Source organism: Pseudorca crassidens, chromosome 1, assembly GCF_039906515.1.
Source record: "Pseudorca crassidens isolate mPseCra1 chromosome 1, mPseCra1.hap1, whole genome shotgun sequence".
Taxonomy (NCBI): domain Eukaryota; kingdom Metazoa; phylum Chordata; class Mammalia; order Artiodactyla; family Delphinidae; genus Pseudorca; species Pseudorca crassidens.
In genome coordinates, this window is record NC_090296.1 from 121202978 (window position 1) to 121310507 (window position 107530).

At 51.8% G+C, this 107530-nt stretch overlaps 2 protein-coding genes and 1 long non-coding RNA gene across 4 annotated transcripts; 2 read left to right on the forward strand and 1 right to left on the reverse strand.

The window, feature by feature from the left end:
* Window positions 1-6544: 6544 nt before the first annotated feature.
* LOC137232030 (uncharacterized) lies at window positions 6545-84708 on the reverse strand. Its single transcript, XR_010946848.1, has 6 exons — window positions 84388-84708; window positions 72217-72438; window positions 67217-67411; window positions 20687-20804; window positions 18588-20241; window positions 6545-13642 (listed from the first exon to the last, which is right to left on the reverse strand). It is a non-coding gene; the product is annotated as an uncharacterized lncRNA (long non-coding RNA).
* On the forward strand, window positions 39432-52434 carry TBC1D21 (TBC1 domain family member 21). Of its 2 annotated transcripts, XM_067753088.1 has the most exons (11): window positions 39432-39491; window positions 46237-46344; window positions 46483-46586; window positions 47489-47583; window positions 48094-48204; window positions 48317-48417; window positions 49312-49408; window positions 49760-49860; window positions 51138-51254; window positions 51941-52024; window positions 52402-52434. In XM_067753088.1, exons 1-11 carry the CDS (start codon window positions 39432-39434, stop codon window positions 52432-52434), a joined length of 1011 nt encoding a protein of 336 aa, XP_067609189.1. The 2 variants fall into 2 exon arrangements, with proteins under 2 accessions (XP_067609189.1, XP_067609200.1); XM_067753099.1 differs by lacking the exon at window positions 46237-46344.
* On the forward strand, window positions 82775-106282 carry LOXL1 (lysyl oxidase like 1). The gene is made up of 7 exons (XM_067753076.1): window positions 82775-84275; window positions 97769-97877; window positions 100654-100791; window positions 101283-101439; window positions 102030-102125; window positions 103738-103853; window positions 105944-106282. The coding sequence occupies exons 1-7, from the start codon at window positions 83123-83125 to the stop codon at window positions 105948-105950; spliced, it is 1776 nt and encodes a 591-aa protein (XP_067609177.1). The 5' UTR covers window positions 82775-83122; the 3' UTR covers window positions 105951-106282.
* Window positions 106283-107530: the final 1248 nt, after the last annotated feature.

Genomic DNA, 107530 nt, shown 5'->3' on the forward strand with positions numbered 1-107530 from the left:
CCCTCAGAGTTTTTGATTCAGGAGATCTGGCGTGGAGTCCAAGAATTTGTGTTTCTAACAAGCTACCAGGTGATGGCAATGCTGCTGGTCCAAGGACCACACTGTGGGAACTGCTGACCTAGATTTTGACTCAGAAATTAACCTTGTATGTGTTTCTCCTGAAGGATCCAAGGCCGGCACACTCCCGCTTCCGAGAGAGAGGCTGGGTTCTCAGTCACCCTCCCTTCCGAGTCCTGGGGAAGGTCTCAGGTATCATTATTACAGTGAAGTCAATGACAAAAACATAATATTCTCTGCGAGGAAAATAATCACAGTGACCCACAGAGTAGCATACTGTAACAATATCAATAGTGGCAATAAAAATAGTAAGACATGATTATAATATAATGTCATCGGCCCTAATGGGCTAAATCCAGACTGATCTGAGCAATATAAAAGAATTACTGACATACGCAAATGTTCACAAAGTCTAGCTTAGATGTATTATTTGGGGCCATTTGGATGATGGCGATGGTGATGATGACTATAATAACAAGCCACATTTGTACACAGCTTTAGCATTTCTAAAGCACTTTCACTAGTTTTATTTTAGCGGCAACCCTGGGAAGTAGACTGGCAGGCAAGCTTCTCTGGTTTTATAGATGAGGCTCACATTCACGCGTCCTTTAAGCCTCCATTTGGCAAACATGGGTTGAACACCTGTTTTGTGCAGGTCAAAGTACTGAGCAGGGGCTGGGGTAGGGTTGCAGATAAAATACAGGATGCCCAATTAAATGTGAATTTCAGGTAAGCCACGAGTCACTTTGCAGTGTAGCTATGCCCCCAATGTCGTATGGGACGTATTTCTATGAAAAAAATTATTCATCGTTCATCTGAAATTCAAATTTCACTGGGCGTCCTGTATTTTTATTTGCTAAGTCTGGCAACCCTACTGGGGAAGGAAGGAGGGGATAAAAAGAATAAGAAATGTTTCCTACCCTTAGAAGAAGCTCACAGTCAGGTAGGAGATGAAAGACCCCAGTCAGATGATCCCAATCTATATAATCAGCTGGGTGGGAACAGCATTTTCCTAGATTGAATGTGCACAGGAATCACCTGGGGATGTTGTTAAACTGCTTGTTCTGACTCAGGAGGTCTGGGGTGGGGCCTGAGATTCTGTATTTCCAACAAGCTCCCAGGGAATGGGGTCGGCACCCCCGTGGTCCCTGACCGCACTCTGAGTAGCAAGGGTGTAGAGGGAAGCTTAGAGGCTGTGGGAGCCTAGAGGAGGCACTTGGTCCATCTTTGGGGGTGAAGGAAAAGCTTCTTGGATGAGGTGGTACCTGGTGGGACTTGTCTGGTAAGAGTCAGGGGAGGAAGGTGGACAAGATGTAGGGGAAGGGGCACCATTTTTGAAGTCCCTGTGGCAGAAGATAGAACTACCTGTTTGGGAAGGGCTGGGGTTGTATGTGGATGGAGAATAGGGTTTGGGCAAGCAGTGCCGGGCTCTGAGAATCCAGAGAGGAATCAGACAAGGTCCTTGCCAACCCAGACCCCCATCCCATCTTATGGGAGAGGCAGAGACATAAGATGGGACAGACAAGTACAACCCACTGGCACTGGTGCTGAGTTGGAGGTAAGCACTGGAGCGGGTGGGAGCCCAGGGAGGGGTCAACTGAGTCCACCTGGGGCTTGTTGGGTGAATGAATTCAAAGTGACCTTAGCTGCAGGGCAAAAAGCCAGGCCCATAAGGAGGCGCAGCGGACACAGTAGCCCAGAGCCTGAACCTCAGGCCTTTATTCATTTCACATCATTTTCCGTACCCTGGTCAGAATATCAGTGGCAGAGAAACTGGCTATGTCAGTGGACTTGGATTCATGGATGGGGTTCTGGAATCTGTAATTATGTGGTTCTGGGGAGCTTTAAAGTTAACAGGCTGGGGCAGCAGCACTCACGAGGCCTGTTCCAGCGTTCTCCAGATTTATCATAGCACCTAAGGCAGATGGCTAGTGTTCCTCTAAGTCCATTCTCTCCCCTTTCCTTTGGTAGATAGCCCGTGTTTTAGCTTGGTTAATAGATAACCTTTGTTTTAGCTTTGTTCGCGGCCTCTCAGAGCAAAGTCTACACTTCCCAGCCTCCCTAGATGTGGCCCGACCAATGGGGTGCGGTGGATGTAACCTGCGAATCAGAATCAGTCTGGGTGCAGAACACGAAATGGAAAGTACTCTAGGCTTTCCAAATAAAATGAGATTTAATAAAGGGGTAAGGGCTTTCAAAGTCATCGGCAGGCCTGGAAGCGTGGAGGTTGTGGGATGCTGCTAGGAGTTCTGATCACGCTATGGCGGGTACAAACCAGAGGTTAGGATGCCCCAGAAACCGCTCCAATGTCACAGCCGCCCACAGACACAAGGTGACCAGACAGTGCCCTGAAGATCCAGCCACTGTTGACACTCCCATGGGCCAGGGGCTACAGGCCTGCCGTGTCCACTGCCGAAGGAAGAGCGGCCTCAGCTCTCCTTCTGCCTTCCAATTTGCACGTGGGTGAAGCTCACAGGCTGGAACTAGTCACAGCCAGAATCCTAGTCTCAAAGGGCTCTGAGAAATTCGGTTAACAAGGTTTCCAGGCTCTGTGATGAAGTGAAAGCATAGTGGTGGGCGTTGGGGGAGGTGCTGAACGCTGGCAATACTCACCCTCACCCCTGCTGGCAACTGGGATAAGAACATGATATAAAGGCAACTTCCTAGGATGGCAGAGAATCACAAGAGAGGTCACAGAAATGCCAGAGGAGCTGGGGCCTTGGCATGGATGAGACATAAACTTCTATCTTGTTTAAGTCACTGTTTCAGCAGCCGAGCCTGTGTCCTGACAGAGCACCATGAAGTATAAAATGAGGCCTCAAGAGGTATCACTTCCAGAATGTGTGGTGTTGACGTTACTGGAGTATCAGTTCAAACCTGGCCATTACGAGTGTGGCGATAGCCATGGGCAGACAAAGCAGTATTCAGGGCTGTGGCAGCCAGCGCCAAACGTGGGCCATTGAGGCCATGCGGAGGGAAGTTCTGGGGCGCTCGGAGGGGATAGGGACAGGGGGGAAGACTTCTTGGAGGAGGTAGAGCTCGAGATGGAGAGCTAGAAAAAGGCTTTCCAATGGAGGCCACTTCTCCCTCCCTTTCCCAGGGCCGCACCAAGCGGCGAGCCATCCTGAGAGCGTGAGGGGCAGGAGGAGAGAGGCGTGGTGCCTACGGTTAACTGGGGAGGCTGACTTTTAACCCGCAGCTGGATGGAGACCAGATGGTGGCCTGGGAGGTGTGCAGGGCAAGGGGCTAGGTGTGGCTCCAAAGGGATGGACCTGTGTCTCTGAGATATTAGCTTCAAGACTCTGAAGACAGGATGGCAATGGATGGGCACTCCAGCGATGGGGTCCAGGTCATGAACTGGTGCCTGGGACTGGCTCCCCCCTCCCCACCCTGCGGCTCCTCCTCAGGAAGGCACACAGCATTCACCCTTCACACGGGGGTGCCTCTAGTAGGCCTGCAGCCTGGGAACAAGGAGAGTCACGTGAACCTGCGTGCCAAGCCCTGGGGTGGTACCACACCCAATCAGCCATCCTCTCTTCACCCAGCTTTGGGAAGAGTATGTGTTTAGATGCCGGATAAGCCCCAGCTGGCCAGGGTCAGGGCCCATTTAGAGACCAGGCCAGGACTGTCCAGCGTAGAGGCATAGTCCAGGGCCAGGGTCAGAAATTAGACTGGGACAGGGACCAATCTGTGACTAGGGTTGGACTCAGCCTGGGACCAGGGTCATAGCTTAGCCTGCGACAAGGAAGGACCACAGCTCAGTCTAGGACCTGTCTGGGACTGGAGTCTGGACTTAGATTTTGATGGGGAAAGAGTGTTGAACTAACTGACCCCCCTGGGTATGAGCTCAATTTCATTAATTTCCCAGATAATAAACCATAATTAAAGGCTATCAGAGTATAAGTGTAATTTCTTCATTTACATCATTCTTAACCTTTAAAACCATTTTACTTTTGGACCCTCTCTTTACTCTTCCCCCAAACTTGTGGTTTAGCGCCTTTGTCCCCTCTGGTAGAAGAGGGCATACAGGCCAGGGGGTAAGGTGAGCTGCCTCGCCTCTCACAACAGGGTCAGAAAGAGATGGAGTCAGGCAAGAGGCCAGTTGAGCAGGTGCCCAGCCCAGGGCAGTCTGGTGCCCTCACAGCTTCCTGCAGTGCTTTGGAGACAAGCCCCAGGTCACCCTGAAACCCACCGGCAGGCGGCAGGCGGGCAGCTGGCTGGAGGAATTGGCAGCAGGGCCGTCCTGGATCAGAGACTTGGGCCACAGCCAAGGCTGTTTAGTTGGGGTGGAGGGTAAGGGTGGTGATTTATTCATCCTGCCCTGCAGCGAGCCCCAGGGCAGGTGCCAGCAATTTGCCAGTCCTGAGTGACAGAGCCAGGAACCACCGAGCGGCCAGGAAGGGCAGGGACCCACCCCCCCACCCAGGTCCTCATGGCCACGCTCAGCCGCTGAAGGAAATAGGAAATGACAGTAAGTGACAAAATCGAAAACGTAATTAAGACAGATGGAAAAAACCGGCGGGGAAGATAAAAGCCGTTCCTCAGGCTCTGAGATTTAAAGCGAGGTCACAGATGACCCCATCTTGGCCGCACAGCCGGCAAAGAGGAGACGACGAGGGGTCCTTGAGGATAGGGGTCAAGCTCTGTGGAGGACAGTGAGCGAACTGGGCTTCGGCTGCGCTGAGAGTTTTGGTTTGGATACAAGGATGAACTTCCTGGAGAAGAGGGTGGCTAAACATTGGCATAAGTGTGACATCACCTTCTTTCCCCAAGGACATATACTTCCCTCCTGGACAGACTTGGACACAGGGGCCTGGACAACCTGACCTCTCCAAGATCTGTGGGAATAAGAATGGCTTTATTGTCGAATGAGGAGTCTGCACAGATGGCATTTGGGAAGAGGACAACTGCAAGGCGGCTCAGCAGGTAGCAGTTCCCGGAGGCCTTCCTGCAGGCCAGAGTTGGGAGAGTGGGACTCAGACGGGCCCCGTGGAGGTGGATGTCACAGTGCTTGGACGTAACATCCCCGAGTGACCCCTTTTTCCCTTTTGGCATTGCCCCTCGGTTAGACCAGGAATAGAGCGGGTGTGGGTTCCACTCCCCAAACCCAGAGGAAGCAACAGGCCGCCTGGCCCTGGGCTTTCCAGAGGCTCTGATGGACAGAAGCCCAGGGGCCCTGGGTGGGGAGAGCCTGTTTAGGCCTTCATGGAGGGTGGGGTGTCTGGGATCCAGGGGGAGATTCATGTTAGAGTCAAGGGCTCAGCACCAACATCTGGAACAGGCTTGCTTTGCCAAGCACTGCTGAGAAAGCCAGCTTAGCCTTTGTTTTGTGGGACTGAACTGGCCAGCTTTATTGGCCCCCATTCTCCCTGTATCCTTGTCAGTGCTCTGTGACGGGCAACAGGCTGGCAGAGAAGGTGGCTTCTTTATGCTTGGTGACCTCCCAGGCTGGTGGGAGAGAAGAGACTTGTCCTCCAATTCAAGGCAGTCATTCAGTTCCCATTTATTGAACATCTACTCTGTGTGAGGCCTGGGTTGGACGGGGGCCCACTGTGGAGCTTAAGAGGTTTATAGTTTTGTTAGGAATTGAAACCTATGAAGCAATCAGCTATAAGTGACTTAAGTCGTAACCCAAAGTGACAGGGGGTTCACATGGTGAGTGCACAGAGACTGGGAGGAGGAAGAATTCCATGCAGGCCAGAGTCATCAATACAGGCTTCTTAGATGAGGCAGAGCATGAACCTGACCTTTGCAGGACAAGGAAGAATGACTTGAAAGGTTAGAGGATGGGAATGCATCCTGGGTGTCTCAGTGTATAGGTAAACGTGTAGAGATGGGAAAGAATATTCAGAAAGAGTTTTTCTGAACTTCAGCACAGAACAATGTCTGGGGTGGGGAGTGTAGAACTCTTGGGAGATCCCATCCAGTCCAAGGGGCTCAAATGTTTCTCTGTGAGAAGAGCCTGTGCCCAGGGATGCATTATTTTCCCCATGTGGATAGATCCATCGCCAGGTCAGTTCCAGATCCTAACGGCCAACTACTCAGGCCTCTTACTCTTGGGTCTATGGAACAGGTTCCCTAAGTCCTGACACCCTCCTGTAGCCACAGAAAATGAAACCAGAGAGATTGAAATAAATGTCCCCCCTCTGCTATGCCGATGGTGAGGGATCAAAATCACTCCACCCCCCGACCATGGCCACAGAGTGGTGAGATGCACGTGGTGGGAGAGGGGGCCAGTGCCCCAGGCCCACTCCTTCCACTATGAAATGGACCATGAGCTCCTCTGGCCCCAAGGCCAACCCAGCAGTCCTCCACTGCCAAAGATGTAGTGGAGACAGGTTGATCTTGCCATCCCTGGACCATCTTTCATTACAGGACACGTCCTTGTTATAGATACTGAGCATGAAACAGGGCCGGCATCATCCAAGAGACTGGAGAGATGCAGGAGGCGCACTCCATCATTTCAAGCACACCATCCATCCATCCATCAGAGGCCCAGCATTTATGCCTGCGGCTAGAACACTGAAATATCAGATTAGGATTTATCGGGGGATGTTAAGTCATAATTTATGCCACTCTCTCTCCCTTTTAGGGACGGTCTTCCTGAAACATCTCTGTCTCCCTGACTAGCCATTCCTAATGACCCAAGAACGTGTGTCTGCCTACTTACAACTCTGTCTGAGGGGTGTTTTCTCCATTATCCCCCCAACTCCATGGATCGGCCCCTCACGTTGGGGCAGCCCCTGTCTCTGATCTGGGAGAACAGATCCCCAGAGTACAAACTGTATGATGAAGAGGAGATAAGGCCCCTTTCCTGATTTGCCTGCTGGGTCCCCTGGGGATATTGGCATCTCAGGGGAACCCCATCCCTTCACCCCTGTTGGCTCCAGGGGAACAATGGCAACTCTAGGTCCAAGCTGTGTAGCCTTGGAGAAGTCACTCTCCACACTCTCACCTTCTTCGGATGATTGGATGAACTTTAATGCTTCTCCCCACGCGAAAACTGGGTAAGCACATGGCCTGGAGGCCTCAGCTCATTTAAGGCAAAGTCTGGCAAAAGGTAGGCATTCCAGGGTTCTGGAGAGATGTTAGGTCAAGGATCCAGGCTGGGGCTGTGAAGATAATGCTTAGTCACCCCTCATCTTGGGAGGATCCCAAAGGGAGCTGTTCTTTTTCAGGAGGGTGGTGCTGGGGCTTCAGTGCTGGTTTCCCCCCATCTCGTTCCTCTCTTTTTCTCTCTCTGTCTCTGTCTCTCTTTGCATTCTCCTCTGATTTATGCCTGCCTTGAACCTGCCATCCTGCTTCCCACAAACTACTTATTTCAAACCACATTTTGCCAGACCACAAATAGTCCCGGTGTTGATCCAGATGCCCACCAAGGTCAGAATCCAAAGCCTCAATCCCCCAATTCTGAATGGTCTTATTGACATTTAATGACCTCAGAGGAGCCTGTCTTAGCAAGAGACCCCCTTGGACAGACAAAAATGATAGAGAAACGTTCTTGAACGTGGACATTGAACACTGAATGTTCTGAGAAGCTAGGAAACATTTTCACCCTTATCTCCTCACTCCACTTTGCCACCAGGGTGTAGCTAGTTCTGTCCAAAGCCGTGAGCTCCAGGGCCATTTCAGAGGAAGTTGACCTGGGATGGAGTTGTATGAGGTAAGCATTCACACAGAGGAAACACACGTCTTAATAAAACAGGTAACATGGTTGTGACACAGCAGTGTCTTTTGATCAGATATACAGATTAAAAAAATTTTTTTGAATATGAAATATCATCACGTGGTTTGGAAAGGAGAAAGCATTAAAGGCATGTAGTGAAAGATTTCCTTTCATTCCTAAGATCCAACCAGCTCCTATCCGCACCCCCCCAAACTGCTACTAATTTCTTATGAAGTCTTCCGGAGTTTCTTTATGCCTATCACAAGCAAAACCAAATATGCCTTCACATTTCTCCCCCATTTTTCACAAAAGTTAGTATCCTATCCATGCTATTCTGCTCCTTTCTTTTTTCACCTAATGAAATACCTTGATCTTTTTATTTCTTAATAAGCCCCTTCATTCATTTTCACAGCTACATAGTATTCCATTGCTGACTTCATATAATTCAAAATCTTCCTACAGCCAAACACATTTTGAAGTGGTTTGAAGGAGAACATACCTTCATCAGAGGATGTTTGAGATAAAAGATCAACGTGACTCACAGCAGCGAGTCCAAGTCTTCAGTTTACATAAGAATTGACTTGGGATGCAGAAGACACGTCCCTCCTGCCCCCATGCCTCGCCAGGATGCTGAGATCTGACCAGTAAGCTGTGCTTTAGCAAGTTGATTCTGCTCCAGGCATCTACAGCCCTCTCTCTGAGAAACTCTGGCGAATGGGAAAGAAAGTGAGAACTACATCCTATGCTGGAAATATTGTGCTTGCCACAATTAATCATTAAATTCAGTTCCAAGGGTGCTGGCAGCTCAGACCAAAGCGGAACCAAAAGGATACAGTGTTCTCCCTGCCAGGACAGAAGGCCAGTTTTTCAGGAGACATAAACACATCCCTGACACTAAATTCTAAGCAGAATTTATCATGGGAGCCATCACTTAGGGTACATTGAGCTGCCCAACGGGCGTCAGCTTCTCCGACAGCCACAGAAAATGTAGGCACATTCTTTAGAGCTCCTCTGCAGAAGTCATGGCCCGGTGCCAAGCTCAGGACAGCTCAGCTCAGGACAGTGTTTCTATAGGAAGCTCAGCCAGCACTGGCCAGAAGGTGAAAAAACACAGGCCATCTGACAGTGAATATCCAGACACCTGTGACAAGGTCAGAACATCTGAATGGAGGAGCTCGATGTGACTGAGGAGAGAGAACCGGGAGACACATTCACTGGGCTTCTGAACCCAAGCGGGGGAGGGTCTCTGTCCTCTGTCCCTAGGCTGTGCCCAGTATAAAGATAGAGGCCTATCACCTTACCCTAAGAAGCTCCTGGAACAATGTGGTGGGAGAGAGAGGTGGATGGACAGCTATGTCCCCATTTTACCCCCTAAAGCTTTGAGCATTTCTTGAATCTTCAGCAACTGGTGTCACTTTCTCATTAAGCATACAACTCAGGGATTGGGACCTGGTGAGCCCTCAATATAAATATTGGCGCTGACGATATTGGTGGAGGAGGAGGGGCAGTAACTAGTGTGTTCCCCATCCTGCTGTCCTTAGGATATCTTGAAAACCTCCAGTGTTTTATGGATTCCAAGGGGGAAAATCAAAGTAAGTGTGTCCAATATGGCCCCTCAAGCCCAACTTTTGTCTACTCAAACTTAGGCAGGCCAAAACATTGCAAAGCCATTCTCTCCTCTCTCCTCTAGGCTCACCCTCATTCCAGATTGGACAATGACCTCATGATTGTCATCAGGATGTCCAGGTAATTGAAGCTATGGTTGAGTTGGAATAGATGAGGATATACCTCTGGGGTGTATTTAGCTTATCAGATGAGGCCTGTGATCTGGACAGATCTCATGGTTCCTATGAGATGGAAGAGAACTAAGGATTTATAGTGGGGATTGCTAGTTCTATACCAAAATCCATCTTCCATAATGATAGAGTCGTAGTTAGCCACGCGGCTCTCAGCTTGGGACTACATTTCCCAAGCTCCGTACAACTAAGTGCAGTTGTGGACCAAATTCTCACCAATAGCAAATGTGCTATGTACCTTTTCCGGGCCTGGGCCACGAAACCTTGGAGCTGTGCTCCATCATCCTCCCTGCCCATGAGCCCAAACTTAGACATGCCTGTGACCCAACTGGAACCGAGCAGATAAGTACAGTGCCCTAGAACCATGGTTCTTAATGTTTTAGAGTACCTCAGAATCATCTAGAGGGATTATTAGATCATAGATTGCTGGGCCATACCACAAGAATTTCTGATTCAATAACTCTGGGGGTAGAAACTAAGAATTTGCACTTCTAAAAAGCTCCAGAGGTGTTGCTGAGCCCCACTGGTAGAGGCTGGGTGTACTACCATGTCTTTACTTGGTGTGCTAGGCAGAATAATCCCCTCAACCCCCACGAAGAGGTGCACATCTTAATCCCTGGAACCTGTGAATCTGTTATATTATATGGCAAAGGGGAATTGAAGTTGCAGATGTAATCAAGTTTGTTAATCAGCTGACCTTAAAATAGGGAGATTATCCTAGATTTTCCAGGTTGGCCCAAAGTAATCACAATGGTCTTTAAAAGTAGAAGCAGGAGGCAAGCGAGTCAATATCAGAGTGCTGCATTAGAAAGACACAACCAGCATTTCTGGCTTTGAAGATGGAGGAAGGGGCCAAGAGGCAAGGAATGCAGACAGCTTCTAGAAGCTGGAGAAGGCAAGGAAGCAGAGTCTCCCCTAGAGCCTCCAGAAGGGAATACAGCCCTGTCGACACGTTGATTTTAGCCATTGAACCTGAGCCAGATTTCTGGTCTCCAGAACTGTAAGAAAATTAATTTGTGTTGTTTCAGGCCACCGAATCTGTGGTCATTTATCATGGCAGCCATAGGAAACTAATGTGCTTGGGAACTGTGCTCTGTGTGAGGCTGATCCGGCCTCCAGAGCCGGCAGTTCCTTGGTGGGAGGGCTCTGCCTCCTCTGCTTCCCCCATAGAAGCACCTGGCTCAGGGCTGGGTCCTCAGGGAAGAGGAGGACACACAATAAAGCCACGTGGATAAGGCTGTGTGTCCTTTCCTGCTTCCCAAAACCAAAGAGAAAGACCGTGTTTGTGTCACTGTTTGGGACACCCTCTAACCACTAACTCCTATAACTAAGCCCTGTCTATCCAGAGATTGCACTTCATTTTGGGCCCAGCCTAAGGCTTCCTTCCACCACACATTTTAGAAGAAAATATTGACCTCTACTAGAGGCAAGGTTGGAGTGTGACTGGTGCAAACTAGCCCTGCTCCCACAGTCCAGCTTATCACGTCTCATCAAGGCCATTGGGGACTTCTGGGGAGTCTTTGAGTCAGGATGCTGCTGCCGTTAGAACATGCTCCATGCTGGGGGTGGGGGGGGGTAGGAGGGGTGGGGGAAGGAGGGGAAAGAATGAGGATGGGATCCAGACTCCCTCTGGAGGCCTATCTTTAATAGTAGCTGTGGGGGCAGCTTGTGGACCTGGGAAGGGCATTTGGTCTCTGGGGATGGAAGCACCAAGCTTGAGCAGGGGCTCTGGGTATCTGGAGGACTCTGCTGAGTAAGGAGTTGTGCGATGGCAAGAGCAAATATCTGCAGGTGGGGAGGATTTATACAGAATCCTCACTGACTCTCCAGCCTCTGTCCCCAAAAGGAGCCCATCACCTCGCTGACACTCCTCTCAAGAAGCTGCCCTGCCCACACAGTGGGCCGCAAGCCCTCAAGCGCTCTCTTCCAGGAAGGCCTCGGGGATCTCCCAGCCCTCTTTGGTCTCCATGCTCTGACCCCTTCAGCCTGTACCCTCCTTGCCGCATCTCCTTGCTCCCTGGGTCACACTCTTGTCTATCCACCCGAACATGAGCTTCCTGAAGACAAAGCCCTGTTTCTTCCAGAGAGCAGGCACTCATGTCCAAGCTGGAAGAACTGGAGGTAAAGGATGGTGTTTGCTGGCAGTTGTAAAAAAAGGTAAAACCACTGCAGTTGGTGCTTGCCGGCAGACTGAAAGGTTGGTGGGGACACGAACCCTGAGCCAAGTGCAGGAGCAAAAACTAGGAGCCCTGGGATTTAGAGTCAGCCCTGTAGGGGTCGCCCTGTGTGACCTTAGGCAAGTCCCTTTACCATCACCTCCACAGGCTTCGATTCCTCACCCTTAAAATGGGACTATAAATCCATACATGTTGAACCATGGGGGATGTTTTATGAGAAGCGCCTTGTAAGTGTCAGGAATTCTTTTCAAGCCCTGAAGTTAGGAAGAGGCAGAAGGAATGGAGGCTGCACAACTGAGCCAGAATGAGGGGAATTATGTCAAACCAGGGACATATTGATTAAACCCAGTAATCCTATACCAAAGTGGACTCCTGGGGCCAAAAGGGAAGTGGGATATTGTAGCCAAGGGGAGAGGGAGCATTAGGGATGTGCTGTCTATCCATCTGGTCAAATAGCCTTGGAAGCAAGAACAGCATGGAATGGCCTCTCAGAGTTCTGTTTGGGACCAGCAGGCCAGGCCTGGATCAGGCAGGGAAGAACCTAGCCTGTCAATCATTTACACTTTAGTGTGAATTCTGTAGCTGCTTTACCCCTCTCCAAGGGGTTTACCTATCAGCCTGAACCCTCCAGGCAAATGCAAGATTCTGTCCCAGGCATCACAGTGAAAAGAGTTGGCCATGGAGCCTTCAACTATGCAGCCACTGCTCCCTCAGCTTGGCTCAGGCACCCCTGGATTCCCGAAATTCAGGAATGGTCTTTCTTGCCCATCCCACCAGCTTGAGCAGTGAATGGCCATGCCCAGGAAGTAGTAAGTCCCCCATCCTTAGTAGTGTCAAGCTTTGGACCAGTTCCTTGGACAGGAGTCAACCTTCTGAAGTGTGCGTTAATGATATGCAAGGTCCCTCTCAAGCTTGGATTCCAAGATTCAGTGTGAGGGACAGGCACACAGATGCTCTAAGGCCCTACTGTCTTTTCCCCCAGAGGTGGGTGTTTCACAGTCCTCCCTGGATCCCCTGACCCATTTGTACAGGGTTACTTTGTGGGAGAACTCTGGGGTTGCAGGTCCAACCCTTGGAGCTCACTCTCTAGGCACCCTGGAAAAGACCCCAGAGTGGCCACCACCCAGGTTACTGGTTTGCACAGCCTTTCCCGGGGCCTGAGAATGAGTTCCGGGGCATAGGGAACACCAGACCGGGCTTGCCTCCTTCCCATGCCCAAACTCCCCAAACTGCAAGGGGTACATTTTCCTTCCTTTGGGAACAGAAGGGACTGGCAACTTCTCTACCATTCTGGCAATGGTCGGATGGGAATTCATGCCAGAAAGGGCTGGGGTGGAATGAAGAGGAAAATAGGAAGGAACTAACATTTAGAGAGTTCCTACCCTGTGCTCAAAACTGAGGGAGCACTTTACAAGCATTTGTTCATTCTTTCAATCATTAAGTCATTCACCAATTACTTCAGCAAACACATAGTAAACATCCACCACACCTCAGGCCTGGCCCTGCCTTCAAGGAATACACAGAAAAACAAATGCTATGAAGGTTATTTCATTACCTCTCACAAAGTCCCTGTGATGAAGGTATTATTCTTCCCATTTTACAGATAAGGAAACCGAAGAGCAGAGAGGTTAAGCAATTGGCCCAAGTTTACATGATTTGTAGGTGGCAAAGCTGGGAAACAGACAGAACTTGGTTTTCAATTCTGTTACTTCTGCCCCTTCCAACAGTGTGTCTGTCCTCATGTGTAAAATGGGGGTGCAGTTCCCTATTTGCAGGGTTGTTATGAAGCTTAGATTAGATACAATACATGTTAAACACTGTCATGATGTGGATATGCAGTAAGTGGTTCAAGATGCAGTGGTTCTTGTGGCTCCAGGTTCAATGTTCTCTCAGTTCCTCATATGTTTGTTGGAGACAGGCTGCCACAAAGCTGGACTTAACAGGAGCTGTGGAAGAAAGGAGGCAATGAAGGGCTCGGGAAAGCCTAGGTCCTGTGGGAAGCAGATATTTATCCGTCTGTCACCAAGGTATAATTGAGCACCAGTTGTGTATCCTCAGGGTCTGAGAAGGAGGTGAAAGACCCAGAAGATCCAACCCCCAAACCCCACCCTCAGGGAACTCTCAGGATGGTTGGGAAGGTAAAACAGACACATGAAACCACAGAGGACAGAGCCCTGGCTATGAGTTCACAGCGTAAGTGCTATAAGTGCGCATGGGTAATCGGGAAGCTTCCTGGAGAAGGAAAAACTTGAGCTTGGCCCCCAAAGGATCTAGATGGTGAAGAAGAGGCAGCTGATGAGGGGATCGTAAGCAGCCCCAGCCATTGGGCACAATGTGCTTTTTTAATTTTTAAATTTTGAAATAACTATAGACTTCAAGAAGTTGCAAAAAATAGTATAAAAAGGTCCTAAGTACCCCTCGCTCAGCTCCCTCAGTGGTATGGGGGAACGTAGGGATAACTATAGTGAGTTCAAAACCAGGAAATTGACGTCAGCACAATACAATTAACTAGATTACAGATCTTACTCAGCCTTTACCTGTTTTTGCATGGATTCATTTTTTTTTGTATGTGTATAGGTATAGTTCTATAAGTTTATCACATGTATAAATCTGTACTACCACCACTACAATCAAGATACAAAAGGTTCCATTATCAAAAAGTAGCTCCCTTGAGGACACGTCTTTAAATGGCCGACATTATGCTCTACTCATAGGCACCAAGGATGTGGTAGCCCCTGTGCTCTCTTCATCAGATTGGACAGGTCTACTTATCCTGTCCTGCTCTGCCCAATGAAGGGAAGTTAAGGCCTGGGTAACCAGGGGCAGATCTCCTGGTGTTGGCTTCAGCCCCCATACACAAACCCTCTATGAAGAGGCTCATCTTGCTTCTTTCTTGCAGGAGAAACTGAAACTCTGCAGACTTCGTCCTCCCCAGGTGAGGCTTGGACAATTGCACCGTGATTCAGCACCACGGACAGAGCCAGGGTGCCTGGGAAGGCAAAGAGGGTTTATAAAGATAAAAGAAAGGATTGGGGCTTCCATGGTGGCGCAGTGGTTGAGAGTCCGCCTGCTGATGCAGGGGACACGGGTTCGTGCCCTGGTCCGGGAGGATCCCACATACCGCGGAGCGGCTGGGCCCGTGAGCCATGCCCGCTGGGCCTGCGCATCCAGAACCTGTGCTCTACAGCGGTAGGGGCCACAAGAGTAAGAGGCCCGCGTACCACAAAAAAAAAAAAAAGAAAGGACTGGATTCTTTTCTGGGTCACCTCTTAATCTGGAGATGCACCAGCCCTGGTGAGTATGGACTCCCTTCCCCCAAGCTCGCAGAGCAGGGAAGTGAGAGGACATTTCAGGAGTGCGGATCCCTGCATGCCTGGCCTGACTCCTCTCCCTTATTCAAGGTTCATCTAAGTCTCTTCTGGTCTGAGAATCTCTCCTTGACTTTCCCACCTTGCTGGCTCCCTTCTCTGAATTAATTTACCCCAAAATCTGGCAGAACCATCCAAGACAGGCTGGGAGCACACCGTGTGCTGCTCTCTGCCTGCTCCCACATATGAAGCTGTGGGAGCCAGCCAGAATGCGAATGCCTTAAGACAGGACCAACTTGTCCTTTACTTGTCTCTTCCGTTCTCTCCTTCTTATCTTCCTACTCATTTCAGCTCCACACAGGACTAGGCACTCAGGTTCTTTCTGGATGACATGTTAGCCAGGGAATGATTCTGTCCTCAGCTTTAATTTTCCTTCCAGAATCCCATCCTGGGCACCTTTTCTGTGTGGCATTGTTGGCACAGGTATCAGAGGGGACATATGCAAACTTCAAGTTGCCTTGCAGAACTCCTCAGCCCAGCTTCCCTCTCTTTCTCCCATAGGCTGTAAGACCCTTGCTCCTAGGAAATCCTCATCCATGATCTTTATTATGCTGGATGTCTTCCCCAGCCACCTCTCCCACTTATATCATTGAGAACACTTGTCATGGAGGCTGTGCTGCATCACCCAACTGGCCCTTACAGGACTCACTCTCACAGCTGAAGGGAGGTGGTTGTTTGATAGCTCTCATATGTCCATTCTCTATGGGAATTGTCTCAACTGAAGAAAGTGTCCTTGTCCAAGGTCACCTCCCCTTTCCAGGGCAGTCGATACCCAATGACTAGTCAGTGACAAGGTATAAAGGCCCAGCTCCCTCACCCCAACTCGAGACAACTCTGAAGGATCATTCCAGCATCAGGGCTCCTGCAGAATCAGCTGAGGCTTTCACTGAGACTGCCTTGCAGCCCAACCTCTCCCTCTGCCCAGTCCTGCTCCCTTTCCTCCCCAACAAGCATTGGCCCTGAGGCCGCTCCCCAAAAAATTTTGCATATCAGTCATCTCAGAGTCTGCTTCCAGGTGAACCCAACCTAAAGTCTTGGCCCCATGGAATTAGGCTTCCTGCTGACACCCCTGCCCACCATCTGGCTACACAGAACCAGGCCCACCAAGGCAGAGTAGAGCTGCCTTGTATATCAATTTTTCTCCAGTCTCCTAAAGACTGCCCACTCCACTTTCTATGACAGTCCCCAGACTTGCTTCTAGCAGCAGGCCTTCCCTGATGTTCTCTGGGTCAGCTGGTATAGTAAAATAGGCTTTGAACACAAGAAGATCAGGGTTTGGGCTCCAGCTCCCACACTAACTGGCTACGTGAACTTGGGCAAATTCCCTAATCTCTTCAAGTCACTATTCCCATGTCTGAAGCAGAAATGATAATAAGAACATCACAGGCCTGTCAGGAGGATTAAATGATACAACATAAGGAAGCCTGTTTAGCACAGTGCCTGGCATATAAAAATGTGCTCAACAAATATGAATTCCCTTCCCTTCTTCTTTTGGGTCTGGGGCACTTTCCACATAATTGCCAATTAACACTTTTCAGTTAACCCAGTACTGAACATCACAAGCACAGATGTGGCGTAAGTCTCTAGGAAAAGTTTGGAATTTTCCATGTGATAGAGCAGGGAAGTGGGTGATGGTCAATCAACTCAACTCTCCCTGTATGCTAGTCTTGATTTTCATGCTGTTGGAAAATTCTTGGCATCCAGTGAAAATTCTTCATGGCACAAGGAATAGCAGGCATTTTCATTTTGTCCTAAGAGGAAATGGAATCCAGCCAGACCTCCTTTTATACCTGGCTGGAGCAGAGGCTATGTTCCCTTAAGACACAGGACCAACCCTTCTTCCTAAGCAACAGGGGAATGGGTTGGAGAGGGGGTGGTACCTGAAATTATGGCTGCTGGGGCCACACAACAGGGTGCTGGCTTCTGGAAGAGAGCACCTGAGCAGACAAATCAGCCTGTTAAGATTGTTTTGTGAAAGTACAACTTGTCCCTAAAATAACACACCAAGTATCCAACTTTCCAACCACTGTCTCTTCCCCAGATGCAATAAGCATCCACTCCCCTCCACCATCTCCCTGCTCCTTCAGCCCCATCCCTCTCCCCACTCCTCATGCGAGCAGAAGATGCTCTGACCTCACCAGGGCTGAGCCACCTTCTCAGAGCAGCTCCATGAGCCAGCTGAGTGTGAATGACGGGAGCTGGAAAGGGCTTGGGGAGCCTGGGGCAGGAAGCCACACACCCCGTGTACATCCCAGCTCCAGCTGGGCCCTTTTCTGTCAACCTTGGCCCAGTACATGCCGTCCTCAGTGACACTTGTGCTGGGCTCAGAGAATGCTGAATTCAGCCCCAATTAAGGGGCCATCTCGGGGCAGGCTGCCAGAACCAGCATCTGCTATTTTGGGACCTGCTGAAGACACGATCTTCTCTCTCTCTCCTTCTCCATCTCTGCTCTATTTCTCCTCTCTCTCCTTTCTCCATTTCCATTATTTCTCTAGGTTTTTCTACTTGACTCTGCATGTCTTTTCATCTCTTGGCTTCTTTGTCTGTCTGTCTCCCCCTCTCTGTGACTGTATCTCACTCTATATCTCTCTTATCAAACCGATTTGACAAACACTCCCACCGTTACTGTACCAGCCCCTGTGCTCTGGGGAAAAAGCGATGCACATGCTCCTGCCCTGGAGGAGCCCTGGGTGTGCTCAGCCTTCCTCTGGTTCTCCCCACCCCTCTCTGCATCTTAACCAGCTCTGCTCTCCCTGCCCAGGAACTCCAGGGCTTGCTTCTGAAGGCCAAGAAGCGGATTCACATTCCAGCCACCTCCGGGTGCATGAGCAGTTTCTGTGCTCCAGGCTTCCAATTCCAACAGCAAAAGTGCTGTCATTTCCCAGGTTGGTCTGTGGCAGCAAATGCTCCAGGATGCCCAAGAGGCCCAAAGCCATGCTGCCTCACTATCCTGGGCCCAGGGAGACCTGGCCTAAGGCCTGCAGTGTAGGACTGTTTGATCTCTCTGGGTCAGACCAGTAGGACATGCCCCTTGTCCATCAAGAGATTGAGCGTTCATAGACCATAGCCTCTTCCTTCCAGGGGAGAAGGCCCCCTGAAGGGCCCCTGGCCAGCACCACACTGGGTTTAAGAGGATGTCTTATCTCCATCCCTGCTGCCTTTCAAAATGCTAGGCCCAGCTCACTTCCCTCCTTCCTGATCACCCAGCCCACAGCACCATCTCCTGCCCCAGTTCCCACAGCCCTAGAAGCCTGACCTATGCTCTCAGCACTGAGCTCTTCTACCCTGGTACCTGTTGGCTGGAATAATCCTGACCTGTGTTCTTTGTCACAGGGTGTGGGGCAGGGATATTTAACAGGACCCACCTGTGACCTCTCCAAGGTCCTTCCCTTCTGGGGCTTCCCCATGTACTAGGAATAGGGGGTATGTGGTAACTTCTTATGTACACTACTGAATCAATGTTTTTTTTTTAATTACCACCTACTATGTGCCAGGCACTATTAGACTTTTTCAGATGTATTACCTTATTTGATTCACAGATCAGGCTCTGAAGCTTATTAGCCCCATTCTAGAGCTGAAGGAACTGAAGCCCAAAGAGGTTTCCCAAAGTCAAATGATAGGAACCCAGGTCTCCTGATTCTGTAGCCAGGGCTTGTTCCAAAACCCAGCTCCTGCCTATAAATAAAAGAAAGAAAGAAAAGGCTTCAACAGAGCATGGTTCTTCCCCCAAGGAGTGCTTAATTTGAGATCCAGGGGCCTCACCGCCCTTAGCAGCTGGTTGAGAGCTAGGCCCAACTCTTCAGGGAAAGCAGGCTGGGCCACCGGCACACTGAGCCAGACTCAGGCTCTGGTAGAGCGGAGAAGCCCTTTCTCTGGGCCAGCGGGCACAAGTAGTGACAAGCTCTCAAAGGGAGCCCAGGGGTGAGAGGACACCGTGGGGTGGAGGGGGAGAAGGGAGGCTTCTTGAGCTGCTGTCAGCCAAAGGTCAGAGGAGGAGGCACCAAAGGCTCCCAGCGGCCGGGGTTACTCAGACCTCCACTCTTGGTGGGAAACAGGAGGTTGGTCGGTCAGGGCTGTCTTTGAAGTTTCCCAAGGAAGGGACATGCGACCTGGAGCTTCCCTGGTGATCAGTCGGTCCCCCTCAGGCCTGTGACATGAGTGGGGTGTCTGAAGCAGGCTTTGGAGCTGGGGAGAGAGCGCAGGTCTGGGAAGGTGCTTTGATACCTCCTTTCTTCTGCGGCTTTTTCAAGATCGCTCTGCTCTTTGTCAGCTGTGCAGTCATGTCAGGATGTGCCAGTTGAAGAAGAAGCAGGCGGGGGAGTACGGGCTGTGCCAAGCTGCTCCAGAGGGAGGCCAGGGCCCTCCGGCAGGTGCTGCACAGAAACCTGTCTGCAGCCCAGGCCCAGCCCAGGAGTCTAGAACTCTGACCTCTGCGGGACCCTGGCTCCTGAGCTGCCCTAGCCTATGTCCCGTGACTTCTAACCAGTCTCTCAGAGCCAGCCCTACTAACCCTTAGACTTCAGGGGACCCCCCATGTCCACAGCTCTGGCCCCTGAATCCTGGGCCCAAGATGTCTCTGCCTTGGGGGCCACATCTTACAGGTCACCAAGTCCTATAGATTCTAAACCACTCCCTCTTCTTTGGTCCCACTACCTCTGCTCGGATCAGACCTTCCTCATCTCCCCCTCAGGCAGTTGTCACACATGTTCTGGCCTCCAGTCTGTCCCATCCACTCCAGAGCCAGCTTTCCAGCTCAGCTTCATGGCCTCCCTCATCCTGCACTGACATCCACGGTGCGGTGACATGGCCCCTGTCAACCTCTCCAGGCTTATCCCCACTCTCCCCAACACCGCCCCACCTGGCTTCAGCTTCACGCAGCCATGGCCGTTCCTCAAATATGCCCACCTGCTCTCACCACTAGGCCTCTGCTCACGCTATCCCCGCTGCATAGGATAGATTCTCCCAGCCCTGCCTAAAAGCACTGGTCCATCCTCTTCCTGTACTCAGTCTAGACTCCATTTAAGCTTTACCTTCTTCAGAAAGCCTTTCCTGGCTGCGAGCCTGGGCCCAGCGCTGCCCCTCATCTCTCTTTGCGCCCCGTGGTCTTTGTGTCCTGGTCCTTGTCATGCTGGGTTGTCACTGCTGGCAGGAGTGTCTCCTTCAGAGAACTGGGCCTCCTGGAGGGCACGGGATGTGTGTGATTCACCTCTGTGCTTCACAGCCCAGCGTGGTGGGATGATAAAGAAACAGGCAGCTGCTCACCAGTTCCCACCATCTGCTTGAGGTAATCACACACACACACACACACACACACACACACACACACACACACACACACCCCTACCTGAGCCCTCACTGGACCAAGAAGTTGAGCTAAGTCATCAAGGAGGGTTCCCCTGAGAAGGCAGAATTTGAACTAGGTCCTGGAGGCTTGCTCTGCACCTGTCCAGGGATGTGGGTGTGGACACTTGTGCCAAGCAAGGCGGGTGAAAAATGACTATGGTGGGTCACATTCGTCTCCCCAATGCTTCACCCTCCCTGCGTCCATGCCCTTTACTGTGTGATTCTACATGGCTCTTCCCTGCCCTATCCTGCCCCTTTGGGCCCAGCCATGTGACTTACCTTGGCTAATGGGATGCCAGCAGGCTTGAAATGGGCTTTCACATCAGAACCTGCCTTCTCCTGCTCTGCCATCAGCAATGAGAACATGTCCACGCTAGCCTGCTGGAGGATGAGAGACCTGTGCAACAGAGCCAAGTCATCTTAGTCACCCCAGCCAAGGCTAGCCTAGGGCAGCCAATGGCCAGCCAACCTCCAGAGATGTGAGTGAGCCCAAATGAGACCTGAAGAGCCACCCAGCAGAGCCCAGCCACCCAGCTGACCCACAGAAGAGTAAATTAAATGCTTATTATTTCAAGCCACTGAATTCAGGGAGTTTGTTACACAGCATTATTGAGACAATACACCGACTAAGGCTAAAGAGATCAGCCTCTGGGGAGATGGGCTTATCCACAATGGTGCCCACAGTGGGCTGGTAATTAGGGAGTCTGAACAGAGTTCCCCTTTCCTTCAGCATTTCTCACCACACCCTCCTTTCCAGCCATCCTGGGCTTCGTGAGGCCTCACACATGTTCTGTATCTCTGTACAACCTGTTCCCTCCTCCTGGAATGCCTGTCTCTGTCTTGTCCTCTTTGAATCCTGCTTTTACTTCAAGGTCAGGTCATGCCCTAGAAACCTTTATGGACACACAGCCTCATAGCCACCCTAAACCTTTTGGGAACGACGTAAGGTATAAGTAAGTAATATTCCCTCCTTTCTCCCTCTGCCCCTCCCCATGTCCCACTGTGGTCTGCCTTAGCTTTACTGTGGCACATTCTCCTTCACAGTTATTAATCCACGGGGCTGTGCTACCTCCTGTTCAATTCAATAACTGAGCAGCTAGCTGTGCTAGCTCCCTCCCACAGAGGGAGCAGACCTCATGTACTCCTAGATCTCACAGAGCCTCAGCACAGCTTCTGATAGCCAGAAGCATCTGGAAAGTGGGCAATGAATAGCAATGAATACACTTTCCAGCTATTGATTTTAGAACAATGTGACATGATACATTGTAAAAAAAATTGAAATCCAAAGACCTATTTTCAAATGGGCCTAAATAGACATTTCTCTAAAGAAATAGGAGCTAAACAGACATTTCTCCAGAGAAGACATACAGATGCCAACAGGCACATGAAAAAATGCTCATCACTGCTAATTATTAGAGAAATGCAAATCAAAACTACAATGAGGTACCACCTCACCTGAGTCAGAATGGCCATCATTAAAAAGTCTGCAAATAATAAATGCTGAAGAGGGTGTGGAGGAAAAGGAACCCTCCCTACACTGTTGGTGGGAATGTAAACTGGTGCAGCCACTATGGAAAACAGTATTAGAGTTCCTCAAAAAACTAAAAACAGAGTTGCCAGATGATCCAGCCATCCCACTCCTGGGCATATACCCAGACAAAACTATAATTGGAAAAAATACATGCACCCCTATGTTCATAGCAGCACTATTTACGATAGCCAAGACATGGAAACAACCTAAATGTCCATCGATGGATGAATGGATAAAGAAGATGAGGTATATATATACAATGGACTATTACTCAGCCATTAAAAAGAATGAAATAATGCCATTTGCAGCAACATGGATGGACCTAGAGATTATCATACTAAGCGAAGTGAGTCAGAAAGAGAAAGACAAATACCATATGATATTACTTATATGTGGAATCTAAAATATGATGCAAATGAACATAACTACAAAACAAAAACAGACCCAGAGAACAGACTTGTGGTTGCCAAGGGGGAGGGAGGTGGAGGAGGGAAGGGTTGGGAGTTTGGGATTAGCAGAGGCATACTATTATATACAAGACGGGTAAACGAGGTCCTACTGTACAGCACAGGGAACTATATTCAATATCCTGTGATAAACCATTATGGAAAAGAGTATATATATGTATATATAACTGAGTCACTTGGCTGTATAGCAGAAATTAAACACAACATTGTAAGTCAACTATACTCCAATAAAACTAAAAAAGGAAAAACAAACACACAAAACCCAAAGACCTATTTTCAGTCCTTACCTTGCTCTGCGACACTTGGCCGAGCCCTGACCCCTCTGAGCCTCAGATTTCCCAGATGTATAATGAGGGGTTGTGCTGACCCTTCTCCACACTCCCTGCCAGTGCTGAGCATCTGTGACATTTGCCCATGTGTCTAGTCCTCTGGCTGCCAGCTCTGGCATGGCTCTTCCCACCATTCCTCACTCGCCCTGAGTTCAGCCTCAGAGCCTCCCGCCCGCTGGCAGCCCCGGCCAAGGCTTTGGATGGTGGCTACTGCGTTGGCGTGGCTTCTTGTGACTGCCAGCATCCTCCACTTCCTGAGCCTGCCAGTGGGCTTGGTATTGGGAGTCATCTCTCCTGCAAGCTCTGCTGGGCAAGGCTGGGTCCCTGCCTGTCTGACAGGGGAGCATCTTCAGGAAACACACACACACACACACACACACGTGTGAGCTCCTCTCCTGGCAGCTGCTGCTGGGCCAGTAGGAAGGAATGTTGACAGGCTGTATTTTCCCCACTAGAGTCAGGTGAAAAGAGGAGAAAGGAAGAAAATGGACCAGGGCAAAATTATCCAGAGAGGGGAAGACCTTTCCACGCCAGCTTACTGAAAACAAGGATAATATTTTAGAGAGCAAAGCTTCCTGAGATACAGTAGACGAAGGGAGGTAAAGGTCTCTGAGCTAGATTGTAGCCTCTAGCCAATATCATTGTTTTCTCCAGCCTCACCTCCAGGCTCATTTTTGGAGCTGGGGAAGCTCCAGAGATGCTCAGATCAGATGCTCCCTGGGATACCAGGAAGGAGCACGGGACAGGAGTTCACAGGGTCTCTGTGTCTGGGGCTGCGGCAGCAGGATGGAGGAACCCCAGGCCTACACTCACATCCACCCTGCCCCCACGGCTTTCAGATACCATCCATCATGTCCATCACAGGTGATGGGGGCTGATCCAAGGCAGAGTCTCTAGCTTTGCTTCTGTGCTCCGCCTCCTTCCTTGTCTGCCCCCTCTCCAGCACAGCAGGCTTGAAGGAAGCACGGAAAGGCTGCAGGTAGGTGCTCACTCACTGCTGTTCCCACACCACCTGCCACCTCCCCTCCATGAAAGTCAGAGACAGAGATTAAGAGGCTGGAAGTTGAAACCTGAGGTTCTAGCTGGGATCATTGCCTTGGTACCTCTGCACGCTTGGGACGTCCGACTCTTCTTTTGCATACCTGGATATCTCTTTTACAGGTATGAGGTAATCAAGCCCACTCTGCCAATGCCTGCAGGGATGAAAAAGACCTTCTGAATCCATGAGGCCCTCCATACGTGGGAGATGTTTTCATTACTGAGACCAGAGAGTGGTCCCCAGGGAGCTTCGGGCCTCATTGTGCGGGATCATGACCCTTTGTGTAGCCTACACTTGGAGGAGCATAGCCAGGACCTGGCCCCTGCCCCTCATCCGATGCCCCACTTCATATCCCCCGACCAGCCAGCAGCCTCAGAACCCCTCTGGGCCCATCCCAGGGTAGGGCTGTCAGGGAGGTAGAGAAGGAGGTGTTCTGGGCCTTCCCTTTTCAGGCTCTCATCTAGAGTGTTGATGAGGTGACAGAGCCTCCCGAAGAACAGTGAGAGGCCAGGGCAGACACAGTGTGAGCGGGGGCAGAGGGCGGGGCTCAGACTCTCCAGGAAGGGAGAGGGTGCTGTGGGCTGGAAGAGCCAGGAGGGCTTCCTGGAGGAAGGGAAGGGCTTGAGTTGACTTTGAAGGACATGGCTGCTGCTGCTGCAGTGAGCCTGGGCATGGCTGATTGAGGTGTTAAGGCCCAAAGGCAGGCATGCAAAACTCCAGGGGAGGCCGCCCATGCCAGTGCTAAGGAACAGACCCCCCAGGCATCAGAGTTCAGCAGCAGGGGAGCCACCAGTGGCTGAGGGGGGATTCAGGCAGAGGCAGGATGGCACTGATGCCCAGGAGTTCCCCTTCTGCTTTTTCTCTGAAGGAGTGAGCACCAGGCTGATGAATGGGTGACCCAGAACACAGGCCTGCAAGTGGTTGCCCTCAGGCCTGGCCAGAATGGAAGCCAATTATCAGCTCTCAGAAGCACAAGAGTCCAACTTCCTGTCAGAGTGAGAAGGGCCCAGAGAATCCTGCTCTGCCCACAGATCTCCTAGGTCTGTCAGGCCAAACCACCCCCCAGAACTAAGCCCTCCACATCCATAGGCCATCTGAGCTGTGTGGGTCCAGTTGGGGCAGAATGGGGATTGTCACACCCAATCTAGAGATGAGAAAACTGAGTCCCGGGGAGAACAGGTTTGACCTAAGGGTCATGGCCCAGGACTAGAACCTAGGCCCCCTGCTCCTCAGTTGAGTCGGGGTAGACAAGATAACCGGATAACCTGGGTCAGCGTAGACAACTGGATTACCAGGAGCAAAAGAATCCACTTTGGAATAAAATTTACACAGTGGGGGCTTCCCTGGTGGCACAGTGGTTGAGAGTCCGCCTGCCGATGCAGGGGACACGGGTTCATGCCCCGGTCCAGGAAGATCCCACATGCCGTGGAGTGGCTGGGCCTGTGAGCCATGGCCGCTGGGCCTGCACGTCCGGAGCCTGTGCTCCACAACGGGAGAGGCCACAACAGTGAGAGGCCCACGTACCACAAAAAAAAACAAAAAACAAAACAAAACAAAACAAAAAACACTTACACAGTGGAGATGCAAGATAAGCAATGTGTATGGGCACAAGCCTGCCACATGCTAGGAGCTGAGCTGGATACTACACAGGGCCTCGTTTAAGACTCAGATCTATCCAATGGGTTCATTATCCTCAGCTCCTTACCATGGGTGGGCGAAGGAACAGAGGTTTGGAGAGTCTGGGCATCTTTTCCAAACCACCCAGGAGGAAGGGCAGAGCTGGGTTCTGAACGCAGTTCTCTCTGCAAAGCTCTGCATCTTTCAACCACCGCCTGGCAACACCAAACAACTGTCAGAAGCTTTGGGCCAGGGAGGGAACAGCCATGCAGACAGGACAGGAGTCAGGGTCCTACCACCAGTAGCTGATTCAGTTTGGTTTTCTCATGCTTCTCCCAGTGCCAGGGCCTGGCACCTCTGGGAACTGGTTCAGAGCATAACACCACCAGCAACAGTAATAACTTTACTGCTACTTCTATCTGCTTCTACTCCAACTGCTGCAGTTTCTGTGCTAAGCACTTTACATATACATACACACACATGCACTTTACATATACCATCTGATTGAATCTTTAAACAAACCTTTGAGGTAGGTTCTTTTTATTCCCATTTTGTGGTTAAGAAAACTAAGTCTCCAAGGAGTAAAGTAACTTGGCAGTCTACCTCTAAAAGCTTGTACAGTCTACACCACCCAAGGATTTCAGGTAGAAAGAAAGACATCTTTCCAACAGTGGGAGTTGCCTGAGAGTGACATGGTGGTCTCTGGAGGAGGTGAGTCCCATCAATGAAGCTTTTTTGGTGTGTGTGGGGGTGGGGGGAGGTTGTGCCCACAAAAATACTATTTATAGTTGCCTTTTTAAAATTAATATTCACTACTGGGCATATACCCTGAGAAAACCATAATTCAAAAAGAGTCGTGTACCACAATGTTCACTGCAGCTCTATTTACAATCGCCAGGACATGGAAGCAATGTATGTGTCCATCGACAGATGAATGGATAAAGAAGATGTGGCACATATATACAATGGAATATTACTCAGCCATAAAAGAAACGAAATTGAGTCATTTGTAGTGAGGTGGATGGACCCAGAGTCTGTCATACAGATTGAAGTAAGTCAGAAAGAGAAAGACAAATACCGTATGCTAACACATATATATGGAATCTAAGAAAAAAAAAAAAAAAGGTTCTGAAGAACCTAGGGTTAGGACAGGAATAAAGATGCAGACGTAGAGAATGGACTTGAGGACACAGAGAGGGGGAAGGGTAAGCTGAGACGAAGTGAGAGAGTGGCATGCACATATATACACTACCAAATGTAAAATAGATAGCTAGTGGGAAGGAGCTGCATAGCACAGGGAGATCAGCTCGGTGCTTTGCGTCCACCTAGAGGGGTGGGATAGGGAGGGTGGGAGGGAGATGCAAGAGGGAGGGGATATGGGGATATATGTATATCTATAGCTGATTCACTTTGTTATACAGCAGAAACTAACACACCATTGTAAAGCAATTATACTCCAATAAAGATGTTAAAAAAATAATATTCAATTTACTAAGGGCACACATTTGAAAACAAAGCTTTTCTTCAGGATTAAGTTCCACTTACTGATCTTATTGTTCTATTTATAGGTGTAATATAATAAGAACAGGACCTTCACTTTTTCTTCGATTAAAGTTTGATTAACTCAAGTTGAAAAAACTAAACTCTCTTAAACAATCAGTGCCATTTACAATGTAATTAAATTTGCTTAAACAATTTCAACTACATATGAACGTTTAATATATTTGATTTTCCTAAGTAACTTAAATGTCTAATTGAACAAGCAAAACCTTTGTATCCGGTACTGGTAAAACTGTTGTGAGTCTGATAAATTAAATTTATAAATACAGTGACTTTCACATTCTCTTAAATATTGCAATACTGTTTGCAAAATTAGTCAAATTCTCCCATACCTTTCAACTTAAAATTACACGTCTACAGGCTTCTGGTTACAGCTAAGATGGAGTAAGCACACTTCACTTTCCCCCTCCCGTTGATTATAAATAAAAACCCTGGAACAGATACATAAAACACTGTCTAAGGACTTTGAAAAATATATAATAGCAGGTGGAATTGGGAGGGAAATAAACACTCAAAGAATGACCAATATGGAAGTGAGTTTCCTAGGTATTTTTTCCTCCACTATTTCCCAGCTTAGACTCTAGAAAGCATGAACCCCAGACTGCACAGTGGGAACAAACAGAAAGAGCTCTAGAGAAACCCTCTTTTTCTTGCCAGAGCACTGGGAACAGGGACCCTGTAGGATAGCAAGTTGGGGAAGGGGGATGCAGAATCTCAACATTTTCTCTTTTACTGTACAGGGTGTGCTGCAAGGAAGGGCTTCTAGGAGCCAGAGAATGTGAGGGCAATCATGGAGAGCTGGAGAATAAACCCCCTTAGATCTGTGTATAAAGTCCTGGACTCACCCTTGAGCTGTGAATTCATAGAACTGACCCAAAGCAGAAGGCAGGTCGGGACTTGTGGTCTGAAACAAATAGGATTGATTACATAATATTACATAATATTCAAAATGCCCCAAATTACTCCACATACAAGGAACTAGGAAAATCTCAACTACACTCAAAGGAAAAGACAATTAGCAGATGCTGGCCTCAGGATGATCCAGATGGGCTTCCCTGGTGGTGCAGTGGTTAAGAATCTGCCTGCCAATGCAGGGGACACGGGTTCGAGCCCTGGTCCAAGAAGACCCCACATGCCACGGAGCAACTAAGCCCGTGCACCACAACTACTGAGCCTGTACTCTAGAGCCCGCAAGCCACAACTACTGAGCTCACGTGCCACAACTACTGAAGCCCGTGTGCCTAGAGCCCGTGCTCCGCAACAAGAGAAGCCACCGCAATGAGAAGCCCGCGTACCACAACAAAGAGTAGCCCTCGCTCGCTGCAACTAGAGGAAGCCTGTGGGCAGCAATGAAGACCCAACACAGCTAAAAATAAATAAATTAAAAATAAAAATAAATAAAAAGATGATTCAGATGATGGTATTATCACATGAAGACTATTATATCACATAACATAAATCATATAAAGCAGCTGTTATAACTATAGTCCATGAAGTAAGAAAGAATGATTTTGAAATAATTGGGAAGATAGAAATTCTTAGGGAAGAAATGAAACCTATAAAAAAGAACCAAATGGAAACGTTATAACTGAAAATTCAATAACTGAAATAAAAAATTCAGTCTATAAGCTCAATAGCAAAATGGAGATGAAGAGGAAAGAGTCAGCGAACTTGAAAATAGATTAATAGAAATTATCTAATCTGAAAAACAGAAAAAATCTGGGGAAAAAATGAATCAGTTTTGGGGACTTATGGGATAACAGCAAAAGCTCTAACATTCATGTCTTTGGAGTCCCAGAAAGATTGAAGAAAAGGCTTGGTGCAGAAAATATTGAAGAAATCATGGCTGAACATTTTCCAAATTTGGTGAAAAGACATAAATTTATAGATTTAAGCAGCTCAGCAAACCCTAAAAGAAGGACAAATTCAAAGAAAACCTGATTCAAATACATCTTAATCAAACTGCTAAAAAACAAGGATAAAGAAAATATTTTTGAAAACAGCCAGAGGAAAGCAATACATTACATATATGGGAACAATAATTAAAATGACTTCAGATTTCTTATCAGAAGACGTGGAGGCCAGAAGACAGTGGAACACCATCTCGAAACTGCTGAAACAAAAGAACTGTCAACCCAGAATTCTATATCCAGTGAAAATATCTTTTTAAAGGCAAAATAAAGACATTTTTAGTGGAAGGAAAACTAAGAGAATTCATTGCTAGCACACCAGCTCTAAAAGAAACATTAAAGGAAGTTCTTTAAGAGAAAGAGAAATGATATCAGAAGGAACCTTGGAATTTTAGGACTAAAAGAAAAGAAACAAAAATGAGAATAGCTGGGTGACTATAATAGCCTATTTCCACCCCCCTTAAATCCTTTAAAGTGTGTATGACTGTTGAAAGCAAAAATTATAACAGTGCCTGATGTGGTTTTCAGTGTATAATTATGCACTAGTTATAACAACTGCAGCATAAAGGGAGGAGGGAGAAAGGACCTATATGGCTGCAAGGCTTATATATTTCACTTGCGGTGGTAGAATATTAACTCTAAGTACACCATGAGAAGTTAGGTATATATATTACAATACCTAGAACGACCACTTAAAAAAAACTATACAAAAAGATATTTCAAAAAGCCAACAGAGAAATAACAATGGAATATTAAAACATATTGAAATAATCCAAGAGAAGGCAGAAATGGAGAAACAGAGGAATGAAAAACAGAGGGGACAAATCAAAACCGAACAACAAAATGGTAGAACTAAATCCAACAATATCAATAAATCTATTAAATGTAAATGGTTTAAACATACAATTAAAAGACAGAGATTATCAGGTTAGATTTAAAAAACTAAGACTCAACTATATACTGTCTATAAGAAATTCACTTTAAATATTGAGAGGTTAAAAGTAAAAGGATGAAAAAATATACCATAAAACATTAATTTTTTTAAAAGCTGGAAAGGCTATATAAATATCAGGCAAAGTAGACTCCTAAAGAAATAAACTTACCAGGGATAAAGAGGAATATTCCATAATGATAAAAAGATCAATTCACCTAGAAGATGTAATAATCCTAAATGTGTGTGCACCAAACAACAGAATTTCAAAACACAGGAAGCAGAAAACTGAGAGAACTAAAAGGAGAAATAGACAAGTCCAGTTATACTTGGGGACTTTAACGCTCATTTTTCAGGAACTGATAGAAAAGTAGAGAGAAAATCAGCAAGGATATAGGAGACTCCACCACCAAAGGCAGAATGCACATCTTTTTCAAGTTGCTCTTCGTTCATTTAATATAGACCATATTCTAGGCCATAAAACAAATCTTAACACATTTTAAAAAATTGAAATCATATAACACATGTTTTCTGACCATAACGGAATTAAGCTGGATATGAATAACAGAAAGATATCTGGAAAATCCCCCAAATCCTAGAAATTAAACAACACACTTCTAAATAATCCATGCGTCAAAATCTAGGAGGTTGAGGAGCTAGCATGCTAGCCCAGGAAGTTTGGTCCAGGAGATTACACTCTTAACCACAGGCCACGTGGCCTCTCAAAGTTCTTCAGGGCCTTCAATGCCAGGCTAAGGAATTTGGAATTTGCACTGTATTTAATGGATAAGATAAGCATTTAAGGATTTTCACACATAAGGCACATATTTGCAGATAGATGGAGTTAGGTGTGGGTTGGAGATGGGGGCAGGGGGAGCAGGAAAAGTCTGCATTCTGTCCCACCAGAGAGGCAAAGTAAAGTTAAAGAATTTGGATTTTCCTAGATGTCTGAAATGAGACATTTTAGAAGTAGGGCCCATCCTTCCTTCCCTTTTCACAGAGGTTATTTTCACAGTCTTCCTGGGGTCTACACGTGCTAGGTGAACCAGTAGCTCCAGAGGCAGAAGCATGCCTCTGCCATCAGATAGGGGACTTTCTGTGGACAAACCCCCATAAGAATGGAGGTTTCCCAAGGGTTAACTTGCCTGTGGCTCTGGACAAGTTACTTAACCTCTCTATGCCTCAATTTCTCCTCTGTACAATGAGGACAATACAACTGTACAATAATATGAGTTCCCACAGACTGGGCCATGACCTTGGGCTGAGCTGCTTGGAGAAAAGGTTGAAGGGGGGATTTGGACCCCTGGCTCCTGGTAGCTGCTGTGGGACCCTGGCTGGAAGGGGGTCTCTCTAGTTTGCAGGAAGACTTGGAGGAAGCCCTCAGCATGACAAGGAGTGGTACTCCCGCCTCCACAGGCCTGGAGTGGGGAGGGGAGGGCACATAAATCATCCTCTGCAGAGACTTTGATCAACAGCCATGACAGGGATGGCTTCTATTCTCTTTGAAGCAGCAGAAAGATCAATCCTCCTTCTTATCTCAGCCTCGCTGCGCAGTGGCACCACGTGCTTCTGCAGCCGCTGCTACTCTCAGACAAGACCAGAGTAGAAGGCGATGCCTGACCCAGGCCTGCCGCCTCCCCTCAACTCCGTCTCCACCCCCAAGATGAGAGGGATGAGCAGAACGTGGCACTTTCTGGCCTTCGCCTGTCCCAACCTCAGAGCGGAGGAGAAGGAAAAAGAACACCTACACCCCAGAAAGTAAGAGCTTCCTCGATGCCTCATTAAACTTTCACAAGAGTCCCTCCTCACCTGTGCATCCCCTTCTTTTCTTCAAAGGCTGGCTTTAAAACATCCCATTCTACTGAGATCTAAAGGTACGAGGACAGGAGGCAGGAGACTGGATTTTACTTACAGGTCTGCGTTTGATTTGCTGCGTGACCTTGTGCAAGTTACTGCCCCACTCTGGAGCTTAATTTCTCTATCTATGAAGTAGAGTTGCTGCAAATGTTTTTCAGGGCTCAGTTTACAACTCTGTGATCAAGACTAGCCTGTGCCCAGGTCAGGGTGCAGTGCGGGTGCAGATTGTAGAATTGTCTTTCTCAGACCCTGTCGCAGAATTGCCCCCATGACCCTGACTGCCTCCAAGTCCTTGGTCAAATGCTTTTCTGTATAATCCCATCACTGGAAAGAGCTGCTCTGCCGGCAAAGCAGCATCCTGAGTCTGTGGGCTCTGCCCATAAAGGGGAGGAACAATTCCCATAACAGCACTGTCCCCAGCTGCTCAAGGATTACAGAAGGCAGAGAAGCTTGCAGGTGTTGCCCCTGAAAGGCTGGGGGAAGAAGAGAGTGGGGCACAGGACTGGGGAGGAGTAGGCGGTGGGAGGAGGAATGTGCTGGGACCTTCCACCTCCGGGTGTTGCGTGCTTATAATCAAACTGGATTGGTGAGTTAGGTTAGGGCTGGGAAGCCTCTTCCTCCCTGAGTGCTGGCTTAGCCCACGCAGGTACAGCCCCTCCCCAGCTGGGCAAGTGAAAGACTTGTAGACACAGAGGAATTAAGATCCTCCACTCATGTTCTGCCCCCAGAACAGGGCCCAAAGACAGAGAACAGAGGCTGCAGGAGTCTTTATCCTCCAAGCAGAACACTGCTTAGACATCCCTTTGAGAATCCCAGTAATTAGCTTCCTGTATCTGGTCTCCAGAACAACCATGGACCTACCCATTAGGTCAGGGTCAGCGCTCTCAGAGTCTCCCGGGGTCTGGAGGATAGAATTGTTCCAGAAAAGGGAAAGAATAGGTGGGAAAGGAATATCTCCGGCCTGCCTGCTTTGTGAGGTGCTGGTGTGTGCTGGGACGTCCTCTCTGCCTCTGTAGGACTAGATCTGCCGCATCCTCCTTTACCTCCCCAGGTCCCAGCTCAGCATGTCCCCTTCCGTCACTCCAGGCACCTGGGGTCCTCCTGCTGTGCCCTGTTCCTCATGAACTCTGCCCTCCAGGAAGTCCCCAGCGTAAGCCCTTTGCCCACCGCCACCCCTCGTTGGCCTCCTCAGCCTGGGCTCTCTCTGGGATGGGAACTGTCTGTGATCTGCTGCCAGGACTGATGAGGTCCCTGGCATCCTGCCCAGGTGTGTTCACCTGTGGGTGTGGGTGTGTTTGTGTGCACACACATATACACACGCACATGAACTTTGCAGTACACACTTTAGACGGCAAATTTCACAGGGAAGTGAGGTGCCCTGGATTGACTTTGTGCTGTGTTTTGGGGAATGTACGTGTGTGCGGCATATATTACATGTGGGTTTGCGTGCTCGCTGATGGGGCTGTTTGTGTTTCCGTGGGTGTGACTGTGTGGGAGAGTGAATGCTGAAGCCTGGGATGCTGCAGTTTAGGGGTGCTTGTGTACTCCTGAATTTGAGGAGTGTTGTGCGTCATCTGGAGCTGTGGTGTAGGAGAATGAGTGACAAGGGTGTGAGCCCACCGAGGGGTGAGGGTGTAGCCATAGAGCACTGACGTAGGGATCTGTCTGCCCCGAGGGCAACGTGGACTGGGCACCCATGGGCCTTTGAGCATCCTGGTCACTTCTCTTTTGCCTGGAGGGGTCTCCTGCTGGCTCGGGCCTTGCTGCCTCTTCTGCACCAGAGGGCAAGCTAGGCCTTTGACCAAACAGCCTATCTGAGGTCAAGGGTCAGCAGCAGGCTCAGTGATCCCAGCTGTCCCTGTGGTCCTTGATGCCTGGCCCAGGGGGCCACACCAGGTAAGCAGGGCTGTCTGAGGCTGGGGGTGGGAGTCCCAGAAGAGAGTTTCTTGGGAGGTCCAAGGTTAGCCTGGATGTGCTCTGGAGCAAATAATAACAACACAAACAACTGCTCAAACTGCCGGACACTGTGCTAAGCACTGTACAGACATTATTTAAACCTCACAACAATACTGTGAAATAGATCGTGTTTCCCCACTGTACAGGGGAGGAAACAGCCTAGGAAATTAAATAACTTGTCCTGGGTCACACAGCAAGTAGGTTGTAAGGTTGGGATCTGAGCACAGGTCTGCTTGACTCTAAAACTAATGCTTCTCTCCTCCTATTCTCATCTATAGATTATCCTAGCAAGAGGGAAGGACGGGCTCATTTCTCCCCAAACCCATGGATAAGCCTTCATTCACAAAAGGAGCTTTATACTCCTGGATTTAAGATCCATGACTCCTGATGGGGAGAATGGAAGGGGGTGGGCAGAGGAAATAACAGGTCCTGGCCTAGAGAAGGCCCCCTGGAGCTGTTGGAGAATAACCTCTCTAAGCCTTAACGGGGTGATGGAGTTAGACTCAGTCCACACTGCTGTTCCTGGAGCCCTGGGTGTACAAGGTTCCCATGGCTTGTTTTTGTGGCTTCTGCCTGCTTTGCAAGCACCCTAGGGACAAGGATGCTGGGAAGCGACTCAGGTGAAGTGGTCAGAGGCACCACTGGACGCACACAGCGGCTCTTGCCTGCACTGGGAGGCGCTGCCCATTCCTTTTTTTCCTGGATTTAAGCTGCAGGGAAAATGCATAATTTTTTCATTCAAAATTCATTTTGGAAGAGATAGCCTTCAGAGATATAATCAGCCACATTATTTCTCTCCATTAGCAGTCCCTGGAGTTTGTCGGAATTCCTTGTCCTTTTTCCTCTCCATCTCACTCTCTCCATCCTCTTTCATGCTAGGTTGTCACACTGCCCCACTGTCTCGTCCAGCCATCACCACACACTCTGTTTTGGATTGAATGACTATTTCAAAGTCTGGACAAGGCGGTAAAGCGAGCTCCCTCCTCCCCACTGGGCTCTGGGCTCACAGTCGCCTGAGCCAGCAAGGTGTTCAAAGATGCCCACTTCTGCCCACAGGCCGAGGGAGGCAGCTTGATGTGACGCAGAGCTGGCCTGGCTGGTAGCCAGGCTAGGCAGAGTTAGGAGGTTCCTGGCTCCCCACTTACTAACTGGGTGATCCCAAGCAAGTAACTTCTGTTGCCCTCACAGGGTGGTCAAGGTTGGCACTGACGTATGAAACACCTCCCCTGAGGTATATAGCAAGTGCCCTATAAAAGGCAGCTGTGGTCGGGATGTCCAGGGACAAGAGGGGGCTTTTGGGGGCTGAATGAGCAGTGAACGGGGCAGCATGAAAAACGCAGCCTGGTCTCATTGAGAATCAGAGTCCTGTGCTCGGTGGTGCCCCACGGCTTGGGAGCAGGAGTCAGGGAGAACCACGACGAGGACCCCTAAGGAGCAAGACCCCTTCAGAGCAGGAGGGAGCTCGTGGGGACTCAGCTGCCCAGGGCTGAGTGCCTCTCTTTTGCTGACTTCAGTGGCTTTTACCCAGAGTCGCTCCTATGGGGTATTCCTGGCGTGCATGATAACTGGATTCAAGGTGACAGAGCTGTCATCTTCAACTGACTGAGGGGAAGGGTAGAGCAAGTGAGGGCTTCCCAAGATGATGGTGATGGCCCCAAATGCAGCAAATAACCCCGTGGCACTCCAAGTAGCCCCGGGGACTTCAGGCTGGGCTGGCTATTGCTCTGGGGAATTCCAACACCAGAGGCTCAGAAGACAGCCGTCTCCACTCCCAGCCCCCCAGCCCTCTGCTCGCCTCCCGCTAGTGACACATGACGTGCAGCTGTCTCCAGCACTGTCAGAAATACCGCACTTCGTGGAGGCGAGGGCAGAAAACCTGCTGCCGAAAATCTAAACTTATCCTGGTTCCCCACAGGGAGGGGCAAAGAGAAAAGTACTGCTTTAGCATAAAAGATTGTCGGCACTTTGCAGTGAAATAAAATCAGGATGCATGTAATTTATACCAAGAAGTAGCATGCCCCAGACTAGACAGTCATGGGTAGGTGTCCTTTGAAGGGGGCTACCTGTTAATTGTTACAGGGACCTGGCGCATCACATTTCACAGAGTTGTGTCGTGTTGAGTTGACATGAAGGGAACTGAACTCAGTTTCTAATACTGGCCTCACCCTGCTTTTATAGCAACCGTGGTCCTCAGGTTCCTGGAGAAAGGCAGAGAGACAGAAACTGTCTGGCTCACAGAATCTTTGAACTTTTGAACTGGTGTTCTTGCAAGCCTCGTGGAAGCAATGGCATCTTGACTCAAGTCTAGTTCATAGGGATTTTTACAGACATGTCCTGGGTATTGGCAATACTAATGGTGATGCCAAGGTTCATGACCACTCCTGTGCCCTGGGCTCCCGGCCCATGCCGGGCTCTTTATACACGCTGCTTCACTTACCCTCCTGTTCCATGAGTTATTATCATCCCCCTGCCCCAGGACATATGATGCTGAGACTCAGAAAGAGTAAGAGACGGTGTTAAACACATGACACCTCTTACTACCTCTAGGGGAGGAGTCCCACTGCGTAGACGAGAGCAAACAGCACAGCAATGCCTGCCACCAGCATCCCAGAATGTCAACCCGCTCCGTGGTCTGCAAGTGTCAGGGCCACCAAGAAAGACACAACTCACACAGGCACTGGAGGGAACAGTGCTTTACTCACATGGAGAAGCGACAGCAGAATCAGCTTCAGTAGTAGGCATTGGTGCCCCAGGGCCTCACAAAGAGCCCCCTCCCTCCCTGCCAGGCGGAGATACAGTGCTGGGATTGGCCAGGTGCTGTGCAACGCACACACTCAAGCAGGACAAAGGAGCTTATGCTGAATCTAGAGCAGGGAAAGACATCCCCACATGAGGTGATAAATCCAGCACAGCCTGAGAGGGCTCCCTAGTTCTTTCTTTTTTTTTTTTTTTTTTTTTTGCAGTACGCGGGCCTCTCACTGTTGTGGCCTCTCCCGTTGCGGAGCACAGGCTCCGGACGCGCAGGCTCAGCGGCCATGGCTCATGGGCCCAGCCGCTCCGCAGCATGTGGGATCCTCCCGGACTGGGGCACGATCCCGCGTCCCCTGCATCGGCAGGCGGACTCTCAACCAATGCGCCGCCAGGGAAGCCCTTTACTTCTTGACAAGGAAGTGTTCCAGGCTCAAGGCCCACTCGTACATGGCCAAGCAGGGGTGGAAAGATGGCATGCACAAGATGGCCTTTCCCAACAGGTGGGACCAAGTTCACATGATGGGCGGGTGGCAGGGTCAGAATTTGAACCTGGGTTTTTCTGGCACCAAAGCCCACGAGCCTTCTCACGCATGAACACTCTATGTCTGAGATGAGACAGTCTTCCCCGGGCACCTCTCACCTCTCACCATTTCCATACAGGAGACTGAAACATGTTTCAGTATCATTGGGGTTCCCTTGCCTACTTCTTCTGGTTAAGAAACTCAGAAAAACTGTACCACAGATCAGCATTACAACTTGCAAATAAATATGTAGTGTAGAGCAGGGCATAGATCAATAAGCTGGTGGGGGAACCAGGAGATTCCCACAGTAGCTCCCTCTTCCAAGTCTGCCCTCCTTCTTTCCCACCACAGTGCCGGCAGGCAGCCCATGGACAGCCGGAGTCCTCAGAGAAAAGATGGGCTAGGAGGTTTGCTCCCTCCCAGGACTTTAATGCAAATTCTCAATCTCTTCAACCTTTGCCCACACTCTAATACCAAGAAGAATATGTTAAAATCTGGGATTCTTGTGCCCTGAAGAATCCCCATGTACAGAAATTTAAAACAGAAAACTGGGTCCCATCAGGGAGAGGGAAATGAATGAAAGAAAAGTAATGCAGGAGAAACTAAAGAATTTGGGCAATTATACAAATACAAGGACATGGTAAGGACCATTCGGCCCTGAAGAAAATGAGATTGACACAGGTAAACCCCTTAGAAGAATCAGAAAAAGGAGAAAAAGGGATCAAAACCCTTCTTGCTTCAGCACAGGGTCCTGCAATTCTGTTTGAATATTAAGCCTCCATGTGGTTGCTATGAGGCTTTTGTAATATGACTAAACTCTACTGGCTAATTTGGGGAAGGGTTATTATCTACAATTTGCAGATAAGGAGCCAGAGGTGAAAGGAAGTTCAGTAGATGACCTATGCCCATCATGTTCATTTTAGAAGCCACTTTGGATTTAGCACTCAGATTTTCCAACTCCCTGCCTGATCCTCAGCTTCTTAGGGCAACATTACAGTGAATTCTCAGCTGTCGACATTTGTTAATGTGGAAGAACAGAGGCATAGATAATCCCAAATGGTGAGTATTGTCCTCGCCTTGCCTGCTGCTCCGGACATTTGCTTTGGAAGACTCAGAAGGAAGACATCCTGCTGTCAGAGGCTGCCCCGTCCTTATTCCACTCCTCCCCTACTCAAAGCCGCCCCACCTCCTGTCCATGCAGACCTAGGGGCAGCAGATCAAGGGGAAGAGGCTGTCACGCTTTCCTAGGTTGGGATGGAGTAGTGGAGAGAGGCAGAGAATAAAGCGTTTCGATTTAAAAGGCCTCCTGCAGTGCCACAAGCTAGCAGAACAGTAACAGTAAATGAGACAGTGAATTGTGTCCACTGAAGACTTCCATATGGACGCTGATTCACTATGTTAATAAGGATGTGCACGCCAGAGGTTGACTGTATTCTGATTTCATGGCTGGGGGATCCATGGTTCAGAATGGGGGAACATCCAGATTTGAGGTCAGAGTCCAAATTCCAGCTCCAAGCTCCTGATTCCAGTTTGGTTGGTCTAATTACTATCCTCTCCTAATCACTAAGGATGCTTTAGAGCCAGATGGCTTTAATGGCCGAGACCTGAGTAGAAATGCAAGCGACGCTTAAGGTGGAGAACTGGTGATGCTGGAGCCGAGAGGAGCCAGTCCTGATTCATTCAACAAATACTGAGCACCTACCAAGTGCCAGGAGGTGGGGTTGACACTGGGAGAGGAAAGCACAAGAATCAGACGTTGACCCTGGCCTAAAGGAACTCAGGGTAGGGGGGGAGATGGGGCATGTATAGAAATATCTCTAATATATACAGAGAGGAAAGTAAGATGAGATTTAAGAGTTTCATTTACTCTTCAATTAACTTATTCATTCAGTCACTTGGGCACTGTATTTTGCGTTCTAGGTATAAAGATAAATGAAACTGATCTCTACCCCTTGAAGCTACCATCCAAATACCTAATCCGAGTCACCCAGGGAGTTTTTCAAAATACAGTTCCCCAGGTCCCCAGCCCAGACATTCTGATTCTGAGTCTCTGAAAGTGGCACCCAAGAAATCTGAAGTTCTCATTCTAGGTGTTCTCCAGGTTTCGGTACTAGTCCGGCGGGATAACAAGTGAAGGGAGCCCAGAGGAGGGAGATCCCGAGATAGAGAAAGGTTTCCTGGTTCACCTCTTCCAGGAAGCCCTCCCTGACCAGCCCAGCACCCCGATGTCCTCTGATCCCAACCCCCACTGCACATCCTGTAAGGGCTATAGTTTTCTTGGGTGACTGGGAGGTTTAGTCCCCTTGGTTCTTGGGTGTGTCTTAACCTCTAAAGCTGAGTGCTCCCATGTTCCAAGGTCTTTGTGATGAGGATTCCAGGGGCTTTGTGACACACAGTGGCTGGCTCTGTTCAAGTATGGGAGGTCAGAATAGGCCCAGTTCCTCCTGGGGATGCAACTCATAGGAAGATCACCTTCCCCTGCTTAATTAAAGCATCACTTAGGGCTCCAAGTGAGCTCTGGTCAGAGGCTGCTTTGAAGACAGCTAGCAGGGACCATGACCACCCTCTCTCCTGAAAACAGCCTCTCTGCCAGGCAGTCGGCCTCCTTCATCCTGGTGGGTGCTCTTCATCAGCTCTGAGGCCCTCCCTCCCCAACCTCTGGCTTACATTAGGACCATTTTCCCCTGTTGGGTAGGAAGGACTAGAGCCCTGAGCTGGCCTCGAAAATGGAGCAGGGTAGGTTAAACCTTGGTCTCACCATCATTACAGACAACAGGACTGAAAAACACAGGTTCGTTTTTACCCTTCTATCTAAGCCAGTGTTGCTTTTCCCCCGTATGTGACATTCTAACTTTAATGAGTCTAGGTCTGCAAGTTGTCTTAAAGATGCTGATAAATTTTCCATGGTGCTTTTGCCAACAATTTTGGTATGCTGCCACCAGGTGGCAGTAATGCTTTTGTTAGTAGGCAGTTCCATGTCCGATTAATGATACACTATTCAATTGAATTCAGCCTCAGTCATAAAATTTTCTATACAGTATATTTTTCAAAATCATAGTAACTAATTATAATGACCTTAACCAATCTCAAGTCTCATTAATCATAGCGATTTAGAGAGTGATACATAAAAAAGCAGAAATGAAAAACAGGCCTCTCTCTCCCAGAGTTTTAAATGTTATTGCTCTATTGAAGATTATCACGAGGCCTTGATTTGAATTTTCTTTATACCTCTCTTCATTTATCTGAAGTTAGAGAAGGATAATAATAAAATAACAAACTGTCATATAGCATTTATTAGGTACAATGACTGTTCTAAATGCATTATTTATATTCAGTCTCATCATAACTCTATGAGGTGGATGAAGCTATTATCTTTACTTGGAGAAAATTGAGAAATGAGAAAATTGAGAAAAATTTCACAATGAGAAAATTGAGGCCTAGGGACTAAGCAACTTGCCTACGGACCCACAGCTAGTAAGTGGCAGAGCTGGTATTTAAACCCAAACTGCGGAGTCCATCTTCTAAATCAGTGATTCTCCAAGAGTGGTGCCTGAGTCTGCAGCATCAACATCAAATGTAAGAAATGCAGATTCTTGAGCTCCAGATCTTCTGAACCAGAAACTCTGGGGATGGGGCCCATCGATCTGTGGTTTAACAAGCCCTCTGGGTGACTCTGACATGCAGCTAACTTTGAGAACCACTGTTGTTTTAAGCTATTTTTAAGATAACTATGCTATACTGATGATACACCCTCCACGCCTGGGTTACTAATAATCACCCAGATAACTTTCAAGTTGCACACATCCCCCCCAAGCTTTCTACTATCAATATGCCTGCCCTCCTTGGGCCACACCCTCTCCCCTTGGTAAGAATCACTAACATGGTTACTGTTGGGAGTATGTCTTGTCCCTCAGATGAACTCAGGCTTTATTGAGGGCTCTGTTGCTATGAGTATTCAGAGGAACACAGCATCAAAAACCCTCATAGAAAGTTTTCCTTATCCTCCAGTGGCTTTCTTATTTTACTAACAATACTGGAGAAAATTCTTAAACCCAGTGATGCAGAGGGGGAAGGAGAGTAGAAAGATGTATGCCTGTAGCCAAGGCTGCTAGCAGATGTTAGAGAGGCTGAACCATTTAAGGCTCCCACTTCTGGACCCCTTTTCCAGAGGAAGCATGGCCAAGCTTTCCCCAGGTTTGCCCGTGGAGACCTTTAACCTGCTTAGGCACACCACAAAGGTGGGAGGAGATTTCCACACCTGCCCTACCTGGCAGTACCCTTCCCAGGGGACTAGGAAAGGCACTACTGCAGAGCTGAAGAGTACCCAGCACCTCGAGGACTACCAGGGTCTCCTCCTGGATGACTAGGTCATTGTACCCAGATTGTGGGCAGGGTGTTAATAGGTTGGCGGAGCAAGGAACGGAGGAATATGGGAGGATGAAGATGGATTTGAGTGGCCATTGAGATGACCACCTCCTTTACTTTGAAGGACCCCAGATACAGATTCTATTCACTTTATTATTTTTTTTGGCCGCGCTGCACTGCATGACGGATCTTAGGCATAGACAGGAGGTGTGGATGTAGGTGAAGATGTAGGTGAAGGGGACTTCCTGTGGAAATTCCTACACACACACACCACTGTAGCCCTCTGCAGGTGGTCAGGCTTTTTGTGCTTGTCCTTTGCTTGCTAGCAAATGTCTTAAATGTTCTGGTGGGTGGCCCGTAGATTGCTCGGGTATGGGGAGATTCAGGGAAGTGGCTGCGCAGAGAGAAGTGGAGTTTGCTGGAAGGAGAAGTCAGTGGCTTTTTATAAACAAATTCAGCCATGGCAAAGTAGGCAGGTGGCCAATTGTTGCAGGTAGAGGTTTAGTAATGCAAATTGTCCGAGCACTCAGCAGATGCCTTCTTGCGATGTTTCCGATTATCTCTGCCTTATTATGTTGATGCCATATCTTTTATTATAGTGTTCTGTGCATAGTACTTTGATTACTTTGCCACTTTCATTGTGTCCAACCCTTTTTTCATAACTTTGTTCATCATTTATTTTTTAATCTTTCCATGGCATTTAATTTTAAGGTATACCTTTTGTTAACAGCGTATGTAGGGCGTATAGTTTTTATTCAAACTGAAATTTCTTGTCTTTTACACTCCCTGGTGGCATGGCGTTGGGGTTAAGCACCCTGACTCTTGCAACAAACAGCTCAGGGTTCAAATCTCAGCTCTGATATTTACTGTACGACTTCAAATATACGAATTAACCCTCTAGGGCTCTGGTTCCCTAATATATAAAACAGTGTAACAACCTCTCCTACCTCATAGGTGGCTGTGAAGATTAGAAGGTTGGTAAATATGAAGTGCTTAGACTATCATCAGTGCTTTTTAAATGTTTACAACTAATAAGGGAATTTAAGCATTTATTTCCATAAACGATTTCTTTGGATTTCTATCATTTTTATGCTTTATGCGTTTATTGATTCCTTGTTGTTTCCTGTATGGTTTGTTTTTATTTTTTAAAGTAAATTTGAGGGACTTCCCTCGTGGTCCAGCGGTTAAAGACTCCGCGCTTCCACTGCAGGGGGCATGGTTCGATCCCTGGTCGGGGAATTAAGATCCTGCATGCCTAAGATCCAACACGCAGTGCAGCGCAGCCAAAAAAATAAAATAAAAAATAATAAAGTGAATTAAAAGGATAATGTCCTATTCCTATAAATCTCTTTTTACTTTTAAAAGTAAAAAATAAAACAATTTCTTCTGACACTATCCTCCAATCTAATAAAAAAATTGAATTTTTTTATTGTGGAATTTTTTTATTGTGGAAATATTCTTTCCACAAAGAATACTCCAGGCCTAGATGGCTTCACTGGTGAGTTATACCAAATTCTGAAGAAAGAAATAATACTAACTCTATACAAACTATTCTAAAAAATTGAAAAGCCGGAATACATCCCTACTTATTCTATGAGGCCAACATTACCCTGATGCCAAAATCAAAGACATTACAAGAAAACAAAATTATAGACCAATATCTCTCATGAACAATGATGCAAAAATCCTAAATAAAACTGTAGTAAATAATAGCCAATGATGTCTAAAAAGGATAATACAGGGGCTTCCCTGGTGGCACAGTGGATAAGAATCTGCCTTCCAATGCAGGGGACACAGGTTCGAATCCTGGTTTGGAAGATCCCACATGCCACAGAGCAACTAAGCCCATGCGCCACAACTACTGAGCTTGCACTCGAGAGCCCGTGCTCCGCAACAAGAGAAGCCACCGCAATGAGAAGCCCACGTACCACAACGCAGAGTAGCCCCCGCTTGCCACAACTAGAGAAAGCCCGCGCTCAGCAACAAAGACCCAACACAGCAAAAAATAAATTAAATTTAAATTTAAATTAATTAAAATTTTAAAAATTAAAAGGATGATACATCACCAGCGCAGTTTATCCAAGGAATGATTTAACATTCAGAATAATTCAATATAATTTACCATTTTAGCAAACTACAGAAAGAAAAACCATATGATCATCTCAGTAAATGCAGAACATCCCTGATAAAAACTCTCAGCAAATTAGGAAGAGAAGGGAACTTCCTCAACCTGATAAAGGGCATCTACAAAAAGCCTATGGTTAACATCATACACAATCATGAAAGCCTGAATGCTTTTCCTCTAAGATTAGGAACAAAGCAAAGATGTCTGCTCTCACCACTTTTATTCGACATTGCCCTTGAAGTTCTAGCCAGTGCATAAAACGTGAAAAAGAAATAAAAGGCATCCAGCCTGGAAAGGAAGAAGTGAAACTGCCTTTATTCACAGATAACATGATCATCTGTGTCAGGGTTAGCAAACTTTTTCTGTAAAGGTCAAGATAGTAAGTACTTTAGTCTTTGTGTGCCATACATCTCTGTTGTAACTACTTAACTCTGCCATTGTAGCACGAAAGCAGCCATAGACAACAAATGAGTGAATGGGCATGGCTGTGTGCCAATAAAACTTTATTTAAAAAAACAGATTAGAGGCCTGATTTGGCCCATGGGTTGTAGATTGCTGATCATTGGCCTATGTAACAAATCCTATGGATACACCAAAAAAGCTACTAGGACTAATAAGTGAGGTTAGCAAGGTCGTAGGATACAAGATCAATATATAAAAATCCACTGTATCTGTATATACTAGCAATAAAGAGTTGGAAGTTGAAAGTTTAAAAATAACACTTTTACAGTAGCATCCCCCAAAATGAGACATTTAGGGATAAATCTGACAAAATACATGAATAACCTACACGCCAAAAACCACAAAACATTGCTGAAAGAAATTAAAGAAGACCTAAATAAATGCAGAAATATACTGTGTTCATGGGTCAGAAGATTCAATAGCGTTATCAATTTTCCCAAATTGATCTATAGGTTCAATGCGATCCCCATCAAAATCACAACTGTCTTTATTGTAGAAATTGAGCGGGAGAGGCCACAGCAGTGAGAGGCCTGCGTACCACAAAAAGAAAACAAAAAAAAAAGAAATGTATTGTAGAAATTGATCAATTGACTAAAATTCATGAGGAAATGTATTCCTAAAGTTCATGCACTCCCTTTTACAATTAAGGATCCCAGGACACAGCCCAGCTCTGCCTGTTCCCTTCTGCTTCCTGCTGAGTGTTGCAGTCTCTGAGTATGGGTTGGGAGATCATGATGGCTGTCAGGGGGGCAGAAGCCTGGCTCTGCTCAGCTCAGGTGACAGTGCCTATGCAGTCGGGACATGGCATCAGGGCAGACCCTGCTTCTCAAGGTTAGGCGAAGGCCAAGATTTTTTGTACCTTCTAGGGCCCATATGTCCTATTTTGGTTCAGAAGATGGAACATGTATGAGTCATTAAAGTGTATTGCTCAATCCATCCCAATAGAACATGGAGCCAGTGGAAATTATCCCCAATTTGGGCCTGTGGGCTCCAATTTTTAATTTCCAGGGCTGTTTTACTTCTAACACCTTTCTACACATGTGGTCAGTGGACCAGCCTCAGCAATCCCCTGGGAGCTTGTTAGAAATGTGTCATCTTGGGCCCCACTCCAAACCTTCTGAGTTAAAATCTGCGTTTAAAGAAGATCCTCAGGTGACTCGTATGCAAATGTAAATTTGAGTCACACATGTGCACATTCAGGTATATATTAATGGGAAGTTGGGAGTTATACACATCAGATATGTCTAGTCACCTGCCAAGCTCTGTCCATCACCACACTTTCAAGTCTGCTATGTGGCATTTCAAGATATTCTCTCCAATACAAGACTCCTAGGAATCTTCCCCTGTTCCAACAGGAATTCAACTCCTAATTATTGTTTTATGAGCATTTTAAATTACTTTGTATGCATTGCATTCACTTCCCCCCCCACACACACACACACCTCTGATGTAAACCAGAAACCATTCCTTATGATGCATTGTTCTACTCTTTTAGGAAAGCTAAAATGGAGCTCCTGGATGTGTTTAATTAGTGCTTGTTTTATATTTTTCCATTATCAAAGCAGTATATATTATTATAGAAAAGTTTGAAAATATAAGAAAAAGGGGAAAATTACTTATAATCCTATCACTCAAAGATAATCACTGTTTTGTTTTTAGGTGGGTTTTTTCAGGGTTTTTTTCTAACAGGATTTTTTTTTTTTTTTTTTTGCGGTACGCGGGCCTCTCACTGTTGTGGCCTCTCCCGCTGCGGAGCACAGACTCCGAATGTGCGCAGGCTCAGCGGCCATGGCTCACGGGCCCAGCCGCTCCTCGGCATGTGGGATCCTCCCGGACCGGGGCACGAACCCGCGTCCCCTGCATCGGCAGGCGGACCCTCAACCACTGCGCCACCAGGGAAGCCCCCTAACAGGATTTTTATAGTGGTTAATTCACTCTAAGAGTATATAATGTGAAGCTTTTATAATATGTAACGGATGTATGGAGTATAGTACACAGAGAGAGTAGATACTGAATACACAGTTAATACACAGTTTTGTTTTCTTTTTGTCCGTTAACATTTGTATTTTCCCAGATTATTATTCTTTCCTTGTAAGCATCAATTTAAATGCCTCACAATATTCCATTAAGCATATAAACCATAGTTTACTTAACTATTCCCTTATTGCACAACAGTTAGAGAGTGCTTGCATCTTTCATTTTGGTAAGTAGTGTGCAATGAAAATGACTTTGCATACAGCATTTTTCTATATATTTTCAGTAATTTCCTCAGGATAAATTTCCAGAAGTGAGTCAGAGGCTGTGAACTTTGATTCACATTGCAAAATCCAGAGTATATCACTTAAAAATCACACTTAAAGAAAAGCCAAAGGTTCCTAACAGAGGGCTGAGGTGGTTGTCCTTGGCAGGTGAAGAGAAAACCACCCATTGACAAGACGGAATGGGATGGCTTCTTTGACGAGAACGGTCACTTGGCCAAGTCACGAGACTCCATTTGTGTTAACATCCTGGAAAGGGTATGGTCCTCAGCTACCCTTGGCCTCACCCTGGAACTGGGGGACATGGGCAGGCAAGGGGACAAGCATGGCATTGGGAGGGGCCCTTTGGGCAAGCATCTGGAAGGCCCACGACCTCTCACCTCCACCCCTCCCCAGGGTCTGCACCCCTTCGTGAGGACGGAAGCCTGGAAATTCCTTACGGGCTACTACTCATGGCAGAGTTCCCAGGATGAGCGGCTCATGGTGGACAGCACAAGGAGGTAGAACGTTCCAGATCCTGTCAGGGGAGGGTGGCTGGCGGTGCAGGTGGGAGGGGGTGCCCACCCCAGCCTGGTAGGTTCAGGCTTCTTCCTTCAAATGGACTTCTCTTTCCAAGAGACAAAATCCCCACGGCTCTGCCGACTCGGGGCCCACATTCAGGGGGCATCGGTACCTTCCCCCATCCCCACTCCCGACCCCGCACCCCAGCCCGGCCATGTTTACCAGTCCTCACTCTGCTGACTTAAGCTGGATCCCAGCACCTCCCAGCTGTCCTCCCCACACCGCCCAGCTCAGCCCAGCCCAGCCATCCCTAGACCTGTGCAGCCTTCTTGAGGTGGAGAAAATTCAGTTAAAGATTTAACTTTAACAAAGTATTTAACTGAAGATCCTTCAATTAAATACACCTGCAAAGACCCTTTTCCCGAATAAGGTCATATTCACAGGTTCCAGGGGTTAGGGCATGGACTTATCTTTGGGGGTCACCATTCAACCCACGACACCACCTAAGCTCGTTCTAATGACGGGCACAAAACATTGCTTCATCCAGTCCTTCTAATTCTGAGGCATAGGTGCTAGTGTTAGCCTCATTCTACAGACAAGGAAACTGAGGCTTAGGGAGGGCTGGTGATATCCCCAAGTCTTGACCCTAGTGGCAGACACCCAGTACTTAAGTTGTAATCCAGGATTCAGGTGCAGTGGTCAGACTGCAGAGCCAGAGGTTAAACCTGTCACCCCGCTGCACTCCAGGCAGACATCAGATGATGGTTAGGGCTGGCAGAGGCGGGGAGAGGGGAGGCAGCACAGGTAGCAGGCACTGCCTGGGTGAGGGCACTGCTCAGGGTTACCCCGACTGGCCTGGAAGGGAAAGCTGCCTCGTTCAGCCTCAGTTCCGTTCTCACAGGAAGAACTACAAGGCCTTATGCCAGATGTACGAGAAGATTCAGCCCCTTCTGGAAAACCTGCACCGGAACTTCATAGAGACTCGGAATAACATCGGTGAGCCAAGGAGGGTGGGCTGTGCTGGGCAGAGGGGAGGGTTGGAGGTCATCCCTGCACCACCTCAGTCACATCTGTGCGCTGGTTCCTGGGAGCTGCCTTGACATGTGCCAGGAATTTTGCCAGCTAAACCTCGGTTAGTCTGTCCGCCTGGCTCTACTGGCTGCCCCTAGATGCCCAGCACTGTGTATCCCTGGGTGTATGTTGTTTCTGCTGTTTGTCTACATCTCTTTCCCCCTTGGCCTTGAACTAGATTGAATTATAGTTGGTGGGGGGGTGGGACATCCCTGGCAAAGGGTACGGCCTGGTCAAAGATTCGGAGGTGGGAAAAAGCCCAGGCAGCTCAGGTTGTGGTGAGAGGCAAAGCCTGGTGGGCTGATGTACCTTTTTCATGGCCCCCTTCCCAGGATGTCCTGGGTCCTAGCCTCTTGGAATGAGGGGAATAAACTCACCCATGGACCTTCTGCTGGAGGTGATCTGGTGCCTCACCATCCCTTGCCCCCCACCTAGCATACGACATCCAGAAACTCTATGACAAAGACCCCCTGGGCAATGTCCTTATTGATAAGAAGAGGCTGGAGAAGATTCTGCTCCTGAGTTACGTCTGCAACACCCAGGCAGGTGCGCCAGAGGGCTGGGTCTCCCTTCAGCCCCCTCTTCTCAACCCCTTCCTGGGATAAGGCCGGTCCAAGCCCAGGCTCCGCCCCTCCTCACTAGCTCCCCTCCACCCCAGAGTACCAGCAGGGCTTCCATGAGATGGTGATGCTTTTCCAGCTGATGGTGGAACATGACCATGAGACCTTCTGGCTTTTCCAGTTCTTCCTGCAGAAAACGGTGAGAGCTGAGCCTGGCTTAGGGACCACCCCCATTCCTCAAACGACCCCTTGAGGTTCGGCAGGCACTGGCAGCCCCAGCCATTTCCTCCAGCCCTGAAGCAGCCCTCTGGGTCCCAGAGGAGCTTCTCCCATGGAAAGACAATGCCAGCCCCGGTGGGGTGTGTTCTGGTTGGGGGGTGGCAAGCATTGGAACTGAGAAGGTGGGTAATGATGCTCTGGGTCCAGCTCTTGTCAAACCTTGAAAGGTTTGGCAAGGCCCAGTGAGGCCCACCTTTCTCCGGGCATTACCCTCCCAAAACATGGCTCTGCTCCTGCAAATCCTCCACGGCTCCCCACAGCCTCCAGAATAAAATCCAGAAACCGCAGCCAGACATTCAAGGTTCTGTCTTCAGTCTTGTCTCCCACAGTTACCTTCACATGACCTGCATCCGGCCCCCCAGGGCACCCCCCACACTGTGAGGTGGAGGGCTTTTGAAGGTGCTGCCCCCCATTACTCCCTTTCTGGAAAGCCTTTCCTCATGAGCTGTGAGAAGCTACCCAGAACCCACCCCCATCCCTCTCTCCAACCCTGCAACAATGTGCACACTGCTCTTTCCTTGTCCTGATTGGTCCAGACCCATGGCATGTGTCTGGAGGAATAACTGGTCTCACTGCATTGTGAGCCACTCCTGAGACATCTCCACATGCCCACCATACACACACACACACACCAGACACAGACATGATGTGTGTTTGCAAACACACATACACTGACACTCAGACTCACACAGAGACACGTGCCCGGCCCAGAGCCAGACACGCACAGGGCCTCCAGAATTGGGGAGCTGATGAAGCAAGACTGACTCTTCTGATGCTTTCAAGGGGTTCCCTCCCTCCCACCCATCTTTCCCAGGAGCACAGCTGTGTCATCAACATTGGGGTGGGCAAGAACCTCGACATGCTCAACAACGTGATCAACTTCCTGGACCCCGTGTTTGCTGAGCACTTAAGTGAGTGCGCCCCTCTACCATCTTACATGTCCTCCAACCAGAGCAGGCGTGGGAGGGGGCCGGGACCCAGTCCAAGGCAGTGGCGCCCAATCATGTGAGAGGGAGCAAGGTCATTTGGTCTTTTCTTTGGGCCCCAGCGAGAGGGTTCATCTGGATGGGGTTGAAATCTGGACAGTTGGAAATCCACCCCAAACAGTCTCCAAGGGCAGATGGAAAAGTGACAGCCCAGGTCTTTGTATTTCCCGGTGTGTTTATGTGCTCAGTTGTTTGGCCTCATCTGTCTGTCTTTGCTTTATCTCCTGTTCCCCTGACCATGGCCCCCTGGCTGGCACCCTGCTTCTCTCCCCACAGAAGGGAAGGGTGCGGGGGCCGTGCAGTCCCTCTTCCCCTGGTTCTGCCTCTACTTTCAACGTGCCTTCAAGTCCTTCGACGACGTCTGGAGGCTCTGGGAGGTGAGGCGCTCCTCTGGGGCAGAGGATAGACCCTACCCCTAGGGCAGGCGGCAGGGAAGCCCTTTTCCTTGCCTCCCTTGATTGCTGGCTTTGGATGGAGTTCACTGGGATATATTGGGCCACTGAGCCTGCTTCCGCCCTGTTGGGAGATGACAGAGCATCAGTTGGTCCATCTGTTCATCTAATCCCACCACTGTACCTTCTCAGGGCAGCGCAGGCAGGAGGGGCCTCGCGGCCTGTGCGGTGGAAGCCTGGCCTGCGTTCAGCTTCCCTGCCACCTTGCCTGTGCAAGGGGCCTCACTCTGCTCTCACTTTCCCAGTCACCTCTTCCTCGGCCTTCCCCTCCACCTGAGCACCCACTTCTTCTGAGCCCTGACTTCTGGAGAAGAAGGGGCCCCCAGGGACAGGTCGCACCTGCAGTTATTTGACCCTAGTTTCCGGGGCATCAGCAGATGAACCTCCCCGGGAACAGGCCCACCGCCCATCACTGCCCTGCCCAGTGGCTGCCACTGCCTGCAGGATCCGGCCCACCGCTCAGCCTGACATTCAGTGCCTCAGAAATCAACTCCCCCCACCTCACCCCTCGCTCCTGGCCTGCTGGGCTCCATGCTCAAGTCCATGACCACTGCCAGGCCTTCGGTGACGCCCCTGGATTGCTGACTTTCCATCAACTGTTGCTTTGCCAAAGCTCCACTCAAATGCTACAGAGAGGGCTTCCCTGGTGGCGCCGTGGTTGAGAGTCCGCCTGCCGATGCAGGGGACACGGGTTCGTGCCCCGGTCCGGGAGGATCCCACATGTTGCAGAGCGGCTGGGCCCGTGAGCCATGGCCGCTGAGCCTGCGCGTCCGGAGCCTGTGCTCCGCAGCGGGAGATGCCACAACAGTGAGAGGCCCGCGTACCGCAAAAAAAAAAAAAAAAAAAAATGCTACAGAGAGTTACCCAGTCATTCTTGGCATTCTCCCTCTCTCTCTCTCTCCCTCTCCCGCCTTCTGTCTTGCTCCCTCCCTCCTTCCCTTCTTCCCTCTCTCATTCTCTCTCCCTCCTCCCTCCCTCTCTCTAGTGAATTCCCTGAAGGCTTTTTCCCTGAGTCCCCCAACAGCAAGCACCATGCCTAGAAGCCCAGAGGTTGAATGAACGAATGACTGAATGAATGAGCACGTCGGCAGCAAGGCCCAGACATGATGGACGGGGCCACGTGGCTGGTGGGCACCGCACCATCCCATAGGCGTCTGCAGTGTCAGGCCACAGGCCAGGCTGAGGCTCGCCCACCTCTGCAGGTCCTGCTGACGGGAAAGCCCTGCAGGAACTTCCAGGTGCTGGTGGCCTACAGCATGCTGCAGATGGTACGCACGCAGGTGCTGCAGGAGAGCATGACGGGCGACGACATCCTCCTGGTGAGAGCACCCTCGGGCCCGGCCCGGCCCCACCGGCTCCTGGAGGCCCCCGACGCCCACACCATCTCTGGTGAAGGCCCCTGGGTCGGGGGCCCTGGACTCCAGTGGCCCCTTTGCCCCTGGGCAGGAATAGTGACGAGACTGACATACCCCGAACACTGTGCTGCATGCTTTTAGAGACCAGCTTGTTTAAGCCTCGTGACAAGCCTGACACAGAGGGGCCATACGCTCATCGTCATCATCACCCGTGTTCAGCAAATGGGGAAACTGAGGCCCTGAACAGTTCTTAAGCTTTAGGCTTGACAGACTGACAGTGAACTCTTTGGCCCTAGGGTCCTCCTGTGACAAAAGACCTGGAATTTTCCAACAATTCTAAAAAGCAGCGGAAGGCTTTGTCAAAAACGTCTTAGAGAGCACCCCAATCATAAAATGAGTCACCCTAGAAGCCCATGCGACGCTCGGTGGAACCCCAGGACTCCCTAGAGCCCAGAATGAAAACTGCATTTACCATCTTCCCAATAGAGAAAATTCCATGGGTACAATTTCAGGCAGTGTGCCAAGCTGGTGAGGGGGGAGATCAGCTGGCCCCAGTGACTGCCGTGAGCGGCGGTCTTGTCCCCTTGAAGCGTCAGGTCGCTGCCTGTGCCCGGGGAGACCTGATTTCGCCCCACCTTCTCCCGGCACAGGCGTGCAACAACCTCATAGACCTTGATGTTGCTGAGCTGGTCTCTGCTGCCTGCACAGCCTACGCGGAGCTCGTCCAAAAGGATGTAAGTTACCCCGATTACTTGTCCTCCTTCCCTTCCTCCTCCAAGAAGCCCTCCCCAGTCTCCCAAGCCCAGCCCATGGCAGGTGTATTCAACTTCAGGGACACAGCTATGTTCTCTGCCACCAACCCACAGGGCTTGCTCTGCATGGACTTCTCACAGGTTTGCCTGTGTAACTCCTGCCTCCCCAAGTAGATAGACTGTGCTTCCCGAGAACATGGCCCTCTTCCCTCGTTCCCTGCGTCCATCCCGGCAGATTTGGGCACAGGGCGGGGCACCCAGGGGCTCAGGAGAATGTCACTGGCTGAATGAAGCGAAGAATGAGAGCGACAGACCAATGTCTGTCTGCCTCTACCTGCCGGAACCTTCCTCTCCCCCAGGTTCCTCAGCCATTAAAGGATTTCTTTCTCTGAGGATACTCACAAGGAACAGACGCCCTCAACAGACAGAATGAGGTGGTGCTTCAGCCGCGAGGTCAGGATCAAGTCCGATGGGGCGTTCGGGTGAGGGTGTAGGTAATACAGCTGTGACAGCAACAGCCTCCTGGAGTCATGGTTCATGATAAGCAGTGTGTTTCCCGGGGGGGCGCATAAGAGCAGAGACAGGATTGTTTAACGAGACGAGAGACTGCGAGGGCTAGAGAGAGGGCACACACTGGGAGGAGACTGTGCTGGTCAGCCATCCCTCAGTGGCTGAGGGCTTTCCAAGGCTGCAGTGGTTCTGCACCAGGAAACAAATGGTTGAGGGTATAACCGACCTTGAGAGCCGGCTGCCTCCTGTGGAAGAAATGGACGTGTCTAACAGGCTTGCTCCATCCCTGGTCCAGAGAGGAGGGCCCAACCCCCTGGCTCCCCTTACTCCCAAGGTACCAGTCTCACGTGACATTGTTTTTCCAGAGCCTCCCCAGCAAACTGTGGAAGGTCACAGCCCAAATCTCTGGCTAGCAAGCGACTCCTCTCCTGGTTTCAAAGCCCCCTCACAATTGCACCTTCATTTCTCAGCCTGGATGCCGCCTCAAACTAAACTCTCTTTTGCAGACTTAATCTCTCCAGAGAATGCCATCTTTTCCCTGACCCGGGCAGTGCAGACTCTCCCTGGAGCAGCGGTGCCTGCCACCCGCTCTCCCCAGACTGTGCCCCAGCCCCGGGCCCCCCACTCTGCCTGCCCATGCTCTGAGGGGTACCCTGAGGACAGACATGAGGTTGGCCAGAAGGGGCTGAACCAACAGAGAGACAGGGGGCTGGCCAGGTGCCCCCATCCCCATAGCTGCTTGGCAAGTGTGTATACACACACACACACACACACACACACACACATGCAGAGCCCTGCCCAGTGGCTACACTTTTTCAGAGGGAGCTGATGGATGCGGGGGAGGGATCTGCTGTTTTGCTGTGGACCTGGCCCTTGGGGGTGAGGTACAACCATCCTTCTCACTCTCCTGCTCCCGCCCTGTCACTCTCAGTGACCATCACTGGAAAGGCACTATGTCCCCAGTTAGTGTCTGGTCTCCTTCCCCTCAGGTGACAATCTCCCATCCCTGGCTGACTCTGAGTCTCTTGGCTGCTGTGTTTCTGCTGGAGGGGGTTACTCGGAAGAATGGGGTCCTGTTCCCCCCACCAGGGTCTTTTCTGCATGGCTAGAGAGCCAGCGTTTGCTGGGCAGGAAGGCACATGGGTGAATTCATATACTGCGCTTCTCCTTAGGCTTCTGTTCCCAAGACAATTCATTTAAACAAGGGTTCCTGCATGGAATACAGTTCTCTAAGAACAAAATTGTGTTTCCAGTTTACTGAAGAACCAGAATAAAAGACATCTCGATGAGCTGTGGCCTTGGGAGGAGAAGCGTCCATAGAAACATCGGTGTGCACTTCCTAATGCTTCTTTTGGCCTGGTGGCATTAGTTGGCTTATGACTTTTGGTTGGGACATACACGCAATGCCAAACATCTATTCCAAAACGAAACAATTCAAACACTCGCCTTCTAGGCCAATGGTTTTCAAACCTGATTTTAAAATCATTGGAGCCTCATTGTTACAAAATCTATACCAGGAGCCCAATGGTTGAAGTTTGGGTGGGAAGCCCAGCGCCTTCCTCTCTGTGACCCCCCTCAGACCCCTTTCTGAAGGTCATCATTTTCTCCAAGGTACCTCCAAGGAAGCTCTAGCCTACTGGGAGCATGTTTGCAAACCTCTGTTGCTCTTAAAGATGAACTGGATTAAGTCTTGACACTGAATTGATCCAGGTTCAGATAAATTCCAGGTGACAGAGTGATGGAAATAAAGATCTCAGAGGAGCTGAACATCTCTCAGCTCATCTGCTGTGCTCCCAGCTGGTGGACTGTAGATTAGGATCTTCCCACACTGCTGTGTGTATCACAGAGCCAGCACAGACTTCTCCCCTCTTAGTTGATCACTTTTATCACCCAGTGTTATTTTTCTCTAGTAAGGTCCAGTCCTGAGATAGAACTATGGGAAGCATTCAAATCCTAGAGACTAAGTTCCCTTCAGTGTAGAGACTGTGCTGGTCTAAATAATTTGTTAATTCAATAGACATTTACGGAGTCCTTACTGTGAAGTTACCCACTGTCCAGGCACAGAGAATTCTACGGTGGGGGAAAGAGGGACACAATCCCTGCTTCCATGACACGTATAGTTGAGTGGGAACCAGGTAATCACCTTAAAGAATGTAGAATTGCACATTCCTTTTGTGCTCTGAAGGAAAGGAACATGGTTCTAGGAGAGAAGATAGAAATTAGTGGTGGTGGTGGTGATGCCAGTGACAATGGCGGGGATTCAAGCATGATGGTTGTGAGGACGACGGTGGGCGGGAGGAGTTGTGATGTTGCTAACGATGGTGGTGAATGACTGTGGTCATGATGTCAGTGAGGGCAATAGTGACAGTGGTGGTGGTGGTGGTGAAGGTGATATCAACGGTGCTGTAGTGTTGGTGGCAGAGGTGACAATATCAGTTTTGGTGATGATGGTGGGGATGTTGGTGATAACGGTGGTTGTTAGTGATGTTATTGGTGTCAGGGTTGGGGGGGTTGGTGGTAGAGGTGCGATGTCACTGACGATGGTGGAGGTGGTGGTAGTGGTGATTCAGTTCCAGCAGTGGTGGAGATGAAGATGTCAGTGGTGGTGACAGTAGTGCTGGCTTTCATTCAGTTAACAAAAACTGCCTACAATGGCCATCTCTGTATTGATATTGGTGATGGGGTTGGTGGTGACGGCAGTCATGGTGGAGATGAAAATAGGGATAAATTCATTCTGGAAAGACTAGTGTCTACACACTTCCAATGAGCAAGACCTAAACATAATATTTTTAACTGAGCCATGGTAGTCATGAGCATAGAGATAAAGTAAATGGAAGCGCCCAGGCCCTATCCAAGCTTTCCAAAACTTGGTCCTCAGCCTGATATGAAAGTTTAGATTGGCTATATCTATTCTATGACCTCATCCCATCTCTCCTCCTTTCACTCTTGTTCCAAGCCTCTTCCCTGGAGGTCATTCATTTCCCTTCTCTGGCTACCTTGAATGACCCCAAGACAACTCTTTGTTCCTGGAGCCAGGATAATGGCTCTCTATCCACCTACAGCTTCACAGAGGTGGCATGTATAAAGACCCAAGTTCTCTGGGCCCCAGAGTCTGTGTTTCTGACTCAAAGAGGGATAAAGGAAATGGGCTCTGCACCCACCCTCCAGCTGGCCAGCAGAGCCCAAGCCTGGGCTGAAGCCCCTGACCTCTGTCCAGTGAGGGGGAAGGGCTACACCTACTGCAGGGGGAAGGACATAACTAGTGGGACATAGTGAGAGGGGCCTCCACTGCCCAGGACTCAACCCCATTGCTGTGATCAGACTTGAGTTTGGAACACTGGCCTCTCAAGGGTACAAGGGAGGAAGAAAGAGAACGAGTAGGAATTGAAGGAAGAAAAAAGAGAAATTCTAGAAAATTGGGGGAGGTAGTGAAATAGGAGGGAATGTGGGGCTTCTTGCTCAACTAACTAAAGGTCATCTTAGTGACCATCAGCAGAGACATCAGTGTTGGCTGAACACAGCAAAGTGACAAACGGTACTTGTGTGCTGATCTCCAAGGCTGATGCTTTCCATGGATGTGCTTCCCAGGCCACTGCCCCATCCCAACCACAACACACACACACACACACACACACACACACACACACACACACTGCAGCCTTGCGGGTATCACTGGTGGTTTTGTTTTTCAATCTGATTGACATGTAACTATGTCGGAAACGTCTTTTTTGCCTGCCTTTCAGAGAAAGGATGTTCAGGTCCATTTAGACCAAAGGAACTCTCTAGTCCTTCTCCCTTACTGCACTTGCCACCCTCCCCTCCACACGCACACATACACACTTCGATCCATCACCAAGTCCTGACAGTTCTACTCCTACATAGACCAGTTTCTCAGTTCTGTCACTGCTGGGGCGAGAGTGTGGCTTGACCGTGCTCTCTGACCCCTTTTCCTCTGGGTGGACTCCGGCCAGGGTCTGCAAGTCCAGAGCTCATTAGTGCTGGGGCCTGAGCTGCCTCCTTAGTGCCGTCGCCAGCTCATAGTCAGGAGGGGCTGCCCCAGCTCTGGGGCTCCTGGTCCGGTCACCACCAACCCCAATGGGAAGCCTCAGGCCCCAGAATGTGGAGCCGCAGCCCGCTTCCCAAAGGGCAAGGCAGCCAGTCCTCCCTAATCCCACCCTCCCACTAACCCCTTAGGGGCCTGAAGCCCCAGGGGGAGGGAACTGTGACAAGGGGAAATGGGCTGGAGCTCCAGGAGGTCAGGAAGGAGGGCACAATAGTGATAGCTGCACTTGCTGAGCACTTCCTATGTCCCAGGCCCTGTGCTAAACATGTCACAGGCTTCCGTTCCCATAATCCTCGAATTCAGAAGACAGATGCCATCATCACCCTCATCATCACAGCAAAGTTAGAATGTGAACGCTGACAGCGAACACCAGAGCCCCCACTGTTGGCACCCCAGCCTTGGTCCTGGGGCAGGTCCCCATGTTCATGTCTTCACCTGCCCACAGCCTTACTCAGGGTCTGCCCTCTCCCACAAGGCGCACACCCGAGTCTCCTGTCTGGTCCTCCTCAAGGCAGACCCCCATCTCACAGGCCACCCTTCCCCTGGCAACCGAGGACCCACAGGCGGGCCAAGACGTTCTGGGGCTGCACTACCTGGGGGGACGTGCAGGGGCTCTGTTCCACTTCCCTTATCCTGCCCTGGTCAGGATATGCCTGTTATGACCCCAGAAAGTACGGGGAAGGCCAGATTACAGCCGCGTTTACTACAGCTTGTTTGAAACGACATTCCTTCTCCAGGATGGGGGCTGGGCTGGGGCTCTGGGGTTGCAAGGACATCAGTGCGCAGGGCTTGAGCGTAAGGAACCAAGAGGGGCTGCTGGGCCTCTCTGCCAGGCGTGGAAATGGCGGCCGCAAAGCCCGGGAGTCTGGAATGACCCGATGGGTGAGTCTGGGAGAGGAGGGGTGGAGCAGAGCTGCACAGGAGCAGCCCCTCCCCTTCCTGGCCCCTGCAGACTCCTCTCTGGATCAGCCACAGGCCGGGGGATGCCACTGGGCAAGACCAAGGTGGAGACGGGGGTGGGGTGGAGGGGAGGGAGGGGCGGGGAATTTCCAGCCACTGCCAAGTGCTATCCCGCCACGCGTGAGCCATCAGCCACGTGGCTCAGGAGGGAAGGATTTATTTCTGAGGCCTCCAGCAAAAGCACTAGAATCCAAATCGTCCTGCCAGCTCCCGGGGCTAGGTGAGCCTTTAGTGAGGGAAAGATCAGCGGCAGCTGGAAATGAGGGAGGGAGGTCTCGGGAGGCCGCGGAGGCTGGGGGCAGGGTGGGAGGGTAGAGCCACAAGCAGCCCTTTTAATCTTGGCTGCACATTAAAGTCACCAGGAAGCTTTTAATAATAACCGTGCCAGGGCCCACGGGGGGGGGGGGGGGGGGCGGGGGGGCGGGGCCAGGGCGCTGGTATTTTTAAAGAGCTCCTCAATGTGCAGTCAGGAGGAGAACCCACCCCCCCCCCAGCACTCAGCAGGCATTGGATGGAGTGGGCTTAGTGGCTTAACGCCTTCCACACAGGATGAGGGAGGGACTTGCCCAAGGTCACACAGTGAAGGGATTACAGGAGGTGGTGGGGGGGACAGGAGTGGCTGTGCAGGGTGCTATCCTGAACTGATACTAAGAACCAGAGCTTGTCTCTGCAGCCAACCCCCCCACCCCCACCCCACCAGTTCCACCCTGGACCACACCAAAGCCTCCGGCTGCCCTCTCCCCTCTGGCTCTTAACTGGACCTCCCCACCTCCCCACCTCAGAGCCCTGCAGCTGACTGACTCTAGAATTAGGCATTCCAAGTTCTTTTCTGAACCAGCACATAAAAGAATAGGGAATTAATAAGTGCCCACGTCTCAAAGGCCTGACCCTCACCTGCACTGATATGCAAATGACACCTAAACACCCACAGGGCCGCACTCAGAAGCTGGGAGCAAATGGCACGCAAATGTATGCAGTCATTATGCAAACAAGGGCAGCCCCTGATTAATGGCCTTGATCCCTCATCCAGACAGCAGCTGTCTCTTTAGGTACAGGCATGGCTGACAGGGAGGGCTGAGCTGTCTCCTGTCAGAAGCATCCTGTGGAAGGGTCAAGAGGAGGGATTGTTCTGACACCCAGCTTGCTGAGGGTCTTCTCTGAGAAATCTGGGAGGGGGTGTTGGTCAGGCAGGAAGGTGTTCTTCTCTGCCAGGGCAAAGTCCTTGGTTCAATGTCAGGCACTCTCTCTGGGAGAGACTGGGGTGGTGACAGGGATGGTGGAGGTGGCGGAGGTGATGGGAGAGATGGTGGTGGAAGGGATAGGGCTGGAAATAGCTGAGAAGATGACAGAGGTGGAGGGGAGGGTGGAGTTCCTGGTAATGGTGGGGATGACAGAGGTGAAGATGGGCCTGGAGGAGATGGTGGCCATGGCACTGGTGACAGTAAATACGATGGAGGTAATGGTAGTGGTTTCGGCGGTGACAGTAACGGTGGAGGCGATACAGGATGTGATGCTGTGGATGAAATGGAGATGCTAGAGGTAATGATGGTCGTGGTGGAAAGGATGGCAACAAGGAGGTGAGGGTGGTGCAAGCCACAAGGAGGAAGAGAATAGTGATAATGGCAATGCTGGCAATGGCAGGTGGTGGTGGTGATAGTGAAGATGCTGGTGGAGGTGCAGGTAACAGAGGCAGTGGGAGAGGGGTGGACGTGGTGAAAGTCACTGCAATGAGCAGCAAGAGATGAGGGTGATGGAGAAGTGACACAGAAGGTGATGAGGGGGACTTGGAGAAGATGGCTTCTCAAAACTCTTAAGTTCAGTAGAGGAGGATGTTAGAGAACCTGTCAGACCAAAGGCAGGAGGAAGGAGGGAAGGAATCTGAAGAAGAGACACAAGATCTGTTGTGATCAGGAGAGAAGGGGCGACGCCCCCAAGCATAGACGTAGAGAAAGCTCAGAGACAACTCCTGACTTCTCTCTGCTTGGCGGACTCAGCTACACCACCCAGTCCCACTCAGTGAGGGTGGCAGGCCTGAGGTCTGCAAGTGACCAGTGGGGTGACCTGTGGTTGGAGAAAGCACACCCCCCACAGCTGGGCCTCAGTTTCCCCCTCTGTGAAATGGGAGGAAGTATGAAAACCAAGTGAATGGGTGAGTTTGTTCTCTCCTTCCACAGGGACACTGTGGTGACCACAGAGGCACGTGGAGCGGAATGAAGCTGCCTTGTTGAGGGGTGGGGAAGGAGCGGGGGTGGGGAAGGACAGCACATGTAGCTGGGGCTTGGGAGATTGACAAGTTCTTCTTAGGAGAACTCAGAAACGGCCTGGTGTCACTCCTACCCCAAGGCCCAGGTCCTCTCTGCTTCTCCATCACCCTTACCTCATCTTGGTCACTGCAATGACAGTCACCAGAGCTGTCTGCTCTATTTCCTTCCTGGGAGTCCACACCCTAAGCAGGATGCAGAGTGAACTGGTTTAGTCCATGAGCTCTGGAGTCAGACTCCAGGTAACAGTTGTGTGGCCCTGGACACTATACATAACCTCTTTGAGCCTCTGTTTTCTCATCTATAAATTAGGAATAAAAAGACCTACCTTACAGATTGAAACATGAATGACTATAAATGTGTTTAGCCCAGCAAACGTCAACTCAGAGAACTGGTAGCTGTTGGGCAGACACTGCAGGAGTTAGGTGCACCGTGATCATTTATTCTTTAACCCAAGAAGCAGTAGCCACAAGAGAGAAGGCCTCTCCAGGACCTGTGTCTTCCTACAGCCCCAAGGTACAGCCTCTAGAATGAGCCACTTCCTCCTTCCTGTGGAACCTGCACCTGCATGTGAGTCCTGCAGAGGGCGCACATCCTCCACGAGCCAGGACTCCCCTGGAAGGCCAGGCTGCCCCAGGGAAGAGGTACCCTGCCTGACCAGAGTCACTCTGCAGTCCCTGTGCTCTGGCTGGGGTGGAGGGGTGGCAGGGGAGGAAGCCTAGCCCCCCTGGGCCAGAGCTGTTTTGGGGGGCTGGAAGGGGGCGGCGGAAGGAATCTGTGGTTCATGGTTCTCAGAAGTCCTAAGCCTTCCCCTCCGGCTGCAGATTTGCCAGGAGGTGGTAATTAGCTTGGGACAGAAGAGCCATCGGGGTCCCCCTGGAAGCATCTCTTGACAGCTCCAGAGCCCCGCGGATGGATGCAGTAAGCACCGTGCCCTCCTCCACGCCCCCTCTCTTGGCTGGGAATCCCCCCACACACTGTGGCTCAGCGTGATGCGCTGTGAGCGGCGATAATCATCCTAATGGCCCAGATGACGGCCTGCGTTTATGCAGGGTGGCCTGAGGAGAGCGGGATCTGGATGAGTCACCTCTTGGAATAGTGATGAGGGCTGCCTGGAGAGGATCTGTCTGTCAGCCTCCTCCCCAGGCCCACAGGTCTTCATCTGCGCACACCACGTGCTCAAACACCTGGGACTCTGCCGTTCCCACCAGCAGAAGCTCTGTTCTGAGATGCACCCAGCACAGGGAGCAGCTGCACCAGCCATGCTCCCCGGCCGCAGGGCAGCATCGGGGCCAGCACTCGGCACCTGCCGTGGTCAGGGCTCCATGTGTCAGAGACCCCCTCTGTTTTCTCTAGCCCACTCCTAGACATCACCTGTTGCGCAGTGTGACCGACCATTCGAGGACCTCGCCTGTGTTTTCTACCCCCAAGACCAGCAGTGTCCAATAGAAATATAATGTGACCCACAAATGTATTTTTTAATATTTTAATAGCCACATTAAAAAAGTAGAAAAGAGGGCTTCCCTGGTGGCGCCGTGGTTGAGAGTCCACCTGCGGATGCAGGGGACGTGGGTTTGTGCCCCAGTCCGGGAAGATCCCACATGCCGCGGAGCGGCTGGGCCCGTGAGCCATGGCCACTGAGCCTGCGCGTCCGGAGCCTGTGCTCCGCAACGGGAGAGGCCACAACAGTGAGAGGCCCGCGTACCGCAAAAAAAGAAAAAAAAAGTAAAAAAGAAACAGGTGAAAAGATTTACCTAATCCAATATAACCATAATATTATTATGTGCTATTATAATACACTTGCAGCCATCTTAATTGGAATGAGCCACATTTCAAGCGTCCAGTAGCCACACGTGGCCACTGAGTGGCTCCTGTGTGGGGCAGCATGTGTTAGACAGTCATTGCACGTGTCACCTTCTGACGCCTGGTCTTGGTAAGTGCTGACTGCCTGGCTTACAGGCTGGGGGTCTCCTGGGGATCCTGCAGCAGCAGGGGCCGGGGCCCCATGAACTGCAGTTTCTCCACCTTTGATCCTCTCAGTTAGGAGGGCCCTGGGAGCCTCTGGGGGACCTGGAACCCACTCGCAGCTGGGTTGGGCCCCCAAGTCCTGCCCGGGGAGCCCCCATTGCACGGGAAGCTGCTGTCCGGTACAGGCCCCTCAGAACACCTGCTTCAAACCCAGTCCTCAGGGCCCTCGAGGCACCAAGCTGTACCCCCAGAGCTGCTTGCCTTGCCCACAGCCTCACCTGGGGTCAATAGCCCTCTGCCCTCATGAGGGGGGCTTTGTGCAGCCCATAGGGGAAGTCATTATTTAAAGAGTGGAAAGGAGAGGGTGAGGATAGTGGTCCAGGAGGCAAAGGTCTAGGTGGGATCTGGGAACAGGAGATGACAGAAGACCAAAGGGAAATTAGGGAAGAGAAAGGAGCAGCTGTCAGCCTTGGAGGGATGTGTGTGTGTGTGTGTGCATGAGAGAGATCATGTGCGCTGAATGCCAGTCTGGACAGGGTGGAACCATGGAAGTTACTGAGCCAGGGAAGGAAGGAATGCAGGGAAGTCTGGGTTTGAGGCACGTTAATCTGGAGCCCATACAGAACGGACTGCGAAGGGAGAGAGGAGTAAGGAAGTAACCACTCTGGGACAATTAAAAACGTGGACTGTGACCTTCTGTGGTTGTCTCCAGCCTGGGATGGCGGCCTCCATGCAGAGGTCCGCAGAGAGAAGTGGGCCAAAAGCTTTAAGACTCCCTCTGCGTGTGTCTGGGAGGTTGGGCAGCTCCCACAGAGGGATCCCAGTGGCTTCTGGCACTGCAGCTGTGAGTTAGGTGGGGTTTGCTTCACTCCCCTTCTCTACTCTGGATTCCAGGGTGTGAGGGCTGAGCTGCAAGCCCTGGGCTCCTGAAAAGCCGACACATTCCCAGCCCACTGCGATCCAATGTGTGGCTTTCGTAAGAATTTTAAAAGGCTATCGCCTCTGGGCAGATGCAGCCCCTTGGCAGATGGTACCTTTGTGCCAAGCAAGAGGTGCCCAGTGTGGGCTGCACTTCAACCACCATCTCCTCCTTGGCCAAGCCCCAGCACATACACCACATGACCATTCCCAGCGGTCCTGCATAATTCCCAGCATGAAGGGAAACTACAAAGGTGACAAGTCAATCTTGAAACCCACAAGCAGCCAGAGATGAGTCTCCCTCCTGCATCCCCCTCCTCTTCTGGATCAGGGGCCCAGAGCTACCAGGGACTGGACGGTGACGGGGAAGCACGGGGCGGGGGCAAGCTTGCCGGGCCTAGGGAGTCAGAGCAGCTGGCTCACAGGCCCAGGCACAAAGCCTGCTACATCCCGTCTCCTTGGAAGCCGGGTGAAAGCAACCCTAGGAGGAAGGCGCAACAGAGAGTAGAATTCATGTCCAAAAAAACTGAGGCCAAAAGAGGTTAAGTGACCTGGTCAAGATGACACAGCTAATAAGAAAATGGTGGATAGCGAGAGGCAATGTCACAGGGCAGTGAAGGTACCAGGCAGACCTAGGGTTCATCCTGGCCCTGACCTTGGCCATTCATTTCACCTTTCTATCAGTTTGTTCATCCATAAAATAAATAACAGCTACTGCTCCTCCTAGGACTAAAGTCGGCAGCACATGTAAAGTACTTAGTAACAGCTCTAGAAACTGGGACTAAAACCCCCATTTCTTGCTCAGGGAGAGATGTGGACACACTGCGGAGCTCCTCAAGAGATGAAAAAGTTCAGGATGTTAGAAAGCTGTACAAGTACCGGGCCCGCAGACCTTAGGAAGAAGGTTCAGAGAGGCGTGCCTTCCACAGCTGTAGGAGCCCTGCAGGACCAGAGTGAGTATGGCCTGCGGGGCTCACAGACCCTCCCCACGAGCTGCTCTTAGCCAAGGCCACGTCCCCTGCCCAGGGCAGCTCCACCCAAGAACTGCTCAACACGGGTCACGGGCCAGCTCTCTGCCACCTGGGGTGGCTCTACAGGGCCACATGGAATCATCTGACTCCACAGCGGTTCGGCTGCCTGGTCTGCCCACCTCTGCTGCCTTTACTCCCTACAGGTGAGGGGCACTCCCCACTCAAACCCCTCCACGCAAACCTTTACTGCTAAGTCTGCTTCCCAGGTGTATTCATTTCCTCTGGTGCTGTAACGAATCACCGCAAACTTCGTGGCTTCAAACGACATCCATTTATTCTCTTACAGCTCGGGAGGCCAGAGGTCCAAAATCAGGTCTCACTGGGCTAAAGCCAAGGTGTCAGCAGTGTTGGTTCCTCTTGGAGACTCCAGGGGAGAATCTGTTTCCTTGTCTTTCCTAGCTTCTGGAGGCTGCCTGAATTCCTTGGCTGGTGGCCCCTTTCGCACATCACTCCAACCCCTGCGTCTGTTGTCATGTTTCCTACTTCCTCCTTTGACCTGCTTACCTCCCGCTCATAAGGACCCTTGAGATTACATCTGGGGTCCATTGGATAATCCAGGGTAATCTCTCCATCTCAAGAGCCCTAACTTAATCACAGCTGCAAAGTCCCTTTTGCCATGTAAGGTGACATTCACAGGTTCCGGGGATTAGGACGTAGATATCTTTTTTTTGGCGCAGGGTGGCGGGTCCAAACCTAAGAAAGCAGCCTTCTTCCCTTAAGCTGGAGGCCCACTGTGACACTCCTCCTCTCCTTCCCAGCATCCTCTGTGACACTCCCCGGCAAGGGCAGTCTGATCCACCAAAGGATGCTGGCAGGGGTCTGGCTATGAAAGGATTGCTTCTGGCGGCAGTGGATCCCTAGTCTTGAGGGCGTGTGATATCCAGTTACCAGGAAGGTGTAAGCAGGCTAGGAAGGCTTTGAAGTCCAGGAATGCCTGCCCCCTCTTTCCTCTACCTCTAAACATCCCTCATCGTTCCAGGCTTGGCTGCCTCAGCCCAGGCACCACAGCTGTCTCCTCTCTGACTCTACCACGCTTCCTGATGCCTCCACTGGTGTATGTCCCCAGCCTGCTCCCTGCATCTGTCATTGCACGGCTGCACTTCCCTAGACTATGCAGACAGGTCCTCCTTTTCTCACCTCCTTGATGCCTGACATGGGGTCTGTTCCCCTGGAGAGCAGAGCCCCGTCTGCTTCCAATCAATCAAATAAATGCTTGCAGAACTGGTCATGGCGAGCCAATCCGTGATGCCCAAGGAGAAATATGGAAGCGCAAGGTGTCAGCTAGGGCTCGGGCTGTTCAGTCTGAGTCGGTGCAGGCTGGGCGGGCTGCTGCTGCTCCTGTAGACCCACCTGCTTGCTCTCCTGGGCTCTGAGCAACTCCGCGGTCTGCATGTAGCTCACCTTTCCCCCGGCCCCAGGGGCCTTGCAACAGTTCCCCTGTTGTCCCCGTACTTTCTGTAATAATTTATATTCTCTGTATCGTCTCTCATTCTTCCCATAAGTCAGTCCTCTCTGGCTTCTGCCCCTTTATTCCTCTGAAACTGCCCTCCCCAGAGTCACCAACGACCCCCGTGCTGCCCAATGCAAAGGCAGCCGTCGAAAGGCACTGGCCACATGGGCTTCTCTGCCACTTCCCAGCCTGGGATCCAGGTCCGAGGCATCTTGGTCTCTCTTCATAAGGGCATTTTCTGACCCTGGACTGAACTTGGCACCCACGTGGGTCAGATTGGAATGCCAGGGGCATTGACACCCCAAGAGCAACCCTCCACCAACAAGGAATGAACTGTGGTGGATGAATAACCCTGCTTCCCACCCTTGATTGGACAGTTCTGAGGCGCGTTCCATACGTCAGAGGGGCCCCATCGGGCCGGGGCTCCAAATGCCCACAGCAGTAGCCTGATCATTAACACATGCTTTCTCCGCTTTTCTCCATCCTGTCTAGCTCCCTACTCCCTCACCTGCTTCCTGGAATCACCTGGCAAACAAATGACTTCACCCAAGTCCTTGTCAAGAGGCCTGTTTTCACGGAAACCGAACTAAGGCAACAGATCACATTACCCTCCTCACTGCCTTCCAGAAAAGACCGGGCTCCTTCAAAGCCCTCCAGGACCCGGGCTCGTGTCTGCCTGCTCTGCACCACTCTCACCTTCCCCAGCCTCAAACTTCACTCTGGTAACACTGAACTGCTCGTGGTCACCAGCACCACCCACAGCAGCTATGTCCCCCGCGACCCCATCCCCACGCGTGGTCTGGCTCCTGCCCTCTGCTGGGAATGTGCTTCCGCCCTCTCTTGTACCTCGGCCTTCTGCTCAACGCAGGTATTTCATCTTGGAAGGCTTCCTTAGCGACTATGGAAGTCAATCCTCCGGCTCCCTGCCCCACCCTAAGGTGAGCATACTGTGAAGCCAGCTTCAAGGAAGTAGCAGCCAGGATGGAGTGAGGTGTTGGCCCAGAGCCGAGCCCCATCATGCCCCGTGAGACCTTGCCCTGGGGAGGCTGCAGTGGGCTGCTCTGTGGTCAGCCCTGTCAGCAGCCCCCTCCTAGGTCCTGCAGGCAGCAAGGAAGCCCCTTGCACCCCCTTGCCTGGAGGTGTGCTGAAATCAGCCGGCACTGACTCGGAAGAACCAAACTTGTGCATCTCTTCCCAATTCTGCATTCAGTGACATTGTGCTGGTAGCTTGGAATCAGCCATGGTGAGAGTATTAACACCATGGAAATTGGAAATGCTACAAGGCAAGGATTTCGTTTTCTTCAGAGAGCTACCACTGCCTTTGCCCCATCCCCACCCCCTGCCACCTGTGGCTCCCAGGTGTAATGGAATCCTGAGTGTGTTTGTGGGTTCATAGCACAGGTTCTGACCCTGATTTCCCTCAAGAGGCAAGGCAGAGTCAGCTAGATGGAGGGAGGTCAACTGGGCAGCATGGTGCCAAGAAGCCAGGGACCAGCGTACAGCTGGGAAAGCAGAGCAGGGAGGAACTGGGGCTGGAAGAAAAGGCCAGGGGTGTGTGTGTGTGTGTGTGTGTGTGTGTGTGTGTGTGTAAGTGTGAGAGAGAGAGACGCCAAGGGGAACAGAGAGACAGCAAAGGAGAGACAAGGAGGGGAGAGACATGGAGAGATAAAGCAAACACAGACAAAGCAAACCAAAAACACCAAAGAAGGGAAGAAGTCAGAGTGGGACAAGGCGAATGGAGACAGAGGCAGAAAGGCGAGGAAGACAAACCGAAATGGGGAAAGCCAAGGGCCGAAATTGAAGAATCTGGGGACAGAGGTGAAAATTGGGAAGTGACGAGCAAAGACAGCAGCACGAGAGGACCCAGGAGGGCAAGCAGGCCCAGGCCTAGCTGACGATGAAAACTGCTCCCACCGTTTTGGGCTCCTGGTGCACGGGGTGGGGGGGGCAGCCTGCTACCGAGGCCCGGAGAACCAGGTTCCCACGCCGCCCACCCCAGCCAGGTATGAATACCTCCTCAGGTGTCAATCAGCTCCTCGATTCAAAGATGCAAATGTTTGGGCTTCGCTGGTGGTGCAGCGGTTGAGAGTCCGCCTGCCGATGCAGGGGACACGAGTTCGTGCCCTGGTCCAGGAGGATCCCACATGACGCGGAGCGGCTGGGCTTGTGAGCCATGGCCGCTGAGCCTGCGCGTCCGGAGCCTGTGCTCTGCAACGGGAGAGGCCACAACAGTGAGAGGCCCGCGTACCGCATAAAAAAAAAAAAAAAGATGCAAATCTTTGATTGCTTCTTCAATTTAGGCATTAAATCCCTCAGTAATTCAATAATACATTGCCCAATCACTCACAGGACACAGGACGGGACAGGAGATTTTTAAATTAGGTAAAAAAAATATTTAGGCAATTAAATTGCTAAGTGATCTGATCGTTGCTGAAAGAAATTCCCTCAGAAACGCACCCTTGAGTTTTTTATTCTCCCCTGTTAAACTGACCTGTGGAAGGAACGTGCAGATTTAGGGGTCTGCTTGCCGGCTCTTCCCAGCTGAAACCAGCACATCCTTGAGGTAGGGTCCCTGGATTCATGCCCTTCCCCTTGCTGGGTGGTGTGCTGAAGTCTGCTGGTGCTAGCTCAAAACAACAAATTTGCGCACCTCTTCCCAGTTCTGCATTCTGTGCAGGAGGTTGGGAGGCTGAAATTGGTCATGAGGCCGGGGGCGGGCGGGCAGTGGTACCATGGAAGTTGGCAGCTGCTACAGGCCAGGGCTTCCTCTTCTCCTCAGAAAGCCACCATTGCCTTCACCCACCTGCTCCACACCCAGCAATCTACGGCTCCCAGGGGAGCTGAACTGCGAGCCCTCCTGTGGGTTTAGAGCATTTGCCCCAGGTCCTGGCTGTGAGCCCCCTCGGGGGCAGAGCAGAAGCCCTGTGGAGGTGGTCAAAGAGGGCAGCTTGGTGTCTATGTGGACCTGCTGGGGCCTGTCCCAGGGCAGGCCTGTCCCCGAGCCTCCCCTCAAGGCAGTACGGTCTAGAGGGAAGAGAACTCAGACAAGGAAATCCAGGCCCAGCAAGGGGAGTCCCTGGCCGTGTGTCGCGTGCAATGTGGCTGGGTGTGGGTGGGGCACAGGCAGGTCTCCTGTGCTCCAGCTTCGGGGCCTCTCTTGCAGCCTCAGCTGCTCAGACTCAGAGTCCCAGAAGGGTCCTGGTGCTACTTCTACATAGAAAAGTATTGTTATTTATATCAGGAAGGTGTGCCCTGGTGCCTGGTGGCCCTTTGTGCTGCCCACCTTGAAGGATGTTGTGGGTAGGTAAACGGGGGGACCTAAGTGGGGAGAAGGGTGGAGAGAAATCTCAGAAAAGCATCTCAAGTGTTGCACTGGGGTGAGAGACCCTCCCTCTTCTAGGTCTTTCCACCCAAGTTGTCAGTAAACTCCAACTTGTTCTCTGAGTGAGTGAAACCTGAGGGGGAGGGGCAGTTTGAAGAGAAGGATGAGGGACCAGTCACATCAGTTACACAAGGACGGGACAAAGTGGTTGAGGAGGAGGGCAGACGGGGACAGAACCGCAGACATGGGAGAAGAAGGCAGGAACTTCTCTCTCTAGTCCTCTGGGAAGCAGAGTGCTTGGGAAAACCAAGCCCAAGGCACATCCACAGCAAGTGCCTCGATCTTCCCTTGTGAGAAAGAAGAGGGATGTCTGGGCCCATGAGGAGGGGCAACTGAGGTCACGTAACTCAAAGGGGCTAACCCCAACCATCCAGCAGGTGGCTGCAGTGCTTTGGATCTGAGCTTTGCCAAACGTTGGTCTACAGATCCCCCCTCACCCCCAAGCTGGAATGGCTCACAGGCCAATATCATGTATGTGGAGAAGACAATCGGAAAGGCCTGGAAGACTCTCCTCTGCAAGCCCTGTTCTCTGTCCCACCAGCCGCGATATAGTAGGGACTCCCCTTCAGAAAGAAATCTCCAACCAGCCATGGTTCCATGCAAAGCTGGCCACAGAGACCCAACTCTGAGGGCAAGAAGCCAGGCCAGTCAGGTGGGCACCTCATTCCCATTCATTCATATTCTCTCTCTCTCTCCCTCCTCCCAGCCAATCTGGGTCCTCACTCTCCATCAGCTAACTAGCCCATAGCAAACAGCTAAATATAGTCCCTTATTCCCTGAATCCCAGAAACCGCCACTGTCCATCAACATTCATTTCTCAGTCATTCCAGCCACGAGCCAGCTGCTGCTCCTGGAACCTCACTGGCTGCTCTCAAGCCCATTTTTTTAGGGGGGTGGGGGGTGGGGGGGAGTCTGCATGTAACGAAAACACAAGTTTGAGAGGGCAGCTTTAGAAGGTGTGAAACCAGCATGGACTTTGGAATCAGGGAGACAAGGGTTCGAATCTTACCTTCACCACTTCCTAGCTGTGTGACCTCAGGCAAGTTACTTAACCTCCCTGAGCTGCCTCATCCTCATCTGTATAATGGGACTAATACTGCCTGGGTCACAGTACCAGCTACCAGCACAATGTCACTGAATGCAGAATTGGGAAGAGATGCACAAGTTTGGCTCATCTGAGTCAGTGCCAGCTGATTTCAGCACACCTCCAGGTGTCCTGACTAGGACAGAAACTAGAATTATAATACCTGCCCAGAAAATGGTGTTATTGAGGTCTGTAAAATCAGTGGCTTTGTTATGGACAGAGTATCTCTCCCTATGCCCTGACCTGGGACTTCCTCTTTGACACTGGGAGAACCAGACACACACACACACACACGAAGGCATGTGCACATTTATCGGCTCCGAGTACAGGCGCACAGAGGACGGGCTGACTGACGCAAGAGGAATGGTCAGGGAGCATGCGGTACCCACCACCCTGCCAACCTGCCTCTGCTCTCCCCTCCAGGGCCGGGCCTGGGACCTGGATGTGTGAAGAAGCTTTGGCGCCCTCTGCTGACGACGGTGCTACCTGCAGCCCACATCTGACCTAGCTAGAGCCCGTGTAACAGGCCCTGGGTGCCTGGGGGAACTCCTCTCCCTCTAGCGCAGGAAGAGGGAAAACCAGAAACGAGGAGAAAGAAAGGCAATGCGGGACAAAAGGAGAAGGGAAGAGTGGAGCCTGGGCCCCTTCTGTCCCCAGAGCCATCAGGATGGAGGATCAAGCTATGCGGCCCCTCCATCAACCACAGCAGTTGCTCATAGCAGAGTCACCTCTTCAGATGCTCACCTTCTGGAGACCTCATGGTGACACCACAAGTCCCCAGGGAGTTTCTCAGGCTCTGTCTGTGATGCCCGAAAGTCCATAACGGGCCAGGAAGACTTTTCTACTTTCTCTGGAAATGCCAAGGCTCAGACCTTCAGTCTTAGAGGCAGGAGAGCTGAATGGTAAAAACTTGTGGACTTGGGAGCCAGACAGACCTGGGCAGAGGGCCAGTACTGGCCCTCACTAGCCACGTGCCCTTGGGTTCCTAATCTTTCCAACTTAACCTCTGCACCCTCATCCTCGAAATGGATGGAAATAATACAGCTGCTGTGATGATTCAATGAAAACTCATAGAGAGCACAGCCCACGGCCTGGCACATAGTAAGTGGGCAATAAATGCGAGCTATTATGATTTCTGTGATTGTTCCCCTTGCCAAGGGCTTCCTGAGGGGTGAAGGCCACAGTGTCATCAGAACTTCTGCAGCTTGTGTGGCACCCTGGCAGGTGGAGGGATGGTGGGGTCGTCAGAGCCCCATCCTTACACAAGACCACAGTGTCGAAAGGTCAGATGCCTGCCGGGAACACCAGCTGTGAATGCCTGATGGTACCGATCCTCTTCTTCCTGGGATGGGCCTTCCCTGCTCCTCTGCGGAGCTGCCCTCCCCAACCAGGCTGACTGTCCAGGGTGTGTATCTGGCCTGACCCGACCAGTGAAGCCGTCCTCTGGGATTTTTAGACTTGGGACCACTGAGAGTCAGTTCTCTCTTGGGACACAACCTCCACGTTACAACACCTGGAAGCCGTCAGTGGCCATATTTTCTGTCTTCTGGACAAAACCTGTGTACAGTGAGAGGAAAGAACGAGGCTGACCTGCAGCAGGAAGGAAAAACGAGGGCTGGGAGAGGGCTGGTTCCAGATGTCACTCGTGCCCACCTGCATCACCAGCACTCCCCTGACTCAACTACTGAACTCTTACTTAGATTCTGTGAGATGCTCCAGGATCCCTCCAATAAGTCCTCACTTCTACATAAGCTAACATGAGTTGGGCTCCTGTCCCTTGCAAGCAAAAGGACAAGACATGCTCCTTGACCCCGTCGGTCCCCGGCCAATGGGCCTCCCCTCTCTGTCTCCACTCACAGAAGCTCCCATCCCCTTTTATACATTCCTTACCCCCAAAATGTTCCAAAGCTGTTTTTTTCCCCTTTTGCTTTTAAGAAAGAGTTTTTCAAGTGTAACACATTCATTGCAGAGTCTCGATTTGTTGGGGTATAAACATGAAATTGTTTTCTAACAACTAACCCCCCCCTCACCCAGCTGTGTCCTGGGTGCCAGGGCTCTTAATGACATCTTGGTTGCATCGCACAACTCCCCTACCATTTTCATCTATTGGAACAGTCTCGTTTCAGCAATCAACACTCAGTCCTGTTCATCTCCCCCGGCAGAGCTGAGACCCCAGAGTGAGAGGGAATCCGGCTCTAGAGCCGTCTTCCTCCTCTCTCTTCTAGGGATCTCTGGGACTGGGGGGCCAGGAGAGGGGTGTGGAAGCAAATCTCACAAGCCTGTCCTCTCCTGGCTGCACTGCCACTGCTTCTCTGGCTACTCCGACCCATCCTCTGTTCAAAAGCTGACTCTCTAGGAGGGCCCGTGCATTTCTTGAAGCCTTAGAGCAAGGCCCTCCTGGGTGAGGCACCAGCATGTCATCTTGAGCCCAGCTACCTCCCACAGTGCTCTGTCTCCCCGCCCTGCCATCTGTCTCCTATTTCCCTTTCCCCTCCCCAGGCAGTCTGGAGGTATATCACAGAGTCCACAGATGAAGCAGACACCCACCTGGGGATGACAAGCTTGTCTCGCCTTACAAGAAATTCCCTGTGGCTTCAGGGAGGAAAAGCACCCGGCCATCACCCCGCAAGAGGGGAGAGAGTAGCCTCGGCCACACGCGCTGCACTCCCCACGTGGCAAATGACTCTCTCCCACCTGGCTCCTCTTCCAGTCACTGTGGGCCGTCAGGGTGCTGAGGAGAGAAGAGCCAGTCCAGCCCCCTTGCGAGCCCTGTGGAAGAGAGATGGTGTGAGCTCTTGGCACTCCCTGGTGACTCTCTGAATGTAGGGACACAGGGTCCCTGGTGTCTTTTGTTCTCAGTTTGGGGTCTTAGCTGCATCCGGAATAAGACAAGTCCCACACAGCAGCAGGTCATGCTGTTGCAGGGCTCTCCTCCCTCCCAGAGCCCAGCTGAATTGATCAAAAGAATATAAAAGAAGGGAAAGCCCAAATAAATCAATATATAAATACATTATTTTAAATTGAATTTAAAAAAAGAAGGGCAAGGCTGAGTCGGCTTGGAAGCCAGGGGAAGCACATTCCCATGACAGGAATGCTGAGGATGTGCGGGAAATATGCACGATCCGGATTGAAGGGAGACCCCGAGGGCCGCTTCACAACTCCGGTTTCTGAGAAACTGGAGAAACTTCCTTCATAAGAAATAAGCAGATGAGATCCTGGCAGCATTTGCCAACTGCCTCTGAACTTGGAGGGCAGGTGGTGGGACGTGGGGCTTGCAGAAAATATGTCATTCGGAAGCCCTTTCAGTGCTGCGGATCAACAGCGTTTGGGAGGAGCTGACTGGGAGGCCTTGGGGTGCATGTGGTTGCTAGGCCAAGTGGACAACCGGGGGGAAGCTCTGAATCAGTGTCTCCCTGATACCACGTTTCTCCTTCCCTGACGGGGTGGGCGCAAGTCTTATCATGGCTGCATCAATTACCTAGAGGAGTAGCCTAGCGTATAGCTGGCCCCCGGTGCAGAAGCAAGATTCCCCACTGGGTCAGCCCCCAACCAACTCCCATTCTTCCCCCCAGCCAGATCCCTGAGCTGGTAATGGCCCTTGGAGGGCTCTGCTCGAGTGGAGAAAGAATAGGACACACACACACACACACACACTACAGCCAACAAGACCCACAGGTCAACTCTGGAGATGAGTGGGGGGACATATGACACGGGGACATATGACACAACTCTGGAGATGAGTGGGGGGACATATGACACGGGCAATTTGTCTTCACAGCCAGTTGGTGACGTGAGTTTGCATTTGCCTAAAAGATGACCGGACAGCTGGGAAAACATCCAGGTGGATGGTGAGCTCAAGAGAATCCATTTCTTTCCCTCTTGTTTTGGGGAAAATAATAAGATTTGACACAACATTCATTTTTTAAGGAGGAGTAAAAGCAAACACCCACCCATACGCGCACACATACGCTTGCAAACACACAGAGTCTTTGCAAAGATTCTGTATCATGAAGGGAAAAGAACGAGTCCCTCAAAGGGCAGAGGAAAATAATTCCTTTGAAAAAGATTTATCACAGACACATAAATAACTTTCAGACCACATCTGCTTTGTGTGCGCTTCATTTAAATAAAATGTGAACTCTAAGAAAGGAGAGTGGAAAAACAAGACGGGAAGAATGAAATAAGAAGGCTGCTGGCTGAGAGGTAGGTGCAAATCAGAAGCAAACCGTATAGGAGAAAGAAAGAAAGGCTGTAAAGAGACTACAAAGGCAGCAGCAGGATTTAAAATTGCATTACGATGGTAAAGCACAGAACTGAAACTACAAAAGATTGAATCTGTAAACGTGGAGACAGACATGAGTCCTCTGACAAGGCAGAGGAAAAGCCCAAAGGGATAAAAACAAAGGGAGAGACCACAGTAGACATCGAGACCAGAAGAAGAAACCAAACAGATGAAACAAAAGCAAGAATCGCAAAAGAAGAGGATACTCATGAGCTGGCGGGAAGCCTGAGCCTATACGTTCAAATGGTTCCTTTTTATCTAAGTCAAATTAATTTTAAAAAAACAAAACAAAACTTAGAAATACCATGCAGGATTTTGTCCATTTTAAGGGTAAAGAAATAATCCTATAAGCACCCATGCAGAGGGGAAAATGGGAGAAACATCTACAACATTCCTGAATAATGTTTAATTGGAAGAGAGTTTCCATTCCATGGAATGTTGGGAAGTACTTATGTTGGAGAAAAAAACTTCTGTCACAAAACAAACTTGGGAGATGCAGAGTGAAGCAAAACAAGACAAGATCCTATACTGAAGCTTTCTCAGGGCTTTTAAAGCATTTGTGAAATTAGTGATATTAGCAAGCACAGTTTTCCAAGCTTATTTAACGATAAAACCCATTTCCATTGACTCTGTGGAAAGACGGGTGCTCTGTGGAACACACTTTGGGAACCGCGCTTCTACAGAATTTTGAGAGATCACAATGTTGTAACCTAAAATTCCAACACTCTGCCAGGGGCACTCATGCACGAAGACAACAGAAAAAGACTTTCCTGCACTCCAGAGCTTAGGATACATGCCACGTGTTGTTCTACCTTTCACGGGGGAGAATCCTCAGGGATGCCCTCTTAGCAAGCAGGAAAGAATCAAAATAAGCAAAATCATAGTAAACAAACAAACAAAAAATCAGTATGGGGAAGCTGTCGTATAAAGATGTGGAAGTGAATATTAAAAACTTGTCAGACATATGATTATGTATGTATCTGTCAGAGCCCAGTCACGAGACAGAAACCATAGCAGAAGCCACATCCTTCCCTGTCTAGTCCCAGGCCCCAGGGGGCTGACCCCACAAACCACATTCATCCCCCAGGCTTCCTGATCTTCCAGCTTCTGGTTGGATTCTGACAACAGGGCGCAGGGCAGGAGCCTGGAGGGCAGAAGGCGAGAAGCATTGCTATATTCTTCCTGCTCCCTCCCCACTTTAGTGCCCTCTCTCTGGCAATAGCAGTGTCCCCAACCTCAGCTCTTGCCTGGACCTATTCTCCAAGGTGCCAGCTCTCTCTGGGTTCCTCCCTCGTCCCCGCAGCCCTGGGGATGGTGGTGTCTCCCCACTAGTGCTAATTTCTGGGTGCCTCACTGTCCCTTGTTTGTTTCCTTCACCTTATCCACACTTCTATAGGGAGTCCCTTCATTAAAGTCTCTCTCTTTAAACCATTTGGGGGGAATGTTTCTTGCCAGGACCCTGACTCACACACTTCGCAACTCTTTTGTAAACCCGGAATAACCCTAATACTAAAACCTGACAAATGGCACAAAGAAAAACAGAACGAATGAACGAGTCATACACTAGTCTCTTTTATATAGATATAAAGTCCTAATAAAAATTTAATCAAAGTCCAAAGCAGTCCAAGAATGTATCAAAAGAGTGTGTCCAATGCTTTCACCATAAGCATCTTTGTCACAGAAATCTTTGCCGAAAGCATTTTTGCCGTATAACTAATGGGCCGTAAGGCGATTTTGCTGAGAAAGATCAAATAACTGGTTGACAGTTTTTGGTTTGACAGTTTGCTTTCCACGGGTTGAAATGTGTTAGCATTTCTTCCACTTAGCTACGTTATTGACAGCTTTATGGAGCTGACAGATGACGATGATTTGCACCAAGAGTTGGTTTCTTATTCTGAAACACACTACACTGGAGGAGAAAGAGGGCTCGAGGGCCTTTGAAGGTGCAGAGTTGAGCCCACTTTTCCCACACAAGCCTGGAAGGATGATCAATGGACAGGGGACATTATGGCAAGAACTAACGACAGGGTAGAGAGAGGCTTTCACGGCTCAATACAGGGCTCAGGTACAAATACGACTTGGAAACGGATACCTCTCCTAGTGAAGGAAGAAATTTTAGCCAGAAGGAAAAAGAGCGATGCCAAATGAGAAGTCAACAAGTGAAAGTATAAAATATTATGAATGGGGCTTCCCTGGTGGCGCAGTGGTTGACAGTCCGCCTGCCGATGTAGGGGACACGGGTCTGTGCCCCGGTCCGGGAAGATCCCACATGCCGCGGAGCGGCTGGGCCCGTGAGCCATGGCCGCTGAGCCTGCGCGTCCGGAGCCTGTGCTCCGCAACGGGAGAGGCCACAACAGTGAGAGGCCCGCGTACTGCAAAAAAAAAAAAAAAAAAAAGCTTAGAGGTTTAAAACAACAGCATTTATTATCTCACAGTTTCTGTGGGCCGGGAATCTGGGTATGGCTGAGCTGAGTTCTCTGTCTCAGGGTCTGTCACAAAGCTATGATCAAATAGTTAGCCAAGACTGTGGTCTCATCTGAAGGTTCAGAGGGGTGAGCTCACTCACATGGCTGTTGGGCTGAGGGCCTCAGTTCCTTGTTGCACAGGCTTCCCATAAGGCAGCTCACAACATGGCAGCTGGTTTTATTAGAGCAGGCAAGTGAGAGAGCCCGAGAGAGAAAGAGAGCTCCAGCAGGACAGAAGTCACAGTCTTTCACAACCTAATCTCAGAATTGACATCACATCACCTTTTTCCACATTCTGTTCACTAGAAGCGAGTCATTAGGTCCAACCCACACATAAAGGGAGGGGATTATACAAGGGAGTGACTACCAGGGATCATTGGGAACCATTCCAGAAGCTGCCTACCACAGATGCCATTGCCATGTTTCATGAAAAGAAGCACCAAACACATATATTCATCTATAAAACTTGACTGAAGAACAACAATTAAAAAGACCTTAATAATAGAAAGATACACCGTTACTGAATGGAAACACTCAGTGTTGCGAAGAAGTTAATTATCACTACATTCATCTATAAATTTAATCCAATTCCAATTCCCAGAGGGATATTTTGTTTTATTTTTGTTTAACTTGGCAACAAAAAAAAAAATCTAGAATTCATCTAAATGACAAGCGCAAAAAGTAATTTTTGGCAGTCCAGTGGTTAAGATACCGTGCTTCCATTGCACGGGGCACGGGTTCAATCCCTGGTCTGGAAACTAAGATCCCACATGCTGCACGGTGCGGCCAATAAATAAATAAGTAAATAAATAAATAAATAAATAGGACTTGTACTCTCAGTTAATAACCCTTGTTCAAAAGTCACAATTACTAATATAGGGCATATCAGTGTAAAAATGATCTGATAAGCCAGTGGAACGGAACAGAAAGCCCAGTCAAACAGAAGAATATTCAGTATGTGATAAAATGGACTTTCAGGTCACTAGGAATTCATTTATGGATTAATTTATGATTCATGTTGGGACAGTGGCTTAATTTGTTTTAAAGTTGTGTTCTTACCTCTCACCACATATGAAGATAAAATAGATTAAAGAGTTAAATAAAAAAGTGAAATGAAATTATAAAATCTTGAAATTTAATCGAAAATGTATACATTCTTGATGAAGGCAAAGGTCATACAACGATAAAGTCTGAGATCATAAAGGAAAAATCAATAATTTGACAGCTTAAAAATGAAGCACTTCAGTATATCAGGAAAGTATTAAAAATACTGATGCAAATGACAAACTTCAAAAATTACTTGCACAATATGTGACAAAGTGATACACAAAAGGATGCTAAATATACTACATTTTATAAATCAATACTAAGCAGATGAACATTACAACAGAAAATAGTCAAAGAATAAGAACAGGAAATTCACCATTTATTCATTTATTCAACAAATGTTTATTGAGTGACTCGAAGGTCACAGAGTCAGCACAATGATTCACCTTTATTCAGGACAGTCACTCTGTTCTTGTCTGTTTACGTGTATCACTCTCACTAGACTGTGAGCTCTTTGGGGATCCCGCAGCCAGCACGGGGCCTGCAGGCAGCAGGCACCCAGGGAACATGCTGACTGAATGAGTGGACAAATGGAGGAATAATTGGGAGAAACAGATGAGGTGGAGTAAGAGAGATGTGAAAGAACAGAAACGAATAGCAGAGACTGCAACCCACTGTAACGGAGGGAGATGGAGAAAATGAATGAATGAAAGAATGAATGAGAAAATGGGGAGTATTGAAAAAAGAAACAAAAAAAGGTAGAGTAACCCAGAAAGACCCAAATGGAAGTTAAAGATATAGAGGCAGGAAAACAAAAGGAGAGAGACAGAGAGAGAAAAGAGCCTCCCTTAACCTTGCCAGGCTGCTATTAGAAGCACTGGGTTCCTGCCTCAGTTTCTCTGCCAGTTCTCCAGAGTTTGCCACGCAGCAGCCCAAAGGACTGGCATCCTGCTTGGTCTCACCAGCTCTCTCCTTCGGGCTGGGGGCTCTGTTAGCTCCTCCCTACCGCATGCTGGCTGAGTGCTACCCACCCCCCAACCTTGACATAAGGGGCTCTCCTACCCAGCAGGCCACACCCAACATCTTCGGCAAAATCCCTCCCTGCAAGGAAGGCCCCTGGGATGATATCCCCTCTCCTGTTCCTGTAATAATGATCTTCCCTGCCTCTGCCAGCTCTGGACCCTGGGATGGAGGGATGGGGGGTGGGGGTGGGGTGGAGTGGGGTGGACAGGGAATGTTACCATTCAGCAGGCCCCAGAGCCCCGCCTGCCTCTCCCGAGGGGGAGAAAGTCAGGAAGGGGAGAAGCTGGCTGGGCTGGTGGCCGAGGGGATCAGGGGATCGAGGAGGCTTCCTGCCTCACAGAGCTTTGCCTTGATGCCCAGACGATTTTATCAACGCTGGTATTTCCAATTCCCCAGGGAACCTTGGAAGCTACAAGGAAAAACAGAGTAGGAGGTGGCCAGAGCCACCGAATTCCCCTGGGTCCTAGAAAAGGGAGGGTTCCTTCCTTCCCCCCTCTCCCCTCACCCCATTTGTCCCTCAAAAGACTCTGACCTCACCTCCCCCATTTCCGGGCTTCTCCAGAGTTCCAGCCCTGAAGAGAGGCGCTTCCAAACCAAACGCCCCCAGCCCCCTCCGAGGGCCCTTCCACGGATGCCTTCCTTGGTTCTGGGGACCAAAGCCCCCCTGCCTCCCCGACCATTGCACCAGATGTGGCTTCGGGGGAGGGGTGGGCACAGGGCCCAGCTGGCAGTGGTCACTTGGTGGTCCTTTCCCTGCAGAGTCAGCGTGTTCTGTGCCAGCTCGCCAGGCCTCCTCACTCAGCACTTCCTCCAGCCCAATTCCTAGAGGCAGCGGCTGGGGCCTGCACAGGCCAGTGCTGGCTGGGCTGGGGCTTCCATCCCCAGTTCAGCACAAATCCCGTCCATGGCCTTTCCTGAGCTGCCCACCCAGGTGCCAGGTACTGGACTCAGCAGCCAGGGATCAGGGCGGGTGGAGGAGACCCAGGCCTGTCCCATGTGGGGGACAGAGGGCAGGGGCTCCTCGGAGCTTGTCTCATCGTTTTCCCCCAGCCATAGAAACATTCTGACCCACGGTGGGCCTCCTGGTCCTTTCCTCTGCAAAGCAATAAGGCATCCCACTGCTCCTGTCCTTTCTCGGCTTCCCAAACCCTCTGCTGATTGGGTCTAAGGCCTCCTCATTCCCCCACAGATTTTCCAGAGCCTAGAGTTCTAGCACAGGGCCAAAGGACACTGGCTGTCCCATGGGAAGCCCAGCAGCAGAGCAGCCCGGTCCAGAACATATTAGATTCTTAATAAAGTCACACGCTACCAACAAGCTCTTTCAGCCCTATACCCCAGCCCTCCAAGAACGCCTGAACCTGGTTCCTAGTGCCAGGGACTGGCAACAGGCCTCAACCACATGGCTAGGTCTTAAAACTGTGGGTGTGAACACAGCCTGTAGGGACTGGGCCTAGTAAGGAGCTGCCCACCGCCCCATCACCTCCAGACAGCTCAGGCCCAGCCTAGCCTGGTGACTGGAAGCCCTCATTTGATCTTAGCTCTGCATCCTTTGCACCCTGCCCAGGTCTCTCTCAGACCCCCACTCTGCAGCTTCCAATCAAAGGATGCCAGGACACCTCCAGCTCCTTGGGCAAGGCCTTGCCCTGTGTGTGGAGAGGTGGAACCAGGCAGGCTCCCCTGGGCTCAGAGATCTGAGCGGGTGTTGCCAGCAACTTTGGGAGACCCAGACTGGAAGAGAGACGGAGGACGAGGGAGGGAGTGGAGAGGAGGGAAGAGGACAGGTCCCAGGGGTTCACCCTGAGCTGGGCACAACGAAGGATGCTGAATACAGATAAAACATATGAAAGGGGGCTTCCCTGGTGGCACAGTGGTTGAGAGTCCGCCCGCCGATGAAGGAGACACAGGCTCGTGCCCCGGTCTAGGAAGATCCCACATGCTGCAGAGTGGCTGGGCCCGTGAGCCATGGCCACTGAGCCTGTGCATCCAGAGCCTGTGCTCCGCAACGGGAGAGGCCACAGCAGTGAGAGGCCTGCATACCACAAAAAAAAAAAAAAAACATATGAAAGGGACAGAGAAAATGGGGAAGGGGGGAACACCTTTGGGGATGAACCCCTCCCTTCTCTCACCAGTCCAGAGGAAAGAAAAAATAGTGGCCACATGCCTGGTACTGTGCTGGGTACTTTTCATAAAACCTCTTATTTCATCCTCCCAAATATACCACAAGAAAGGTATTATTACCCCCAAGTTATAGATGAAGACTGTAGCTCCGAGAGCCTAACGGGCTTCCCCGGGGAGCATCTGGAGGCCAGGCCAAGACCCCAGGTCTCCAGTCTCAGCAGAGATAGCTGGCAGGGCCGCAGCCCTGGCCCCAGGAGCCTGCGCAGAGGCCCAAGCTATGCTCAGAGCAGAGTTTATTCAAACAGAGCCTAACAGGAAACTTGGCTCCTCTGACTCACTCTGATTCGACCTTATTAAGAAACAAGAAAGAGCAGCAGGAGCCAGCACTGGGTAGGGTTTCACGCCAAGAGCTGGCTCCCAGGCAGAGGCCGGCTGAGCACAACAGCCTGTGCCCTGATCTCCCCACAGCTCCAAAGCCCTGAGGCAGCCCCTGTCCCCTGCCTGGCTCAGGAAGAAGGGTTCTGCCTGCTCCACTCTGCCAGTGGGGCTCCCCTACCTCACAGCCATCCCATATCCTTCCTCTGTTCCTCCTCTTCCCTTCCCCTCCCTGCCTGGGGGTACCCTGAGGCCTGTTTCCACTGCTCCTCCTCCTTTCCTGGTGCTGCTGCCCATCTGGCTGGCGGGAGGGCCCTACAGGACCCCAGGGATTCCAAGCAGCTGAGGCCAGCCCTGCAGGGGGCAGGCGGGCGGGAGGGAAAGCTTAACCCTCCTGGTCCCGGCCCTCAGCATCTGGTTCAATGTCCTGAACCAAACCAGTTGCTCTTTGCAGGATTCCTGTCTGGAGTCTGAGATCAAACCCCATACCGGGGAGCCGAACGGCTTGTGTTGAACGGGTGCTGGCTGGACTATGAGGGTAGACAGAGGCACCGAGTCACCTGAACCGAGCCGCATCCTGAAGCACAGTGGGATGGGGGAACAAATGCCGGCTGGCAAGGATGAGGAGCCAGGGGTCCAGGGTGTCTGAGGAATGTCCACTCTGGCTGTCCCCTCCCAAGGTGGTCTCCAGGCATTTCCAAAGTAGAAGGGGAATCTGGAGAGACCAAGTTAAGGGCCGGTTCTTCCTCCTTAGTGTATAAGCACAGAGGGAAATTTCTGTCCTCCAGTTCCCATGACCAAGGTTGGAGAAGGCAGTCCAGGGGAGGCATTCAGAGTGATTTCTTGGATGCCAAAGTGTTCAAACTTCTGAGGCCCCTCTTATTTCTGCTGAGAGAATAGAGAACCTGCCAAAGCACTCTTCCACTGATCAGATGTGACTGGATCAGAATGGGGAAAGGACTTGCCCAAGATCACCCAGCAACCTAATCACAGCAACTGGACTAGTCCCGTTCTCCTGACTCCCCCTTTCTGCTATGTGCTCATAGCACATAGTGCCTCCCAATGATGCCTATCCCATATCAAAGGCAGCCCCTGAGTTTCACTTTATCCATGTGCACACTCAGGTTATTTCTAGGTTATACAGGACAGAAACCACACAGGATGGGCAGGAAGTTGATCTCTCCCATGATTTCACAAGTTCTGTTCAGCACAGGGGCATACTTCCGTTCTACAGACTGGGAGAGTTAAGGCCCAGGGATGTGCCAAGAGGGAAAAAGCTGAAGGTCCATATGCTTTGTGCTCAGGCCCAGTGAACTAAGGTACACCCGAGGTCCAGAATTAGAGAACGGCTCAGCTGGGAGTCAGCATCTTGCCCAAGAAGGCCCACCAACAAGGAGGGTATCTGATCACTGGCTTTGGAGAATGGGAGCCCAGGAATCCTGGGGAGAGGCTGGAGTGGACACGAGTCAGGGGCTTATTCAAGCCCGAACAAGAAGCCAGTAAGGTGAGACCAAGGATGCTGGGTCCAAAGCAGAGAGAAATGGTCAGAATGGTGCTGACACCTCAGCCCCGTTATACCTGCCAGGGCCCCACTCACCGGGCCTGAGTCCCCAGAGGCCCCGTCCTACTCTCTTCTTCATTCCCTTCCTCAGAGGCAGGTCTGGGGCTTGGCTGGGAGCTCCAGAGACTGAGGGAGCACAGCAGCTGTGGGACAGGCCACATAGCTAAAACCCGGCGGGCCATAGGGCCCCGCGGAGGAGGCCCCAGCAGGCGGACCAGGCTGCCCGAAACCTCCCTACGCTCCCAGCCTGTTGCTTATTCATTCAGAGTGGGAAAGCGCCAGCCCAGCGGCCAGCCAGTGCCGGGCTGGCCATGTAAGGCCCCCAGGCGGTCCTGCCTGCCCGGTGCCCTGCAGAGAGCCTCGTGCAGCCCTGGGCACCGCCCCTGCCCTGCCCTGACCCCTTGGCCTCGAAATGCTGTCATCGGAGGAGCCGTCCCGCTCGGGACAAGGCCAGGATGGACAAAGCTAGAGCTGGGGCAGGCAAGGAGCCGTCCTGTCCTCGAGGCCGTGGGAAGAGAAGCACGCACAGGGGGCCACTCCTGAGAGCCTCTCAGTCCACCAGGCCTCTGCAGAAGGGCCACCATGGCTCTGGCCCCAGCCGGTTGGCAGCTGGGGGCCCTGGTGTGGAGCGCCTGCGTCTGCGTCCTGGTGCACGGGCAGCAGGCGCAGCCAGGGCAGGGCTCGGACCAGGGACGCTGGCGGCAGCTGATCCAGTGGGAGAACAACGGGCAGGTGTACAGCCTGCTCAACTCGGGCTCAGAGTACTTGCCTGCGGGGACTCAGCGCTCCGAGAGTAACTCCCGGGTGCTGCTGGCGGGCGCCCCCCAGGCCCCGCATCGGCGCAGCCACGGGGGCCTCCGGCGTCGGCAGGCCCCGTCGCTGCCCCTGCCCGGGCGCATCGGCTCGGACACCGTGCGCGGCCAAGCGCGGCACCCATTCGGCTTCGGCCAGGTGCCCGACAACTGGCGCGAGGTGGCCGTCGGGGACAGCACGGCCATGGCCCGGGCCCGCACCTCCGTCTCCCAGCAACGGCACGGGGGCTCCGCCTCCTCGGCCTCGGCCTCGGCCTCGGCCTTCGCCACCACCTACCGCCAGCCGTCCTCCTTTCCGCAGCAGTTCCCCTATCCGCAGGCGCCCTTCGTCAGCCAGTACGAGACATACGACCCCGCGTCGCGGACCTACGACCAGGGCTACGTGTACTACCGCGGCGTGGGCGGCGGTCTGGGCGCAGGGACGGCGGCCGTGGCCGCGGCGGGGGTCATCTACCCCTTCCAGCCCCGGGCGCGCTACGAGGAGTACGGCGGCGGCGAGGAGCAGCCCGAGTACCCGCCGCAGGGCTTCTATCCGGCCCCGGAGAGGCCGTACGCGCCGCAGCCGCCGCAGCCGCAGCCAGCCGACGGCCTGGACCGCCGCTACTCGCACAGCCTGTACAACGAGGGCACCGCGGGCCTCGAGCAGGCCTACCCCGACCCGGCCCCCGACGCTGCGCAGTCCAACGGTGGCGCCTACGGCGGCGACCCCCGCCTCGGCTGGTACCCGCCCTACGGCAACATGCCACCCGAGGCCTATAGCCCGCCGCGGGCCGTGGAGCCGCAGCCCCCCTTCCGCGTGGTGGAGCCTCCCTACCTGCCGGTGCGCAGCTCCGACGCGCCCCCGCCGGGTTCGGAGCGCAATGGCGCGCAGCAGGGCCGCCTGAGTGTGGGCAGCGTGTACCGGCCCAGCCAAAACGGTAGAGGTGAGTACGTCCCGACGCCCAGGCCCTCCTCCATCCTTTACTGAAGGCCTCCCCCAGCTGCTAAGTAAGGACCCCCACCCTCCTCCCCATAGGCAGCCCCAGTGTTTCCCACCTCCCGGCCTTCGCCCTGTCCACTCATCATCATCGGTGCCAGGATTTGGCCAGGCAGGCCGGGGCTCTGACTTGGGGGGATAAGGGGGTGGAGGGACTGGACAGGTTTTGTAAAGAGACGCCTTCCAGACGTGGCTTGGGTCATCTGAGGACAAAGTAAAGGAGCCCCCCTCCCCGCCTCATTCCCATCAGGGCATGTCCTCCACGCTTGGAGGTGCCCCTCTGCCAACCTCACAGGGTGAAGCAGGGAGCATCAGGGTCAGAAAGGCCTTAGGGGACGCCTCTGGAGGTGTGGCAAGTTCCCGGTCACTGGGCATCTGTGAGCTTGGCCTGAATGAACAGGAGGTTAGAAGAGAGAATCTGGGCTGACAGGAGTGCAGACTAGATAACCCAGAGTTCCTTCAGGGGCACACTGCAAGGCCCAGACTAGAGAGGCGAGTGGGGCACCAGCCTGGGCACCGAAAAACTTACTAATCGAGATAAGTAATATTTTAATGCATTTTTAAATCAAGAATAATGCAAAAAAAAAGAAAAAAATTTTAAATAGAATCAGTTATGGTGGCATGCCAAACTGTATTCAAGCCTGAGGCAAACTGAAAAATCAGCAATACTGATCATCTTTATTTGAAATTTTGATGTTTTGTTCATCACAGATTTTTTTGTGTGTTAATTTTGATTTTTAAAAATATTGCCTGAAATGTTACTTCTCTTAGCTACTGAGTTTTTAGGCGCCCTCTTAAATTTTGCTCCCCAGGCCAGGGCCTCAGTCACTTCACTCAGTTCACCCTAGTCCTGGCCCTGGGGGAGAGTCCCAGGAGGCAGCTGTGGACAGGGGTGCAGGGGGTGTTGAAGATATGACCTAGTTTTGGGAAAGCCCAAGCCATCTACACACGAGGACTCAGTGGAAGGGGCAGCCTTCCTTCTTCAGATGAGCAACTCCACATATGCTGATAGCAGGCGGAGTACCTTGGCAAGGGCCCGCTAGTGGTCTGGCCAGGGCTGAACGGCCATTGGTCCTGCTGTCCTAGAATTCCCCTTCCTGCTTCTGTCTCTGCAAGTCCAAAGTCAGCTTTGGTCAAGGTTTTCCATTCAGTCCCCAATGCATATGCGTTCCACCCCAGCCTTGCCTCTTTCAGGCTGCGATTAATACCATGATTCTTTACTCCTGACTCTCTGCTCCACAACAATGTTTCTGTGCCAGGCGCACCAGGTGAGGGCGGAGCACTGCAGGGCTCAGGGGCACAGGTAGTGTACCCCCAGCCTTTGCTCCCCTGCCTCTGTCCGCACGGGGACGCTTCCTTGTCTCCAGCCATAATGACCTTGGGTGAGAGAGGCTGCCGCTGGGGTGCAGGGGTGGGGACTCCCGTCTCTCTAGGGGCTGCTGGAGCCCAAGGCTAGGGGAGAGGAGTGTCCACACTGGCAGTACTCACTCCCTCATATTCAAGGCGTAGCACTCAAGTTGGGTGCTGAATCCCACTTTGAGAACCTGCAGGAGCTAGGACAGGAGCTAGATGGAAGGCCCTTCTGTGATGTGATGAAGGATGCGTCCTCCTGCCACCGTGGCCTCACCCGGATCTGATCCGCACCAGGGCTTGTGGCATCCCTGCAGCAGGGTGTGTTACAGCTCTGCATCAGCTGCTCCCAGAGCTCCGTGGAGGAGAGCGTGTTTTACCTATAAGCTAAACTTCTGTGGTAGCTTTTCTTAGAATGCGAGACCACAGAGTGGGGCTCAGCCAGAAGCACTCCACCTCTGGGCAGAGGAGAAAACCGACGCCTCAAATAGCAGTGCTGGCAGAGCCAGGCCTGGGACTTGACATCTACGCCCCAAGCCAGTGGGTTTTCTAAGGTCCTTCTTTAGCCTCTCAGTTCTTAAGGTTCAGAGGGGGATTGGCCAGAGCAAGGCTATGTTTGGAGCGGGGGGTGCTTGGCACTTAGCAGGGCCTCTGGCCATTGCCCCTGAGCCCCAGTGTTCAATTGGGATTAAAGACATTTCTCCCTGGAACGCAGTATACTAGATGCCAGGCTGAATCCAGGCCCTGCCCTGAGGAAGGAATAGAAAAGGGGGCACCTCAGTGCTGTGATTGGGCAGGCACTGGGGGGATGGGTTAGGGGACCCAGGGGAGGGGCCTCCCCAGTTGGGGGCACTAGGAACTCAGGGAGGACTTCCGAGAGGAGGAGGTGCCCAAGCATTGCCGCAAGCTGTCAGCACCCTCCAAGTGCCCCTTCCCTCGTCATGGGGGGGAAGGTGTGTGTGGGGCGGTGCAGGCTAAATCGGGGCTCACAGAGAGGCCAGAGAGGGAGCAGTACCTTCTCCCCCATCACTTGTTCCCCTTCCCACCCTGCTAGGCTGGGACCATGGAAAATCCCGGTTTGGGGAAGGCCAAGCCTTGTGCTTGAGATCAGACCCCCAGGCCTGGTGTGGGAGTCCAGAGTAGATTCTCCGAGACTGACCTCATTCCTCCTGGCCGCACACCCAGGGGTCTGAGGCTGGGCGCTGGCAGCCCACGTGCATGTGGGCGTGGACGCGGACATGTCCTCACAACACCAAACACATGTGCGCACCACCCACGTCCTCCACGTTTGGGCAGTTTCCAAGCGCCTGTCCAGAGCCTGGTTTCTTCCTTGGGTGCCTGCACCCCCTTCCCTCCCACCCCGGGGAGGGGGGCTGTCCAAGGCCTCCTGCAGTACCGTTGTCTCTGAAATGTGTAACGGGAGGGAAGGCGAGGAAACAGAGGCCCAGGTCACATACCTGGTCTGCCTGTCACAGCAGATCCGTGCAGAGGCCTGGAGGGTGGCTGCCTGCTTCCCAGGCCCCTGTGCTGTGCCCCTCCCTCTCCCAAGCCGGGCCCTCTTCTCCTAGCCTCCTTGTCCCTGTTCCTGCCTCCTCACAGCCTCAGCTTCTCTGAGCTGGTGGTACCGGTGCAGACTAAGATGACTTCTGGCCCTAGAAGACCACGGCTTTTCTCTCAGGGCCCCCCCCTTACACCCTCAGCCTGATTCACTGCCTCTGGCCACCCTATGAAAGCATCGTGGAGCAGCCACCCTGGTTGTCCTCCCAGGGCATCTCTGATGGCTGTGCCCACCTTGCCTGGCGTGGGTCCTCCTTCCCTGTCCTCACACAACCAATCGGAGCTGTGACTGCCTCCTCCCTGGTCCCTTCCAGTCCATCCTACGCATGGGGCAGATACACCCTTTCCTTGCTGACCATATTACTCTCCTGCTCAAGAAGACTCTGTGGCTCCCAAGGCCTTCAGGACAAAATCTCAGCGCCTTAGCCTTTGCATCAGAACCTGAGGCACCTCCTTCCTCTCCTCTCCTCCTTCTCCCTCTCTCAGGCCTCCACAGCCCCCACGAGGATTGTGCTGCTCCTAGGCCCAGGTGTTTCATGTCCCTGCACTCACACAGGGGTGTTTCTAGGGTACGTCCCTCTCCATCCAGCTTCCTGCACCCAAGAGGCCAGATGGGGCCCCTTAGTCCCTGAGAGCAGCCCTGGCTCCCTGCTGCACCCCCTACTTCCTACCCCCCTGACTCAGGTCGCCCACCCACCTGCACAAGGCTTGGAGTCGATGCAGGAGGCCTGGCCACCCAGAGCATCCCGAGTTAGAGCCCCCAGGCGAGGATGATGATGACAAGGTCAGCCATTGCAGAGGAGCCCTTGCTGAGCTTTGTGGCTGGAATGTGCAACTTCATTCACCCGCACAGCCTCCTAGAGAGGGGGGGATTACGGTCCTCTGGTACAGATGAGAAAACGGAGACCTGGGGAGGTCTCACCGCTGGATGCAGCCGAGCCAGAATTCAAACTGAGCCTGTCATCTCTGCATTGCACTCAGTTGACCCGGGAGGACCCTCACACCACCTGCAAGCCAGCTGGGGCAGGACCTGAACCTGGACCTCAGTTCCCCCAGCCACCTCCAGAGGGATAATTCTGTATACATCATCTCGTAATTCCCACAGCAACCCCACCAGCCAGATGCTGTTATCCATCCCGTTTCATAGATAAGGTGACAGGCTCACTTGCTGACTGTCACACGACCTCTTAGTAGTGAAACCAGAATTTGAGTCTGCATGGCTCTCCATCCTGAGTTTTTAACCCCCATGCATTATTTTTTTTTCTACATTTTCATGTATTAAGGCTTACCTTGCACATCCATTTGGTCATTCAGCAGATGCTTGACTCCTACCATGTTCTGGGCACTGGTTGCGACAGAGTGAGACGAAACAGAGAGAGTGCACAGCTTCGAGCACCTCCCCAGTGAGGCGTTGGCGTGAAGCCTTGTCATTCCCACTCTATAGACTCCAGAACATTCGTTTAACAAGCACATCTACAGCACCTGACACTGTTCTTGGAGCTTTACAATTAGTCGCTTAATTCTCATAACAACCCTCGGTATTGTTATTACCCCCATTTTGCAGATGAGGAAACTGAGGCCCTCGGAGGTTAAGCCCAAGGTTGCATAACTGGTGACTGGTGGAGGCAGAATCACAGCTCAGCATCCCTCCTTCCTTCCCAGAAGTTGTCTCAAGTTGCTCCTTCAGAAAGAAATGGAGTCTTCAGGCCGAGGAACTTGGGGTAAAGGGTCAGACAACTATGGAGATAGAGGGACCTGTGTCCTCTTGTTACTCCCCTGTTTGGCAATGGAAGGTCACTAGTGTCAGAACAAACAAGTCGTGTCCGAAGCAACCTCATCGCAGGCAGATTTCCCGTCTCCTCTCGTATCATTTAGTTGCAAGGCCATATCCTCTCTCCCCTGTTCTCAAACTGGACCATCCCTGCAAGAAGAGACAGCTCCCATTTTAAATAATCATAATAGCCACTGCTATTATTGAACCCTTAATATGCACCAGACACTATACCAAGCATTTTGTTTTTATTTCCTCGTTTAGTACCCCCAGCAAGCTTGTGAGGTAGATGATATTATACCCCCATTTTACAGAGGAGGCAACTGAGGCTAGAGAAGTTCAGTGACTCATCCAAGGTCTCAGAATTCAGCAGCAGCCAAGCTCAGACCTAGGCTGACTCTCTCCCCCACTGAACCATCCCAGCCTTCCCTCTGCTTCTGCCCCGCAGGGAAGGGTATGTCTCTGCGTTCATTGCTTCTCTCAGGTCTAAACCCCCTAGGACACAAAAAGTTGGATTTTTTTTTGCCTTGAGTTCACAGGCCCCACAGAGCCTTTTGGGCTGGTGGCTGAGCAGGGTGGGGAGTCCTTCGGGACTTACAGGCACCAGGCTACTGCCACACTTGGCCCGGGAATTCTGGCCTTGCATCCCGGCCTTTCGTCTCCTCTCCTCCCTCTCTCCCCTCCCCAGGGACCCCCATCTCAATCTCCTGTCACCTCCAAAGGGGCACTTCTCCCTAGTAGTCCCAGCCCAAGTCCACCCCACTCCTGTCCAAGCCAAGAGCACATGGAAAACTCCCCAGGGCAGTGGCTGGAGCGGCAGGACAGGAAGGGGGGGGCGAGGAGCGGGTGGTCCGCCCAGGCAGCCCACACCTGCTTCCAATTCTGTGCCCGGCATTCCTGCGGAGTAGCAGTCCGCTTGGGAGGAGGCTGGAAGGAGAGGCTGGGTCTCGTGCCTCCCCTGCCCTGACCTAACAGCCTCCTCACCACAGGCGGTTGGACCCAGAGGGCCTTTTTGTCTGGATTCAGGATTACAGGGCTGGGGCTGCACCTGGGTCCCTCTCCCCCTTACTCATGGACACCCAGAAACTGGGCATTTAGGTATCACCTGAAAATGGGAAGAGGGTGTCAGAACACCAGAGCGGGAAGGTCCACAAATGCGGAAGTCGAGGCCTGAGGGGGCTTTGCCACCAAAGTCTCAGGAGACAACCCACCCTTCCTCCCCCTTGTGGGCCAGCTGGAACCATGGGTTTTCCAACCCCAAAGCTAATCCTTTTTCAAAAGAAAGGGCTTTTGGAGTCTGTCCCAGCCTCTGCCTGATAATGAAGGCTGTGCTCACACAGGCAGTGCCAACAGACCCTTTGTGGGGTGCCAGTATTTGTGCTTGTGCTCGCTGAGGGCTTACAGGTGCCAGGCCCTGAGCTGGGTACAGGGAATTCAGGGGCGCCCTGGACCCATCCCTGTTCTCACTGAGGTCTCAGCCCAGCAGCAAGAGACCAGGCAGGCAGGATGCCGCGGCCCAGACCCACTTCCATCTCACCCAACTCGCCAGCTCTCAGAACACGCTGTGCAGCTGGGCGGCAGGCAAAGGACAATCCCACCCTCCCCTTCCCCCAGGGGCTCTCGCCTGGCTGAGGAGAGCAGATATCATCTCATGAGGAAATTCAGCCATTCAACAAATATTCATGGAGTTCCTTACTTTGTGCTGATGCTGGTCTAGAGCTGGGTATTCATTAGTTTTAGAAAAGAGACAAAATTCTTGTCCTTGTGGATCTTGTATTTTCATGGGTAAACATAATAAGTAAATAATAGAAGGGGTAAGTACTGTGGAAAAAATAGAGATAAGTCAGGGAGATCTGGAGTGTTGGGAGAGGTTGCAAAGGTAGTCAGGGTGGGCCTCATGAAGGTGGCATTTGAGCAAAGACTTGAAGGAGGCACAGAGCGATTCATGCAGCTATCTGCAGGTGGAGCATTCCAGACAGAAGAAACAGCCAGTGCAAAGGCCCCAAGGCAGGAATTCCCTGGGGCTTTCAGGTGTGTTCCAGTGTGGTTAGAGCAGCGTGGCATGGGTGTGGGTGCATTATGGGAGACAGGTCAGAGAGGCAACTGGGTCCAGACCATGGAGAGCCTGTAGGCCACTGTGAGGACTTTGGCTTTTGCTCTCCATGCATTGGGGAGCTCCTGCAGTGACATTTAAACAGGGTCTCTGACTGCTATGCTGGGAATGGACAGTGCGGGGGCCGGCAGGGGGAGTCCGAGAGGAGGCCTGTACAGAGATCCAGGCGGAGATATCGGTGGCCGGGCCAGGGGTAACAACAGAGGTGGTGGGCAGTCAGTTTCGGGCTATATTTTGGAGGTAGAGCTGATGGGATTTCCTGATGGATTGGATGTGGGGTGGAAGAGAAAGAGAGGGGTCAGGCATAACAGGAAGGGTTATGTCCTGTGCAACTGAAAGGATGAAGTTGCCATAAGCTGAGATGGGAAGGCCATGGGTCGAGTGGGTTTTGTAAGAAAGATAAAAAGTTCAGGTCACTGTGAAGGGTCTGAGGGGCAGGGAGGGAACCCAGGAGACCATACGATCCTCAGGGGCTTCTGGAGGTGGAGAGAGGGGCACTAAGCAGGGCCTGCAAGGGTGGGCCGGCAGGAAGGTAGGGGCTGTCTTCACATTGGGAAGAGTGTGAGTGAGTGAGGTGTGCAAGGAGGTGGCAGAAGGCTTGAACAGAGAGGAAGGTAGCTTGCCTCCGCAAAGGTGAGCGGCAACCTCCTCCCAGCCCAGCCCCGGCTACTTCCTGGGCAGTTTGCTCAATTGAACAAACACACATCCCCTCCTCTGACTCTGGTCCTGCCACTCAGAGGAGCAAGGCCATCGCTGCCCGTGAACTGCCTCTCCCAGCCTGGTGGGGGCAGCAGGCCCTTGCTGGAAGAGGTAGGCTTTGGGGCCTAAAAGACTGTACTCGATAAGCGCGCGCGTGTGTGTGTGTGTGTGTGTGCGCGCGCGCGTGTGCGTGCGTGTGTGTGTGTAGCAAGGAATTCCAGGACAAGGGCACTAGGGGTCAGAGGCCAGGGGCAGAAAATGTCAGTTGTGTTAGGAGCTGCCTACTGATCCTTAGGGTGAAGAGATCTGGAAGGCCAGACCACAGAAGGCCTTAGCTGCCACTCTGAGAAGTCTGGGCTTGATTCCGTAGGTGATGGGGAGCCAGTGAAGGTTCTGGGCCAGGCTTTATGACCATCCTAGCTCCTTTGCCTGGGCTGTATTGCCCTTCACGGTGGACCGCAGCAGATCCTGCAGCCACCTTGCCTGCCTGCTCGTCACTCAGGTGTGGCACTGCCAGGCTGATGCTGGCAATTTAATGTCCTGATTATTAGCTAATAATTTCTCAGGACCCAGCGCGCTGGCTCCCGCCCTGGAGGCCCTCGCAGCTCATCTTTATTCAGGCCGTGTTCTGCGAGCCTTCCGCTTTCCCCACCTAGGGGCTCCTCTGGAGTCTGGCCGCTGGAGCCGAAATATCCCTCTCTGCGCATATTTCACAACCCACTGACCGGTTCCTGCTGGACATTGTTTATCCTCCAGCCCCGGGCTCAAGAGATTAGGGCTCTTTTGCATTCTGTTTTCCTTCATCTGCTTCTTGTGAGCAGGAGGCCTGGGGAGGAAAGATTTCAAAGGAGACGAGGTTTAAGGAACCCACAGGAAAAGGGAAGCCAAAGGGAAAACAGGTGAGGTGTGGGCAAAGCAGCAGGAATGTAACCTCAGACCCTCCACTCCGGGCAGCTGCCAGGAACGGCTGAGCAGAAAGGAACAGATTCCTCCTAAAGCAGGAAGGATTTAGGTCAGACGGTGGGAGAATTTCCTGGCAGCGAAAGTATCGTCTGCAGAGGTTGTGAGAGGTCTTGGGCTCTTGCCCAAGGCTGGGGAATGGACTGAATAGCTCCTGAAAGTATTTTAATCTCCAAGTGTTTATGGAGCCATCAAAACTGCGCTCAAGGGGCAGTTAGGCTGCTCTCCCCATCGTCCACATGGGAGACTGAGCCTAAGAAAGGGAAGGGACCTGGACAGTAGGGCGTTGGGCGAGATGGCACAATGGCCTGCTGGAGTCTTTCCCCACAAGAAGGCCCCGGCTGGGTCCTGCCAGGGGAGGGGAGGACAGTCCTCGGCTTCCCACGGGCTGGCACGTGGGCCAGCTGGCAGCTCCAGGCCCAGCCTGGGTGAGGTGGGAGGACATCGGCCTTGGGAGGGGGCCCTGGATCCTCCACAGAGGAAGCTCCAGGGGCAGAGCGGGAATGCACTGCAGCTCAGTGTCTTCACTGCCCTGGAGGGTCTGATGGGGCCCCCCCAAGGCTGAAGGGCTTCCTCCAGACCAGAGGCTGCCTGCAGAATGGCCTTGGGACCCGATTCACTCACATCCAGCCCCTCCCCAGCCAAAGAGCCTGGCTTTGGTCATCCCAGGGGTCTTTGCTACCCTCTGACTCAGTGTGCCCCCAATCCTGGTCCGGGCTCTGTGCAGCCTAAACCCCCGTGGTCAGCACATTGCTTCTGGGGAAGAGTTCTCACAGCGGGCCGGCCCCAGGCTCTAGGGCATGAGTGAGGTGGAGAACACTCAGTCTGCATCGATGGAAGCAGTGAGGCCTAGAGGGGGGCCAGGCCAACCCAGGTCCACGCAGAAGGTCCGTGACAGCAGGGTAAGAAGTATGGCTCCTGCCTACCTCCTGGGCATGGAAGGCAGGATGCTGATGGTGACCAGGCCTCCCTGGGTAGCCTGAGCAAGACCGTCCACCCAGCCTTTGAGTGGTCGGCCCCATCCGCAGGGGTCCATCCCCGGGAGACTGGCTAGATGGGCCCTGGAGGTTGCATACTGTGGAATCCCACTAGCAATGACAAGCAATGAACTTGACATATCTTAAAAGTTTACATTGGAAATCAAGAAACAGAATGAGACTATAAGACAATGTCATTTATATACTTCAAGGATACATACCCACTTCCAACACACTGCAGATTCTACACAGAGACACAGATGTTCAAAGATATGTCTGAGGGTCAGGGTAAGGATAAAGGTTCAAAAAAAATAATGACAAGAGGGGCCTTGCATAGACCAGTTTAGTTGGTTAGTTTGCTCTGAAATGAGAATTATGATAAATTCAGTTCTCTGCATTTATGAAAACAGGAGTCTCTGGGAAAACTGCCCACTGGAACCTACTTTATAATGTCTCCAGTGCCAGGTCCAAGGGCTGCATGACTCCGTATATTCTGGATAAGAGATCGCAGGCCCCCAACACACAAAATGATATCCCATGACTGATGGTTCTCCCTGCCTTTGAGTAAGCTTTATCCTCTCTCCAGGATCTTCCTTTAAAATGCACACTTCTTGGGATGGTGGGGAGGGGAGGGGAGCACGGGTCTGGTTGTAACCAGACTTCACCCAACATTGGCCACCATGCCTGGAGGGCCTGGTTGTACCCCACAAGCCAGAGACAGCAAACTGGTACCCTACATCCACAAGCCCCCACTCAAGCCTTCCCTTATCCTCCTTCCAACATCACACAACCCCCCCACACGCCCAAGCCCCTATGGAGGGGCTGAAAACCCAAGCCTGCAGGCCTGGCTGCTAATGGAATGCCTCCTGGGAGAGCAGTGGAGAAGGAGGCATTGTTCCTTCCCGGGAAAACATACCAGCTGAGGCAGGGGGTCTGCTGTTCCCAGGGACCTCTGCAGGGGTCCTGAAGTGGGTGGGGGGGACCCAGCCTGAACTCCCAAGGCTGCTCTCTTTTCCAGCAGCTTATCCCAGGGCAGTGAGGGTGTGACAGGGAGGGGTGGAGGGCGGGCCAGGGGGAGCTGGTTAGGGGAGTCACAGGACCTCTGTGATGGTCAGAGGTGCAGAACAAAGAACATAAAATAATGATCAGGGTGATTCCATTCAAGTTCTGGAAAAGGCATAGCATCTAAAGTGATTAAAAAAAAGATGAGTGGTTACCTGGGAAGGAGGGAGGGGGGATTTACTGGGAAGGGGCTGGAGGGAACTTTCAGGGAGGATGGAAACAATCCATAGCTTGATTGTGGTGGTAGCTACACCGTGTATACATTTGTTGAAACTTATCAAACTGTATGCCTAAAATCTGTGCATTTGACTGTATGTAAATTATAACTAAAAGAAATTATTTTTATAAAAAGAAGAATAACAAGTAGAGTCCTGGAAGGAGGTTGGGACCTAAGAGCTCCTCCTGGGGCTTCCCTGACTTGCTGTGTGACTGTGGGCAAATTCGTTGCCCTCTCTGAGCCTCCGTTCCCTCCAGCACCTCTGTGTGCCCTGGTGTCCTGAGGGAGACAGCGTGAGGAGCATGCTCGTGGATGACTGGAACAGTAAAGTATGAAGCACTAATCATTAAAGAAGCCTGCCTGACAGAGACTGACTGCCTAACGGTCAGTCAGCCCTGAAGCACGGTGGGTTGCCCCACTGAGGGGGTGAGTGGGGCCCAGGCCCTGCCCTCAGAGAGTGCATAGTCTGGAGGGGAGTAGACACAGGTAAATACGATAGAATCTAATTATAGATCAATACAGATCTAGTAGTGAGAAGTGTGTGCAGCTTGGAATGTCACTGCCAATCAGGGAAGACTTCCTGGAGCAGGAGGCACCTGCCTGAACCTGAGATTCCTCCACAGTAGAAGGAAGATGGTCATCTTTGGCTCAGTATAGGACTAGGATCAGGACTCAGTATGTGATCATAGCCGGGCTGCAGTCAGAGGCCAGGAGTGGTACCAGCCCTTGCTGGCCCTGAATACCCCTGGCCTCTTAGCTGGCTCTTCCAGCTTCCCTGGACTGCAGAGCCAACTCATGAAATGGCCTAGAGAGGAAGGGTCGGGCCAGAAAAGCTTTGTAGAGCCATCTGTGCAGTGTTTATTGAAACCGGGCCTGGGGTGGGGGGTGGTAGGCCATCTGGTGCCAAATGCTGGGTGTCATGAAGCTTCAGGCCCAGCTGACCCGCCACCACATGTTGCTGAGGGAAAGGCTCTCTGGTGACGGGAAAGGGGACCATTCCTGTCTTCTTCACCTCCCCCCTCCCCACAGCATAAGCTTCTAGGGACCAGAGGGTGAGAAACAGCTCGATACGGAGGTGGCCCTTGCCTTCAAGGCCGGAGGATCCCTTGGGAAATGACTACAGGCATTCCTGGGGGCTTGAGTAATGGGGCCTAGGCTGGCCAGGACAGCCCCCATCAGCCAGGAGCCACCTCATCCTCACCCACCCTTGTGTTCCAAGCTTCCTCTTCATTCCGAGTAGGTGAGATCACACCGGCTGCTCCTGCATGAGGCCGGAGCCCCAGGGCGAGCAGGGGTAGGGTCTGAGAACCCCAGGCATGTGTTTGTGAGGGGTGGCGTGTAGCAGACACCTCTGGGAAAGGCTTAGAAGCCAGAGTTCCCCTCCTCTGCCTCATCTTCTGGACCTATAAGCTGACAAGAGGGTTTTGGCAGCAAGAAGGGGCTAGAAGCCTGTCTGCATGACTCAAGCCCCTTCACTGTGCCTGCCCCCCAAGAACAGAGGGCTTGAAAGAAGCTAAGAGGAACCTACAGCTTCATTTTATCATTTATCTGCCAGAATCCCTGCAGCCTGAGAGGGGAGGGTACATGGAGGTCCAGGCCCATTCCCGTTTAAGCTGGTGGCTGAGCTGAGATGGAGCCCAGGGCTCTGGAGTCCCCCTGCCCACCTCCTACCCCACCACGTGCCCCACCCCTTCCACACACCCAACATCAAGATCTTTCCTTCTTTATTCCATGTGGATAGGGTCTGGACACCTGAGTTCGGTTTCTGCTTATTCCTAATCATTCTCACTGGGACTAAGTTATGTACGGGGACGGGGTCGGAGTGGGAGGCAGAATGGACAGACCCCTGGCTCTAGCATAACCTGGGGAACAAGTGATCCAGGGGCTGGAGCAGACTCCAGACTTCCCCTGGGCACTGGGCCCTAGGCCCTGCAGGGCAGGGAGCCAGGCCCTCCTCAGATTGGAGGCCTGAGGCTGCAGACAGGGGAAGGTGTGGTCAGGTCTGGGGGCCAATGACAGGATGAAAGGAATCCTGAGAAGGGCGGGCTGGGCGCCCAGGCTGAGAATCCTGCCCGGTCAGCAGCCTGCTCTGGGGACATGTTTTCCTGTGAGCCCCTCCCTTCCTCGTCACCCCCACTTCTGCCAACCAGCGTTCACCTGGCTCTGCCCAGGAGCCTTCTGGGACCCACTCGGGGTCAGAAGCCCAGGGTTCTCTCTTGGCGGCTCACAAAGAATGCCAGCTGCAGGGGTGAGAGGAGCAGAGGGTGTGTGGGGTCTGGTGACCAGAGGCCTGGGAAATAAGGACACCAAGGGGAGTGTCTCTGTCAGGAAATTACTTGGGTCCCTCAGTCCTCCCTCCAGGCCCTTGTTCATGCTACTCCTCCTGCCGAGAATACCCTTTTGTCTTCTCCTGCTCTCCAAATTCCACCCAGTCTCCCAGGTCTGGCTCATGTCCCAGGAAACTCAGCGGTCCCAACAGCACGGAATTCCAGAGGTGAGCCCCTGCCCCCTGACCTCCCTGACCCCACACCTGAGCCTAGGGAGAACGGTTCAAATCACACACCTTGCTCACGCTGGGAGGTTTCCAGGAGGAAGTGACAGCCTGTGTAGAGGAAGGAGAACAGCACAGGGCGTTCGGGGTTGGAGAGGTCTCTGGGCTTTACACCTGACCAGCCTGACCCTCCTCAATGCCAACCATTCTTCCCTCCTCCCTCTCTCCCTCTCCCCACTCCAGGTCTCCCTGACTTGGTCCCGGACCCCAACTACGTGCAAGCGTCCACTTATGTCCAGAGAGCCCATCTGTACTCCCTGCGCTGTGCTGCAGAGGAGAAGTGTCTGGCCAGGTAAGGAGATGAGGATGAAGCGTGGACAGTCCCCGGAACCTGTGTTCGTGGCGGCCAGGCTGCCTGAAGGCTGCACGACCCTGGCCTCTTCGTCAGTGGGCCTTGCCTGCCCCGAGGCAGTAAGGTGTGGAGGAGAATGAGAGTGATCCAGCATTTCTGTATATATCACTATATGAGGAACCTAATGGTATTTAATCTTCACACCTGCCCCAAAGGTCTGTGTTGCCCTGTCAGTAACTGAGGAGCAGTGAGAGGAACTAAAACCTTCAGATCTGAGGTGTCTCATGAGAAGGTTCCTCGTGGGGAGCCCAGGGAAGTCTTATAGACGCCTTCAGGATAGAGGGCAGGATTATGGAGTCATCTCCACAGAGGACAGGTGTGGGTTGTCCAGCAGGGGCTGTGGGCATGGGTAACAATGAGGCCTCAGTTATGTGTTGCACTAGAGAGAAGGGAAGGACACCAGTTTACTTGAACCCGGGAGGTGAGCACAGCCAGCTCTCCATTATTCCTGGGTTCTTCTGCCTCTTGCAGAGCTTGCTTCGGAATTTATTGACAGTGAATGTTCTGTTCAAATATGTATGCTTTGGGGACATCTCCCTGTGCTAAAAGAACTAGTTAAAGATTATATTGACGTACTTCTTTTATTGACAGCTGTCTATGTTGAAAGCTCCTATTTTTCTTAATTATTTGCTTTTTTTAAACAGTTGAACTCTATTTACTTTCACTTTTGAGTATCTGGGAAGCCCGTTAGAACCTCAACATTTTCTCACTAATGAGACCTCGTTCACTGCCACTCAGAATAGCTGCCCACAAATTGTTATCCATCTGGAACAAGACAAGGAGCTTGCACTGGAATGTAACTCAACTTACTGCTTCCTTCATCGAGAAAGTCTTGCTTCAAAAAAAGGAAGTTATCAGCTGAACTAGACAGTGTGATTCGTGATGTAGTTGGTTTACATGCTGGTGCAAATTCCTTATCTCACAACAGACTGGCAACAGACAGTGTACGAACTGGCACCAGTCCAGGGACCACACGTGAGTTCCACTGAGTCGGCCTGCCCACTCAGGTCTCGTCTCTGGGAAGAGAGCATAATGTGCTTACTGCTCCTGCTACAGCTCCTCCAGTGGGGAGGAACTCAGCCTCCATGGCCGTCTGTTGAGGCTGAGTTTTGAGGAGTTTGAGTCAAAACCAAACTGTTATTCCGTCTTCATGGAATACCCCGTGTGCCCACATCTGAGCTCCCAGATGGGCTGGGGCGGAGGCAGTGGGGCTCCATCCCAGGGCTATCCTGGTCTAGCTGGAGAAAGTGGCCTCTTACCCAGAACCAAGTGACAGGGAGTGGAAGGAGAGCTAGAAGGAGCAGTTGGCAGGCTGGAACTGTGGGCGGCCAGAGGAGGGAGAGGTTGGCAAGGGCTGAGGCATCAGCGGAGGTTGGGTGTGGGATACAGACCTAGAAAATGCAGCAGAACTGAAGCCCTGGAGCAGCAGGGCCCTCGGAGATTATCGAAAGTGTGGGCTGCGGACCGGTACCAGTTCACAGACAGCAGGCAGAACTCAGATGAGGAAAGGAACTTGCTCCAAGTCTCACCACGAGTTTGTGGCCAAGCTGGGCCTAGAACCCAGACCCTAATGGTTTCCCACGGTGTGCTGAGCCCAGCAGAGGGGTAGGACTTAACTGAACAGAGGGAAGGAGGATGTCTAGTTCCAACACAGACAAAGACAGATTCCAAGCCTCCCTCAGACAAGGCCAAGGGCCTTACGTCCTGGCAGACAGGAGCCTACACTGCCTGTTGTCCAGACATCCTCTCAGAGAGAGCTAATCCCCATGACTGGCCACCTCCTGCCTCAAGCCTTAGGGCCCAGACCTTAATGATTGCCAGGGAAGTGCCCCAGAGTCTGGCCGAGACAGCTGTCCACAGTCAGCTGAAGAGGAAGGAGCCTTCAGCTAGCCCTCGTTCCGACCTATGGGATGTGTGATGTGTGTCCCCTCACTGCTGCCCCTCAGTTTCCTCTCTTTTCCCTTCTCACCTCACAAGGCCCATCTCAGCTGGCAATTGGGGGTCAGCAAGTGAATTGTGAACAGGCAATCTACACCAGACCAGTGCTTCCTGAGCAAAAAAGGGCAGGTCGCTGGCCCTGAAGCCACACAATCAGGGAGAGGTGGTCTGCTTACACTGACCCAGCTCAGGTTGTGTATGGTATCAGGGTGTGTTGTAGGCAGCACTGTTAGATCTCACAGGCAGTCATGATTCCTCTAAGTGGGGCAATCAAGGCAGACTTCCTGGAGGAGGGGACCTGAGTTGGGTCAAGGAGGCTGGGCGAGTTCTGGGTCAAGTGAACGGCACAGGCAAAAGTACAGATCAGTGAAAGCGTTAAGTCTGTTTGGGAGACAGTGTTTGAAGCTGGAACCCAGGTGTAGGGGGAGGGAGAAGGTCAGAATCTCCTGGATAGGGCTATTTTATAAAAGCCCTCCGAAGATTTTGATTTGCCCCCACCCTCAGGGGCTGTCCCCAGCTGAGAGTCACCTGCAGGCATCAGGGACCCTCAGAGGGTCATTATCAAGCCAAATGCTTCTTTAGAAAGACTCCTTTGGCAGCTGCCAGCCACATGGCAGAGGTCAGAAAGGAGGGGATGGCCCGCAGAGAGGAACAGAGGCCTGAGCCTTGGCCGCAGGGCAGGGGTCAGATGTGAGAATCTTCAGGAACAAGCCGACCTATGCTGGGTGTTTGCGTCTGGTACCCAAGCCCACTCTGGTCTCCCCGCCTGTCCCCACAGCACAGCCTACGCCCCTGAGGCCACCGACTATGACGTGCGGGTGCTGCTGCGTTTCCCCCAGCGCGTGAAGAACCAGGGCACCGCAGACTTCCTTCCGAACCGGCCGCGGCACACCTGGGAGTGGCACAGCTGCCACCAGTGAGTGGGCTACCTGGCCCGCCCCCCGTTCTGGGCCAGGGCCCTGGGCCTGAGTGCCCCTCCCCAGGAGCACTCCGGAGGGGCAGTGCTGGTGGGAGGGCCCCGTACGTTGTTTTCTGCCAAGGATCCATCACTGGGGCAAGGATTTCTCAGAGGAGCCTTAGCAAAAGCCGCAATGGAAGATGGGACACAGAAGGATCGGTCTTGATAGGGGACAGAAGTATCTAGAATACAGGGCATCACCCAAGGGAGGCCGGTACAGGTGGGAGCCCAAGAGGAAGTGAGGGGTCCTGAGGAGGTGCCCTCCTAGGGTGACTGGCTCAGTGAGGACACCAGAGATGCTGCCTGTGGGACACAGTGACCAAGGAGCCCCAGGAGCCCTCAGGAGGTGGTGTCACAGCAGGGTCACCTGGGCCCGTCTCAGGAGGGGAACAGGCTGGGAAGCCAGGGGTGACTAGGCCCTCTTCTCCCTCTTCTTCTCCTGCCCCCAGGCACTACCACAGCATGGACGAGTTCAGCCACTACGACCTGCTGGACGCAGTCACAGGCAAGAAGGTAGCCGAGGGCCACAAGGCCAGCTTCTGCCTGGAGGACAGCACCTGCGACTTCGGCAACCTCAAGCGCTACGCGTGCACCTCTCACACACAGGTTGGGCTGGAGAGGCAGGGCAGGGGCTCTGAAGGACGGGGGGAAGCCCGCCAGGGATGGGGAGGCTAGGCCAAGCTAAAGATGGGCTAGTGCCAAAGCTCCTGGCCGTTCAGCTCAGAGAGTGCAGGTCTTCTTGCCAGTCCTGAAGCCACCAGAGAACCCCTCGGGGCTACCCTCCACCTCCATTCCCAGGGGTGTCTGCTCATGGAAGGAGCGGAACATTCCAGCGAATTCTGGATGGCATGATACTCCATTTGCCTAGCTGTCCACCCGAATCCATCTTTCTGTCCAAATATCCAGAGAGTGTCCATCTATCCTGCCTGCCTGTCTCTCTATCCATTCCTCCATCCATCTCTCCCAGGCATCCCCCCACCTTCATTTCATCCCTCCATCTGACTATTATATCTATCATCTCTCTGGTTCATCCACCTAGTGGGCTTAGGACGGGGCAGACCCACTCTGAGCAGCTACCCCAGGCCAGGGTCAGGACGAATCACAGAGGAAGGAGGGCCCCAGGCTGCTGAAGTGGGCATGGGGTGGCTCTGAGGAGTGCACAGCACCCCAGCCTCTCTTCCTGTCCCTTTTCCTAGGGCCTGAGCCCAGGCTGCTATGACACGTACAATGCGGACATCGACTGCCAGTGGATTGACATAACCGATGTGCAGCCCGGGAACTACATCCTCAAGGTGGGGCCCCTGGTTGGAGGCACTCCTCCAACCTGATGCTCACCCTCGGTGTCCCCGCCTCTGACATAAGCTTCACCCTCTGGGCGTATCAGCTGATGAGGTCCCTGAGGTCTGCACTTCCCACCTGAAGGTTTTAGCCTCAGGCAGACACAGCCTCTTCCCGTAAAAACACCGACGAACCTTCGGCCCAAGTGTGGTGATCCTAGAGGAGGCGGTGACTCTGTCTTCCCTAAGTGGCAGAGGACTTGGAGAGCCATGGGGTCCATTCCCCTGTCTGTGAGCAGGGCAGGCTCTGTGCCATCTGGGAGAGGACACTGCCCTCCCTGAGAGAGACCCTCAGCTCCTCATAGGACCCCTGCAAAGCCAAGGGCACTTGTGACCATGGCTTTTCCATGTGGCCCGAACCCCTCCTCCATGTACACTCGCTCCAGTGACCCGTCCCTTGCGGAGACAAGTAGAAGAGCACGTTAAGGACACACAGCCCAACTTGGAACATCCATGCAGGCTGAGCGGGGGCCGGGTCATCATGACCTTACCTGGGGAAGACACATCTTAGCCTCCTCTTTGCAGGTGCAAAGCGAGGGTAGGGCTCACTCTAGGAGGCCCCCTGGGCCCACCGCTCTATGCTGGAGTAAAGGAAGAGCAGGGAAGGTGGGCCTGGGAGGCGGCTTTAACCTGCATGAGGACGGGCTGCTGGGTGGCCGCATTCAGAACACGGCAACCTGGAAGCAGTTGGTTGCGCCCCATCCTGGGCACCTCTCCATGGGCTCGGTGAGGCCTCTGCTCAGCCTCGCCCAAGGGCCAAGGTTGTCAAGCGTGTTCTTTTCCTTTCCTTTTTCATCCACTCTCAACAAACTCGTACAAAGGCCTTTCTGAGTTCTAGGTTCCGAGGATTCAAGGCACATAAGTAATGCACAGTTCCTGCCCCTAAGGAACGTAACTTAAATATAACATCGTTTCCTCTCTTCTTAAAATGTTCTGCAAATAAGGCTGGGTGTAGCCCACCCCAGCGAAGCCCTCCCCTATCAATCCAGCATTTAAAGGATCTCCTCGTGTCCGGACAGCTCCTCTTCAGATAGGTTATGCTTGGGTCATCATCTCAGTGAGTGTCTGGTACCTTGGGCTCCAGGGCAGGAGATGCTACCTGGCATCAGACAAGCCTTCCACAGGTCACCTAGACAGGCATGCGAGGTGAAAGGGTGCGAGCCTCGGAGTCAGGGAGACCAGGCATGGGATCCCTGCTCGGCCCCTCACTCACTGCTGGGTTCCCTGGGGCAGTGGCTCTGAATGCCCCATGCGAGGCCCCCTGGCCTGGGCTCTGACTATGGGGAAACCTGTCTTCCAAGAAGGATGATCCAGCAATGCTTCCTTGGACTGTAAGCTGCCTCTCTCTTCATTCCTCTCTCTGTCTCTCTGCATCTTCCCCCGTCTCTCCATCCGTGTGTCTCTGTCTCTGTGTCTCTTGGTCTCTCACGGTCTTTCTCCATCTCCCTGTCTCCCTCTCTCCGGCTCCTCTGTGTCTGCCTGTCTGCCTCTCCACCTTCCCTGGTGACCAAGTGAAGCACAGCCTCATGACCAGATCCCTTTTCCTTCTGTTCCTTTCCTTCTTCAGGTGCACGTGAACCCAAAGTACATTGTTTTGGAGTCTGACTTCACCAACAATGTGGTGAGATGCAACATCCACTATACAGGTCGCTATGTTTCTACAACAAACTGCAAAATTGTCCAGTAAGTGCCCTTCCTCCAACTCTCCGTACCCCAGCCCCTCTCCTACCTGAGGAGCAGGCAGGGCCACATGAAACATGTAGGATACCTGCCCCGTGGGTCACCTTGATGGCCGCACACAGCTGCGGCTGGACCGGCCACCCCAAGCGGAGTGCTCAGGCTGCGGGCATTGACCCGGGGCGTGATCTCTCCTGAGGTGGAGACCAGCAGCAGGCAGTGTTGTTGGGTGGAGGTGCATGGGCTCTGCATTCCTGCTTCTGTGACTCCCTCACTCTGTGACATCGGGCAGTTCACCTCACCTCTCTGGACTACTCTTCTCTTCAGCACTTCCCACGCAGACTTGTGAAGAGAATTTAAAGGCCTGCCATCTGTGTGTGTTCCAGGACCCTTCACACGGGTGCTCAGTGAATGGCAGCTGTGTGAGCATTAGCGTCCGTATCGGGTGGATTGAATTAAGCAGTCTCAGATTAGAACTGATTCTGGTTGGAATCACTTCTAACAGTCATCAGTCCCTGGGCCCAGATGTGGAGGGAGTCGATAAACTCCCAGGCCTTTGGCACGTGGCGCCTCAGCTGTTGCTGCCCTGCGCTGGCTGTCCTCAGCCTCTCTCCTGATTCCTCACATGAAGTACTTTGCAGAGGGACCCCCTGCTTACGAACTCATTAAAAACCCCATCCCACTCCATGTGCATTTTAAATGCTTGAACAGGTCAAAGCAACTCTTTTCCATTTAAAAAGTAAAGAGAAAAAGAGTAGTCTCCTAGAGCTTTAGTCCATCAGCTGAGGAACAAATGGCAGGGATCCCAAGGCCCAGAGAAGCATCTTTCCCCAAACGTGTCTGCTTATTAATGGTTGATAGGTATGAGAGGTTTAGGCTATCACCAGGGTCAGGGCTCAGTGTGTGGCCGGGATTAGGGCTCAGTGTGTGACCGGGATTAAGGCTCAGCATGCGACCAGGGTCAGGGCTCAGCACGTGAGCAGGCTCAGAGCTTGGTGTGTGAGGACTCAGTGTGTGTTTGGAGATAGCCCTCGCACCCTTGGCTGCTACCGCTAAGCTAATGTTCACAGCCCTCCACCACACCGTGAGAACAGTAGCCTCTGGTTCAATTCAGAGACTAGGTTCCTCATTCGCAGAATTCGATCAGAATTATCCAGGTCACAGAGTGTGTTGGGAACGACTGACTCCCGCCCCATCCCTGGCAACTTAGCCCTTCGGCAGGCCTGGGTTTGCAGCACCTTCTCACTCAGGACTTGTCTTGTTCAGCCATTAAAAATCCAGGAGTCACCTAAACAGTAGAGGTTTTCTGGGAAGCAGTTCTAGGGAAGGAGAAGGATGGCAGGAGGAAGGGAGGCAGGGGCATACAAGGGCTGAGGGGTGCGAGGGAGGTGGGGAGCCTACATGCCCTCTTGTACCCCCTGCTGCTGGGAAAGGTACATCCAAATAGCCTCCCGCTTCCCCAGGTGGCACCACGAGCTGGGCCCCTCAGCAGGGCAGACAGAGAAGTTGCCCTGCGCCCCCCTCCAGCTACCCTGGGGCCTGTGAGTGCAGGGCATGCCGAGGCCCTTCCTCCCGAGCCCTTTACATAAGTGCTTGGAGAGGCTCAGGTCTCATTAGTGCGTCTCCTCGACCCTGACCACAGGCAGGCAGCTGGGCCAGCGCGCAGGAAGCCGGACGGAGCGTTTCCAGAAAGGCCACGGGACTGACGCTTGTGGGTTTCAATCATGTTTCTGAAGAGGAAAAAGGAGGCCTTTTTTTTTTTTTCCAAAAGTACTGAGTTAGAGAAAACAAGGAAGTATTTCCAGACAGTAGCAGCTCTGCTAATGGCCTAGAAAAGAATCTGGAACTCAGGGCATGGGGAGGGGTGGTGCCGAGACCGTGCCCTGCATGGGAGTCCATGAAACCCCTCTTTATGGAGCCCCCTTTCCTGAGCCCAGATTACTGACGGAAATGGAGGCCCACGCCTGCCCTCCCACTTGGGATCCAGGCTGTGGAAGGGAAGCGCTCAGCTGGGGAGGCAGTGGGCGCCTTGCTGACAGTTGAACGAGGGGCCCACGCCTCAGCCTGCCTTTGACCTCCTCTCTTTCTTTCCTTAGATCCTGATCTAGGAGAGGGTGTGCAGATGGTCAACCTCCCCACCTCCCAAAGCAGGCCCTGCTCCCCAGGCAGCCTCCCGCCAGGACAAGCCCGGCTCAAGGGGCCCAGCCACCACCCACAGGCAGGGGCAGCTGGACGCTGGGAGCATCCTTCCCTGCCCGCCTCAGGGAGCAAACGTGGACCAAAACCACAGGGATTCCGGATGCCAGGCCCAACTGGGTACTTAACTTTCCCCTACAACGTGATTTTGTTGGTTGTTGGTTTTTATTTTTTATATTTTGGCCATACCACAGAGAAAGATTGCCCAGGCCTGGGCTGAATAAAACAAGGTTTTTCTACTCTGTGGTTCTGCACGTAGCCTGCCGGCCGGGTTGACCAAAGCTAGGTTGGGCTCAGAGGGCGTCCTTGGGCTTTGTCCTTCCCTAGCAGAATGTGGAAAGGGCAGCCACCACCGTCTGAGGACCACAGCTTGACCAAGAGGGCATCAAACCCACTGTGGAAACCCCACAGGGTTTATCTCAGGGCCCAGCCTGCTGCGTGGGAAGAAGCCCACATCCTGCTGGGGGAGGGGCCCTGGGTATCTTACCCTCCACTATTACCCACCCTGCAGCCTCCCACTCCCACCGCCCTGCTCACTCACAGTCACCAACTCCACCTGCCACTTGCTCCCTTACTCTCCTATTGAGCACCTACTGAATGCCAGGCCTGTGGTGGGACTGAGCACACACAGGAGAATCAGACACATTTCCTGCTCACAGCGGGGCGGGTGCACCCACCAGTGTGAACCCCATACCTAGTGAGACAGCCCCTGGGGGCAACCGTGGAGCCTTCATCTGGGAGGCAGCGTCTCCCAGGAAAGGAAGGGAGAAGAGTTTACTTGGGAGAGGCTGATGGGGGCGGTGGCCCTCTAGCCCCTGTCCTGGCAGTGGTACCCCGAGCTCCTGGACACTGGATCGGGGCAGGGAGAAGAAGAAGGAAGGCACCTCTCCTGTTCCTTCCCCTCCCAGATGCCCTCAGGACACCTTTGCACCCACCTGCCTCCTGCCAGCTCCCTTCCTTCCCAGGGGAGTAACACTAGTGAGAAAGGCAGAGAAACTTGGTCCAAGAACCAGGGCTCTGGGTTCCAGGGCCAGCTCTCCTGCTCACTGTGTGAGCTGTGTGACTTTGGCCAAGGCATACTACACCTCCGGGCCTCAGTTTCCCCATCAGTAAGACAGGAATGCTCTCCTACCTGGCCCACATGCTGACCTGGAGAGCCGGTAAGCTACTCCTGCAGAGTCAGGTACTGGGTGAGCTGCAGGGTGTTGGACCCACCCCTCCACATCACTGTGGTCTCCCCAGCCCATTGCACTCAGCACTCAGAATCCTCCAAGGAGAAGGGGGTCCCCCTTTCGGCTCTCACACGATTCATGCCTCAGGGTCCCTGGCAGCAAGTAGGTACTCTGCCAGGGTGGAGAAGGAGGGCTTCCTGGAGCCGGGCTGTGCCTCCAGAAGGACCTGGCCCCAGCCTACTGGAGCCCCTGGGCCCCTCACCAGCCCAGGCAGGGGATGGAGTGGAATGTGGCTGCAGCCCATCTAGCCTTCCC

Bases quoted from the DNA above. Each gene is read 5' to 3' on its own strand.
- TBC1D21 (XM_067753088.1), top strand. From the start codon at position 39,432: ATGACCACCCTCTCTCCTGAAAACAGCCTCTCTGCCAGGCAGTCGGCC. The intron at 48,205-48,316 runs GTGCGCCAGAGG...CCTCCACCCCAG, and splicing joins CGTCTGCAACACCCAGGCAG to AGTACCAGCAGGGCTTCCAT. The intron at 49,409-49,759 runs GTGAGTGCGCCC...CTCTCCCCACAG, and splicing joins CGTGTTTGCTGAGCACTTAA to AAGGGAAGGGTGCGGGGGCC.
- LOXL1 (XM_067753076.1), top strand. From the start codon at position 83,123: ATGGCTCTGGCCCCAGCCGGTTGGCAGCTGGGGGCCCTGGTGTGGAGC. The intron at 84,276-97,768 runs GTGAGTACGTCC...TCCCCACTCCAG, and splicing joins GCCCAGCCAAAACGGTAGAG to GTCTCCCTGACTTGGTCCCG. The intron at 97,878-100,653 runs GTAAGGAGATGA...CTGTCCCCACAG, and splicing joins GAGGAGAAGTGTCTGGCCAG to CACAGCCTACGCCCCTGAGG.